Source organism: Canis lupus, chromosome 16 (genome assembly GCF_048164855.1).
Source record: "Canis lupus baileyi chromosome 16, mCanLup2.hap1, whole genome shotgun sequence".
NCBI classification, from domain to species: domain Eukaryota; kingdom Metazoa; phylum Chordata; class Mammalia; order Carnivora; family Canidae; genus Canis; species Canis lupus.
In genome coordinates this window covers 48,656,568-48,773,156 of record NC_132853.1, presented here as the reverse complement: position 1 = coordinate 48,773,156, position 116,589 = coordinate 48,656,568, and the positions used below count along the sequence as shown (strand labels likewise).

The 116,589-nt window shown below is 46.9% G+C and overlaps 3 protein-coding genes, 1 long non-coding RNA gene and 1 pseudogene across 18 annotated transcripts; 2 read left to right on the top strand and 3 right to left on the bottom strand.

Annotated features, from left to right (window-relative positions):
- Positions 1–5,886: 5,886 nt before the first annotated feature.
- Positions 5,887–11,503, top strand: PRR29 (proline rich 29). 2 transcript variants are annotated; one of them, XM_072781161.1, is made up of 6 exons: positions 5,887–6,015; positions 6,213–6,288; positions 6,473–6,579; positions 7,521–7,735; positions 7,893–7,963; positions 8,140–8,401. In XM_072781161.1, exons 1-6 carry the CDS (start codon positions 5,956–5,958, stop codon positions 8,166–8,168), a joined length of 558 nt encoding a protein of 185 aa, XP_072637262.1. In that variant the 5' UTR covers positions 5,887–5,955; the 3' UTR covers positions 8,169–8,401. The 2 variants fall into 2 exon arrangements, with proteins under 2 accessions (XP_072637262.1, XP_072637263.1); XM_072781162.1 differs by lacking the exons at positions 7,893–7,963; positions 8,140–8,401 and adding an exon at positions 10,003–11,503.
- On the bottom strand, positions 9,033–23,807 carry ICAM2 (intercellular adhesion molecule 2). 8 transcript variants are annotated; one of them, XM_072781153.1, is made up of 6 exons: positions 23,637–23,795; positions 13,985–14,089; positions 13,365–13,626; positions 11,953–12,216; positions 10,056–10,376; positions 9,033–9,367 (listed from the first exon to the last, which is right to left on the bottom strand). In XM_072781153.1, the coding sequence occupies exons 3-6, from the start codon at positions 13,624–13,626 to the stop codon at positions 9,219–9,221; spliced, it is 996 nt and encodes a 331-aa protein (XP_072637254.1). In that variant the 5' UTR covers positions 13,985–14,089; positions 23,637–23,795; the 3' UTR covers positions 9,033–9,218. The 8 variants fall into 8 exon arrangements, with proteins under 8 accessions (XP_072637254.1, XP_072637256.1, XP_072637253.1 ...); XM_072781155.1 differs by lacking the exon at positions 13,365–13,626 and adding an exon at positions 22,125–22,170 and having other exon boundaries at positions 11,953–12,252; positions 23,637–23,785; XM_072781152.1 differs by having other exon boundaries at positions 11,953–12,252; positions 23,637–23,785.
- A 12,194-nt stretch (positions 23,808–36,001) lies between these two features.
- Positions 36,002–114,252, bottom strand: ERN1 (endoplasmic reticulum to nucleus signaling 1). Of its 7 annotated transcripts, none has more exons than XM_072781147.1 (24): positions 114,083–114,252; positions 92,000–92,108; positions 87,192–87,296; positions 86,166–86,286; positions 68,289–68,322; positions 67,018–67,090; positions 63,119–63,191; positions 60,647–60,769; positions 59,361–59,462; positions 58,242–58,503; positions 56,887–56,965; positions 55,903–56,068; positions 53,174–53,292; positions 49,933–50,124; positions 48,081–48,348; positions 47,248–47,338; positions 46,792–46,981; positions 45,906–46,005; positions 45,352–45,551; positions 44,734–44,881; positions 43,452–43,579; positions 41,663–41,786; positions 41,144–41,211; positions 36,002–40,587 (listed from the first exon to the last, which is right to left on the bottom strand). In XM_072781147.1, the coding sequence occupies exons 3-24, from the start codon at positions 87,201–87,203 to the stop codon at positions 40,375–40,377; spliced, it is 2,886 nt and encodes a 961-aa protein (XP_072637248.1). In that variant the 5' UTR covers positions 87,204–87,296; positions 92,000–92,108; positions 114,083–114,252; the 3' UTR covers positions 36,002–40,374. The 7 variants fall into 7 exon arrangements, with proteins under 7 accessions (XP_072637248.1, XP_072637246.1, XP_072637249.1 ...); XM_072781145.1 differs by lacking the exon at positions 114,083–114,252 and adding an exon at positions 94,980–95,032; XM_072781148.1 differs by lacking the exons at positions 87,192–87,296; positions 92,000–92,108; positions 114,083–114,252 and adding exons at positions 77,764–77,822; positions 94,980–95,000.
- Positions 97,021–113,877, bottom strand: LOC140606977 (uncharacterized). Its single transcript, XR_012009169.1, has 2 exons — positions 112,949–113,877; positions 97,021–97,776 (listed from the first exon to the last, which is right to left on the bottom strand). It is a non-coding gene; the product is annotated as an uncharacterized lncRNA (long non-coding RNA).
- LOC140607622 (U6 spliceosomal RNA) lies at positions 109,840–109,937 on the top strand (annotated as a pseudogene).
- Positions 114,253–116,589: the final 2,337 nt, after the last annotated feature.

Here is a 116,589-nt window from a genome sequence, read left to right as displayed (position 1 = left end):
CTCTGACCACGCCCCTGTTCACACGTACACAGGGCCACCTGTGTGTACCTGTGATCACTAGATTCTCATTAAGTGTGTGCCTATCTGTATACACACACACATAAACACACACCACCTACACACCCACACAACCATCAGCGGGACAGCACAGAAGTCTCAAACCTAATTTTTCTACCACCAGTCCCCTCGCCACCATCCCACTGGCTAGACATCTGTCTCTCTGAGCTCGGGGAAGGGAGGGTGGGTGGAGGGCCCGAAGAGGTTGGTTTAGCCCTCTGCGCCCCCCCACCCGCGGCCAGTCTGGGGCTGCGATGACCCCTGGTGGAGCTGTTGTGAAATGACCCACCTCCCAGCTGGCCCACTATGCTTTCCCCAGGCAGACAAGAGAACCCTCCCACTGAATCCGGAGTCTCTGCTCCCCAAAGCTCCCTACATTTCCCTCCCCAGTCTCCCATGTCCATCCCTGACACTGTCTTTTACTGGTAAGCCAGAGCTCCAGCTGAGCTGAGCCCAGGACAGAGTGGCCTTTGTTAAGGGACAGCGGGAGGCCTGGAGAGTGGTCACCCTCAGTCCTGCAGGTGGGATGGCATCTCTGCTCCCAGTGACTCTCTGTGGAGACAGCCTCAGTCTTGTCGAGCCCTTCCTTGGGGGCCAGGCCTGGCTGTGGTTTGAGAAGTTCCTGCTACCTGCACTGCCCACATCTCACTCCAGGTGACTCACATCACACCCTCAGAGGTGTGTCTTCCTAACCTACAGGTGTGAGCATTGGCATTCTCTGTGCCTGGTTCTTGTCCTGCTTTGCTCATTGACCTTTCTGACACACAATTTCCATGTAGTTTTATTGATGATGTGATCCAGGTGTCCGCGTGCCCCAGACTCTTCTTTGCAAGGATCCTCTTTATTTTTTTAAAGATTCTATTTATTTATTCACCAGAGACACACACAGAGAGGCAGACACATAGGCAGAGGGAGAAGCAGGCTCCCCATGGGGAGCCAGATGCGGAACTTGATCTCAGGACCCCAGGATCATGACCTGAGCCAAAGGCAGATGCTCAACCACTGAGCCCCCCAGGTACCCCAAGGATCCTCTTTTTTTAGTACTTAGAGGAAAAGCAAATGTTTTTTCTCTTCCTTCTTAATTTGTTTCCCCATAGCTGTTCCCTGGGCCCCCTGTCATCACTCATGGCCCTGCTGTGGCTCTAGTTTGCTTTGATGCTGGCTACTATCCCTTTGATACACACTACCCCCTGTCTGTGGGCACAGGAGGAGGGGTAGTAGGTAGGCAGCTGTCATTCCCATTTATGGCTCCAACCTTTTGGTCTCTACCTGCTGCCTAGACTTCTATGGGGTAAGAATTTCTTTAATGAGGGATTGAAGTAAGTGAAGGGAACTGTAACCTATGAGATGAGAGAGGGCCACTCAGTTGTCTAGGTTGTACACTGCGCAATTCTGGGCACTGTAATTTGTAATCACATTTGTAATCATTATAGATCCATGTGTTTAAGATGATAATTGTCTTTTTTTTTTAAGATGATAATTGTCTAACAGAAGGTAGCAAACTGTCTAGAGGACAGGGCTAATTTTTCTAATTTGCACAAGGTGTCATTTGGACTAGGAATAAGGCTGATTGGAAAACAGAAGCTGTATGTGAAATATGATTTTTTCCCACAGCCCAAGAGGAAGAGAATGCCTCCCTCTCTTGATGACAATATTTCTCCTTCCTTTGGGGAACTGCTCCAAATATGTCATTCTGGTGTGGCTGCTGATTACAACCCCCACCCCGGCCATAGAGATGGCCATGTCACCCGGGTCTGGCCAATCCTCCTGGCCACAGTGGTTGGTTCAGAAGCTGGCTATGTGGCACAAGTGGTGTCAATCATAGTCCTTCCTGGGCATATTTGTGTATCAATACAAAAGAAAGATAATCTCTCGGGATTCTCTAGGTTTGTCTAGAGTAACGGAAATAAGGCTGCAGGTGACTGAGGTGTGTTTCCCACGGAGTGGAAGAGCCTGTCTGTAGGATGAGGGAAGGAGAACACCACACACAGGTGGGGGAGATGAGAGAGGGACCTGAAGACACTGCTTGACCCCTGAGGCAGCAAACTGCATAGCGGCTCCATCACTGCACTTCCCTATCACATGAGCCCCAAAGCATCTGTTTTCCTTAGGCTAGTTTAGGGTGAGTTTCAGTTGCCCACAAAAGAATTCTGCAGAATAGAACCACCTTTCAGAAAATCCCACCTTGACTCACAGGAACTGGCCTGTTGTACTCTGTCCTGGCCTCTACCCCGCACCCCTCACCCCTACCTTGTACTATCAGTTTTTTTCTCTGAGCCATTCCATCAGGGAGACTTCCTGGGAGCTTCAGCAGGTGCTCCCCCATAGTTGGTGGTGCCCTGATTCCAGGGAGTCGAGGAGGGGAGGGGCTCTGGACTCTACCCCACAGCTCTACGGCAGCAGGCTGGGACCTTGAAACCGACTCCCACCACAGTGCACCCCACTGGTGCCATCTATGTTTTCTAGGTCCTCAAAGTATCACCAGGGAGCTGTCAGACCAAACCGCACACACATATACCAGCCTCACAAGGATAGCCATATTTGGAGAAAAAGCAGAGTCAGAGCCTCTGAACAGAAAAATGGAATTTCTCTACTATGGTATTGTCAAGGCCTTCCCCACATAACCAGTTAGTCATGCCACTAGAGCCTTCAGTTAGGGCCTCATTAGGGCCTGGGCCCAAGAAAAGGGCCTGTTGTAGGATCACCTGTGTCTACTCAGCACTTCCTCATCTGTACCAAAAAGAAACACTGAAATTCCCACCTGAGTTCTTAAAAAGACCCTCTTCTCCACGGTTCCATCTGAGACTGAGAGGAAGGAGCTCATTTTTCATGTTTTTTTAATGACTGCACAGTCTTCCTTTGAGTGAATTGCCTTCATTTACACAGCCATTCCTTTGTTAGAGGACACTGGGTGTGTTCAACTTTCAACCCTTAAAAACAGCACTGTGACGAACACATTTGAGTAGAAATCTCTTTCCATTTATTTATTCCCCGAACCAGATTTACCGAGGCAACAGGGAGGACTTTTGGTACATGTCGCTGTGGGATGCTAAGAAACAAACCAACCAACAAACAAAACCCATAAAACAACAACAACAACAAAAAAAACAAGATGCAAACAAGAGTCCTCATGGAGACAAAATGAAAGGAAATATGTGGAATGTCAACACCTCAAAGAAACTAATAGTGGGCCAGCCAAGTAGCCAGAAAGTCACCTCTTCCACCTCTTCCACTGCTGGACTGATGTTAGATCTTTTATAAGCAAAGGGGCTCTGGTAGATAAGCACATGCGGTTTTTCCATTCTCTTCAAATGGCAAAAGTTTCATTTCCTTTGACAAAGAACTCTACTTGCAGAAGCCAGATAGTTTCTACCTCAGCCCGGCCTTCCAAACTACATGTGGGGTTATCATGTGATCTTATATCTGAGGTGCTGAAGTAATCACAAATTCCTGTCTGTTTTCCACAGTGACCTCCAACGTGCTTCTTTTAGAGGGATGAGGGTGGTGGCCTCCCACTGGCCTCCCTGCCTCCAGCTTTGCCTCAGTTTAATCCATTGACCGTTATTTTCTCAGATGAATTTTCTTTTTCTTTTTAAAATTTATTTATTAATGAGAGACACACAGAGAGAGGCAGAGACATAGGCAGAGGAAGAAGCAGGCTCTCCGCAGGGAGCCTGATGCAGGACTTGATCCCAGAACCCCCAGATCATGACCTGAGCCAAAGGCAGAGACACTCAACCACTGAGCCACCAGGTGCCCTCCAGAGGAATTTACTTCAGTGTCTATTTTGGTATTTTACTTCACTGAATACAAATTTCTCATAGAGCTACTAGAATTGTTTTTTCCAGGAGTTTTCAGCAGTGTGGAGGCAGACACAGAAAAAATGGGAGGCCAGTCTTAGTTTGGATTCCCCCAAAAGCAGAGCCTGAGGCAAGGATCAGAGAGCAAATAGTTTATTTGGAAGGAGATCCCAGGAAGCCCTGTGAAGGAGTAGAGAAAAGACAGAGAAAGGAAAAACCCAGGAAATTGTGTATTCAATTGGTGAGTAGGTCATTACTGGGACAACTGGGACACACATGGGACTGTTGAGAGACTTTGGGGAGGGTTCTCCCAGAGTTGGCCCACTGAGGCCAGCAGGCTCTACCATCAACGGCTGTCCTGTAATGCGTCAGGGTTGCTTCTGGGATGACTTCTGGCCTGCCTTACCTGTGGCCAGAAGATGTCCCCAGATGGAGACACTGTGAGCGCAGGAACCAACTGTATACCATGGGGAGGATACATCCCCATCACACTAATTCTGGTTGACATGCACAAAGATGTGAGCAACAAGATGAATCTTCCTAAAAGATGGCTGTGCACCCATCACCCCTCTATTTCTCTCCTGCTCAGGACTTACCCAGAGCTCTCCATCACCCACATGGCACAACCTAAATTCCATGACCTGGGTCGGCCTGGGCTGCTGGAACTTCTCTCCGCCCAGATCCTCCACTACAATCAGACGGTGTGACCACTGGATCATTAGGGCACGATCCGTTCCTGCACCTGTGCCTTTGCTCAGGCTGGGGCACAGCCTGGGCTGCCCTCTCTCTCTCTCTCTCTCACACACTGCTTTGGCCCCATTCCCAAGGTCCTCCGCTTCAGAACTATCCCTCAGTGATCAATTCCTCTCTTTTTATGACCCCTTCTTCTAGGCCTCACCCACAGGGGACTTTGCACTGCCTTGTATTTTTGCTCTTTTCCCATGGTACTTTTTCACTTCCCAACAGTGCTGGGACCAGCAAGAATACACCTCTGTGTCTCCAGTGTTCAGGTTGCCTTGTGCACACAGGCACCTCCTTGGTCAAAGTTTTGCTGATGGGAAACACAAAGTTTGGCTTCTCCCTTCTCACTGCAATGAAGGTGCAGCTGGAAAAGGGGACCTCTGTGCCCTTTGGTCTTTGTAGTTCTAGACAGCAGGACTGCCAGGAAGAGGAGTTGAACAGAAGTAGAGGGTGGGGGAAGGGCAACTCCTGGGGTGCTAATCCCAGCTTCCTGTCTGGATTTTCCTTGACTGCTGCTCAGGGCCTATCTTAGGATGGTCACAGCTGCCGAAATAGATCTCTCCCCTCACCTGTTCTGAAGCAAAGAAGACCTTGATAACTTCCTGTCAAAAGAATGCTGGCTTTGGTAATTTTTCCAGGACGTGAGACAATACTAGGGGCACTGGTGGTGAACTCCCCAGGCTTCTCCACCTCTGCAAGGCTGCAGCCAGGAATGAGGGAACAAACAGCCAGGAGGGTGGGGGAGCGGGGCGTGGAGTTGAGGGGCCAGCTACCCCTTTCTATCCAGGGCGGAGCCTTTTCTGTGAACCTGGTTAGTGCTTCTGTCCTTGGTCTGCTCAGAAACCACTCCTGGCCCAAAGGACACCCCTCTGATTCAGAGTGACACAGAACATACCCTCCGCCCTCCTCATTTACCTGCCCTTCCCGGCCAGTCCTGCTCTCACAGAATTTTCTATTCCTGCTTATCTAATCATCCTAGCCAATTCTGGGACCTGGAAACCAAGTGTTTGCATTGGGGCGGGTCTCCCCAGCCCCTCACTCATTCACTCAACAAACATGAGCCCCCTCGCCCCAAGCTGGGTACTGGAGGTGCGCCAGGGTGGGAGGTAAGGGAGGGGCAGGGAGCCGGCGGCGCGGGGGGCCTGGAGGTGGGCTTCCCGCACAGGGACCGGCCCCTGGGGAGGGAGTCGCCTGGGACCCCCCCCCCCCCCCCCGTGTCCGCGGGGGTGGGGAGAGCAGAGCAAGCCCGGAGCACCCGCGCCGGGAGGGACCTGCGCATGCGTGGGAGATTTTTTTTTCTTTTTTTTTTTTGGCGTCGCTCTCGTCGCCTAGGTAACCCGGACCGGCGGGAGCCCGCATGGCCTCGGACCCCGGAGGGTGCTGGGGTCAGCCCCCACCGCAGGGTGCAGCCGGGACGGTAGGGACCCCCCGGGTCCCCGGAGGAAGTGGGGTGGTTGCGGAGAGCGACCCCAAACGTAGGGGAGGGGAGGAGACTCAGGGGACCCGGGGGCGTGGGGGGCGGGAAGGAGAAGGCGGCCCCAGCGGGGGGCGGGAGCTGGGGAGGGTGGGTCCCGATCCTGGCCGCCCCCCGGCCGAGTCTCCCGCCCTCCCCAGCCCCGGGTGACCGTCCTGCAGCCCGTCGCCTGGGCCGCCCCACCCCCGCGCCCGCAGCCGGGCAGAGTGAAGGAAGGTGAGACTCCGGGCTCGGGCGCCTTGCACCCCAGTCTGCTTCGCACATTCTCTGGGCATCCTCGCGCCATCCCTGACTGGGGCTTGGGGGGGGGGGTGCGAGGGTCGGGAGGGCCCTGGGATCTGGGCGGTGGGCGGTGGGCAGTGGGAGGCCGGGCGTGGGCCTGCTGACTCCCCCGCCCTAGACCTGCTGGAACTGATGCTGCTGCAGAACGCACAGATGCACCAGCTGCTGCTGAGTAGCCTGGTGGCAGCAGCCTTCAACCCAGGGCCAGCCTCTTCCCACCAGCAGGTGCGTAGGCTTGGGTGCGGTGGAGCTGTGCCACCAGGGCCACCCACCTGCAGGTGCCAGGGTGGGGATCCATCTGAGGTGGATCCTGGAGAAAAAGAACCAGGCAACAGTGCCACAGGCCTGGCTGGGTCCCTTTGGCATCTCTTATGTGCCAGGCTTCCAAGCCAGCAGCCTCAGTGGGGGTGGGAGTCCCCAAATCCAGACCACTCAGGTCTTGTTTTCAAGGAGGTTTCCCTGCAGTGCATCCCATACTAGACTGCAGGCCCAGGACGACGGGCACCATGGTTCCCTGAGTCTGTAGGGTGCTGGATACTTACTAGGGGCTCAAGTCATATTTGTTGAACAAGTGAAAAAATAAATGAATGACTATGAATACAAGGCAACTTTGGCCTGACTGGCACAGGGACAGGTACATGGCATGAGTGCACATTCATTGGGGAATGAAGAGCAGGTCCTTGGAGGAGCAGGTGACCTTAGAACCAGCCCTCAAAAGCCAGGTGGGTTTTTGAGGCTTGGAGGAGGCCAGGTAGTGTCCACCATCCAGGCTGGCAGGAGCTGCTGCCACTCCTCATGCCCTGGCCCTTAGGGGACCCCTGGGGTGAGCACTACACCTCCCTGATGGGGCACAGATGGATCCAGGGGCCTGTCACTGGACTCCTGATCCAGCTCTGGAGTCATACCTGGATACTTTTAGTTCCTGCTCAGCCACTTATTAGCAGGGTGACCTTAGACAAGTTGCTCCATCTTTTTAAGCCTCAGTTTTTCCCTCCTGTAAAATAAGGAATAAATGTCTTCAAAGTACCTGGCTTGCAGGTAGTGATTGCTCAACAAAGGGAAGCCATTTCTCAATGCCGATCTGGAGAAATTAGGGGAGCAGAGAAGTGGGGGTAAGGATCCTGGGACCTGTATCATCTCTCCTCCCCCTTTCCCACAATCTTCAGGTCTACCTGGAGGGTCAACAGGAGGAGGAGGAGATGCAAGCCCAGGAGGAAGGGCCTTTGGTGTTCCACCACCACTACCTGCCCTGCCCGATGCCCACGCTGGGCCCCCTGCTGCCCTGGCCGGTCCCTTTCCTTTCCTTCCCCCCACAGCAGCCCCACTTGCAGGATGAGTCCAGGATTCAGCACTGCCCTCCTGCCTCTGGGACAAGGGGTCTGTAAGTGAGGCTGGGGAATCCGGGCATTGCCAGGGCCCTGCTCTGGGGCTGGGCTGGAAGAGCTCACCAGGAGCTGGGGGTGGGGTAGAGATACTTGTGGGTGAGACCCCAGAGACTTTCTGATGGGGAGATCTTTCTTCTCTTTTCTCCATGTCAGGAGAACCGTGCCCCCGCCCCCACCCCCCAGTGCCACAGGCACTGTGGGTGCGGATGTACCCCCGGCTTCAGGTAGGCACAGGGTAGGTGAGCAGTGGGGTCCAAGCCCAGGTCAGGGTTGGGTCAGGAGGCCAGATGGGCCATGTTGGAGACGAGGGAGCTCCTCTCATCACTGGTCCCTTCCCCTTTCCTCCTTGGGGGCCGGTGATGCAGGAGGGAGTCAAGATCAGGATGCTTTCTTTCCCCAGACTACTATGGTGCCGAGAGCCTACCATGAGGACAGACACCAGCCCTGGACCCTACCAGCATCACTGCAGAGCTAGAATGAGCCCTGGAGCCCCCCAAGTGCCTCCCTATTGCCTGCAACCCCACAGCCATGGCCGGCAGCCCTCCCCCCAACCCCCAACCACAGCCAGGCCCTCTCCTGGGTGAATCAAAACCCTCTTCACCACATTGAGACCTTGAACTGGCCTGATCTCTGCCCTGGAGTAAAAGCCCCTCTAAGCATCACCCAGGGCTGGGAAGCTACCACTGGTGTGTGTTGGGGGGTCAGTTTGGGGATCTGGGAATCAGAGCCCTTCCTGGACCTCCTCCACTCACCCCTGTCTGGGATGGCCAGGGCTGTGGGGTCTTGGTGACCTAATGATGGAGCAGGAGGTGAGGGGAGGACTGCTTTTGTTGTCCAAGGCTCTTTGAAGGCCTAGGATGATGAGGGAGAGGCCTGGCTCAGAGGGTCCCAGAACTGAGCCAGTTCCCTTGGGCCCCACTGTCATCCCAGGAAGTTGGCTCTTTTGGCAGAAAGAAGTCAGAGCCATTTCCTGCTCCGAACATGAGTGGCCTGAGGTCCCAGAGGCCAAGTAGGAACAGAAAGTCTCTCTGCCCTATTGTGCCAGAGCTTGTGTCCTCCACCATCCCTCAGGAGAAATTAGTCCCTCGGGGTCCCACAAGGATGGGTGTCTGGTGCCTGGGCTGGTCAGCATGGGCTCGCCCCAGGGCCTGGGCTGGCTGGGGCTCTGGACGGCTCTTGTGAAGGAGGGGGTAGAGGGAGTCTTTGCAGACATTGGGGAGAGAAGTCCAGGTCTGGTGAGGTGCCCTTCCTGGCCAGAGCTTAAGCCCAGGAGAAGACATTTGAGGCACAGGGTTAAGTCCAGGTGTTTATATTCAGACTAGAAAAGGAAATGACCCCAAAGTCCTCTGCTGCTCATTTCAGTCCTACAGCCAGGGCTGGGTCACAATCCTGAGGAGTCACACTGAGTTCCAGTGGCTGCTGTGGTGGTGGCCATGCCACTCATGTAGACTGTGCCCAGTAGGTCCGACTTAGGCCCCCTTAAGCACCTTGTACCCCGTAGGTGCCCATCCGCCTCTGGCGCCAGTGCTGGCCCAAGACAAAGCACAGGAGGATGGATGTCACAAACAAGAACAGCAGCACCGATACCACTGAGATGATGACGACCATCTGGTTGTCTGGCCTCGGCTCTGGGGAGGGAGGAGGGGGCAGTGGTCTTAGAAGTCCCCTGGTCCTAGATGCTAGGACCCAAGGGGGAGTAGAGGCCCACCTGTCCCCCACCCGCCCCCCGTCCATCTTGCAGCCGCCCATGTTGCAGAGTTCAATGGCTAATGGTGCGGTGTCTGAAGGAAAGGTAGGCTGGGGTCCAGGCCACCAGCCAGCCCTCTGTGAGACTGTGACGGTCTCAGTCCCCTGCCACCGGCCCCTGGCACCAGCATATGGTTGCCGGACACCATGGCCTAGGTGTGGCATGGTCTGAGCCCCACCCCGCCCTGGGCGATGCTGAGTGAGCTCCTACCAAACTCTCTGGACAGGGACCACATTGGCCATCAAGAGTCACAGAACAGCAGAGCTCCTGGGGGACCTGAGGGCCAAACCTCTTCATGTAGAGAGGGGCCATGGCCAGCGAGAGGAGGCTGACTTGGTCAAGGTCACGCAGTTCACTAATTGCAAAGCAACTAGTTAGGTTCCAAACCGGGCACTTGGAGAGAACTTCCGGGATGAAGGAGAGCAAGAGGGAACCCTCAGGATTAAGTGTGGGGTCCCTGGGCGCCTGCACCCTGAGATGGCAGAGGGTGTGCTGAAGGCTTTTTCTTCCCCCAAGGAACTGAAAGTGGACACCCTCTCCCACCCCCTCCATCCGGGGGGCCCCCTCACCGTAAACCTTGAGCATCTGAGGCTCTGAAACTCTGTGAATGATGTTCCCGCCGAGAGACCGCAGATCCAGGATGGCCTGGCAGGAGAAGTTGTGGAGGCCGTCTTCCCTGTGAGCCGTGCTGTTGTGCGTGGCTGTGGCTCCCTGGGTACCATCCGCCGTCCCCCAAAACGTCTGGTTGTGCAGCACCTCCTGGCCGCGGAGCAGCATGAGAGTGAGGCTCTCAAGGGGTTTCACGGCTGGCACGTGGCACTTGATGGTGAAGGGTCTCCCCACAGCCACCCAAGTGGGCTGCAGCTTCAGCAGCACTTGCGTTGGAGGGTCTGCGGGGAAGGAAGAGGGAGGTGAGGTCAGGAGCTGGGGTATAGTCCCTGCAGGCCCCACCTGGCCTGGCCCATCCCTTGGCACCGCAGTGTTCTCAAGTCCTTGGCTGGATTTGGGGAGGACGCGGTCTGGGGCCTGGTCTGCCCGCGAGTATACAGAGAGCAGTGAGGAAACAGTTCAGGGTATAGTATGTATTGACTGGTGGTGCTTTTACCAACACGATGTTTTCTGGAATGGACAAGCAGGGGGTGCCTGGTTAAACACCTGCCTTCTGCTCAGGTCATGATCCCAGGGTCCTGGGATGGAGCTCCCCATAGGGCTCCCTGCTCAGCAGGGAGTCGCTTCTCCCTCTCCCTCTGCCCCTCCCTCTGGCTCATGGTCTCTCTCTCTCTCAAATAAATAGGTAAATCTTAAGAAAAAAAAAAAAAGAATGGAGGTGGTCAGTTGTCTACAAAGAAAAGGTCCAGAAATTGTACAGCCAACTAGAAACAAAAATTTGAATCTGTCTCCTCCAGAAATCAGACATAAATTTCCATATTAAACAGGTGGATAACTTAGAAGGGAGTGTTCACTGGAGTTCCGCCAAGAGTTGTGAGGTCTTCACTTAAGAGGTAGGGGCTGGAGTCAGACCTGCCTTGCTTCTCCAGGGTCAGGTTCATAGCCACCTCCATCGCTTATCTATTACACAAGGACCTCAGTGGCAGCCTGGATTCCCTCCTGAATTAGAATACCTTGCCCCCATCACCCCAAGGTAATATGTTGGATTTAGGACATTTTTCTATTCACTTGATCCATGGATGTTGGTCATCGGGAGGACCTAAGCCATATCCCTGGTGCCACGATGTTGAGAGAATCCTGCCCTATGGGAAGGTCTCCATGGCCCATGTGCAAGTGTGTGTGTGTGTGTGTGTGTGTGTGTGTGTGTGATGTTCGCACATTTGCCAGGGATATAAAAGCAGGGGCACCTGGGTGGCTCAGTGGGTTAAGCATCCAACTCTTAATTTTGGCTCAGGTTATGCTTTCAGGCCTGTGAAATTGAGCCCTGTGTCTGGCTCTGCGCTCGGCACTGAGTCTGCTTGGGTTCTCTCTCCCTCTCTCTGCTCGCTGCCCCTTCTCAGATAAATAAACACACCCTCCCTTTTTTTTAAAGGAACATTAAAGCACTAGGTGATGCCTTATCCTTCTCTCTGTGAGGCAGAGGGGCAACTGGAGAGCAAGCCAACCCTTCTGTTGGCACCTTGCTCTTTGTTGTGGGTTGGGGAGTGTCTGGTGATGGGGCTGCCACCGAGCGGGGAGGAGACTCTGAGCAGTGCCTGGGAAATGACTTTGAAGTCTGTGCAAACCTTGCTCGGATTGTCCTCTGAGCAAGCCTCAGAGCTGGGGTCACCGGCAGGCCAATGAAGGGTGTGAGCAGATTCTGAGCCCACGACCGGGGTCCTGCTCCTCGTCACCCCAGGAGCCCAGGGAGGTGGGAGCCATAGCGAGTGCCCAGGGGCAGTAACAGAGGAGCTCGGCACACAGTCAGTAGCTACAGGCTCTGCCCTGGGGAAGAGGGCCCTGCAGTGTGGCACTCACAGAACACACTGACGTTGAGACTCGTCAGCCTCTGCTCCCCGAAGCAGGTGAAGTAGCAGTAGATGATTGTGTCTTGCGAGATGTTGGAGACCATGTACTCCTTCCACTGAGCTCCGGACGTCATCAGAGTCTTGGCTAGGATGGTCTCCAGACCCCCGGCCTCAGGCCGGGAACAGCTGGTACTGCAGTTGATGAACTGAGACTCTCCGGGCTTCACCGCCAGCTGCTCTGGATACGTGTGTACCTCGAACACCTCACCAGACCCTGGAAGACCAGAAGACTGGGCAGCAAATGTCTCTGCTGCCCTATCCAGTTTACCGGCCCACCACTGGCAGTGGGATCAAGGGGCAGGTACCCAAGAAGAAAGGCCAGAGGTGGCCTCTCTGCTACTCTCCCCTTGTTCAGGCTTTATTTATTGCCTCGTGTCTAGACTGAGGAGGCTACCCCACAACTGTCTCCCTGCCTTCTTCCAGCCCCTCACCTTCAGATTAGTCTTCTCCATGCACATCTTCCATCTCCGTGGAGAGGGATCCTATTCGACCTTCAAAGCCCAGCCCAAACGTCCCCTCCTCCATGAAGGCCTCTCCAAGGTGGAGGTGGACTGTGTCCTCTGGGCCCCTGTGGCCCTGGTCTCAACCCTTTCCTCTCTCCTTTCTTTTTTTTTGCAAATACTTTTTGAACACCTGCTGCATGCCAGGCACTAGGCTAGGCTCTGGTGACACAGTAGTGACCAACGCAGACCGAGCCCTGTCCTTACAGAGCTCACGTTAACATGAAGGAGATAGACAATAATCACCAAGTGAAATAGCCAGCCTGTCAGCTGGTGATCAGCACCTGGGGAAGGAACGAGGAATGGGGTGGAGTTGCCATTTTAACAGGGTGGTCAGCATGGGCCTCACCAAGACTTGGACATTTGAGCAAAGCCATGGAGAAGGTAGGCATGAGCCCTGCAAATATCTGGGGAGAGGGGAGTCTTCCTGGCATTAAGACCCTGGGGTCAAGAGCATGCTTGGTGTGCTCGGGGAACAGCAAGATCGGCATGGCTAGAGCTCAGGGAGGAGGAAGGCAGGGGGAGAGGAGTGCAAGAAGGTAACGGGACCACCTTGCAAATGATTTATATTCATGCCGACTCTCCCTTCGATGTTTTACAGCTTCTAGAAGGCAGGGCCCAGGTTTTACAGGTTTTGCTTAGTGTGACAGACATTCAGAAGTGTTTGGTGCATAAAGATGGAGTCCTCAGAGCCCACCGCCAACTCAGTGGTGGCCGGAAAGTCCTTGATGCCAACCAGCTGGGCCTGTCCTGTGCTCCCTCCACGCCGGCATGTCCCCCCTTGGCCCCCAGCTAGTGGCATATAACGAAGTGGCAAGAAAGGGGCTTTGCAGGTAGAGCTGGATTTGCATTTGCCACGTACCAGCTGTGTGACGCTGGGCCAGGTGCTTTCTCTCTCTGAACCTGTTTCTTCGTCTGTCAAATGGGCTAGGAATCCCTTTCCTGCAGGGTTGTGGTGAGCTAGCGCTTGGAAAGCACCGGCAGGTTGTCCAAAACAGAGTGCTCAGGGCGTGGTAGCATTTTTCTTCACAGTCCCCTGACCCACTGGAAGAGGATTTGGTTTCCCTTTGACGGCAGTCAAAAGGCAATGTCCTCTGCGGGCCTCTGCCGTCCCTGGGCCGCATCTGGAGAACAGGGGCACAGTCTCTCCTCTTCCCTTGAACCCCGGCATCCCCTTCTGCCTCAGGCCCCCACGCAGCCCACCATTCAGCCTCCACAACCTGCCACTTCCTACGCCACGAAGCCGTGGGGCCTGTTCAACCTGTGGTCCAAAAGGCCAGCTTCCCGTCCCCCACCCCCTCCTCCACCCGTCCAGGATCACGAGGAAGCCAGGCTGGCACAGCACCCTGTACCCAGGCTGCCACTGCATTCCAAACCTCAGTGACTTCAGGACCAGCACCCCCCACGCCCGAAGCCGGGGGGCAGGCGGCCCATCCTCTGGGCTGGCACGTGCCAAGTCGGGAACCGCAGGCACCAGCTCACCTGGGCAGCAGAACAGGGCAAGGAGGGCGGCGGGCAGGCCCCAGCAACCAAAAGGGGACATCTTGAGTGGTGTCCACGGGCTCACTGGGAACAGCCGAGGGCCTCCTGGAGAGAGATGGTGGACCCAGGTCAGGGAGTGGTGGCCTGGAGCTGCAGCCCGGAACCCCAACCTTCTATGAGCTGATGACCACATTTCCTCTCATTATCTGGGAAGTCTTCTGGAAGCCACGTGGAATGCCAGCTCCCAGAGCTCCAGGCCTGCAGGAACGCAGACAGAGGAAGCTGGGAAGCAGCCGATAAGCCGGGATATAACCTGGCCTCCTGCCATGCTGCCGTGCAGGGGGCAGGGCGAGTGACGGCCACGCATGGGTGTGAAGGATGTGCGTGCACGTGGGGTTCGGTGTTCTGTGTGTGCACGGAGGACAGCATTGCCTACAAGCCCCAGACCTGAGAACCCCAAATCCTACAGGACCCATTATCAAGTTCCCTTCTGGTAAGAAAGATTCCAAAGTCCAGGATGTGCAGTCTCTGTAGCAAAGCAGGCAGGGAACTGGGTTTCTCAAAGGAGACCCTGGGCAACTTAAAGCTCAGCACCCACCCAGCTTGCAACCTCGACCTGCCCTGACTCAGCCAATGGGGACAACTCGAGGGAAGTGCTCTCACGACAGTCCCCAGCAGCCCAGGCACAGACAGAGGTAGAGGGGGTCAGTTTGGCAGTAGCCCAAATCCCAGGGCCTGGCTATGGTGCCTCACCCCCACCTCCACCCCTCTGGGCGGCAAGCCTTGGTCTGAGGAGGGGGACTCAGGGCCTGAGGCATTGCAGTGTGTTTCTAGGGAGGCTTTGTCACTTCTTGAGGGAATCCCCAGAAACAGGAGTTTCCAGGAGAGGCAGGAGAGAGTGGGGACTCCTTGCTTTATCAAGGGGCGCCCTAGCATTTTCAGGGCTCAGGCCAAACTCTGTTTCTGGGCTGCAGGGGTGGAGTGAAGTTGTGCGCTTCTCTTTGGCTATTACCACCATGTGTGGTAGGTCAGTGCCACTGGTCAGCCTGGATCCGGGGATGTCCCTGGACAGTGCTGCTTCGGAGTGATGCAGAGAGAAGATGAAGGAGAGAGCAAGCCGTAACCCCAGTCCGGGATCTGGTCCATGTGGCACTGCAGGAAACACTGTCATAAGGGTTCTACTTCTGTGAGGTCGGTACTGTTACTGTCCCCATCTTACCAATGGGGAAACTGAGGCACAGAGTGATTGACTTGCCCAAGGTCACATCCCTAGGAGAGAGTGAAGTCTTTATGAGTGAGGGGAAGCCCACAGGGCAGGGACAAGAGAAGGATTCTTAGAAGCTACCTCCCCAGGAGACTCCCCAGGAGAGAGAGAAATGCAAGGCAGCAGAAGGCCAGAGGAAATTGCCAAGGCCATCCCTGCCATGAGGGGCTGGAGGGGGGAGGTGTGTGTGTGTGTGTGTGTGTATGTGTGTGTGTGTGTGTAGCTCATGCCCAGGAAGCTCCAAACAGCTTCTAGAAGGGTCTGTGCCTGTGACTCCCAACCGCACACACAGCTGGGCCAGCCTGACTGCATCCCTACCAGGGCAAGTGAAGCTTCTGGGGCCTACAGATCCTGCTTTAAGCTGATCAGCCCCTGTTCCCACCCACCACTTCCTCTTTGATCTCGCTTTCATCCAGCTGGGCAGGCCTTCCTTGCCTGGGGCACACCAGGCATAGGGACTTGGCTTTGTTAGACTTGAATACTGCATCTGGTAGGTGACACATCAACTTCCCCTCCCTCCCCACTGGCCTGTCCACCCAAGAGGGCAGAAGCTGACTCGGATAATGCTGTTCTGCAGCAGATATGGTGCTAACTTGGCAAACAGTGATGCTGAATAATTGTTCAGTAAGAGGATGAGCGGGTGGACAGATGTGTAAACGAATGGAAGAAATGGTTTGTCTTGGTGTACAACCCAGAGAAGACTGAATGGGGGTCTTTCTTTTGGGTCTGCCCAGTGAATCTTTTACCTGCAGATGTCTCTTTTGACCCCCAGGCCATGGAGCTGGGCTGGACACATCACAAGGCCAACCAGGGCCCCTCACTCCCCAGAGATGAGCACTCAGAATTAAGCCCGGACACCGTTTTACCTGGGACTCTCTGAGCTGGGGCTGGTAGGACCAAGCCCTTCCCTTTCTGATCCTAATAGCAGGCACCCATGAGCCAGCAGCTGTCCTCACTTATTGTCCTGGGCAAGTGAAGAAGCTGAGAGAGAGGAACTTGATGCAGCAGTGGAGGGAATGGTGGTGACTCAGAATTGTCCCAGGTCACATGCTGGCTGTGGGGTGGATTCTGGTGGGAGGTGGGCTGGACTGAGGGGCTGGTGATGTTCTGTGAGGCAGAAATGAAAAAGCTTTCCAGGCTAGAAGGTTCTGGCCCTTCAAACCTGCTCATGGGAGTCAGGGCTAGCTATAGGTCCTTGTGTACTGCAGGTTATTTCGAGCCCTGTTCTGCCTCCCAGAAATTTGGGGGCAGAATGGGAAGGCAGGGAGGGGGCGGAAGTGCTCTACTTGCATCAGGCTGGGAAGCCCTTAGGGAAAGAGAATGAAGTGGACTTGGGGGCCTGATGATCAGACCCTAGAAGGCCAGGATGGATGCTTCCTGACACCAAGAAGTTGCCCAGGGATGAGAAGAAACTGACCATCATGTAGACGAGAAAAGAAATTCAGATGTTCCTTCTTGGAGCGCTATTCCACCACCAAATATTCCCTGGCTTATTCTTTAGGTCTCTGAGTTCTCCAATGAAAGGTACAATAAAGCTGGGAGAGTTAAGATGCTCTGGGAGATACAAGAGGATTTGCAGGAAGAGGAGATTGGCGTGTTGGTTTGGGAAGTGAACTCATCTCTTCACGGGGCTTGGGAAGGGTTTTGTCGTGACTGGGTCTGAATCTAGTGACGTTTCTTGTGTCCCAGCAAAACTATCTTTCAAGAACCAAGGTGAGAGAAAGACATAGATAAACAGAGACCCAGAGAGTTACCCCCCAAGATATCTCCACTAAAGAAACTTTTAAAGGTGGTGCATCCAGAAGCAAAAAAAAAAAAAAAAAAAAAAAAAAAAAAAAATATATATATATATATATATATATATATATATATATATATATATATTGCAGGATAGTTTTCAATGCAAGAAGGAAGCATAAGGAAACAAAATGGCAAACGGATCTGGAAAATAAATATGTAATATTTATAGTATTTAATTTGAGAAGTCTTAAAAAGTTCCAAATCAAAATACTGGGCAATAATATTTAAGAGAGGATTACAGTTAAAGCTTTCTCAACTCTACATTGTTCAGGAGGGCGGATATACTTTAAGTTATAAGGAGCATGGTAAAATTTCAAGAAAAACCAGCAGAGATACAATGGTTAAGTTCTAAACTACTAGAGGAGGTTAAAATGGCATGAAAACAAACAACCTTCAATCAAATAAAGGAGAAAGGCATGGAAGAAGAGGGACAAATGTAAATTTTTAAGAAAATGGTATTTGAAAGTCCAAATCTATAATAATCACAATAAAGATGAAAATTTTAACTATGGTTAAAAGAAAGAGATTTTCAGGTAGATTTAAAAAAGGATCCTTGCCCTGTGAGGGTGCCTGGCTGGCTCAGTCAGTGGAACATGCAACTCTTGATCTCCGGGTCATGAGTTCAAGCCCTATGTTAGGTGTAGAGATTACTTAAAAATAGAATCTTAAAAGAAAAAAAAAAATCCTTGCCCTGTTGTTCATCTATTCCTGCCTGGTGTCTGTCTGGATTTAATGCAAGGACAATGCCTTGTATTCATAAATCTGTCACAGCAGGACAGCCAGGAAGAGGAATGGTGCATGGGCCTGCAACCTTTATAAAGCCTCAGACTTTTAATGTGATTCAGGGTGATTCCCTTGGAAATGACAAGATTTGATGTGACTTGCTAAAGGGGAAGGCCTGGATCACGATTCCCCCTGGTGCCCTGGCGACACACTCTTCCTGCACATGCAGTTCAGTTCTGAGTCACTTTGGCTCCTGGACAGCTTCAAGACACAGTGCGCCTGTGCATTTGTCAGATGTAGGTCAGAGGTGGCGGACTGAGAAGACGGGTGACATATTATGCATGGCAACCCTCCTGACAGGAAGCAGAAAGGGAGAGACTTCTCAAATTGGAGAGAGAACTTGGGAGGCAGTAACCTCTCCTGTCCTCTGCTTAGATTTTCTGGCGATACACGCTGTCACAGGGGCACTTCCTTCTGCCTTTTCGCAGCAAAACTTGATTTCCAATTACTAAGAAGAGGGAAGGAATGGGAAACTAACATTTACTAGATGTGTATTCTCTGCTAGGGACTGAACCAAGGTTTTAATACATTGTTTTATTTAATTGTCATACAAAAATAAAGAACCATTCTGCATTCTGATTATGCATTTGAGGAAGCGGGCGTCCGGGTGAATCAGTAATGTGCCCAGGTCATGGAGCTGTTGAGTGACAGAGTGACAGGAGAACTTAGGAAAGATCAGCAGTTGTCAGGGGTTGGGGAAGAGGGACAGGTGAGTAGGTGCACAACAGAGGATTTTTAGAGCATTGGAACTACTCTTTGTGCGTGATCCTATGATGATGGACACATGTCATGATACATTTGTCTACACCCGTAGAGTGTACAACACCAAAAGTGAATGCTACTATAGCTATGGACTTTGGGTGCTAATGATGTGCCCGTGTAGGTTCACTGAATGTTACAGATGTACCACTCTGTTGGGGAATGTTGACAACGGGGGAGGCTGTGCACATGTGGGGGCTGTTTAATGTTTTGCTGTGAAGATAAAACTCTTCTAAAAAAATAAAATCTATTTTTAAAAATAGTTCAAACACAAAACTCTCTTTTGAGTTTCTCTCAGAAGAGAAACTTCTGGATTAGAGTTCTGGCCAGCTTGTTGAAAATGTAGGTTTTTAGGGGCACCTGGGTGGCTCAGTGGTTGAGCCTCTGCCTTCAGCTCAGGTCATGATCCGGGGTCCTGGGATCAAGTCCTGCATCAGGCTCCCTGTGGGGAGTGTGCTTCTCCCTCTACCTATCTCTCTGCTTCTCTCTCTGTGTCTCTCATGAATAAATATATAAAATCTTAAAAAAAAAAAAAGAAAGAAAGAAAATGCAGGTTTTTCAACTCAACTCTTACTCAGTAGGGTTTAGTGGAAGTTGTGGACTTGGTCATTCCTAAATTCTCATCTCAGATTAGACTTTTAAAACATGACAGCACAGGGCAGCCCTGGTGGCGCAGTGGTTTAGCGCCGCCTACAGCCCAGGGCATGATCCTGGAGTCCCGGGATCGAGTCCCGTCGGGCTCCCTGCATGGAGCCTGCTTCTCCCTCTACCTGTGTCTCTGCCTCTCTCTCTCTCTCTGTGTCTCTATGAAGGAATAAATAAAATCTTTAAAAACAAAACAAAACAAAAACATGACAGCACAAAAGCCAGTTTTCTGTTGTTTGTGAGATACACCTAAGGCATAGATATGGAATAGCTGAAAATCAAAGAATGGGAAAGAATATACCTGGCAAACACTAACCAAAAGAAAGCTGAGAAAGCTCTGTTCATATCAGAGAAAGAGAACTTCTAAGACAAAAATATTTATTAGGGATAGCATAGATGCTTGACTAAAGGGACGGATCACCAGAAAGTTATAGTACTTCTAAATTTGTGAGCATCCGGCTTGAAAGAACCACAAAGAGATAAAATCATCATTATGGCAAAGAATTATAATACATGTAGGAACAATGAAGCAGACAAAAAAGTCAGTAAATAAATTGAAGAGCTAAAACACATAATTTAAAAGCTCGATCTACCCCTCTAAATTAGAGAACATAAACTCTACAAAAAGATAGGCTTTACAGCTCCCTGTATTTTTTTTAAGATTTTATTTATTTATTCATGAGACACACAGATAGAGAGAGAGAGAGAGAGAGAGAGGCAAGACACAGGCAGAGGGAGAAGCAGGCTCCATGCAGGGAGCCTGACCTGGGACTGGATCCTGGGACTCCAGGATCACACCCTGGGCTGAAGGCAGGTGCTAAACCACTGAGCCACCCAGGCAGCCCAGCCTCCTGTATTCAGGAACATGAAAACGTACTCTGACCCACGGGTCACAGAAGAAATTGTAATGACATGTGAAAAAAATCTTCGCATTGAGTGATGCTGAAAATATCATATATAAGAAATATTTGGGATACATCAAAAGTGGTACGTCAAGGGAAATTTATAGCCTTGAATGCTTGTATTGGAAAAAATGTTGGAAATAAGTATTCCATCTGAGTAAGTAGTCAAGAAGTTAGAAAACAAATAGGAAAGGAAACCCAAAAGTAACTCAAAAGGGAATAAATATCAGAGCATAAATCAAAACAAACAAAACAACAAAGTAAACTCAAAAGGGAATAATAAGAGCAAAACCCAACAAAATAGAAAACAAAGATATGGTAGACAGGATTAATAAAACCAAAGTGTCTTGGTTGGAAAAACTAATAGTATTGGGAAATGTCTGGTGAAATCTACTTATAAACGAAAGAAGGCACAAGTCATCATTATTAAGAATGAAAATGGGAACATAGCTACAGATTAAAATGAAGACAGGAAAAAAAATAAAATAAAATGAAGACAGGGATGCCTGGGTGGCTTAGTGGTTGAGCATCAGCCTTCGGCTCAAGCATGATCCCATGTTGGGGAATCAAGTTCCACATGGGGTTCCCTGCAAGGAGTCTGCTTCTCCCTCTGCCTATGTCTCTGCCTCTTTTTCTATGTCTCTCATGAATAAATTTTTAAAATCTTTCAAAGAACCGAAAAACAAAAAACAAGGAAGACAACACAGATCTACAGAAACAGAAGGTAGAGGTGGTTGTCAGTGATTGGGGGAGGGAAGTGAGTTGTTTCATTGGCAGTTTCAGTTTTGCAAGATAAAAACACTCCAGGGATTGGCTGCCAAACAACGTGAATGTATTTAACCCAAACGTTCTACACTTAAAGATGGTTAAGATGGTAAGCTTTATGTCATGTGTATTTTAAAAGACTGTGACTTTTAAAAGACAATTAAAAATGTTTTAAATTAAAAATTAATTTAAAAAAAATTTAAAGACTTTGACTTGTGCCAAAAAATATGAGACAGATCAAATCTTAGAAAAATATAACTTACCAAACCTGATCTGAGAAGAAAGAAAAAGTCTGAATGGTTCTCTGTGAAAGAAACTGAATCCATAATTTAAAATCTTCCCACAAAGAAAATACCTGGTCCAGATAGTGTTAAACAAGTTTACGCCGAGATAATTCTAATTTTATAAAAACTCTTCCTGAGAATGAAAATAGCATTAAACAAGTTTACGCCGAGATAATTCTAATTTTATAAAAACTCTTCCTGAGAATGAAAAAAGCAGGAACACGAACTCTTTCTATGAGGCCAGGGTAACCTTAACCTTAACATCAAAATAACACTAGTACAGAATGAGAAAGAAAAATTAGAGGCCAATCTCACTCATGAATATAGATGCAGTAATTAGATGAGAAATGCTAGTCAACCAAATCTAATCCTGTATATATATATATCACATCCAAATTGAGCTTATCTCAAGTATGCAAAAGTGGTTTCACAACAGAAGAAACCCTACAGATATCATTTATTATGTTGGTAATGGAAGACTTTGGTGCTCTGTGTCACATCACTTCTGTCCTCCTCTGATATCAGCCGTCCTTAACGGGGATAACTTCATGCAAGCTTAGACTCCCCTTACCTTGCGGTGTCCCACCTCTAGTTTGTCCCACCTCTAGTTTTGCTTCTTGCCTCAGAGTCTTCTTCAATGCTTTAAGAGCCGTTTATTAGCCTGCCAAGTGTTTCCCAAGAGTGGCAGAGAAGTTCCCTAACACGCAGCCCTCACCCAGTGAAGGACAGGAGCTGGTGGGTGTGAGCTCCTGCCTCTTCCTTCTCCTTGGGCAATTCTAGGAGGCACCTAGTAGGCTTCTCCGAGGTCCCAGGACATCAGGCTCCCTCTGCCTGCAGCCAGGACGTCAAATACCTTTAACTGGCATTTCTTCCTTCCTTTCTCTGTCACCCTGTTCTTTCATTCCCAGATTCCTAGAATCACCTCTTAAACAACCTACCTGAACCCAAGTCCTCCTTGTTCCAGGCTCTGCTTTAAAAGGTGCTCTAAAAATGTACATGAACAGATTTAAGAAGAAAAACATATCATCCAGGAAAAAAAAAAGACAACATTCAATATCCTTTCAGGAAAGGATAAGGATCTTACCTTTCCTATCCTTTCAGATCTTAGCAGATTAGAATGAAATCTTTTTTTTTTTTTAAAGATTTTATTTTTACATAATCTGTATACCCAATGTGGGGCTTGAGCTCACAACCCTGAAATCAAGAGTCAGGCGCTTTACCCACTGAGCCCGCCAGGCACCCCTAGAAGGAAATTTCTTTCACCTGATAGAGAACTTACAAAAAGCCTATGCATATATTATGTTTATCAAATAAATCTTGGAAGCATTTTCTATAAAAGCAGGAGCCAGACGAGGATGGCCACTATCTCTGTTATTTTCTTTTTATTTTTTTATTTTATTATTTTTTTAAGATTTTATTTATTCATTTATGAGAGACCCAGAGAGAGAGAGAGAGAGAGAGAGGCAGAGACACAGGCAGAGGGAGAAGCAGGCTCCATGCAGGGAGCCATACGTGGGACTTGATCCTGGGTCTCCAGGATCATGGCCTGAGCCAAAGGCAGACGCTCAACCACTCAGCCACCCAGGCATCCCCTCTGTTATTTTCAACATTGCTCTGGAGGTCCTAGACAGTGCAATAAGACAAAAAGAAAGAAGGAAAGAAAGAAAGAGAGAAAGAAAAGAGAAAGAAGAAAGAAAGAAAGAAAGAAAGAAAGAAAGAAAGAAAGAAAGAAAGAAAGAAAGAAAGAAAAAAGAAAAGAAATCAAAGCCCTAAGAATGAAAAAGGAGCAAAACTATCAGTGTTTTCTCATGATATGATTGTCTGGGTAGAAAATGCAACAGAATGATCAGATTCTAAATAACAAGGGATTTTATCAAGGCAACTAGCTATCAGATCAATATCCAAAAATAAGTTGCTTTTATGTATATAGGCAACATACGATAATATAATTTAAAAAAACACAGCCTCTATAGCAGCAGTAAAAGAGAAATAGACTAGCAAGACATGTATATGACCTGTATAGTAAGAAAGTTATGGAAGAGATTCATCATGAACCCCAGATGCAATCCCAGGAGGAAGGGGACCATCCCTTTCTCGATGCATCGGGCCTGAGCACAGCTCACATGGCCCGGGCCGTCCCCACGTGGGCCCCTGGACAAGAGCCTCGTGTTTCTAAATCCGCCACCTGAGACAGAGCAGGAGAGGAACCAGGAGACAAAAACAGGAAACCACCACCAGAGCAAGGTGGGTGGGCTGGTGACCTCAGATGGCAGGGGAGCTGCACCCAGGAGGGAGCGTGTGCCCCGAAGGAGCTCGGGGCTCCCTGCCTGCTTTCTCCTCAGTTCTCGGGGAGACAGGCCAGCGAGGGGAAGGCACTAGAAGCCAGGCCTTGACAGTCCACCAGAAACCCCTTCCAGCTGCCAAGAGGGAAGGCAGCGGCGTGATCTTACCAGTCGTCTGCTGAGTGTGCTGATCCTGCTGACAGGCCGAGGGGTGCAGGAGGGCGGCCTGGGGTCCAGCACCCTGGAGTCCTGAAAGTGCCCAGAGGCTCCGGGTTCTGCGGTTGTGTGGTTCTGTGTGTGTGTAAATCCAGACCCCTCCCTCCCCCTCCGTCCCCCTCCCTCCCCACGCAGGAGTCACGTGCTTCCTGTGGCAGGCTCCCACCTCAGACTGAACCTCATGGTCAGATCACTCCTTCTTTTAAAACTGTGGCAACAGACAACGCGGGTTTTAACCACCTTGGTGTTCCCGCCTTGCCCTGCACTGCATTGACCCGGTCACCAGCACCACCTGCTGCCTCCAGAACTTTCCCACCTTCCCAAACCAAAACTCGGTCCCATGAAACACTAATCTGTACAAATCTGATGACTCTAGGCACTGTGTATGAGTAGGATCGTCCAGTGTTTGTTCTTTTGGAACTGGCTTGTTTCACTCAACAGGATGTCCTCAAGCGTCACCCATGTCTGAGCCCGTATCAGAAGTCACTTCCTTTTTAAGGCTGAGAAACATTCCCCCGTGTGTACATACCACCTTTTGTTTACGTATTCATTGGTCATTGGTCGGTGGACACTTGGGTTCCTTCCAACTTCTGGCTACTGTGCGTAGTGACTCTACAAAGGAGGGAAAATGCATCTGGTCCCTGCTTTCAGCTCTTTGGGGTGTACACCCCGTAAGTGGAATTTCTGAATCATAGTTCTATGTGCAATTTTTTTGAGGAGCTGCCGTCCCATCTCCCCCTACTGTCTCTTTGGATGTGCAGTTTCTGCACTACTGGAGCGGGAGCGGGAGGGGGGGGGCTTTAATGGATAGATAGTTCCAGGATGAGCCACCTATCTCTCCCCCCAGGAGGCTAGTCAACATCACAGAGCTGGGTGTTTCTTTGACATGCCCTGCCACAGGAAACTTCTGTTTGTGACTGGGAACCATCGCTTTCTTAGCTCTTGTCACATTTGCCATGTTGCCTAGCAATAAAAAAAAAAAAAAAAAAAAAAAGGCAACCCTAGCCTAGCAGAGTGGTTTTGTACCCATATGCAGAAAGTATATCAAAGCCAGGTGCGGAGGTGGGTGCTGGGCTCACACACAAGCCGGGGATCTCGTTCTCACAGGCCAGCCCCACAGCACAGAGCATTTAAATTCCTGGCTTGGCAAAGTCACAAATTAGATGGAGTGAAAGACCACAGGACAGTCAAGGTCACGGACGCTGAGGGTCTGCCGGGCTCTGTACTTTTGTGCCTCGGTGTCTTCACAAAAGTTCTCTTTTGGAATCTCCCTGTCATACTGCTGGCAAAACAAAGCCAATGTAGGATGTTGGGAGGGAGCGCATCAGGGCCCAGGGCTTGGAGGAGTCCATGTGACTTGGATCTTTTGAGGCTATCTGTCCAAGACACAAAGTAGGCTGTATGTCCCACTGGCAATTTGCCCAGGAGTTATGCCTAGACTTGGCCCTTTTTGAGGGGAATCTCTCCTTTCTCTACTTGAGAAGGTTTTCTAGGGAGCTTCTGTCCTGCTCAACCCTACTTCCCCGCCAAACAACTGGTCCAAGGTTGGCATCATGGTACCCCACCTTCAGGTCTTACCCTGAGGGTTTTTGGTAGTGGTGTTATTTAAAAAGTTGGGGAAAGAGCCTTTTCCTGTCCCGGTTGCAGAAGTCGGAGGACAGATGCTACCTCAAGCTACCCTTCATTCCCCCATTCACAGGAGAGGGGCCATCTGTAGAAGGTGAAGAGGTCAAAATGCACAGAGAAAAGGTGAAAATGTGCTGATGGTGTTCCAGCCCCTGGTTCCAGCCATTCCTGAGGCCTGTTCCTGAACGTTGGTTTCCATGAGCCTTTTGCCATTTTTGCTTAACCCAGTGTCAGCTGGTTTCTACCCTGTGCAACCAGAGTCCAGAGTAAGAAACCATGACTCATGCCAGAGAACCTGATCAGTCAGCTAAGGAATGTTCCAGAACAAAATTTCACATCTCTTGGATTGACTCTGGCACCAGTGGCTTAATTTGGTGCTGGGTCTTCACCACAAGAGGGTTGGGGGGGAAAAGGCATCGAGTTTTGAGAACATCTCCATGTGTATTTCGGTTCGGGCTTTAGGAGCTAATGCAGCATTTTGGCAAGTGCTTTTCTAATTCTCAGTTGGTGAAAGTGAAATCGCATTGTTCTGAGGAAAATACAAGTGTGTGAACAGTTCACCATAGATCACTGTGCCTCACATATGGTTCCTTCCTAATTTAGACTTGCTCTGTTTTGTCAGAGACAGCATCTTGCTGTGGCATTTGGCTACTCCATGGGCCACGGGAGTAAAGAGGGGGACACGTGGGTTGTCTGAGCAAGATATGTGAGACCTTGTGGCAGGAGCCCCCGCAGGGTCCCTCATGGCTCACGAGGCATCAGGCCCAGAATCACTCATCAGAGCCAGGACTGTAATAACCTGGTACTGAGGGGAGGGCAGGAGGCTGGCAAGACCTCCCTGCTGGCCGAGTGAGACCTTGGGGACCCACGCTTGCTTTCAGAGGGGGCGCAATGAGAGAAAGGGCTCAGGAAGTAGGCTTGAGCCTCAGCATTTGTAGCCGTTCTCATCAACCCGTCCCCTGTCCTGGGTTGATGACCTGGTCCCCAGCACTGCTTCTGACTCTTCCGAAAATACAGGGAGATTGGAGTTTCAGATAAATTATTTTTAGTATGTGTTGACCATTGCATCTTGTGTATGTACATATTGTGTTTTTTAAGCTCTCCAGGTAATTCCAACATGCACAATGCTGAGAACCAGCAGGTGGGGCTAAGTCCAGAGGTCATCTGGGGCAGAGGCATGAAGACATGGTCCTGTGTGGTGTGTTTGGGAAGGGGGGGGTCACCTGTGGGCACAGAGGACAAGAAGGTTCAGGAAGACACAGCAAAGTCATATGCAGGTCCCCAAGAGTGAGCTGAAGGATGGAAAGGCCAAGGCGGTCCCTCTGCAGGATGGGTGACATCTTTTGTACCGCAGACAGTATCATACTCCGCCCGGATGCCAAGCTTGACCAAAGCCTGGCCGTGAAGCCCCAAAAGTTCTCTCTGATTAAGCAGCAGAGATGCTGAGCCCACTGAATTGTCCAATTATAGCCCCATGCACCTGCTTTAAGAGCTGTGCAGACAGTTCTGATGTCTCATTTGCATCCATCCCTGGCCCCCAACCCCTGTCTCTGCTCCCCACCATGTTGTAGCTTCCGGGCAGATCACACTTCATGTCTATCTCCTTCTGTTTGCTGCTAGGTCTCTGGTGCCCTCTTCCTCGAGGAAGAGCATGTTTGGGAAATGTTTGTTGGACTTAATTAAGCTTAAGGACTTGGTTGTATGAGACACGAATTTTACAGCATGTGCCCCCCAATTTTAGCATGCATCAGCATGGAGAGCCCCATCTCCAGAGTAATTGATTCAGCAGGTCTGGCATGAGGCTTGAGAATTGATATTCCTAGAAGTTCCCAGGTGACACTGATGCTTCTGGTCCTGAGACCACACTGTTTTAGCAAGAATGTGGGATGCCTGGGTGGCTCAGCAGTTGAGCGTCTGCCTTCGGCTCAGGATCCCGGGGTCCAGGATGGATTCCCACATCGGGCTCCTTGCAGGGATCCTGCTTCTCCCTCTGCCTATGTCTCTGCCTCTTTGTGAGTGTCTCTCATGAACTCTCATGAATAAAATCTTTAAAAAAATGAGAAAATGCTTTCAGTTTAAATAAAGTCAAGGTGGTTGCAACAAATAGAAGCAGAGATTTGGAGTAGCAATGTTGACCAGGTCCTTGGAAGGGCTCCATAAACTCACCAGCCTACAGGCCGAATGATGGAGACTGTGGGGTCATTCTGGCGGAGTACAGTTACAAGGACCCGTGTTTGATTCTCTGCACAGCTCCTTGCTGGCTATGTGACCTTGGGCAAGTTGTTAACTTCTCTGAGCTTCAATTTGTTCATCTCTAACATGCAGAAAATACCGACAGCCAACATTTCTGTTGTGCTTAGTTGTATGGATGTTGAGTTGAGTAGTTGGTGGGTGGTTTTTGAGCTGACATGCAGCAGCAACAAGAGGCCATAAGAAGACTTTTCCAGGCAATTGGGATCCCACGTCTAAGCTCTAAGGTCCTCAAAGGGCTTCAGGGTGGAATAAAGTCAATGGTTGGTAAAACATTGACTCAGAGCCTGGAATAGGATAAGCACTTGGCCACATTTATAGTAGTTGTTGCAACTGGTGCCTGGACGTGCACCTATAGGGGCGTCCTTGTAGTTGCACTCAAGGACACCCTAGTACACGTCTTGACTACTGTACGGATCCACAGGATGTCAGAGCCCATGACCCTCCCCATAAAAGGAGGGCCCGTACATAGTATGTTTACACGTCCATCCTTGAGTGAGAAGAGCTTGTGAATATGCATTACTTTCACGCAGGACTTGTTTACAAAACCAGGTCCCTCGGCCTTCTCTTTGGATCCCAGTCTCATTCATGTGAGGGGCCCTGCAGAGCTGGGAGGAGGAGCAGTAGCCGCAGCCAGGCCAGGGGTGAACCCAGGGAGGCCGCAGGTCCAGGAGGAAACGAGGCTGCGCACGGCGCCATCTAGTGCCCGACGTGACAAGGGTCCAGCAGGACCTTCCAGCTCAGTCTGAAAGGCACAGTTAAGTTCTCCCACTGGTGTGACTGTAGTAGATCCCATTTCTTTGCAATCACAAGGAGGTTGGAAGTGGGCTGGGATCCCAGGAGGGTGCTTTTAAGGAAGGGGCTCTATATAGATGCAGCAAATTTATCCAGAGCCACCCAATAGCCAAAGAGCTGACGGACGGAGAGCTGAGAGGGTCTCGCACAGGAGGATTGCCTTTTCTCTGGAAAACACGGATGTCAGGGGAGCCACCAGCTGTTCGTTTCTTCCTTTCAACTTTACTGCAAGGAGAGAATAAACGGAGATGCTTGACTAGGAACCCAGGGGGGAAAACGAACTGCAAGGGTGTATGAGGTTTTGGTTTCACGGTGAGGCTGTTCTCTTTGGGGCCTGAATGTTAGATTAGGAGATGTTTGAATATGGTTAAAGATCATTTTTTTAAAAAATTGGTACTACCAGGTGTTTGTGTTTTTTAAATGGCTCATCTGTAAATGGGACCTGCTGCAGGGTCTGGGCCCAGCGGCGGGGAGAGGACCTGGTTGGGCTGGTGCCGGGGCTTGAATCTGCCTTCTCTGCTCCCCCAGGGTCATGCGGGCTTTCCAGCCCCAATGAGGTCACCCCACCAGTCAGGTTCTGCTGCAGCAACAGAGAATTGCCTCAGTTTCTCTGTTGGTGTATAAGAGGGCCTCGGCATCTGATAAAGTCAAGGCCGCACAATCTCCCAGGAGCCCCATGTCACTTCTGGCTTCTGAGCAACTTCCTGTCCGCTCAGGTCACAACCCGAAGGTGCAGTAACCCACCCAGGTGTACAGTCCTGGGCCTTGTCAGTCTAAGGTATGCAGTGCTTGGGCCCCTACCGGATCCTGAGCTTTCACGCATATTCAGGCTGGTGCTTCTCTTGGCTCAAACCTCCCATTTGCCTCTGAAACCTGTTTCACTGGAGAGAAATTTGCTCACATCCCTCACCTCTTCACAGACCCTCCATTTCCTCACCCTGGCTGGAGCCTGGCCCTCCTCTTTATTTATTTACTTTTTTAAAGATTTTATTTATTTATTCATGAGAGACACAGAGAGAGAGGCAGACACAGGCAGAGGGAGAAGCAGGCTCTATGCAGGGAGCCCGATGTGGGACCCAATCCTCAGTCTTGAGGACCACGCCCTTGGGCGAAGGCGGCGCCAAACTGCTGGGCCACCCAGGCTGCCCCCTGGCCCTCCTCTGAGGATCTTCTTTTCTCACATTTCTCCTGAGTGGAGACTTCCCATACCTCTGAGCTGGGTGGGCATTGGGCATTGGCTGGTCCTCCTGGCTTCAGTGTCTTGGAAGCAAGCCCACCCTCAAGTGCCGTGCCCCCCGCCAAGGCCTATGCCGACTTCCCATCCCAAGGCCATTGCCCAACTTGGAATTCCTAAAGGACTTTGACTTTGTCTTCCTGTCTACCTCTACCTTTCCTGCCCCCTGTCTCTTGCTGCCAGCCCCAGTGGCCCCCAGAAGACCCAGCTAAACCTGAGCCTCAACATCTGCTCATGTCCTCAAGCTGTAAGAGTCTTCTTCGCCTTCACACCACCACTCACACCTGCAGCCAGATCTTACTTTGTCACCATGCAATACTGTTCCACCTCCATGTTCTTATCTCCAGAATCTCCCCGGACCACATTCCTGTCTCCTTCCATCAAGGCTGGACCCCAAGGTCAAACACTTCCTCATCCAGTCCCTCAATGTCCCTTCTTTGCCCTTGCTATGCACACTTAGTACCCCCACCCCCAATAGGCTAGGTCTCTTCTGCAGCCTGCAGCCCTAGCCAAGGGCAGTTGCCTCAGCCTACAGTAACCCATGAATGAGATGGAGTTGAGGAGGGGCAGATCTGTCTGACAGAACCAGGGAGAATCTTCACCTTGGATATTCAGGGGAAGGATGGTGGAGGCTGGGAGTGATATGTTGGAACTGAAATGAGCTAAAAGTTGGCTCATAAAGCATTGGACCCCCGATACAGAAGGACAGATTGTAGTAATCAGAAGACTCTTCTCCAAAGATATCCAGGGGCCCCAGAGCAAAGACCTCTGCCCTCTGGCATTTAAGGGCTTCCCATAAAATAACTTAAAAACAAGGCTTGCCAGATGACAAGCTCTACTTATCAACACAGGGCCTCAATCAGCTTTTTATTGGCTCATTTTTTAGTATGTCTAACCCATCAAGCCTCAGCCACACTTAGGAAAATCTGCAACTTGAAAAAGAGAGATCAGGATAAACTGAAATTACCCAGAAGGATATAGATTCATGATACGGGGAACTGAAGAAAACCTTTAAAAAAAAAAAAAAAACCACACACCTAATTTGTATCCTCAAATATGAATTTCCCCAGGGATCAAGAGTGCTTGGAAATGAAAAATGATTGCTGAAATGAAGAAAAGTGTCCTGGTACATTTGGAAAATAAATCCAAAGACTTTTCCAGAAGGAAGAAAATCAACAAATGTGATATAAGAAATAAACCATAGGCATCATGGAGGGATCAAACCCAGAGATCTAACATCCTACTTTGAAAGTTCCAGAAAATAAAAACAGAAAATGGAGGGGAGATAATTATTTAAAAATGAGACAAGCCAATTTCTCCTGGCAGAAAGACACAAGCCGTTGAGCTGAAAGGACAGTGTTCCAGCTCAAGGAAATAAGACTGACGCGCAGTCATGTCTTTGGGAACAAGCAATAAGGAGATCCTCCCCAAAGTTTCCATGGAACGTACCCTGCTGGGGGTGGGAGGGGTGCTGGTGGTCTCTGACTGAGGGCTTGACCACCTTCCTTTGGGGAGCCAGTAGCTAAGAAAACCAGATGATGAGCCCTTCTTCTCACCCCCACTCTCAAGGAATGTGATGACCAGCTATTTCTCAGCCCTGGGGACTGGCTTGTGGAAACCAGGATTTTTAATTTTAATTATTTAGTTTAAAAAATATTTTATTCAGAGAGAGAGAGAGAGGAAGCACACAGGGGGAGAGGGAGAAGCAGACTCCCCACTGGGGAAGGAGCCCGATACCGGGCTCAATCCCAGGACCCTGAGATCATGACCTGAGCCAAAGGCAGACGCTTAACCAACTGAGCCACCCGGGTGCCCTGAAACCAGGATTTTAAAAAAGCATATGCAATATCATTCAAGTTTGGACTTAAAAACTGATATACATTTATTTTTAATAGGTGAGAGACACACCAAAGCATTAAAGGTACTTCTCTTATGAGCTTCCTTTCTATAATAAGCACTATGGTCTAGATCAATGAACTTGGGTTCTTGAACTTTGGGGTGTGCCCAAATCACCTGGAAATCAAAAAAAATGCAGAGGCCTGGGCTTGTTGAAGCAGGATAGGACCCGGGCCTGTGTAGGTTTCCCCTTTCCCACAACACGAAGCTGATATGATCAGAGTTCAAAAACCACTGACCTAGCTAAAAACTCTGAGACCTACAAACAACAGCGCTGGGTTTGTCATCCATCCTGTCTAAGAGGGTTTCCTTTCCAACCAACAAGCCAATATTGCCACCCAACCACTGAAAGTGACAAAACATGGCTCATGTGTTGGAAGGGAAAGCAATATTTGCTCAGCAATAGCTGTGGTTCACTGTCCTGATCCCTGTCTCCTCTCTCTGTAGCACCAGAATGACAAGGTGGGCTTCTGAGCCTCCTGGAGTAAAGATCAGACCCTCAGCCAGCTCCATGCTCATGGGGCCTAACCTAAATTATCCACCTTCTGCCCCTTATTCCCTGCCTTTGCTCCCCCTAAAATTGTCCAGGGGAGGGCATCTGAGTGGCTCAGTGGTTGAGCGTCTGCCTTCGGCTCAGGTAGTGATCCTGCGGTCCTGGAATCAAGTCCTGCATCGGGCTCCCCCCAGTGAGCCTGCTTCTCCCTCTGTTTCTCTCTCTATGTCTCTCAAGAATAAATAAAATCTTAAAAAAAAAAAAATTGTCCTGGGGAGAGTGGATGCTAACAAGAGGGACTCTCCTTCCCACCTTCACCCTCCTCTGGTCCCTGCCAACTAGATGTCCCAAGCCCTGGGAGTGACCACAATGAGCCCAACAGGCCCTGTGGGGTCAAGGGAAGGCTGTGTGTTTGCGGGCAGGGGGTGCTATTGCCCTGCCCCTCCCACCTTCCCTTGCCAGGTTCAGCCACTTTTCATCAGGGGTCACCCTGAGCACCGCTAACCATCAAACCATCAGGTGGACCACAGGTAACCACAGAAGCCAAGCGGGGCATTCAGTGATGGGGGAGGCAGGTGGGTGGGGGAGCAGCAGGCAGAGAATCCAACTTCTTTCCCCCCTCAGATTGTTGACAGCACGAACTTTTTAGCTGGCTTAAGTCACGAATGGCTCAGCACTGTCCTTCACCTTTCAGATGGCACGTAGTAGCCTTTTCTGGGATACTTTCTTTTTAAAAAAGATTTTATTTATTTAATCATGAGAGACACAGAGAGGCAGAGACTTCGGCGCAGAGAGAAGCAGGCTCCCCATGGGGAGCCTGATGTGGGACTCGATCCCAGGACCCTGGGATCATGACCTGAGCCGAAGGCAGATGCTCAACCACTGAGCCACCCAGGTGCCCCTTTTTGGGATACTTTCTACCAAAGTGTTAGTCAAGATGGTGTCAGCTGGGCTGCAGTAATTAACCCAGACATCTCAGTGGCTCAACACATGTGGGTTTGTTTATTTATCTATCTATTTATTTATTTAGCTGATGAGAAGTCTGTTGTAAGCCAGGTGACTTTTCAGGACAGCTTGCCTTCTGGGTGGTGACTGCACGATTCAGGTTGTTTCCATTTTGTGTCTTCTCAATACGTGGCCTCCACGATGGCCCATCACTGTTTCAGTGAAAAAGAGAGCTGGAGGGTTGTGCCCCAGCTCTTCAATGCTTGTCAGAATGCCAAGCCACTCACCTTCAATGCCACTCAGAAGTGGCACATATTGCTTCCACTGCCACCCACTGGCCAGTTAGTCATGTGCCCCAAACTAATTTTTAGGCGAGGCCGGGAAAGTCCTCTTCCTAGGAATCCAGAAAAAGGACAATAAAATAAAATAAGAGTTGATGAAAACATTCTCTCTGCCACTCTAAACCTCATTTTAAAAAGATTAAAGGCAATAATTTGAGATTCCTGTTAGTACATGGTTCTTTTTGGTTTTGTTTTTTTCAGTAGGCTCCGGACCCAACATGAGACTTGAACACACGACCTTGAGATTAAGAGTCACACGCTCCACAGACGGAGCCAGCCAGGCGCCCGCCGTATATAGTATATGAAAAGCCCCTGAGTGGTGTTGCGGTGAATAGGAAATCTGTCTTTCATCCATCATTGCCCAAGTTATTTTTGTCATCGAGCCCTTTTTCTAAGCGCAATATTCCTTGGAACTGGTCCTTGGAACTGGTATACTGAAGCGCAAACTTGTCCTAAGTAAGTCAACTATGGCTTGTTTTAACCACTCGTAGTGCACCTGTGCCTGCAACACCAGACGCCCCTGGCAGGATCCCAGAGGACACCACCCCAGCCACCCTCCTCTCGTCAACAGCTCCTTTGCGGAGCCTCCCCTCCCCACTTCCTGTGATTCACACCCGGTCAGGCAGCCTTTTCCAGGAACTTATGGTGGCCAGGGGTGGGCCTCAGTCACAGATGCTTATTGAGAAGGGACCGGAGTTCAACTTCCGACCCAAGGAAGAATTTATTCCCTATATAAATTTATTCCTCATCCTAAAATGTTCAGGATGATGCCCTTCCCCTCTATTGGGTTCCTCCAGAGGCCCAGTGCTCACTCACTTGCCAAGCCTCCTCTGGCATCGTGGGGGCAGGTCAAGCTCCCGTTGGGACCATGTTCCCCACGAGGCCGGCCTAAATCCTCTGGAGCATGAGAGCAAAGCCAGTTCCTCATGTGACAGACGTCTGAGGTCCCAACAGCTCTCCCAAAGTGTCTGTGACCGTTTCCAAGCTCCTCACGGCCCTGCCCTCCACCCCCAACCCCATCGTCATCTTTTGGGTTTGAGCTCGGCCTTCCAGCTTCTTGAGATCTTCTGGAACCTCGATGGGCAGAGTCCCGTTGGCAATCAGGCACTCTTTCTAGGTTTGTGTTGCCAGCAGGCAAACCCAATGAGCGTCCTTCCGTGGTTTCATCCAAATCACTGAGCAGGCCTGAGTGAATCTGGAAAGGCAAAGGTTGGGGAGGGCAGGGAAGAACACCTACTGGGCTCACTCGCCAACCCTCTCAGAGGCCAAGTTCACTCAGCTACTGTCCTGCTGGCCCAGCCTCTTCTGTTTCTGGAACCTGCTCCCTCTACCCCATGCCATCTTTTATTATGGTTCTCCAGGGGCTGCCACGTTCTTACCAGCTCTGCTCCCTCCACCAACAGCTAACTGGCCCAGACACAAGCTCATCGCCTGAACTGTGGCCTTGGCAAAGGGTCTAGTCAGTGTCTCCCTAAAGCGAAAGATGTTGTATGTTTTTGGTCTGAAGGGAAATGTTGGTTGGCAAGGGGAGAGAAATAAGGCTGGCGTGTGATTAGGGCACAGGGTGCCCCGGCACAGTGCCTGGCCCAGTGGGAAGGGCAGACAGGCGGGGCTGTTAGTTGGCTCTTCATGAGCTCTCGGAGCTCAGGCACGCATCCGGCACAAACGACAGATGGGACAAATAACGAAAAGAGTACAAGTTAGGTGCCTTTGCTGATGAAATGCTGCCCTTGCACATTTACTTAATGGAACGTATCAAACATTCAGAGAAAAGCACCCTCTTTGCTGCCCAACACTGACCCAGCAGGCCCAACAGCAAACCCTGCCTCGGTGGTCCAGAACCACAGCCCTGGACGTGCCAGTGCTCGACTACCTGCTGGCCTCCCTCCTGCGGACCTGCACCTCTGTTCTCAGAGGCACTAAGGGTGCTGCTCTCTGTCCCCCTCCCTGGCCTGGGCCGGTTCAAAATGTGGCCCCTGCTCTGACTTAGCAGCTCTCTAGGGAACCCAAGAGCTGTTTCTTGCCAAGTGGCAAGAGGCAGCGAGCAGGCCTCTCAACGGCGTCCTGCAGCCCCTCGAGCTCCCTTGGGTTGGGGTGGGCCCAAGACACAGAGCTTCAGGGGTGGGGGCCCACAGTCCTCAGGGACGCTCCTGGTATCCTGCCGAGGCAGGGGCATGGGGTGGTGGCAGGCAGGGAGAGGGAGCCAGTCCCAGGGCTTTGTGAGTGCTCCCTTCCCGTGAGGCAAGAGAAGGAACCTCCTCTGCTCTTCCACCAGATGGAATGGGGGAAGGAAAGGAAGCAGCACACTGGCAGGATTCTAAATTCCAAGCAGACTGGCCTCTGGGCTCATTCCTCGGCGTGTGGATAGATGGATTATGTGTCCGACACACTCAGATCCTGGCCTTCCCAGCCCTGCGCTGGCCGAGTTACTGAAGTGGTTTTAACCCCTTCATGGGCTCCATGGTCCAGCATCCTCCTCACTGTCCCCCTCCCCAAACTCTGCTGGAGTCTCATTCTCACCATGGGGCATTTCAGTCCCAACCTGGCCAGCTTCCTGGAATTCAGCCCAAACCAATTCTTCTAAGGACTCTGGACAGTATTTCAAAGAACTTTATCCTGCAGCCACCAAGGAGGACATCCCAGCCCCTGGACAGGCAGCGCGTCCCTCCTACTCGTCCTCCTACAGCCAAGAAGACAGCTGGGAGTGACCCCTTGTCCTCAAGAAGACGAAGCCGACTTTCAGGTCTAAAACTATCTTTATTTGTGGTTGGCGCCACATAAGACGCCATCATCAATCAGCAGAATTATAAAACTGTACAGGAGGTACAAAAATAGGCTGTTTAACTTAGATAATTACCCTCACATCAAGCTTTAAAAATACACATAAAAATTGTACAATCTGGCAGTTTATAAAATATAAAGCTAAAAAGAGGATTGTAGGTTCACAGAGAGGATTCTATCACACAATTAACACATACCCATTAAACAACCGTCCACAGAGAAGACACAATGGCACAGAATTTGTTTTAAAAAAAAATCACTCAGAAATGAAAATTCTTACCCTGACCAAATTTTTCACCCTTTAATGATAAAACTACTGTGAGGCGTCCATCCTGTGGAAAAATCCAGTATAACTTTTCCTTTTCCAGTTTTAGAGTGGTCAGGGGTGTGTTGTCCAAAACAAATCTGATGTGCTTTAAAAGCCAAGTGCAATTATAACTGGATATATTTCAGAGTAAAAATTAAATAAATATAAATAGGTTAAATAAATAGATCATTGCAAAAAGAACACTACGTAAGGTCTGCATCTGAGAATGCTTCTTGTTGACTGGTAATGCTTTCTAGGTAAGTGGGGACACCCCCGTCACAGCTTTTGGGATACTGAAAAGGAACACTGTACCCACCAAAGACAGGGCGAGGTGAGTGGGCTGGGGACTTTGGCCGGAAGTGTAGGTTAAGGCTGCCCCCGTGGGAGGCTCATTGCAGATGTGTTGTGGTTGTCCAATGAATACAGAAAGGATTTACATGCTAATACAAGAAACTGGAACCAGGGTTACCCATGGGGAAATCAATGTTTCATAAAGAATACAAAGTATAGGATGGAGGGATATTTTGTTTTAAAAGATACTGGTCCAGCCTTGGAAGGCAGAACTGTGGCTCATCTGTACGGGACACTCAGTGACTTTCTTCCAGGAAAGGCCCAGTGCCAGGCCTAAGAGGGACTACTCCAGGATGGTGAACGAATCAGCAAGGAAAAGACACAGGGATATGTGAAGAAAAGGGATTTCGGAAACTAAATGAGCAGAGAGAAAGCTAAAGCGAATTCAAAGAGGCTCTTTACAGGTGTGCTGTGCTCCCTCTCCCAGCTCTTGTGGCACGGAAGGCAGAAGTAGAAGCGGCCTTCCTTCCTCGAGGACCTGGAGCCTGAGGATCCGATCACCAGAGCTGGAGAATGAGAGCGGACTCAGGAAACCCACACCTGGCCAGAGTCCACCTTCTAAAAGAGACAGCGGCCAAGAGGAGAAAGGCCTACAACCCAGAGGCCCCCCATTCTGGGAGAGGTCAGATCAGCAGCCAATTCATCTTGCACTGCCGTGAGAAAGAAACGCAACGGTAAACAAATCGCATTCACACAAACCCTACCAAAAGCGGATTCTGATCAAGACCTCTCCTGTAGAGTTGGTAGGAAGAGAATACTTTGCTGGCCCCACTAACCCGTGGATCTTCCACTACATGTTAACAGGTCAGAGTGAGTCTCACTGGCAAGAGCCTCGGCGGCTATGGCACGGAGAGGGGGGAGGAGAGTCCCTCTGCACCCGGGGTTTGAGGTCAGCCACTAGCTGATTAAGTGACTTACCACGGACACCAATGACTCCCCAAAGTGCAAGTGCTCTGAGGCCTTAGTGACGCGTGAGCTCTTGATAAACTGAAGTTTAAAAAGACTCCAGGAGCAACAAGAGAAACTCTGGCAGGTGTGCCAGAGGCAGATGCAACACAGGCTTCACCACAGGATTTAGTGACAGCTTCCCCGGGATTCCCAACAGACGTGGCCACATTCTGTTATAAAAATGACGATAGTGTACTTCTGAGAAGTCACACAGCCTTCCAGGAATCGTGCTAAAGATCAAACAGCTCCGCTGTGACAGGATGCCTGAGGCTGCAGAACCCTGTTCCAGCAAAGGACAGAGACACTTTATCACGGTGCTGAGCACAACAGGAAGCCCGAATTCTAGAGACTAGAATGAGATGTGAGAGACGCTGCCCGAGGTGTGCTCATGACAAGCGTCCACACGAGACCTCTTCAAACCACTCGAGGGACCGTGGAGGGACCAGGTTCCTAAAAGTAACAGAGAGAAGACCGATGGAGGATGGCTTCTCGTCGTCCCTGTCACCCTTACGGAAGCAGAGGTTTTGCCGGTCTCGGTCACCTCCGAGTCCCCAGCACCCGGGATCCCGCCTGGCTCACTCAGCGAGGACTCAAAATAAAATACATTGAGTACATGAGTTTGAGAAGGTGGGTGGTTAGAAACAAAGACGATAAGCAGCAAAGGAGTTAAAAACCAGTTGCCTGGCGACAAGCTGGGCCCAAACAGGGAGAGGACACAAGCCCCGGGCAGCCAGAAGTGACCTGGCAACCCTCCCAAGGACACCATTCAGCCGTGAGACCAAAGCAGCACAGAGCCGACAGCCCGGTCCACAGCTTATGGCACCTTCTCCACCTGACTGCCGGGGGTGGGGGGGGTGGTGGCCATCACCACTCAGGCCCAGCAGCAAAGTGACCGCAGGGCCATAGGGACAATGGTGCGGATGCATCAGAGAGGGGGAGGGCAGGCATCTGGCCATGTTCCTGAAAAACAGGCAGCGTAGCAGAAGACACCATGATGCCAGCCAAAAACCGCCAGGGTTCCAAGGTCTGCGTGAGGTAACGGATGAGGTTTAAAGATGTAGGATGATGTTAATTTAAGAGGAAAAAGTGACTTCAGGCATTCTGAAAGGAAGGGAACTGAATTCTCCAAAGACAGAAGGGGACCTTTGGACGAGTGGCCCACAGGCAAACCCACCACCGGAAAGCATCTCACAGAAGAAGCAACAGCGAGTCGAGTCGTGGGTCAGTCAGTAGCACCCCAACTCCTGAGCGGAGTCTCCGAGCTCACCAGCGCTGAGCGAGGCGCCGTGATCCACTCACCCGGCTGGACGAAGGACATGGGGGACATCTCTTTACACTGTACCCTGATCACATTTAACCGCTAAGGCTCTCGGTAGAGAAAAGACAGGAATTTTGGACTGAAACTAAAGCTAAAAATCATACTAATTTTAGCAAAAAAAAGATGGTAGTGACATAATTTAGGGAATATTACTTTGAAGTTGTTTAATGGATGTACATAGCCTTGCTATAACGTTTTACCCTCCAGCATCAGAGCGTGTTCTGAACGTGAACGCTCTTTCTGGAGGGGATGGAGACTTTTGGTATCACACAAAATAGAAACCGTATTATGTGTCTTGCCTTTATCTTCTTCACAAGTAAGCTCCAAGGTCAGCTTACTTATGCTAACGTAGCATTCTACAGTATGATCAAAATATAAAGTTATTAAAATCTGCCAAGAGAAACATAAAAGCCTGCCCACGAAGCAGGTGGTAACCCTGGTCTCAGCGCCCAAATACGCTGGCCTGTCTTGCTGGCTCCAGGGACAGAGGAGCTTCATTGCCCACTTGCTGGCCCGGGACTCTTCCAGGGTAGCTGTGTCCCATTTGGCCTGCTCCCCTCTGGTCCCCAGTAGGCCTGTTCCTGCCAGGTGCTGCTCTCCTTTATGGGGAACTTATTACTTCTTTCCCCAAATGCTCCTAAACATCCCCCAGAATCCACCAAAGGTCACCAAAGCACTGGGCTATACAGGCTCAGGACAGAGCATCCTCTTCATTTCTAAGAGATCTGCAGACACGGCCTCGTCTTCCAGTCTGTGTTGCTGACCTGCTCCAACGCTGCACCCCACACTCGAAACTCTCACTGCCCCGAAGGAACTCTGATTAGAGTGACCTGGGACTCTTGGGGCACGTTTGTGATGAGAGGCATCACCAATCCCCGGGAATCACCCCTCTGAACAACTTCCTTCTCCTCAGCACTCCTCGCCTCTGGAGCCCCACTTCAAGCAGAGGCTGCACCTGGTGCATCTCAGCTTAGCTGGTCGAGGAAAGATGTCCCACATGCAGGGAAAACTCGGGATTCCCTCCTTGCTCTTCCTCAACAGGCCCACAGGTGGATATCAAACAGGAAGTTTAAAAAAAAAAAAGGTGTAAGTCTGAAGCCAGTGAGTCCAGGAGAAGGTGGAGGATGCTTCTTTCGCTGCCTCTGGGATGGGCCCTCCTTGACTGAGGACCCGCCATGTAAAGCTTTCATGGCCAGCATCTTCTCAGCCCCCTACCGGTCAGAAGGGGTCATGGTTCCCACTTCCGGGGACGGCATCATCCCCTGCGGGCTGCAGGGCGGGCAGCTCAAGGCACTTGGTTTGGGAGCCTGGTTTCCCTGCGAAGCTGGGAGGCGTCAGGCTCAGACACATAGAGACCAGGCCCTCAGTGACAGCTGGGGCCACCAGAATGGAGGGCCATCCTGGCTCAAAGGGTGTCTGGAGTCACTGGAGGCCGAGTGTCCGGGGGCTCGTGGAAGTAGTAGGGCTGGAAGAGCCTCTCATGGCTGCAAGGCTCCATGGCCCGGTAGGTGTGGGAGAGCAGGTGGGGGAAGCGGGACGTGAAGTAGCGCACAAAGTCATCAGGGAGGGAGCCCAGTGTCTCCCGCACCTCCGCGGGGAGCTCCCGGTAGTGGTGCTTCTGTAAACACGGGGACACATAGACACAGAGGTTAGCAGGTGGAAAGCCCAGGGAACACTGGTAGAAGACCCTCCTACTATTCATGGGACGGAGGATGCTGGCTGGTTCTCTGTTGAGGAGAAAATGCTCACGTACCCAGCAGTGCGTCAGCCCACCTTACCTCCTTCCCCTCAGTCCGGTGGAGGCCTCAGAGCAGAGTTAGGCCCAGGGCTGGGGAGGCAGGAAGGAGCTTCCCTACCAGAGTGGCCCTACTGCTGGCCAGGCTTGGGGGACAGGGGGAAGGTTCCCATAAAGGGAGTTTATACGGTGCTGTATTAGGTAGGGACAGGGCCCATCCAAATCAGCAGAGACCACAAATGACACCAGCATCCAAGAGCCTGCTTCCCAGAGCAGAACTCCTCACCTCCACATCCCGGAAGAGAAAACTTGCCTAAGGGAATAAGTTGCCCCTGCAAGGTGCAAATTCTAGTATGAATGGAAGGATCCAGAGAGAATAGAAAGGAGGAAGGCAGCTGTACCCCTATGCCTGGGCCCACCAGGCATTCGTGCCCCTTACCTTGTTTCTCATGGCTCGGAGGAGGTCTCGAACGGAGCCGCCTTTATAGGTTCTGAATTTCCGCAAATCTAGGAAAAACACAAGGAATGCAACATAAGAAACACATTCCTAAAGAAGAAAACTCCTGGGACTCCTGGGTGCCAAGCGATCAGACTGAAACACAACATAACTGCACCAAACTTGTGGCTCACAGGAGTGGGTCCCCCAAAGTGAGCCTGAGGGCAGCACCAGTTTGAATTCCACCTTGTGGCTGCACCCACAGTCACGCATAACTACTAAGCACATGGCACCTGTCACTAACCTGTCATTTGAAGAGACAAAAATGAAACCCACATCAGCGTAATGGGGTGATTTGTGCCCGAACCCCAGAGAACACACCCACGAAAGCCTCAACTCTGTGAGGGGGAATTCAGAGCCCAAACGGCCTGAGCTACTACTTCCATGTTCACTTCTTAGAAATGGTTGCTGCTCCTGAAATGTTTCTGCCAAAGCGTACTGTCGGGGCTTTGGCGCGGTCACCTGTCTGCAGGGGGACGGTGATGTTCTCCCTCCAGTCCATCTTCACCACAGATCTCCCGCCCCGCTCCAGCTGCTTCACTATCGGGCCGTCCAGGGATTCCTTCTCTATTCGGTCGCTCACGTCCTGGGAGGGTGACACGGGAAGTGGATGATGGTCAATGTGTAGAGAACCAGAAGCTGGAGGAGTGACATGCCAAGTCACATAATGGTCACTGCCACATGAGCCTCCAGCCCAAGCTGAAGCCTGCCTTGGGACTGGCAGCGAACGTTCTGCCTCTGTCCCTCCTGATCCAGCAACCTCTCCCCTGGGAGCAGCCATGTCTATAGCTTGCTGGGGAGAGACCCACACAGACCATCTCCGTGACAGAGAGGGGTGTCACACCTCTCCATGAACCCTCATGCCTCCTCCACGTCTCACTCCATGCATACCTATCACATTCCACATGAGCCGTATATGCAATCTGTGTTCATCAATGAACCAACAACAACACAACAACACCACCAGCTCAATTTTGATTTGCATCTTGTGATTTTCTGTTTACCCAGGGAAATTGGACACTCTGAGATCCATAGCCAGTCATCACTTGTCATGCAAACAGAAAAGACAGATAAGCCCTCTTTTAGAGGAGGAAAGCTGCTGATAAGAGTGTGGGCTCTGGAGGCCCTGCCCAGGACTTGAACCCTGCTCCATGTCTGAGGGAGCACAAGTTCCAACAGCTGAGGAAATGGAGTGACAGGCCCCACACGTGTTAACACTGCACAGACTCACTGAGCACAGTCTTTTCTTTCTTTGATAAAGATGAAGCCAGATTGGCTGACTCTCAGACTTACAACTGCTAGAGGAAAGCCCTGGAGGGATTAGATCATCACCTTGGATACTCTGGGGACATACACTTCCACCACAAAGCCAGTACCGCTACTTGATATGGTGGGAAGTGGGTGTGTTCACAAGATACAGGACTTAGAGAAACTAAGAGTTTAAATCCCAACCCTTGGTGGGCTGGAAGTCCCTTTGTGTGAGCTTTATTCCTGTTCTACACCTTGTCATCATCAAAGGAACACGGCTAGTTTTCAGAAGTCCTTTGATTGAGGACACCTGACCTCAGAACTGTCATGTTATGACCCAAAACACAGCGACCAATCCTAATGCTACCCATGCCCACTGCTGCCATGGGAAATGACATGAAACCCTCCCCTGCCCCAACCATCCAAATACTTACCAAGCACCTGCCATGTGCCAGGCAGGCAATGACCCAGTGGAAACACAGCAATGAACTGAAAATCAGCTACTACCTGCCCTCAAGGAGCTTACATGCCGGAGGCTTCACCACAACCAAGGCTCTAGTCACACTCCAGAACAGTTTGAGGGTCACTCCTAAACTCAAGCTTCACTCCGACCTAGAGCCGGTAGGAAAAGCACTGCTCCTGTGTGCCTGCTTTTCAAAGCTGGTGTGTTGGGTAGGAGGTGTTCAGACGAGCTATGCTGAACTGATACCCGGGAGGGCTCTGAGAAACATGTTCCCTTTCCACAAAGCCACTGGCAGGCAATACCACTAAAGCCTTAAAACAGCCAAACTACTGATGGAGCTCATATCTACTGATCCTATGGTTTAACGTCTCAGAATCAACCTTAAGCAAAAAGAAATCTGGACAGAAATTGGGTAAAAGAGGATAGAAAGACTTCAATATGTCTTTTGTTATAATTTTTTAAATCTGGAAGAAGTCACATGAAGGCTTTAAAAACAAACAAACAAACAAACAAAAAAACCCAAAAAACCAAGAGAACTACCTGAAAGAACTGGAGCTGCTTTTCCAGGCTCCAGAAGAATGGATGTTTTAGCACATGCTTTGCAGAAGGGCGTTTCTGAGGATCCATTGCAATCATCTTCTCTATTAATTCCCGGGCAATGACATCTTCTACAAAGAAGGAAGATAAACAAGTAACTCACTATCACTGGCCTACGGTCACAATAACATACCCGAACCTTAACAGCACACGTGCCTTTTGATTTAAGGTTCTACTGACAGGAGCTTGTTGCAATAACATTAATTAAGAACTTGCACAGGGATGTCTGGGTGGCTCAGCGGTTGAATGCCTGCCTTCGGGTCAGGGTGTGATCCCAGAGTCCTGGGATCGAGTCCCACATTGGGCTCCCTGCATCTGCCTATGTCTGCCTCTCTCCCCGTCTCTCATGAATAAATAAAATATTAAAAAAAAAAAAAACTTGCACAAACTTCAGCTGATAATGGGTGTCCTCAAAGCACAGTCTTTGAAAAGGAGTAATTGGAAATATCCACTATCAGAGGCTCCAGTAACAATGCCTCCAGGTCTGGGCTGTGCTCTTAAAATGATACCCAGGTGGAGCACTGGTCAACATGGAGAGATATTCAATAGCATGTACTATTTAACTGCATGTTTTACAAAAGGATGCGTTCCCGTCTAATTGGATGATTAAAATAAGATGTACAAAGATACTCATAGCATCACTGTGTAATGGAATTGTAGGTCTTTATGCTAACCTATTTTTTCTACAGAGAATAAGGAAAATTAATCCATGAGTAAAAGAATACTTTTTTCTCTAAAGATTTTTATTTATTGGGAGAGAGAGAGAGAGAGAAAGAGAGAATGTGCATGTGTGCACTTGTGAGCAGAGGGAGGGAGAGAGGGAAAGGGAAAATCCTAAGCAGACTCCACACTGAATATGGAACCCAACAAGGAGCTCGATCTCATGATCCTGAAATCATGACCTGAGCTTACATCAAGAGTCAAATGCTTAAATGACTGAGCCACCCAGGTCCCCAAAGATCCCCCAAACCTTGCCCAGGTTACACAGGTAATTGGGTGACCTGAAGGAACCTCAGAGCTGCCTGGCTTTAGGAGAAGATGCTCCAAGGCAACCTACCCAACCTCCTACCAGCTTTAGAATGAGTCAGCAATTCACTGAGGCCCACAGGGCAAGCAGATGGAATGAAGGGCCTCTGGGGTCACAGAGCCAGCACCTCCCAGGCCACAGGGGCCACCTAGGCAGCTGGGGTAGCTGCTGCACCCTCCTGCCTTGCTGCCCGCTCACCGTGTTTCTCAGGATGTAAGCAGTCGAGGTTGTAGGCACCCAGGAGGATGTTGGCCTGCCGCTGCAGGGACTTGCCAAAAGGGTGGCTGCCCTCGGATATCACATAGTAAAAGACACAGCCCGCAGAGAAGATGTCCACTGTATAGGTCTGAAAAGAGATATAGGGTGTGAAAGGCCTTCTGGAGAATTCTCCCTCTCACTCAGCTATAGCAATGAGGATGGGAGTGTTGCTGCTGCTTCTCCCACCTTGAAAGGGTCTCGGGAGACCCAACTAGCATGCTGGAAGTGGCCAGAGCAGCATCAGCACCCTTCTAGGGCTGCGTGAGTTTTGGGTGCACAGCAGGGAACGTGGGCTCTAGAACTGAATGGCTGGGGCTGGAAGTGATGGGAAAAGCTGAGGGGAGCAATTACCCACATTTGTCCCTTTCATTCGTCTGAACGGGAGACTGTATGGAAAGTGCCAGCAGCATGCTGTTCATGTAGAAGCTCTTTGAAAAAGAAACGTCATTCTCCAGCTACAAGTGCCAAAGCCCCTAAGTCTTGAATTTGGAGGCTGTCACTCCTGAAGATGCATGGGGCTGGTCCTGAGGCTTTTCGAGGGCTGTGCCCAGTACTCACCGGGTTGTCCTTGCAGTCTTCACTCAGCATCTCTGGAGCGATCCAGCCTTCTGTGCCCGGGACTCCTGAGCGGCGGCTGAAACTGTGTCTGCCTACCGCCAGCTTCTTGCAGAGGCCGAAGTCAGAGATCATGGCCTTGATCCTGCCATGTGCGTTGGGCATGGAGAGGAGAATGTTGTGGGGCTTCAGGTCTCTGTGAACTAATGTAACACTCCAGATTAGCTCCACGTTTACCGTGAGTAATGTCAGGGAGTACACCCTTCTCAGACTCCCAGCAGACCTGCTGCCACCTCTAAGGGTTCTGGTCTGCGACTATAAAAGATTTCTCCTCACGTTCTTATTGTTAAAAGACCACCTAAAAACCCCACATGCATAGAGCAGTGAAAGAAAGATTCTCAGCAGGGGCAAGGACCACCCTAGCAGGTCAGCTACTGCTACTACCACCACTGTTGCTGCTGCTGCTGCCGCCGCCGCCGCCGCCGCCGCCGCCGCCACCACCACCACCACCACCCCCCCAACCCCGGGGTGTAGCCTGGTAAAGGGAAGCTTCTCACCGATGTTGAGGGAGTGCAGATGGGCCAGACCAGAGGTGGTCTGCTGCAGCAAGGTGATGGGCTCCAGGCCGAGGTGGGCAAAGTCCTTCTGTTCCACGTACTGCAAGAGACACGATGGCCAGGTCATGCGCAAAGTGCTAAGGGATGGGCCCCTCTGCACACACAGCACTTTCTTTCAAGTGATTCAATTTTATTTAGAAAAGTCCTGCCTGCAGGTTTTTGCTTTAGTTAATGTTCGGGATTAGGTCAGCTCATTTTCTTTGATCCTATTTTAAGAAAGAGACAGGAAGTTTTACTGACAACATTCTCTGCCCAAATCTACATCTGCCACCAGACTTTCTCCTGAAGCCATAGGCTAGCTTAAATAAACACAAGTTCCAATAGACTAGTGTACAGTGATAAAGGGAAGAGGACAAGGAACTCAAGTCCATTGCAAGTGAAACCAGCTGATACCAAGATAGGTTGATGGTGAGCCTGGAAACAGAGCAAAAGGTGTTCACTGGATGATCTCAATGTGCTGACTCCTCAGCCAGTAACCTGCAAGCCCACACCAGCCCTGATTGGTGATGAGAACAACTGCAAACCCTTCCAGAACAAGGGGTTCCTGGAGGCAGAGGGAGAAGATACAAACTGCGAGCAAACACTGCCCCACCCAAGTAAAGCTGGGGTGCTAAAATGCTCTCCATTTTGATGGTTTGTGGTCAAATGGGCATGTGCCCCTGTCAAATGCACCACAGTGTTCATTTAAAGGAGTGCATTGTGTTGTAACTTCAATAAAGTGAATATGAAGAAGTAAAAGAGGAAGAAATTGCAGTCCCTCAAGCCACCATGGTTGGGAGGAGGGAGGCTGCAGTGGTGATGGCAGAGCTGCCTCTGGGGCACCCACCTCCTGCAGGGTGGCTGCACACAGCTCGATGGCAATGTACTGGAACTGCCGGTCCCTCTCTGTGCAGAAGTAACGAATCACATTGGGGTGCTCATCTGATTCTCGAAGCAGCTGGACTTCACGATCAGCGAAACTAAAACACTCGGGGAGGATCCTCTTGACGGCCACGTCGCGGTTGTCAAACATGCCCCTGAGGATGAGGATCAGGGGTTGGTTTGGAGAGGCAAGCCAAGCAGTAGATAGGAGACCCACAGACCCACAGTATTCCTCATCCTGTGACGCAGCTACCTTGTGAGCTTCACAGCCCTGACCAACCACCAGGCGGCTATCACTTCCTCCTCGGAGATAAACTCCTCCTTCTTGGTCACTGCACTCCTCTGGAGCCTGACATGCTACCTGTAAGCTGACAGGTACTCGGACAGGAGGGGAAGTTATAGAGCTCTCCAATCCACTCACCGGTACACAATTGTGCCCTCAGCTCCATGACCCAGCACGTCCTTGGGACAGAATGAAATTTTCCCAACTATCACCATGCTGGTTTCCTCATCTGGGACAAAACAGGAAGAAATTGTTTTAAACAAACATAACCTAAAACACTTTGAGGCTAGAATGGTGCCAGCTTCTTGAGCTCTGATTCAGATATGGGATCTTGCAGGCTGTCTGTTCCCAGCCCTTGGTTAGCAAGAGCCGGCGAGGTCTACTCCCCACTGACGCCCAGGGCCATGCCCCCACCTCCCTCCTGCTTTCTGCCCCCTGTTCCTGCCCCTGCATTACTGTCAGGAGATGGACTCTCCACAGATCCACCAGCGTTTTGCACCTGAAGCCTTCAGGGAGTGGCAATGGGTGTGCAATAGAGACTGGGGGGAGCCTCCAGGTTGAAACTAGGGCTCAGGTCTCTTGCAATAGCTCTGCATCCATCCCCTCAGAGTATCGCCTTGATAGCCAGTCTGAGCCAACCTCCCCGAGGAATGGGGATCGCCACCGGCAGCCCTCAGGAAGGTTCTCAAGCCAGATAGCCAGGACCTCTGGTCAGCAGCAACTGTCTGCTCTTACACAGCAAGATGGAGGGAGGGCAAGGTAGTCCCCAAAAGGCCCCCTGAAGGGGCAAGGCCCTGGGATGGCGTGGAAGTCCAGCTGTTGGAGAGGGAATTAGGTGAGAACACAGTGCACTCTCAGAAATGGCACCCCATAACCCCATTGAGACTCCCCGGGAGGACATGGAACTTTAAGGTCCTCAGGCCATATTCAAATGAAAGAGAAAACAACACCAAAACAGCAACTGGCTTTACCCTCATCGTCCTGTTCCAGAAAGGGGCTGCTGCCAGCCTTGGAGGCAGAGCCACTGGAGTGGAGGGAGTGGTTAGAGGCTCTGGGGGATGTGTTGGGGCTGCTGGTGCCTGAGCTCTCCGAGTACAGGCCGGACGAGTCCAAGAGCTCAGCATCCTGAGCCACATCTCCGGGTGGATGGAAGGGCAGCTGCTGCTGTTGCAGGAGCTGGATTTTCTCTAGTTCCTTCTGGAACTGCTGGTGCTGGAGCTGCTGCTGCTGATGCATGCTCTGGGAAGAGAAACGCACATCCAGACAAGTGCAGCCTGATCCCCGGGACACAGGCAGTCTGGCAGGAAGAGGCTCCCTATGGCAGAAGAAGCAGGTACCCTTTATGTGACCCCACAGGTGGGCCAAAACCAGTGAGAAGGCACAGGAGGCAGGAGGGTTCAGTGACTGGGGATCTTCTTGCCAGTTAGGATTTCCTAGGACAGCCCCTCCCTGTTGGAGGGGCCTGGCAGGGGCAAGAGGGAGGATGCTGCTGTAGGTGGAGGCTGGGCCAGATCAAGGTGGGTGAGGGGGTGGGGGGTGTCCATTCAATTATAAAATTCTGGGACTTTTATGAAGGTCTAGGAGTTGTTACAAAAATGAAACCAAACAGAGCACGGTAGATACAGGAAGACCTGGGGTTGCTCTCTATTATGGTTGTACACTTGATAGAGACTAGCAGAGAGATGGTCACCAATCCAGGCAGGAAGCAGCTGGGGCTCCCAGCCTCACAGCCAGAACACAGCTGAAACATGTGGTCTGGCCAAGGTCCCACTCCCCCCATTTCATCACGCTGCCTTCCCCACTCCCCTCTCATCTATTCTGGAAAATCTGTTCCATCATAATTTGAAGTAGTAGTGATCCACGATTATTACTACCTGTGTGTGGGAAAGGCCCTGAAGGGATGGGTTTGAAGCCAACAGCCCCTGGGACTCTTCTGGCTCTCGTGTACACCCCCACTCTCTCTCTCTGAACTTGAGTTCAAGTCCTGGAAATGCCATACACCTTGGAAAACCTTGAGTAATCTTGGGAAAGTTCTTTAACTTCCTAGAGCTTAGCTTCTTCATCTGTGGGTAGGGCACAGTAATAACAACCTCACAGAACTGTGTGAGGTAAAATATAAATATTTTTGTTATATATATATTTATAATCTATATACTTATAAATTATATATTTATCATACATAAATATAAAATATACATTTCATATAAGTATGTTTTATATATTTTTATATATATAAAACAACATAGGTGAACCCCTTCGCACAAATGGAAGGGTTTGTCATTCCCATTCCTGGATGGGACATGAGCTTTCTGGGCCTTAGTATTCTAAGGTGATGACATTTCAGTGCTCTGAGCAACCTGATGAAGGAATATTCTAGAATGTTTTATCCAACCAATAACCTATTCAACTATGTAATTTTAGCTCACTCATTTCCAACTAGAAAGTGGAAGGGATGCCACCTCTTTCACTCTAGCTGGTATCTCTAACAGGCAGTTTGTAAGGGAGGAAAGTAAACTGGATTTTCATTTATCATGCCTACTCTTAAAAAAAGGAAAAGACAGTCAACTATACAAAATGATCTGCAAAAGCAAGGTTTACAAATCAGCTTTTACAATCTGTTAACTCTAAGACCTAGGTAAAATATTGTCTTTTCCTGAGAAGTTAGTGTCTTTTTAATTATAATGTTTCTGAAGAAAAGCAAATACTGACTTTGAAACGTGAAAGGAAACGTATCTGCTTGTTTGCCATGTGTCTGGAGCTCACGGACATAAAGGTGACCAGCATGGAAGTTCAGAAGGGCAAAGGGAAAGGGCAGAGCTTTACCAAGGGGTAGGTGATGATGAAGGCCACCCAGCCAATGAGCAGGAAGGTGCTCAGGATGATGGTGGCTATGTCCTTGAGCACGGAGTCCACGGGGGCCTCAGCCTTGGCAGGGGCATGCTCGTACTTCTCTTCCACATCCTGTGACACGGTGGTAGGTGCATTTTCTGAAGTCTGGTCAACCAGGTTGATAACCTTGTATGGGACAGAGTGACTACGTCACTGCAAAATTTCTAGCCAGACATAAATGAGCCAAACAATCAACAGTAGCCATGGGTACCAGGAAAAGACCATACTTTAAAATGTATTGTTGTTTTTTTTAAAGCACATCAAAGATCACAAAGCCAAATAATCGTTGCCTTTATCAAAGTGATAGTCTCAAGAGGCCACGCTTTATTGCAGTGATGTTATCAGGACTCAAAAACAGTTCTAAGAGCAAAGTACTTTCAGAAGTGCCTTCAGATCCTATATGCTTTTGAAAATCCTCATTGAAGGCAAAGATTTCCCTCTTCGAGGGTAGACTTGATATTCGGGAAAACTCTGATAACACATCAGCGACAAAGTCTGGTGAAAATGTTGACAATTCCTTTAACAATACCATTTCATACTAAAAAGGAAAACCATGTGTGTGTACCCACATGTGGCTGAAGAGTAATAAAACAGCCTGCTGGGCAGCCCGGGTGGCTCAGCGGTTTAGCACCTGCCTTCGGCCCAGGGCCTGATCCTGGAGACCCAGGATCGAGTCCCGCATCAGGCTCCCTGCATGGGGCCTGCTTCTCCCTCTGCCTGTCTCTCTCTCTCTCTCTCTCTCTCTCTCTCTCTCTCTCTCTCTCCCCCTGTGTCTCTGAGTAATAAATAAAATAAAATCTTAAAAAAAATAAAAAAATAAAATAAATAAATAAAACAGCCTGCTTCTGTTCCTTGTAAACTTTCAGTGCAACTCCAAAAACCAAATCATTTTTTTCAGGTTTTCCACTGTTTTTCAGTTTCTGAAGAGCATCAGAATCTTTTGTTAAAGAAAATTTTAGTTGGAAGCCCAAAATTAAACCAGATAAAAGTGGGCTTTTCGGAGTTTCTAGGACTCCAAGAATAGTTTAGAAAAATGCATCAGTTGGTTCTCAGACATCTAGTGTCCTGGGAGTGCACCGTCACTGTGTGTCCAGGGAAGGAAACACACAGCCTTTGAACAAGTGCAAGACCTGGCATCCCCCACCACACACCCACCTTTCTGCCTGTCCCAGACTTCTGCCTACGACTCTCCTTTCCAGCTGCCCCACACCCACAGTGTATGGGGTGGGGGTGGCACGGCTTGCGGGAAGCAGGCAGCTGAGGAATGTCTGCTGAGCATGTGACCAGGAACAACACTTGGTTATATTCCCTTCAAATGTGTTTGTTAAAAAAGTTGTCTTCTTGCCATAAAAATGCACCTCAGAGTATTTTAATGGAGTCTTTAAAAACTCTGTTCTGGGATCGAGTCCCACGTCGGGCTCCCTGCATGGAGCCTGCTTCTCCCTCTGCCTGTGACTCTGCCTCTCTCTCTGTGTGTGTCTCTCATGAATATATAAATAAAATCTTTAAGACAAAACAAAACAAAACTTTGTTCAAGTTTGGATGATTATTAAAATCTTAACTGTGGGGCAGCCCGGTGGCTCAGTGGTTTAGCGCTGCCTTCAGCCCAGGGCGTGATCCTGGAGCCCCGGGATCGAGTCCCACGTCGGGCTCCCTGCATGGAGCCTGCTTCTCCCTCTGCCTGTGTCTCTGCCTCTATCTCTCTCTCTGTATCTCTTGTGAAAAATAAATAAAAACTTTAAAAAAATAAAGTCTTAACTGTGGCCATCTCTGGGCATTAGATTAAGGGTACTACTGTCTTATTTTTTTCTCTATACTTTTATTTTCTAAGGGTTCGACGGACATCCGATCGAGACCTTAAGATAGCAATGCTTTCCAAAATCGCTGCTTAGGACTCCATGGGCTTCTCCAATTGGCTCCCTCCAGAGACGACAGACAACTCAAGATATTTCACTCTAGAATCTTAAACAGCTATATGACTTTTCCTTTCCTCTCTCTTTGTATAAAATCTGAACCCTACAGAGAACTTGCCGTGCTTGCGGTCCCCGTATCAGGTAGCCCTTCTTGTCTTCCTCGGACCTTGCCCAGAGTCCAGGCCGCTTTCAGGCCTGGGTCCCCCATGGCAGGGCTGCAGGAGTTGCCAAGTCCAAATGGCCTCCGGACCCCCTCCCTACCCCACTGGCCATGCTGGAACCCCTTCCACAGAGCTACCCGCCTGCCTTCTCCACCAGCTCCATGTCACAGAAGGATGTCACCTCTGGGCATAGCAGTGGTCTCTCTGCCCTCTGGTTTCTGACTGGAACATCAGCAGATGGGGCAGGGGGAGGAAAACGAGGTCCGATTCTGTGGGGTTGCTGAGTATGTCAACTGAAGCTTCAGGCTCCTGGCCTGGAGTCCCTTTCCACTCCTGCCCACCCCCCTGTCCCATTTCAGGCTAAAGGATGCTAAGAGAACCCCTGGGGCTGTCCACATCTGTGTAAATAATCCCTTTATTAAACTCCCCTCCGATCATCTTAATCTGGGTGGTCCTTGTGTCCAGCTGAGACCCTGACTGGCACTCTGTCTCCCCAGGGCTGCAGGAAAGCGGCCCAGGTCAGAGGCTCATGCCAGCGACCATCTGGGTGGGCCTCTTTGCTGCCCAAGTCTCCTTTCTGTGGTCCCTGCCAGACCAAGCCTCTACCAGACCAAGTCGCCAAGCCGACTGCTTCTGAAGGGCCGCTCCTGGCTTCCTGAAGCTCCAGGTCTCCCACTTCCTCATTTCATCAACCATTTGTTCCACTTCCAGGTGTATGCAAACCTCACTAACATGGTTCTCCTGTAGCATGTGGTCCCAGTTCCCATTGCTCCCCACCTGGTGGCCTTGGCCCCCAGAGCTGCACATGCAGGATTAGTCCTTCCTCCAGGCCTTCATCTCTGCTGCTCTCTCCATCCCCCACCCTCTGGTGCCCTCTACCTCTCTCCCATCGGGCCAGCGCCCTCCCCTTCCATCCCTCAGCCTTCACTTCACTAGCGATTTGTCTTCCTCTCCACCAGGCCTTCACTGGGTGATGTTTGCTATGGATTCCTGAGCATTCCTCACCCTTCTGAGTCTACTGAAAACTCTTAAGGCAAGGGCAAATCCCATCCCCCCAACACCTGACAGGAGGAGCCAAGAACTGTTCATGTTCCCACTCACCTCCTCAAAGCTCTTCTTCTCTGAATCAGCAGGAATCACATTTTCCCGATGTTTGGGCAGGTTGTTGGGGAATCTCTCCAGCATCTTGGTAGATGCAGACAGGGGGGTTTCATGGTGTCCTGTGGAGGAAACAAACTTCCATGAGAACAGCTCTGTTTAGCTCTAATGTTAAGTGAATCCCATATTACTCAGAAGAGCCAGTTAACTCTCACGCTGTGCTATTGGCCCCCACAACACACTTTCCTTTTGAATCTCTCAGTGTGATTCGGGTCACATCCTATGAGCTTTCCACTGTTGTTGCAAATCTATCAGAGATTTTATGGTCTATATTTCCTAGACAAAAATAAACAAGAACTCGTCCGCGCTATGAACATTTCTTGATTTGGAAAACTCTTTTTCTTTTAGTCAGTTCTCTATCTACAAGATTGTTCTTTCAGGGAAACCTCATTCTGTTCTGAACCATTGCCAGTTTCCCCTTATGAGAACTGTGAGACATGCTTTGCTGGGAAGCAGGATGTCTTCATGTGGGATCTACCTGCTTCAGACCCTGCTATCAGACTTGCAGATGTGGCCCAGGGATCTGAATGGGAGTTTCTCTGGCTACCTCTGAGGCTAACAGGAAACCTTCACTCTAGAAGAAAATAGGTTATCTTTCCACATGCTACTTTGCACTGTAGTGCCCTCCTTGTCCCTGCCCCCAGGACCTGTTCTCAGGGTTTTGAGTCCTGCCTCCTCTGCAGGGACTTAGTAACAGACCACAATGGAAATGATTAGCCTGGATCCTTCTTTCTTCCTGTACCTCTGTTCAGAGACAGGGGTCTCCCATAGCTGGGCCTCTGGTACTATCATGCTGCACACTAAACCAACTGTTTTATAAGCATAATTATAAGATCCCAAAACATTTTTGTACAAACAGTGGCCAGTCTTAATGATTTATCTATTCTATCATCATTGTATCCAGGCTCCTGAATCAGGATCTCTGGGGGTCACACATGTGTGTTTGAGGAAGCTCCCAGGGGAAGCCAAAGTCACCCAGGTTAGGGCCACTGCTCTGGGGAAACCCAGAGACCACACCACTCAAGCTAAATGGACTCATTTTATTTTCAAGACCAATGTGGAAGTGGAGATATCCTTCATGTCTTCCACAAAAACCAAATCAAAGGACACGGTTGGAAATAAAAGAGCAGCTCATTTTACCTGTGGCCCGGAGTCTACGCAAAGATTGTCAAGTAGTTCCCCGGCCTTATTTAAAGATGACTAGCTTTGGAGTTCCTCCAAAAGGCTTCAGAAGGTGGATGGTTCCCTAATGACTTCTTCATACTCTGTTGAGCTTCTCAGTTTTCTTACTTGGACAACCTTTCCATTTTAAAAGGATACCATTTTGTGACCTAGCCATGAAGACCTTTTTTCCATATTTTTTATAGTCTTATGTACATACTTCCTTAGTTCCCAATAATTTTTTCACTTCCTAGCCACCTTCGTTGGTGCATAAAACCATGTGACCTTGTGCTTTTAACAGCCTCCATTCATCTGCTACTTTCCTCCTCACACTGGTCCACTCCTACATGCTCTTGAAACTAGTTCTGGCCACCATAAAGGGGGGAGGATTAGAATTCATTTTGTTATCTCCTTTGTCCATTATTTGGTAGAAATTATAACCAGAAGAAAAATGGCTACAAGGAGTCACGAAGAACAAAGAACAAGACCTGGACAACCATAAAGGGACTGATCAGGACTCCAGTATACTCAGGTTCTTGTCTGCAATACCCCGATACCCACTATGGGGCTGATGCTGAGGGCCTCCTGGGCCCACACTCTTCTTCCCAGTTGTTCCACATCCTCTCCCCTCCCCATGCCTCCAGTGCTGCCCTCTCTGCCCTGTCCCCCTCAGCACCTAGCACCCACTCGCCTCCTGTCCCCCTCACAAGGCTGCAACCCCACGTCTCACCACCTCTAAGGCTGGGTTGGGGACAGCAGAACAGAGGGGATATGGGGCAAAAGGAAGGCAAGTCAAATTCGAGAAAACCGCCCTGCTCTAATTCCTTGGGACACTTGCCAGAGACACAGCTCCTCTCCTGTGACTCTGCCTTCATTGGTCACACTCACTGTCTTTGAGTGTCATCTCAGCTTCTCTCTGTAGCTGACAGGACCCCCAATCCATTCCGAGGGCCACTGGCAAGGGCAGCAAAAACAGAAGAGAAAGGAAGAGGAGATCCCTCCTCCCATACACACAGCGGGGACCTGTGCCATGCTCCCTGATCCAAGACCAGCCTTGACCTCTTCACAGCCCTTTATCCCTCCTGGGTCTCCAACCCTCTCCCCTCCCCCGGGCCAACTCCCAGGGAATTCTTCTGTAGGAATTACTCCAGTTTCCTGTAAGTGGAATAACATGGGTGTCTACCTCACAAGGGGCCACTGGCAGAAATGAGGCAATGGGTTCTACTCAGGCCTGGCACATAGCAGCCGGCCAGTGGGCCAGATAACTGCACAAAGGTTACGTCAGTCAGTAACTGGGTTTTAGAACATTAAATGATTTTTGAGAGCTGACTTGGTAACACAGCTACCCTGTTTATCTTCCTTGGGAGTAAAAAACGTTCCCAGGTCAGAAAGACTATCTTGGACCTGAGGGAGCACAAGGCCGAGTTGACCACGGTAACTAATAAGCCCTGGCCTTTGCCCACCAGGGGGCAGCACGTTGCAGCCTGAACCCAGGAGAAATGCACTCTTACCTATGAGAAGCCAGTAGTTCCTCAAGTAGTTGAGCTTGTTCTTCCCTTTGAGCCCAGGGTCAAACTTTAGGTCGGTGCTGGGCGTGATCACACATTCCCCTTTATCTCCAATGGTGACCCCGTCGGTCTGGGGGCCTTCCAGCAAAGGCAGAGTGCTGCCTCGGGGCTATGAATAAAGAACTGGTGTGAGGTCTGGGGCAGCCCTCAGAAACAAGCAAGGGAAGTGATTTCTGGTGTGGGGCTGGTCCAGGGCAAGACACAAAGGCCCTCAGAAGGCAGAAGCTCCTCCCTGAACACGTGACAATGTTGTGCTGACATCTTTATCGTGGACAGCTTCTTAAATTCTTATATCTGGGAACTGGGAAGAACGTGTGTGGAAATCTCAGAGGCCACTGTGAGAAGTAGAGGTAAGTGAAGGAACCCAGTCTATACGCTGACCCAGATGGAACAATCTCCAGCCAGGAGCCCGGTGCTGACTCAGCACTTTAAAGAGGCTAGTGAGGTCTGAGGAGGCCTTGAGAGGTTACAAAAGGATGGATTTGAGCAGAGAAAAGAAAGGAAGGGAGAACATTTGAAGCATGAGGCATAGCCTGAACCAAGGTGAAGAAAGGCAAACAGGAATCTTCCAGAATCAGGGAGAAGATGGACTGTACAACTCCCAGAGATCCGAGTAGTGTGGTAGAGGGCCTTGAGGGCCTGGACTGAAGAGGGCATGAACACCAGCTTAGGCAGTTTAGACTTCAATATGAAAGCAAAGTGGAATGACCCTAGGCTTAGGAAGCTGCTCTTGTCATGCAACTTTCCTCAAGAAGTAGAATGTGGTATGGGCAGAAACTGAGGCTATGGGCAGTTTCTGAGGCTAAGACCTGTGTCTTGCATTCTTTACCAACGGGATGTTCAAATATAATTCACATTCTTTGCTAAAATGGAACAGGAGTGCTTGGGGAGGAGGCTGCACCTGTGAGCCCCCCATAGAAGACTTACCACCACGGCGACCCCCTCGTGAACCATAGAGGGGGAGGCATACAGGCTAGTAGAGTATTTCCCAACATACAGGGTGGGCCTAGGAGACAAGCAGAAACACGCATTCCATTTAATTTCTGCATTCCACAAAAGGCACCTTTCTGAAGAGAAGTATCCCAGCCCCAAATGCCATGCTAAGAATAACCAGATTAACCCCTAGCACCCCGAGCAGTGGGATGTGAAGGCAGGGCTACCATCCTGGGAAGCTGGGCTGCAGGCCCCAGCTGTCACTCACTGCCTACAGAGGTGTGCACAAGTCACCTAACTGCAAGCCTTGGTTTCCTCATCTGCCAAAGGGCAGGGCTACACTAGAGCATCCCCATGACGGCCTGCAGAAAGAACCATGTGCCGTGATAATCCAGGAAGGACTGAATGCTTGCAACCCCTGCAAAGCTGCTAAGATGGCCCTGGCCACAACATGCTCTGACAACTGAGCTGCCATTCTGTCTCATGATTCTTAGGGAGTCTAGAGGCTCTACAGAAGCCCTAAGAAATAGTCAACTGCTCTCATGTGGAGGACCACAACAAAAGGATACACAAAAAGTTCCAAACTGGGTGAGACTTCTGTTTCCTCAGCTGGTGGTCTGTCCCTGCCAGGAGCATCAAGGTGGGTGGGTGGGGGAACGGGAGGGTTTGGCTTTGTCTGTGGGGTCAGTGTGAAAATGTGGGGGCTGCACCTCCAGACCCTTGTGATTACCGTCAAGAGCGGGTTTGGGATTGGTCATCCACTAAGTTCTTGAAACCTCTCTCAACAGATACCTCATGTATGAAAGGTATCATACACCTTAGAGAGCACTGTCACAGTCTCATCTGCTCCCTCTGCAGTGCTGTAAAGTGGGAAACAGGGATTCAGCAAGGCCAAGGGACCAAGTTATAGTTTGGGAACAGGTGGGGATGGCGAATACAAGACTGCTGAGTCTCAGACAATACATGCAGTAACCTTCTTTCCCTAATTTTGGAAATGAATATAACTTATAATAAAAATTTGGGAAATACAGAAAGTTAAAAAGTAACTCTATTGCTATACTCCCGCCAGATCTATCCAAATTGTACTGTGGTTATGTATCGGCAGTCTCTTTCTTACCCCTGTCCATAATTTTACTTAATATTCAAGAATTCTGAAGTCAGGGGATGTCCCAGTTCTTATACGTATTGAGAGCTTTCTGACTGAGCCAGTCCTGGCCCTTCCTATACCTCATGGCTTCAAAGATGTGTGCCCTGAGCCCTAGAGTCCTGTGTACGGTATGCCACGCTGCAGCAGGACCAGGGTATTTGGGTCACAGCTGCCCTCTTCTGCCCCGGGTTCCTTGACTCACGTCAGCTTGCTCTTGGCCTCCGTCTCCTTGGGGAATGGGTACTTCCATTTGGTGATGCGGCCCACCTCCCCAGACATGAAGGTCAGATAGCGCAGGGTTTCCACGGCGACGTTGATGTGCATCACCTTCTTCAGACCCTCCCGCTGCCAGACATAGAAGGCCACCACAGGAGAAGCATAGTTTTGGATCCACAAGACATCACCAGATTCACTGTCCACCGTCACCACCAGCCCATCACCATTGGACACAAAGTGGGACATCTCTGTACAGATCAAATAAACAAAGCATGTGGTCTCACCCCGTCTTGTGACCACATCCTCTCCTAGCAGGTTGCAATCACTCAGCTAGAAGTAACAAGGCTTCTGGAGTATTCTCAGATACTCCTGACAATTTCATTTGTTTCCAAAGAACCTGTGTAGGCTCTACAACATCAAGGCAGTGAGAGCTGCCGGCTTTATAAACACAAGATAGGGTTGCTCTGTGGAAGGCAATCTACTTGGTGAGATTCTTCAGCACTCTATGTGATTAGTAAGAGTCAATAGTAAGAAGGAGGAAAGTGCCAGTGGAGAGGACTAGGATCCTGATATTTTATAGCTATCATTTCAAACCAATTGATCCAGTTGAAAGTCAAAGTGGACCACTGACACTGCCCACGTCTGCCCACAGAAGAGACTTCTGTCCGACTTTCAGGTGTCATTGTTCAGACAGCAAAACTGGCTTTCAGTTTTCATTTGACTTGGGGGAATGTTTATGAGAGACGTGAACTAGGGGATGAGTCACATTTAAGGGGTGGGTTGTTCATGTCACAGATGATACTTAATTCTGCCTCCCATGGGCTTTTGGTACATCCCCCTGTGACACAAAGGGACTCAATAAGACACATCTGTCCTCCTCCCAGGCTAAACTCCCCACCCACTTTACTAAAGTTCCCCTCCACCCTTCTCACCCAGGTCCCTGCCTTCAATGCTGACTGTCCAAGTATGTACTACAAATCCTTAGAAAGTCCAGAAGCTTGTGGCCAGGAGTGTCTTAAAAGAAAATCTAGCATTTTGGAGTGATCACTTCCTCACAGGTCACAAATACCTAGCCACCCTGGTGGAGCTGCCCAGGAGCACTTACTGTAGTCCCCGTCGTCCTCAGGCAGCGAGGCTGCATAGTCGAAGTAGGTGGCATTCCACCGGAGCTCCCGGGTTTTGGTGTCGTACATGGTGATGGTGTACTCTGGAGAACACATACCAGCCTGTTACCTGGAGGGGCCACAGCACCTGCTGAGGTGCTGACCTTAACTACATTGCAAAAATCCCTTCTACATTGTGTGTAAAATGTCTAGGCCATCCATGTGGAAAGAGAAAGGCCACGTGGACGAGAACTAAAGTCCCAGACACAGGAGTGAAGCTGGCCGACAGCATGTGGAGCAAGGCCCAGCCACTCACACTGTGCCCTTGAACTCATGACTCACAGAATCAATATCACGGTGTTTATTTATTTATTTTATTGCACATCACTATTTTATTTTTTTGGTCACAGTTTCTTACAACCACCTATGTTATGGGGTGGTCTACTGTGTAGCCATAAATAGCTGATATTAGAAATCAGTACCTAGAAATGGGATAAGGACACTACAAAAAACTGAAACATGTGGCACTGGCTGGGACAAGGTGGCGGGGGAGGGGCTGGCAGGTTGGCGTGGAGACCAAAGGAGCAGTAAGGAAACTGCTCCTGGAAGTTGAAGACGGGGTTGCCCAGGTTTATACAGTGGTGACACTATTAGTAAGACTACTGTTTGCAGTAACTTGGAAAAGCACAAGAAAGCACCTAAGGGACTTGCAGATCTGGCTGAGATCTCCAGGCAGAATGCAGAAAGCACCAAGGAGTCTCTCTTAACTGCATATGATATAATGCAAGACAGATACGCTGAAGACGACACTGTTCAGTTTCCAAGCTGAATACAGAGAAAAATATGGAGGCACCAGGACCGGCATTCCAGCTGGGAAAGAGTCTCACTATAAAAAAAAAACGGCCTCAGGATCAAGATTAAATCAAGGCAACAAGGTGCATACCTGGTGGAGAGAGACCCACTACCTAACGTCTTTAAAAATGGCACTGCTTATTCTGGGAACTGGAAAAGGTTTAAGTCCGGGAAATAGAGCCAAAGAGGCAGAAGAGACAGTGGCTGCATCATGAAGGCTTTGCAGGCTGTAGTGTTTTGGGCTAATCCCTCAGGCAATGGGGAGCCATTGTGGGGTCTTCTAAAGGGGAATGACATGGTAAAAATCTGTGTTTGAAGGAGACAGCTCTGGCCATCTTCTAGAGAATGAAGCCCGGAGGAAGAGATCCAGAAGGTGCTACTTCAGGTCTTTTTTGGGAAATACGCAGGTTGAACACAACAGAAGCTTCCTTCTTACCTGTTCGCCCAAGATACAGCAGAGAGGTTGATGGGCAGAGACTGTCTGCAAAGGCCGATGACAAAGTCTGCTGCTTCTCCCCGGTCAGAAGGTCAATAACATACCAAATGTCCTGCTTTTTACCTGAAAGGTCACAAGGACACACTGGTTTACACTCACCCCATATGGGGGGGAGAAAGTATCTCTACCAAACTAGCAGGCCAAGATATTTTCTGTGCTGGGAGGCCTGGAGTCCTCCTGATGTTGAAGACATTTCTATGATGCTCTGAGGGTGACAAGGTGAATGCTACTGTGGAGATAATAAAACTTCTGGGGCTGCTGGGTCTTATAATAACTTAATAACCTAATGATGGTTTAAAAATGTCTTCAAGCATAATAACCTAATAAAACTCAGATTTCACTGCTTTGATTAATGACCTTAAATATGAAGACCTGGCCTCTGAAGGGTAATCCTTTTCCCACAGATGAGGATCTATATAAATATGGAAATGCACCCAGGGGTTCATCTCTCTGGTAACCATCATTCATAGATCTCCACACCCCTACTAATGAGCCCACATGTAAAGAGGATCTATAGCTACTGTTTGTAACTCTGACTGGTTGGTATCTGGGACTGAGTAGCAAAGCTGGTTGCAATCTGGTGCTAATGAGGCCAAACTTATCTCAGTCCCTGACCCCAGTCAGTAAGTTATTCCCTGGCCACACACTACACCCCTATATCTCAGTCAGCTAGATTAAAAGGTATGAACGAACAGGTGGACAGCATAGCCAAACAACATTACTGGGAAAACTTAAAGCATGTGCATCTACAGTACATACACCAGAGCAACTGGCTAATGATGGGTCAGCAGCATGGGCCTCCCACCTGAAAGTCAACACATTCACCATAAGGTATGTATGTCTGTTTTGTAAGGCAACACGTCTGGTCACTTGTATCTTCCTAACTTATTGGCCAAGAGTCCTATGTCAAGGGACTCTTGGAAGCAGAGTACAGAGATGTTGGGAAGATCACAGCGCATCAGAATTTCCAGAGCTACACTTAGTTCTAACAGATATAACATATATGCCTAGTCTACATATGTGAAACTTGTCCGTGGATGACAACTTTCTGTTCTCAATGACAAAATCTTAATATGAAAAAGATCTGCAGAAAGAGTGAAAATATCACCAAATAGCTCTGTCCATGATCCCTTTCCATATGATAGGACACCCTTCTGGTTACTTCGAGGGCTACTACAGTCTGAATAATTCGGCTACCTCTTAAAGGATGGACTGGGCAATTGCCAGTTTTAAATATGTTTAATGAACGCACTTAAGAGGTCACCACACAAAGATGATAAAAAAACACACTATCCTAAATGCATCATAAGTGATGAACCTCTGGCAAAAGCTAAAAGCCCAGACAGCCCAGACTGTCACAACAGTGACACAGACAGTCGGAAGATGGCCAGGATTGGGGAGCCTGGGCAGCTCAGCTGGTTAAGTATCTGCCTTCAGGTCAGGTCATGATCCCAGGGTCCTGGAGTTGAGCCTACATTGGGCTCCCTGCTCAGTGGAGAATCTGCTTCTCCCTCTGCCCCACTCTGCACTTGTGCTCTCCCTCTCTCAAATAAATAAATAAAATCTTAAAAAAAAAAAGTCAGGTAGGCCTGGAGCATGGCCCAAGGGAGAGAGAGAAAAAGCCTGTATTGATCACTTCCTTTGAATCCCGAGGCTTCCTCATGCGGAAGGTGTGGAAGAAAGCAATAGCCTCTGTGTCCCAGGCAAAAACTTAAAATCCAGCCTGTACTTGAGGCCCCAAAATACATATAAAGCTCCCGAGGCATGAATAGGCAATAACCACTTTCAGTTCCTCAGAAGGAAAGCTGCTATGTAAATACAGGATATTATTACTACTATGATTTCAAGATAAACACAGCTCTCCTTTGTATTACAAATGCATTTTTATTGACATTTTGGCAGCAAACACAGTAAAAGAAAAGCAGGTGATCTGATGCTTTCAAAGAGGTGACCCCATAGGTATGAAGGCGGCTTATCTAGCCAAGCTGTTAAGTGCTGTTTTATCCAATATTCTGATAGCAGGAAATACTATGAAAGTCCTATAATTAATAGGCAGAACCTGGCTTCCCTTTCTTGGCTCAGACTATTGTGTTCACTTTAAATTTCATCCAACTGCTTCTGGGTATGTTGCAATCTTTAAATCACAGGGGTAAGTCAACACAGCAACTAAAAGTTTTTAAATGAGTAACCATATTAATGGTGTCAAGTCTGCTCCCAAGGGGGGCGGGGGGCTTTCTTAATTGGTCAGCTGATCCTGGCGTGAAGAAGCATAATCAAGGCAAGAAAGACCTTTCTCAGAAGGGTTGGTGGGGAGTCACTGCACACCTCTCTCTCCGACGTGCCACTTTCCCAGATTCTGGGACTCCTTTCCAAACAGATCAAAGTTTCAGTGTTGAAAACAGGAACTCTTACCCATGTAGAGAATTCCATCTGAACTTCGGCATGGGGATGCCTGTACCAATTCTGGGATGGTAAAAGGAAGTTTCTTTACAAAAAAAAAAAAAAAGAGGCAAAGGAAAAAATAAGTTAACCAAGTCTTGTGCAATTATTATAATTTTACTGCACAATCTGTTTCTGTTACCCAATTCTGCTAAAAAGAGAGAAGCAGTGTTGATGGCTGATGGGAGCTTTCCCAACTGGAAACCAAGGAGAAGGGATGCCCCAGGCTTCCATATCCACTTTGATCAAGCCTCCAGCTCTCAGCTCCCTGTCAGGAGCTCCTTAAAGTATCTTGTCCAGAGCACTTCTGGGGAAGACACAAACCTTTTCTGAAAATACTTATACAAATATGGAGAAGTTACACAATCTTTGAAATTGGGAGGGGGATGGGACAGAAAGAATTCTGTCTTGGAAAACTGACCCAGAGCCAGCTAGGCTGAGTGGAATGACGTACTTTTCAGAGTGTAGGTGAGCCGTAAGATTAATTCTGAAGAGAAACAACCTCAGTACCCAGCTGAAGCTTTAAGGGAAAGAAGTCAGCATTATGCAGGTGACCTAGGAGTTCAAGGTGGAGCAAGTCGTTTTAATGTTTCCTTAATTAAACAATGCTCCACTGGAAAAACAAGGAAATTAAGCCTTTTGGTATTAAAAAGAAATTATGGTAGATGCCAGGAAAAAGAAACTCAAACTCAACCACATGTTTCAACTGCATTTCATCATAAAACTGATTCTTCTGAGTCTACAGCTGACATCTGATAAGTTCCTTTGGTTAATGTTCGTTTCGGTATACTTTATTTTTGGAACATTCTGTGTTCTTGAAACTATTCTGTAGATACCTGCTTCTACTATACTGTCATCTTTTTCTCCAAAAAAAGAGTTCTCTCTAGCTTTAATAAACAGAACTTTACATAATCAATCATTTGGATTTTCCGATTATCCCAACATTTAAACTAGGCCTTCGAAAAAGGAAAAATGCCACAGAGAGGCTGTCATGACTGACTGGGTTTGTGCCAGATGTTCTGGAGAATCAGAAAGTAGTTGCCAGGCTTCTAGTCTGGAGTCCTACAGTGTTTGCTGAGCGCTTCTACAGGTCTACCTGTTCAAGGCCCAACCTGGGAGACACCTGGTTCCTGGAACTGTTAACCTACAACAGGAAAATGTGAGGCGGAGTGGAGTGGTCAGAGCATTTTGGAAGTTCAAGCTCAAGTCTCAAGTTCCAACAATTGACGCTTTGGCCTTGGGCACATTCCTTCACCTCTACGGGCACTGTTTCCACGCCTCCTACATGGGTTACCATCTCTATTCCAGAAGGCTCCTGAAACATGAGACAACTTCCACAAATCGCTCCACATGGTGTTCAGCAAACAGAGTGTTTCAGAAATAGGTTCTGGGAATGTGAAGGGAAATGCTGATGATGAAACACACACACCTCTACGCAAGGCTTGCTTTCCTCCCATCTGTTCTGGTCATGGGCATTCAGAAGATTATGTTAAAATATCCCAATTAGAGCTCACTGCCAGTTACAGTCTAGACCACTGGTTCTCAATCCAGGCTGCACATTACAATCACTTGGAAGCTTTTTTTTGTTTTTTTTTTAAACTCTCTATTGAAGCAGAACATACAAACAGCACACGTGAGTATACAGCTCAGCTTACTTCAACTGTGCAAAGCATCCACATGAAGCAGCAGGATTTTTCCAGCACTTCGAAAACCCTCTTCTTGCCTTCTCTTCCAATCATAACTTTCCAGGGTAACCATTATCCTAACTTCAAGACAGCATAGACTTGTTTTTCCTGTCTTTGAACTTTATATAAATGAATCATTCAGTGTGCAGCCTTTCTTGTTTGTCATCTTCAGTCCAACCTTAGGTTAGTAAGATTCATCCATGCTGCTGTGCAGAGTTGCAGACTGTAGGCTCTCACTGGTGTAGACTATTAAATTATATCGCTATTCCATAATTTCTCTATCCTGTCCACTATGGATGCTTTCCTTATCCTGTTTACTACTGATGCTGTCTGGGTTGTTTTCACTTGTTGATTATTTTCAGTAATGTTGCAGTACGTTTGGGTAGCTGTCTTTAGTGAACACACATGGGTACATAATAAGCTGGGAAGGATTACTGGGTCCTAGGGCTTTACAGATTCTGCCAAACAGTTTCCAAACTGGATATACCAAGTAGCACTTCCACCAGCAGTGTCCAGGAGCTCTGATGGCTCCGCTCCCCCCCCAACATCTGTTTGTCTACTTTCCTCGTTCTAGCCACTCTAGTATTAGTAGGGCATTGTGATTTTATTTATTTATTTTTAAATTTATGATTTTGTTTATTTATTCATGAGAAACACAGAGAGAAAGGCGGAGACACAGGCAGAGGGAGAAGCAGGCTCCATGCAGGGAGCCCCACGTGGGACTCAACCTCGGGTCTCCAGGATCACGCCCTGGGCCGAAGGCGGCACTAAACCACTGAGCCACCCAGGTGTCCCAAGACATTGTGATTTTAACTTGCATTTCCCTAATGACTAATGAAGCTGAGTATTCTTTTCATATGTTTATTGACCATTTGGATATCCTCTTCTATTTCTCTACTGGGTTCTCCTTTTTTAAAAGTAATCCATAGGAGTTTGGGGTGCCTAGGTGACTCAGTCAGTTAAGCATCTGCCTTTGGCTCAGGTTATGATCCCAGGGTCCTGGGATGGAGCCCTGCATGGGTTCGCTGCTCAGCAAGGAGTCTGCTTATTCCTCTCCTTCTGTCCCTCCGCTCTGCTTGTGTTCTCTCACTTTCTCTCTCAAATATAATCTTTAAAAATAATAATAATCCATAGGAGTTCTTTACATATTCTGAATATGAATCCTTTGTTGGAGTCATATATGTATTGCCAGTTCAGTGTATTCCAAATACATCCTGCCTTTCTTAATGATGTCTCTTAATTAAGAAAAACTCTTAATTTTAATATAATCCAATATATCAATTTTTTCCTTTATAGTTAGTGTGAGGTATTTCTGTTTTGTTTATCTTATCCTATTTAAGAAACCTTTTCTGGGACACTTCGGTGGCTCAGTTGGTTAAGTGCTGAACTCTTGATCTTGGCTCAGGTCTTGATCTCATAGTTGTGAGTTTAAACCCTGCACTGAGCTCCATGTTGGGTGTGGAGAAGGATGGAAGGAAGGGAGGAAGGAAGGGAGAGAGGAAGGAAGGGAGGAAGGAGGGAGGGAAGGAAGAAAGAAAGGAAGAAGGAAGGAAGGAAGGAAGGAAAAGAATCTTTTCTTACTCTAAAGTTGTGAAGATTTTCTGTTACTTTTTTTCCTTAAAGTTTGGTTTCATATTTCGTACTTAGATATGTAATCTCTCTGAAACTGAGGTTTGTGTGTCTGGTGAGGGGTAAGAGTTAAGATACTTTTCATGGACATCCCAGTTGAAGGGTGAAAGACCACCCTTCCCCACTGCACACTGCAGCATCGCCTTTGTCATAAATCAGGTGATCATCCATGTGGGTGTGTTTCTAAATTCTCTTGTCCAGGGAGCTTTTAAAAATTGCTGATGACCTTGATCAATTAAATGGAAACTTCTAGGATTGGGATCCAGACTCAGTAGTTTGTTGTTGTTGTTGTTTTAAGAATTCTCCAGGTTATTACAATGTATAGCTAAGGCTGAGAACCACTGGGAAATTTGCTGGGGTGAATGGGGGTGGGGAATGCTTCAAACTACCCCCAATATGAGAATCACTAGTTAGATCAAGTCCTGCTGCTAAAGGGAGTATTATACCTCTCTAGTGTATAGTAATTTTTTTTAAACTCTCAGGTGATCTCAATGTGCAACAGTTGAGGACCACTGGTCTGGAACCTCTGAAGTACACAAAGAATCAAAATATACTCACTGTCAGGCCTTCGTTATTCTTGCCCCCAAGTGTATACAGACTGCCATCGTTGGGATCCGGGAGGAAAGCAGGCCTAGAGATTGAGCAGTAAGTATCAGTGATAAGTTATAGCCCAGGGCACAGAACAAAATATCAAAGCCATGCAAAGTCATGATTGGAGTGAGGGAGGCATGCGTGTGTATAAGACAATTCCACCCACTGCTCTTTCACTTTTAGCTACAAATAAAATATCCCTATGGTGATAGGCTATATTTGAGCAGAAAAAAGCAACCTGTAAGAAAAAAAGTAAAAAACCATAGAAGAGTAAGTCATCATTTGGTCAAGTACTCTGAATGATGATAAATAAGTGAAAAGGACCCAGGTAAGTCTGCTTTTCAGTTTCTAAGTCAATTGTGTATAGAACTTCAACAATTAATATTTAATAGCATGGAACAGTACATAAATGGTAGGACAAATCTACCTTCAGTCTTCAACAAACATGTATTTTTAAACTGGAGGCAATAAAAGCAGACTCTGAAAGCTTGACCTCAGAGAGAACTTGCCAAGGAGATATGGTGGTCTTTAACACGTGGCTTGCCATAAAGCAGATACGAGGTGATCTTTGATAAGGTTAATGTGGTGGAGTCTGAATTAGGACTAGGCACTCAAAAACCCTTTGTTCAATCTTTTCTGTACTTAGGATGTCCCATCATTTGAGCTCTTATAGGGGCTATAACACATACACTGTAGTAGCAGGTTACGCTCATGTTTCCTCTTCATGGTATGACACAATGAAAAGGGAGAGATTTAAACCCTTGGTAAGACTTTGGCAGTTTGGTAGGACTTAAACTCAACTGGAGTTTCTTTTTTTTTTTTTTTTTTTTAATTTTTATTTATTTATGATAGTCACACAGAGAGAGAGAGAGAGAGGCAGAGACACAGGCAGAGGGAGAAGCAGGCTCCATGCACCGAGAGCCCGATGTGGGATTCGATCCCGGGTCTCCAGGATCGCGCCCTGGGCCAAAGGCAGGCGCCAAACCGCTGCGCCACCCAGGGATCCCTCAACTGGAGTTTCGTCTCAAGTAGGCCTTTTAATATCACTGCCTCCCTTCCCTGGGGAACTGACTGCCCGACACAGGTCATAGCACCTGTAAGACTTCACGTCTCCGTCATTCTCATTATACCTTAGGTGTACGTATATATGTGCTCCCAGCAGCTAGCTTCTTAAATACCGACTGAATAGTTAAGAAAATGAATTAAAGGAAGGTATCGAAGCAAATTAGAAGACTTACTCTTCCACATGTGTTGGAACCTGCAGAACAGGATCTGTGCAAAAGAACAACAAATACAACATCAGACAGACTCTAAAATACCAGGATTCCAAGAAGGCCCCCAAGACAGATTCACAAGTGGTACCAATAACTTAAATTTCCCTTAAACTTACCAGATAAAGTATGTGAAGGGACTTTAGAAAACACACACCCAAAGACACAGATTGTCACTGAGATGGGATAGAGAATATAGCACAAAGGAACTGATGTCAAGAAATGTGCACATAGGGGCACCTGGTGGCTCAATCGGTTGAGCATCTGACTCTTGATTTCTGCTCACGTCATGATCAGAGGGTCATGAGATCAAGCCCTGAGTCAGGCTCCGTGCTCAGCAGGGAGTCTGCTTGAGTATTCTTTCTCTCCCTCTGCCCCTCCCCCCTGCCTCTCAAATAAATAAATAGACAAATAGTTTTAAGAAAGAAAGAAAGAAAGAAAGAAAGAAAGAAAGAAAGAAAGAAAGAAAGAAAGAAAGAACGAACACATAACTTGGGGGATGGACAGTGAAGGAAGAATGAGTCTCAAAGCATAGTGGACAATGAGTCACAGTGTCACTATCTGACACATCAATGGCTTTTATAACCTAAACCGCCACCTTGTCACAGATATCTGGAGTGGCATTAGAAACTCCCATTAGGAAAAACAAAACTGTGGCTTAAGAACTAATCTTCTGGTTGATGAGAATTTGGTTGGTGATAAATGGATACATCCCACCGGGGCAGCAAGATGGCAAACTTGGAGCCTCCAAGTGCTTATTCCCCCTCGATTCCCTTTGATCCATCAATTCCATTTCTATAAAACCTAGTTTAAAAGCAATATAAGGGCAGCTCGGGTGGCTCAGCGGTTTAGCGCCGCCTTCAGCCCAGGGTGTGATCCTGGAGACCCTGGATGGAGTCCCACGTCGGGCTCCCTGCATGGAGCCTGCTTCTCCCTCTGCGTGTGTCTGTCTCTCTCTGTGTCTCTCATGAATAAATAAAATCTTTAAAAAAAAAAAAAAAAGCAATATAAAATATAGAAAATGCTTTGTGTACAAAGACACTCACAGTAGCATTACCAATGACATACCTAATCAACGATAAGGTTAAATTAGGGAATGTCTGCTCGGCAGAAAATTAAGGCTTCTAAAAGGGCTTATACAATTTAAAAATGTACAAATCTTTATACTCTGATATTCAGGGGAAAAGATAACATGATACAGAATATTAGTGCAGCTGAGGAGAAAATCTTCAATGCACATAGACAAAAATGATGGAAGGGCAAAAAAAAAAAAAAAAAAAAAAAAGCCAATTGTAAGATATTTGTGTTGGAAATGTGACTCCTCTATCTGTATTTCCCCAAATTCGTCTAAGAACAGGAGTTACTTTTTAAACTGGGGGGAAAAAGTGTTTTCTCAAAGTCTCTTTTATACTTGCAGTAGTCAAGAACGGCAGAATTTTTCCCTCCCCAGATTCTCCCAGGCACGAAGCAAGAGGATGCTCCTAGTTCCTTGGGCTCGGTGGTGGTGGCCTGAGAGCGCACGGACACGAAAAGAGCGAACATCCACGGCCATGAGGGATTCCCGGCGACCCAAGCCCCGCGGGCCACACGGCGACACCGCCTGCAAGTTCAAAGCTGGGGTGAGGACGGCAGACACCGTCCCAGGATTGCGGATGCCCAGCTGCAGGCTCCGCGGGCCGTGCGCGACGTGACAGATGCCCCCAGTCACCCGGGATTCTCAGATGCAGAGAACCCTTTCAGGCCTTCTCATGTGTTGACTTTGCTCTACAAGCCCGGCTCCTACCCGAAAGGACACACAGTGTTCACGGGGACAGAGGTACACACAGCACGTGTGGCTGTGGGCGGCCCACAAACAATTCATTAAACCAAAAACATGTTAGGAAACAGGAGGAACTGACTGTCAGTTGGGAAGCCGGCGTTTCTCGTTCCCGTTAATCCCCTCTCGGTCCTCTCCCAGGAGGCTGATGCAAGAGACGGGGACGGGGCTCGCGGCGTTCACCTCCGGAAGAGGCGAGGCGCCCTGATGACCCCGCTCCCACGCAGCAGCCCCCACCGTGGCGGCGGGGAGAGCTTCACGGCTTCACAGACAAACACAGCGGGAGAGGGGCCTGCCGGATCCCAGCACGTCACCGGAAACCAGACGCGGGGCCTGACAGGATCTGGAGTCCCCGTCACAGGCTGGTCTTCAGGTGCAGACGTCCCTGGTTCTCTAGGGCTCGTCCACTGTCACCTGACACGGAGGCCTGAAGTCCCAAGATGTGTCCCGCACCTGACGGGTTCCAGTGAAGACACAGGCCACTGGCAGGAGCCGGGGAGGGACCCGAGGGACAGCTCTGCGTGCTCTCGTCCACTCAGGAAAATTAGGTTCCTGGGAGGAACACGCGCAGAGTAAGCCATGCACTGGCACCGCCATTCAAGTCAGCTCCGGCAGGGCAGCAAAGTCCTCTTGGCTTCTGAGGGGAGCAGTGACTATACCCTAGGTATAGGGGAGATATACTTCTTTTTTTCTTAAAGAATCATTTGAATCTGAGATTTGCTTTAAAATACTACAGAAAAAAGGTGCGCCTGGGTGGCTCAGTAGGTTAAGCGTCCAACGTTTTTTTTTTTAAGATTTTTTTTATTCATGAGACATACAGAGAGAGAGAGAGAGAGAGAGGCAGAGACACAGGCAGAGGGAGAAGCAGGCACCATGCAGGGAGCCCAACGTGGGACTCGATCCCAGATCTCCAGGATCACGCCCTAAGCCAAAGGCAGCACTAAACCGCTGGGCCACCAGGGCTGCCCAAGCATCCAACTTTTGATTTCAGCTCAGGTCATGATCTCAGGGTCCGAAATCGAGCCCCATGCTCAGTGGGGAGTCTGCTTCTCCCTCTCCTTCTGCCCCCCCCCACTTGCTTGCACTCTCAAATAAGTAAAAAAAATCTTTAAAATACTACAGAATAAAAAATCATATGCAAGGGGAGATAAAAAATGCCAGCCTATTGGTAACTGGTAAAGAGGAACATGGCAAGACTGGGGAGTTTTTTTGCTATTCCTTCTACATATGCTTGAAATTTTCCATAACATAAAAGGATGAAAATATTTGGAAAGTCAGCGAAATAAAAGTAAACAGCATCATCTGAAAATGTGCAATGAAAGTCCAATGTGAAAAAGTGGTTGTTTTTATTTAATAATGAAAGCTGGTATCAGGTAAGATTCTTGTGGGGGGGGGGGGGGGAGAAGAAAGAAAGAAAAAAAGAAAGATCCAGCTATGTGAAAAGCAACCTGGCCTAACTAGAAAGCTATAAACAAACACAGCTACAAAATAAGCCACTCTATCTATACAGAGACTGATAAGGATAAAAGCCAACCCACAAAGCTGTTTTACTTTCAGAAGGGAGAAAGGGTGTGTGTGTGAGGGGGGAGGGTGGTAGTTACTTTGCAAGTATGAAAACAAGTGTTAATCAAGGTAAAGGTAAGGCTATCGCAGGAGGAACTGACAGGCAGAAACAAACCTGCTCACTGCTCCCCGGGAAACAGCCACCGGACTGGACCCGATTCCCCCAGTGGGTCCAGCTTGGGCTTAAAATGGCACAACCCTTACAACCCAGAGACCTGGATGAGGTTGTGTGACAGCTCATTGATACTGCTGTGCTATTTGAATCCTCCTTTCTAACTGGGAACAGAAATGGCTCAAAACAAATATTCACACCCTTCCTTTGCCCAAATTCACAAGGGTGAAAACTTAAACATTTTTATCTCCCAAAGAAGTGAATTTTCATCTTTCCGTGAATACCTTTTTCACCTTTATTCTCCATTCCATCCTTTCTGGACCTCAGGCCCTCTCCCTCTGTACTGGATCACATGCATACTCTCAACTTTGCTGTGCTACAGGTCTCTGTGGCTCCATCCGCAGCACCAATAGCCCTACTCTCTCAGCTAGTTCCCAACCATTCGGGTGATCCCATGTGCCTGCTGCCCGGATCACACACCAGCAGGCAGCCCCTCCACGGTCACTTCTGGTTCTGTGGCTCGTCCCAAGTCTCTCATCTCTGTGGCCCTGCATGCGTGATTTCTGTCCCCCTTCTGTCTTAGCTCTTCCCCTATCTACTCCAACAAGAAGGCGCATTTCCAGGTTCTCCGGCCAGTTATCTCAGAGAGCACACTCATCCCTGAAATTTCAACCATAACCACAAAGGAAGATTTCAGGTCACCATCATCTTCTGAGCTCTTCTTTCTGTATCAACTGGACCTTTCCACTATTTCCTACCAGCACCTCAGCCACCACCTGCCCAAAGTCATGCCCTTCATCTTTTAACTCAGACCCACTTCTACTCTTGACCATGCTATTTTGTTAACAGTACCACTATACTTTTAGAGGACAGACAGGCTCCAAATGACACTGGTGATACTCATTTCTCTCCAACACATCTCACCGGCTGCCAAACTCTAGAGTCTAATCATTTGTTTCCTATGCCCAGTATCCCTCCATCATCAGAGCACCTTCTTTTTTAAGGGCTCCTTCTTCTCCTGGTTTCTATGGCCTTTGGAATCAGATGAGTCTATGTTTAAATCCTAACTGCCAATTACCAGTTGGGTGACCTCAGCAAAATTACCTAATCTCTCTGGGCCCAAATTTCCTCAACAACAAAGAGAAAAAATAACACCACCAATCTCATGAGGCATCTCTGTGGACTGAATAAGAACTAAGTGTTTGTCAAGGCTTAAAAAGTCTGTGCCTTGACACAGAGAATGGTGATCCTTTTAAGGACAGAAGTCAGATTATTCTTCTCTACTGCTCAGAATCTTTTGGTGGTGCCTATCTCAATCGTAAAGATTGTCACACCGTAGCCTGCAAATCCCACACAATCCCACCCTCTAAGGCTCTCCCGCTATTTCCTCCTTTGCTTATTCCAGCCAAGCTGGCCCTCTTCATATTCCTCAAATACTGTCTAGTGTGCCCCTGCCTCAGAGCCTTTGCATTTACTAGCCCCCTGCCTACATCTTTGACCAAATATCACCATCTCAGAGAGGTCTTTCATGAATACCTCCTACCCTGCCACCCCTCCTCCCTACTTGATTTTTCTCCATGACACTTATCACGTCTAAAGTACAGTATATTTTACTTTTAAAAAACGTTGACTCTAGCCACTGTTAATTACATAAAGACTGGGATTTATCTTTTGTTGTCTGCCATGTTTCTAACACCTCAAACAGTGCCTGGCACAGAGGAGTGTTCAACATATTGACTGAATGAAGCAATCAATTCATGTTACTTTCCTTCCTACTTCTATTCCTGCCCAGCCTGGGCATCCATCATTAATTACTTTTAATACTCCAGCAACTGTGCTCTATCACCCCTCAACCCAAAATCTAATCAGCAATCCCCTTTCCTCCACCCAGGCTCTGGGCGCTGCTGAAGAAAACACTAAATCACTCTTGGAGAAACCATTCGACATCTATGGCCAGCTGGACCCCGTGTCATAGGAGATATACTTATCTACTTCCTGGTTGGCCTCTGTTCCCTGCTCCTCACAGCTGTTATTTCAAACCTTCTCTCCTTGACTCAAGCCTCCTCTCCACACCTGATTCTGCTTTCTGGGGGCACAGATGGAGTAAAAGGAGGCAGAGTGAGCTCTCCCAATCTTTCTACTCTTCTCAAGTTTACCCAATTCTCTATAAAAGGACAACATGTTCACCCTCGTATTCATAGATACTGCACAGCTCCCAGGTGGTACCATGTCTCCAAGGATCTTCTGGTCCTCCTCTGGCTGCCTCACTCCTTCTCCTCAGCCCACAAACATACCCAACCTCTGAGTTCTCCTTCACTCTTTGGCACAGGCTTTCCTTTCTCTCCTAATGCAGCATTTAAGTGTACAATTTGAGGAGTCTTGAGAAATCTACACATCCATGTAACCACCCTCACACCATAGAACGTTACCATCACCCCAAAGCATTTTCTCACACACCTTTGGATTCAATATCTCCAACTCCCACCCCATTTAGTCACTGATGGATTTGTTGTGTTTGTTCTAAAGTTGCACAAATGCATTTGTCTATTAGGTTCTCTTGTGGGCCTGGCTTCCTTCTCTCTGCCTCATGTTTCTGGAACTCATCTACATTGTTGTATGTATCACAGTTTGTTCTTTTATACTGGTTAAGTAGTGTTCCACTTTATGGATATGCCACAATTTCTTTAACTGCTGAGGGATACTGGGCTAGAAAAATGTGATTAAAGCAGTTATGAACATTTGTGAGTTTTTGTAGGATCCTAGGTTTTCATTTCTGTTGGGAAAATACCTGGAACATGGAACCATACTGTTTACAACTGACTTGACATGGAGCCACCGAACAGCTCTTGCAAGTGGTTGTGCTATTCAGGTTCCTGCCAGTAATGTGTAAGTGTCCGTATACTTTTTTAAATGTTGGTTCCCAGGTCCTTTCCCCAGGAAGCAGATTCTGTCGATAAGGCCAGGGAATTAGTGTCTTTAACTAGGAAACCATTGCTCTGGATCCTGTTTCACCTTCTTGCCTTCTGTGCCCTTCTCTACAGCCTGCTCTCTGGCCTCTACCCTCAGAGTAAGACCAAAACTTCCCCTGTCAAGTTCCAGTGACCAAATCTAACAAACACTTGCAAATCCTTCCTATTAGGTGTCCACATGGCAGTTTATGACGTTCTCCCATGGAGTCCAAGACTTGGTCCCACTTCCAGTTGCTTATGGGGTAGCTCAACCCCTGATGCCATACCCCCCAGAACTGGTTCTTCTTTTACATTCCCAGATTGGCTGGCCCCACTTGCACCTAGTCATATAATCTGGAAACTCAGAGCTGTCCTTGACTCTCCCCTTAATTTTAACCCACTCCCACTCAATTAGGTACTGAGTTATATAAGATTCCACTCAGTAAACATTTCTCAAAATCTGTGTCCTCCTTTACTACTGCCAAAATTAGGCAGCCACCATTTTTCACTGGGCCTACCCAGCAGTCTCCTAACCAGCTCCTCATCTGGGATCTTTGCCGTCAGATATGCATTCTACCCACTGTTTGCAAGGATCTGACAAAGGCAAATCTGTTCATGTCTTTCCTCCACATAAAACCCTACAATGGCTCCCCCACTCTGCCTACTGAATACTTTCCATCTCTGTGGCTCAAGTCAAAGGATCCCAAACTTTCCTGGTTCACACCAGCCTTCATGTCTCAGTAATTTCTTCATAGGGCCCTAGGCCAAGAGAAATATCTAACAGTTCCATTTATTAAACAGTTCTACACAACCTAAGTATTTAAGGACTAGCAACTTAGAAGCCATGTGAAAAAAGGGAAAACACGAAAATGCAAAGAAAAGTCATTTATTTCATTCTTAATCATAATTACTTACTAATGGGATGTATACCTGCTGGGTGCCACACATATTCCAAACCTTATAATCGAATTAGACACTGCCAACCCTCATTACCCTTGATTATCATGCGGTATTTGAACTTTATTACAGCAGCCACCAAAAATCCAGCTCTGCAAAGCTCACCAAAAGGAGCACAACCTAATGCTGAAACTAGAAACTATCTCAAGCATGGTTCTGACCCCTGCGGAGTTCTCTTAAAAACTGGAAACAAGCTGTGGTGCCTCTCTGAGTTTTCTGTGGCAACCACAGCCCCTCAGCATGGTTTGAGAACCAAAGGTGTAGGCATTCAAGGGTCTGCAAAACCTGGGCCCAATTTCTTCTCCAGGATTTTCTTTCAATCACATCTCTTCCATGAACACCGTCATGGTGTTTCACGTCGGTCTCTGTGCTCCAGAAAATCAGAAAATTACCACCCCCTGCACCTGGTATGTTCTCAGGATGCACTGATCATGCTCTGCCAGGGTCAGGTCTCCTGGGTCTCAAATATCTGGGGGTTGGAATGAATTTTCAGCAGGTTGAAGGACAGACCATCTATGTTGCATCTAGTGAAATATACACAGAAATGTATATAAAGCTTATATACAGTTTAATGAGTAATCAGAGTGAAATCTGGGGTAACTGCAGCCCAGGCCTCTGCTCCCCTCGTATTTAGAAGGCAATGCTGTCTGCAGAATCAAAGGAAGTCAGTGATTTAAGATGTTTCAGAACTGTATGTGGGATATCATTATTTCAGTAAGTTTCTTCTAATGGAAAGGACTTTTCCAAAACAGAAACCTACACAATAAAAACTAAAGAGAGCTGCTATGCATGGTTCTGTTCACTCATGTTTTGTTCACTCATGTTTAAAAATTATTTAAATGTATGGGGAAAAAATGGTCTGATATTTGCTACAAAATAAAGTTGTTGAGGAAGGGGACTGCCATGTGCTGATTGCTATTGAAGTTGGGTGCTGGGTGCATGAGGGTTTCATGACACTATTCTACACTTGTGTGTTGAAGTTTTTATAAAATGAAAAAAATTTTAAAAAGAGAGAAGCTTACAAAAGCCATTTAAGGAAAGCCTTTCTAATATGTTCAAAAGAAAAGTCTGTTTTTCCTGCACTCACCTGTAATATAACCCTCCCCCTTTTTTTTAAAGGAATCTCTATACTTAACGTGGGGCTCAAACTCATGATCCTGAGATCAAGAGTCACATACCCTACTGAGCCAGCCAGATGCCCTAAACCTTCACTTTCTGAAGGTGAAGCCTAACCTACAACTTCACAGGGTTTGAAGGCACTGGAGGAAGATCTACTTGAAGAGCAAGAAGGACCCCATCAACACCCTGCAGGCTTCCCTAACGCATGAGTAGCAGAATTGGTGAGGGTATGGGAAAACAGGGGTGAGGAGTCAGCAAAACAGAAAAATGTCTCTGATGGAAGGCAATCAAAATTTAAATAAATAAGTGTTTCAAACCAGACTTCAAGTCTGACAGCTTCTTCCTGGAGGTAGCTCTGGGCAGACTTTCTTCCACGTAGGAAGGAATAGATTCCTTTGATTACAGAAGCCACAAGAACAGGTTGCCCATTTGACTGGGGCTCAAGGAACCTTACCAGATCACTCTCTTCTCTTTCTCAGATGAGCATTGATATTTCTGGAACACCCTGCTTCTCTTTTGGGATCTAGATGAGCACTGGTTTTTCTGCCCTGCCCCACCTCACTCTTCTTTCCAAAAGCACAACCACCTAGCTGACCCCTACTCACCTGGCATTTAAAACTGGCTTCCTCAAAAAAAAAAAAAAAAAAAAAACTGGCTTCCTCTTAGACTAGAAGACTTCTAGGTACAACTGAGATGTCACAGCACATTTGAAATTCTCCAAACCAGCCCCTTCTAAGTATACCTCCAGCAATGATCTGAACTCTTCTGGGTTGGCCTTTTTGAAAGGTATTTATAGATTAAAAAAAAAAAAAAAGCAAAAAACAAAAATGAAGCCTCCTCATATACCAAATATTCAAGAGCCTTGTCCTTCCCTCCCTCCCTTTCTGAGAGTGTGAGAACTATTAGTAATTATCTGTTAAGATTTACCACACACAGCTCAAAAGCAAATGTTGGTCACTGCCATCAGGTTGGTTCTCTCCTCCATGCTGTGTGGGATAAAGAAAGAAGTTTATAAAGTCAATATACGTGAACAGTGTATAATGAACAGCCAAAACCTGCGGTACATACCACAGGATTTCCCAGGTGAGGGAAGTCACTGAGGGCTAGTGTACTCAGAGAAGACAAACTTCATAAAAAAGGCTGACTCAGAGGGTGGGGATGACCAGACAGCTTGAGTGAAGAACTATCACCCTACTTGTGGGAATGAGGACACAGGCTTGGCGAGTGTGAAATGTTCTTCCTGAGGAGCGATGCAAATAAGGGAGCAGGCAGTGAGGCCATGAAGCAGACAGTTGTGCAAACTTTGTGATGTGGTACAGTGGGCACTAACCAGGGGGTGACTGGAGGCTTCTGAGCAAAAGAGGGATGTGATCCACATCCACTGAAGGAAGGAGAGACAGGCAGGCATCAGGGTACAAAGTGAACGAGAAAGGGAAGGAGTCACAAAGGGCAGTGAGGAAGGCAGCCCAGTAACCCCAGTCTGACAGCCTGTGCCAGTGTGGGGGCAGGAGGAAGGCAGCAGGAAGGGTGGCAGGAGGGCTGGTCAGAAACCAAACGGGAGGGGAAAATGTAGCAAACAAAACCTAGTTCTGATCAGAAAAATGCAGTGGAAAAAGGACCTAAAGAGGACATGGAGATATAATCCTAGCAGGTAGTGAAGCTAGACTGGCTGGTCTGAACGCAATGAGCCACTGGCATGTCCTCAAGAAAATGCTTAAGGTAATACTATTTTCTTATAAAAATTATTAGTAGAAACAAGATCATTCACCCTCCCTAACTCAAAAGGTAAGTTTCCCAAATATGTTTCATGCACTCAAATGAACCAATTAGGGAATACTTCTCCCCAGTGGCAGCTCATTTCCTCCCCCAAAGGAAAGGTACTTCTGTAATCTAAACCTTAAGTTCCCGTTAAAGTTGTGAGGTCCAATGTGTAAGATAGCAAGTCTCAAATATTCTTCAAAGTTCAGCTTTTATAGGGAGAACATTTTAAAGCAGGCATCTAATCAAAAGCTGATCCTCAAATTCCAAATCTCACCAGAACTGGGAGACGACGTAGGAAGGTTTTTTGTTTTTTTTGTTTTGTTTTGTTTTGTTTTTTTTGCAGGTGAACCTCTGCAAATCACCCAATGCCATGTCTAACAAAGACAATCATGTAGAGGTACCAAAGGAATCTGAAAAACCTCCCATTCTAAAGGCAGTCAGATTCTACTATGTCCTTACTTACCTACCTTCACCCTGACAGAAATAACTCGGACCTAAAAACTCACATTGATCACTATAATCAACAGTGAAAGAATTCAAGGAGGATAAGACAATTCAATACGATGGCCTGTACCCAAATGCCTCTAAAGATGTCAGACCTTCACAGAATTCATTCGTGAGCTATGGGAGTGCCATCAAACCTGGTGTGGTCATCCCAAGATAAAAAGGACAAGTAATCAAATCACAGCCTTCAACATTCACAACTGTGTCCCAATACAAACCTAGTAACATTGCAAAGAGGATCCCTTGGAGTTGGAATCTAGGCTACTATGCATGGAGACTACTGTTTAAGAGACCCCCTTACAACGAGAAATGTATCACTCTGAGGAAAAGCCCAGGCTTGAGGGGGGACATCAGAGGGGTTACTGATGAGACTGAGCATGAGCTGATGCTCGCTGGAGCTAAGTGATGAGTACCTAAATTTGTATCTCTACTCGTCTCTAGGTTGGTCGTATTTCAAATTTTCCATGATAAAAAGGAAAATACAAGAGAGAAAGAAAATACATCTTCAAGATACTCAAAAGTAGAAACTGGCCTCTCTCATCCCCTCTAACAACTTAAATTTCAGTCCTCCAAAACAATGCAGGGCAAATTAATGCTTTTCTTTACGTAAGCAAGGAGGTACAAAGACAGTTGATGCAGATCTGAAGCCTAGAAAATTCTGAAAGAAAATACAGATTAGAACTGCTAACAAAGTACTGTCCCTTCTTATAATTCCTTTGTTTCCATCACACTTCTGAAGGCAGATCTCAGGACTCTTTCAGAGGAACATGCATACAACTTAAGGACAGGACAGAAAACAGCAGAAAGTCACAAAAAGCCATGTGAAACTCAAGATCAGGAACTGGAACTGGAACGTGCTGTGACAATGGTCCAAGTGACAGATTATGCATCCCCACGGGGCAGAGTCTGGGCTCATCTGTTTCTCAGGCTTCCAAAGGACATCTAGTGGGAAGGGTTCTGGAACCCAAGTCAGCATTAGGTGCCTGATATATTTAGTGAGAACCCCTGGCTCTCTAGAGAGCCCAGCCTCAAGAAGTTAGAATTCAGAGGGCGCCTGGAGGCTCAGTCAGTTAAGCATCCAACTCTTGATTTCAGCTCAGGTCATGATCTCAGGGTCATGACATCAAGCCCCCTGTCAGACTCCATGCTCAGCATGGGTCTGCTCAAAATTTTCTCTCTCCCTCTCTCCATCCCCCACCCCAGCTGCTTGTGTTCTCTCTTTCAAAAATAAAATAAAAAACAAAATGTTAAAATTCAGTGGGAGGACAAATGTAAACAAAAATTCACAACAGTGCCCCAGAATCCAGATGAGGAAGGGGCTCACTCTGCTTGAGGGGTCAAGAAGGTAGCCTGTGATCTTAACAGAGTAATAGGAGCCTGTCCAACACTGCAGGCTGATGGAAGGGGTGGGGTACATAAGCAAAGGCCCCACATCTCTGAGGCCTAGAGGGATGGGTGAGGGCCAGGATGGTGAAGAATCCTGCACGTGTGCCAATGAGCTTAGACTTGACCCAGTAAACCAGTGCTTCTCCAACTGTGGCAAAGGACCAGCTACTGAAAATTCCAACCCATCACAGATGACACTTAGGATCCCTTCTGTACTTCTTGCAGACAGGTGGTCAGACCACACTGGGAGCACCGCTTTAGACAGCACCAAGGCTCTCAGCAAGGGTGCAGCACAGTACATGGACTCATTAGGGGACACATCTGCCAACAGCATGATGGCTGGAGGACAGCCAGGAAGCTGCTATATTGGTCTAGGAAATGGATGTTGAGAGCCTGGCTAAGACATTGGAGGACAGGGAGAAGGAGTCAGAATGGAGAGACAGGACTTCAGTCCACATAACACAACTCAGTGACTAAGTGGCCAAGCATCACTCTACTTTCCAGACTAGGTAAGCCATGGCTGTTAGCACCGGCAGGAAACTATGGGAAGAGGCACATGGTAAGAAAGGCAAACTTAGGTGAAATCTGAAGAAAATCTTTCCCTATAACTCTAGTTTATTCTTTTATTCTAGTCTATCTACTTTAGCCCTTCAAATAATTCTAGTTATCCAGTTAATTTTAATAACTAGCATTTCAAAGTGAATGCAAGAAGACTTAAAGCAGCCCCGTAAATACCAAAGGAGACCCCACCAAGCAAAAGCAAGCTTTAGAAAACCAATCTAATACCAAACAGAACAGCAATGTTTCCTGTTTGCATTTGGGCTGAAAGCATAGAAATGAAACATGTTCGACTGTCTTCACTGTGAAATTTCAGACAAAAACAGTGGTGCTGCTACAGTCACAAAATCACAGCCTAGAAAGATTGCACCTCACTTGGTATGTCAGAACTCAAGTTTCTGAAAACAAAACTCGCTTTTTGTACTCGGTGCAGTTTGCTGCTATGGTGTAAGAAATCTCCATTTCTGAGAACAGCAACACGTGTGGGAGAGGAACAAAAGCACCTGCCAAAACCAATCTGTGGAAAGAAAAAAAGAAAACAAAACTCTGCCAGTTTTTTGGCCCCTATAATAAGTAAACAGTCAGGAAACCATGAAACAGTAACAGGTATATATTCTGCATAACTCTAGTCTGATGAGTTACTGGGGTCTGTTTGCATCAGCAAGTTTCTTCCATTTGCCACTCAGGCCCAAACCCATGGCCTCCCTTGCCTGAACTGGTGCAGTAGCCTCCACCTGTTCTCCAGCTTCCTCTTGGCCTCATCAGCTGTCTCAACACAGCACCTGCTGACCCTGTAAAGTGGAGGCCAGGTGTCTTAGCACAGGCTGCCATAACAAAATACCACAGCCTTAGTGGCTTCAACAACAGATATTTATTTCTCACAGTTCTGGAGGCTACAAGTCCAAGATCAGGGTGTCAGTATGGTTGGGTTCTAGGGAGAGCCCTGTTCTGGCTTGCTGATGGCAGCCTTCTCAGAGTGTTCTCTTATGGTGGGAAAGAGCAAGAGTTCCGGGCTTTTTCTTTTCTCCTAAGGGCACTAATCTCATCATGGGGGCCCATCCCTCGTGACCTCATCTAAGCTAAATCCCATAAGCTCCACCTCTAAATACCATCACATGGTGAGCGGTAAGGCTTCACCATGTGAATTTTGGAGGGACACAAACATCAGCCTATAAAACCAGGGCATGTCACTCCTTTGCTCAGGTATCTCCAAGGGTGGCTTCAAAAAAGCCAACATCCTTGCACCAGCCCCCAGGCCCTAGACCTCTCGGGGGAGGATACAGCTTGCTCGACAATACTCAGGAAATTTGTGAAGGCATTTCTTCATGGCCACAGGGACTGGTGGGGGGGTTGGGGAGATATGGGGGGATGGTGAAGGGGTGGTAAGGAACACAAGAGCTAAGTGTGGGGCAGACAGCACTGCACAGCCAAAAATTATCCCAAATCTATACACTGCTTCATGTTCTGTCAGGCTCTCCCATAGGCCGAAAACCTTCAGTAACTCCCTGAACCTATAATAGCACTTGTATAAAAGCACAAAAGCAATTTTTGCATAATTTTATACAACTCATCTTCTCAGAATGTAATAACTCCTGTATGAATCAGGTAAAGTCACACTGCTCTTGTTTGGTGCATTACTAAGAATTGTTTGCCATCTTGGGAATCCAGTCACAAGTATCCTGGTGTTTTGATCAGTCTGCATCAGCAGGCACCGCACTCACTCAGAAGTGGAGTGTCACCACGTTTCAGAGCATTTTCGTGTTAAATTACATCTATGGGAGTCAAAATTACTTTTCTATTATTCCAGTGTTAGATTACCAGCTGGGTAATACACGCATTTCTTTCTGTAATTGTATGTGTGTAGGTTACGGTCGCATACATTTCATTCCGGAATAGTAGTGGGGGCATTTTTATAATAAACAGTATATGAAGACAGCACTATGTCCCTGTGGGACTGGTGCTCTAAGTTCATTTCCTGCTACCCTTCCTCTCCTTTACCCCCAACTCCCCCCCTCCAGCCACTCCAAGATGCTTCCTCTACCATACAAAGGACTCTCCCACCTTTGCCCCTGATAGGCCTTGTCTAAAGACTCCCCTGCTACCTTGAGTTCTTGCTCAAATGACACCTTTTCAATGGGGCCATCCCTATCTAAAACTGCAGCTCCCCACCCCCACCCTGATGCTCCCTATTCCACTTCCTTGCTTTATTTTTCTTCAATAAAGTCAGCTCTTGTCACCACTACAAAATTTATTTCCTCCTGTTTTCCACTAGAATGAAAAGCTCTATAAGGGCAGGATTGTCTGTTTTGTTCACTTCCCATATCCTCAAGGCCTAGAACAGCATATGGATATCTTTATAGGTGATTTACAGATCAATGGCTTAGAAATACCAATTTTGAAATCTTTAGTTAGAATTGCAAGATTAAAATTGAATCAAAAACTCAAGGTCTCAGGGCACCTGGGTGGCTCAGTAGATTAAGCATCTCCTTTTGGCTCAGGTCATGATCTTAGGGTCCTGGGATCAAGCCCCAACATGGGGCTCCCTGCTCAGTGGGGAGTTTGCTTCTCCCTCTCCCCCCCTTCCTGCTTATATTCTCTCTCAAATAATAAGTAAAATCTTAAAAAAAAAAATCAAGGTCTCTATACATTACCACTTTTAATCTTTGTGTAGAAATACATATATATATACACATATATATACTGTAATAAACACAGTACACAGATCTGTAGAAACATATTTTATATGTAAACATATAATTATATTATATATAATAATAAAGTATATATGTAATAGCTATATTATTATATAGTTTTATATATTGATATAGATATTGGTATCCAGGGCTGAATTTAACTTAAAAAAGCCAGTCTAAAAAAAAAAAAAAAAAAAAAAAAAAAAAAAAGCCAGTCTATTCTAAGACAAGGAGACTTAGAACATATGAAATATTACTTGAAATTACTAGACCTTACTGAGATTTCTCAAATTCTCCCCTTAAGCATCTTTTAACACTTCCTTGCTCTGCCTCCCTAATCCGTTGCTGGATTCTACTGACTATATTTCTGTGCCACTTCTTCCCTTGCCCCTGGCCCCCTTTTCAGGTGGACTCCACAGCTCTGGCCTCCCAGTCGCCAGCCCACACTCCCACACTCCGCTGCAGGATTAAACCTGTTGAATCACTCACCTGCTCAGTCACATTAATGGTCCCAATGTCTGTTCATTCAAGTATAAGAGCCTCAATGCTACCACAGGGCTCAACATCCCCTCCGCTTCTCTCCCATCCTTAAGCTCCTCACACCATAGCCCTGCTGCCTCCTTTGAAGGCTTTGAAGTCCCGACCACCTCCCTTACCAAACCCTGGCTCTGTGCTGAAGCTCTGGTACTTGTCACTGCTCCCTATAAGGCTGCAGGCTCTTTGAGGGAAAGGATGGGCTTTTTCTTCTCTGTGTCCTATAAAATATCCTTCACAGACAAGATTCTCTAAACAATGTTAAGTAAAAGAGAGGACAATTCTTAAGCTCTAAAGAATGGGAGAGAAGAGACTGATTCTTATGTTTAAGTAAGAAACAAGGTGAAATACAGTTTTGCCAGATACAGTCAAGGCTACTTGTAGAAATTAGGATTTCGACAAGATCAATTTAAAACAGTACGGGCAGGGGTGCCTGGGTGGCTCAGTCGGTTGAGCATCAGCCTTCAGCTTGGGTCGTGATCCTGGAGCCCTGGGATTGAGCCCCGAGTCCAGCTCCCCCCCTGCTTTTCCCTTTCCTCCTCCTCCTGCTTGTGCTCTCTGTCAAATAAGTAAATCAAAATAAAATAAATCAATACATGCAGGGAAAAGCAAAGTAGAAGAATGAAGTAGCTTGGGGCAAAAAAAGCCCTGCTCCGGAAGGCTGAAACTGAGGGCCCAGCCCTAACAGTCAACTATAAAAATGATGATCTCAATCCTTCTTGTTGAGGATTTGGTGATCTCAACTTTGGATAGAATCAGAAATTGTGAAATTTAAAGAACTCTGTTTTTGTTTTTAAAAAGCTAAAAGGCTTAAATATGAAGGAGAGACATTATGGATAATATTCTGGGAGCCTGTAATGCAATGCCAAAAGCCGGCTCTATGGTCTTCTCATGGCCACTTGCTCCAAGAGCTGGTCCTTTCAGTTGCCTAGGGTTCTTGTATATCCAAGCAGGACCCAGACAGGTGAGGCAAGTGGCCTGTGGTACCTCAGCTGCCATCATCTCTGGGTGGTAACCAGGTTTGCTGTCGAACTGATAAAATGATGTGTGACCTTCTGACATATGCCAATATTTTTCCATCTAAAACACTGTTTTGGAACATTTTATTATCGAAGGAAAAACACTTGCTATGCTCACGAAAATAATGAGTCACAGATCAATGACGAAAGAGAGCATGCTGGTCAGACTCTAATCTGAAGCCAAATCAGAATTATTACTGGACAGAAGAATAGAGAGGACTCTGAAAGCCCCAAATCCTTGGATTTGCATGGCTTTATCCAGGAAGATCACTTTGGAAATCAAATACAATTTCCCAGCTGTAGGACTCCACTCTGCTAACTATCACCAGGAAGACAAGATCATAAAAAAGGAGACATGGCAGATTAAATGAGAAACAAGCTCAGTCTTTCACTTCCCTCAACGTAAAGACCCAATAAAGTGGCTAATTTGGATGAATGTCAAATTTTACAGCCCTCAAGTATTTCAGCCTCTATAAAAACAAATGAGTAATTTGAGGTTACAGAAGATAGTTCTTATAATTATGATTACAAGATTCTAATCATTAGCTAGAACTTAAAAAAATTTTTTATGCAGCATGTCTTTGTAAAAGGCCTGCCAGCCAGAACTATTAATAGAAAAGCCTAGAGCCACTTAAACATGAAATCTGGAAAGAAAAAAAAAACAAAAGATAAAGCTTGCCTTTTTAACTGATGCACTTAGTTAACAATCATAATTCAAGCTGTATACATTCCCTCTGAGTAAATTCCCTCTCTTCTCCTTGATTCCACTATCCTTTTTTATTAAAAATGTAACTTTTTCTCTTTTTCTGGAATAGGTGTCCTCCAAAGCAGCTGAGCAAATGCCCGTGTCACCCAACAACTAAATCCAAATTACCTTCTTTTAAAGTCCATTTGATTGAGCCTGTCCTCTTGCTGACAGCATGCAAACTTCCATCCAGAGTTGACACAAACAACAAGGTTTCAGGAAGTGTCACTGTGCTGGAACTTCCAAAAATCTGCAATGAGATATAGAAGAATCTTCGTGTACAGCAGGATTCTTCATCTTGGGCATGTACAACCACATAAAAACCCCCTGGGCACATCTCAAAGTTATCCATCTAAAATCCACCACCTTACAGATAAAGGCATTGAGGTTACAGAGCCTACTATGTCTAAGGGCACATGTCTAGACAATAGCTGAGTCAGGACTAGACCCCAGATCACTTTATGGAAGCAGCAATCCTTCCTGCAGACAGGCTTAGAACCTGACATGAAGGACTGGGATTCTGAAATAACCCACAAGCAGTCTCCACTGAAACAGAGGAAGAAGTATGCTCAGCTTTTAACGGACTTCCTTCTCTTGGTTATACTTCACTTTCTAAAACCTGGTCCTCAGGGCACCTGGGTGGCTCAGGTGGTTAAGCATCTGCCTTTGGCTCAGGTCATGATCTGGGGGTCCTGGGATCAAGCCCCGCATCAGGCTCCCTGCTCAGCAGGGAGTCTGCTTCTCCTTCTCCCTCTGCACTCTCTTTGGCATATGCTCCCTCTCAATAAATAAAAAATAAAATCTTAAAAATAAATTAAATAAAACCTGGTCCTCTTGCAAGGCTCCAATATAAAGAAGAATGCCAATACACCCACATGCAATTATGGAATTTTACAAAGGCAAAGAATTAGAAGAAAGCATTTAAAGCAAAATAAGAAAAACCGCTCTCATTACATAAAAAATTTATATAATAAAACACCAAGATTTCAAGAGACAGGTTATAAAATGCATGAAAAACATAAACCAAATTGTTCTTCGCCTATAATCAAAATTTAAATAACAATGTAACTTTTATGCTGAGTTACACACACACACACACACACACACACACACACACCCTCTTTACAGAAAATAGCCAAAGGTGGTGATATTTACTTTCTCATCCATCGTTGGTGGCGATGAAAATGATAAGTTAGTGCAATCTTTCTGGAAAGCATAAAAGGGCTCAGATTTTTGATCCTGTAATTCCACTTCTATATCCTAAAGAAATAGTTCCAGATAAGAAAAAAGCTGTGTGCACAATGATGGTCATTGTATCCCATTTACAAATACAAAAACTGGAAAGATCTGAATTTCCGGTAATATCTTAATGACTGAAATAAATTATGACACATACACTTAATGGAATATTATGTAATCATTAAAATAGCACTTAGGAAAATTTACAGCAATGCTTCTATAGGTCTTCATATGAAAAATACAGAATCCAAATTTTAATGTAAACTGCGGTGATGATGATTAAACTCGATAGATTTTTTTTTTTAGTCTGCCTATCCTCTAGCTTGGCTAAGAACTGCACCCTCATCCACATGGTTTCCACAGGAGCAGCTGGGTGTGTGCACACATGCACGTACACAAGTGCAATTCACACATGTGCAGGTGATAGCTAGTAAGGTTTCCTGAAACAACATGCCTTTGATGTATGAGCTCATTCAGCAATGCCTCCTTGTAGTAAGATTTCTCTTTGTCAGTATACTATCCCACAAATTATCTGCTTCCTGTGGGTCTTAAATTAAAAATGGGCCACACACTCTGAAAAACAGTATGGAGGTTTCTCAAAAAGCTGAAAATAGAGCTACCCTACCATCCAGCAATTGTGCCGCTAGGTATTTATCCAAAGGATACCAACATAGTGATTTGAAGAAGGACCTGCACCCCAATGTTTATAGTAGCAATATCCATAATAGCCAAACTACAGTAAGAACCCAGATGTCCATCAACAGATGAATAGATAAAGAAGATGTGATACACACATCCACCATGAAATAGTACTAAGTGATCAAAAAAAAAAAATGAAATCTTACCATTTGCAATGACGTGGATAGAACTAGAGGATATTATGCTAAGTGAAATAAGTCAATCAGAGAAAGACAATTATCATATACTCTCACTCATATGTGGAATTTAAGAAACAAAACAGGATTATAGGGGAAGGAGGGAAAATAAAACAAGATGAAATAAGAGAGGGAGACAAACCATCAGAGACTCTTAATCACAGGAAACAAACTAGGGTTGCTGGAATGGAGGGGTGGGAGGATGGGGTAACTGGGTGATGGGCATTAAGGAGGATACCTGCTATAATAAGCACTGGGTACTATATAAGACTGATCAATCACTGACCTCTACCTCTGAAACTAATGATACACTGTATGTTCATTAAAAATAAGAATATAAATAAATAAGTAAATAAGGGCCAACACAACTTGCTTAATACTCTGAGAGTTTGGATTTTGGTGCAAAATTTTTAATTTTGCAAAAATTTTAATTTTTGGCTTTTAGCACTAAATGAAAGACTGGGGGTTTACCTGTGCATGGCAGCCTGACCCCAAAATACCTGCCCACTCTTGGTAAGAACCAGGATGGCACCTAGTTAATCCCTTAGGAAGGAAGGCCCAATGGCTGGCTCCCTCTAAAGCAGCCTGAGATGGCAGGACAAACATCTTGGTCCCTGCATTCCTTTTCCACTGTGGAAACCCACTGGCAAAGGGGGTGAAGCAGCTACCAGAACCTCACTCTCTCCTCCCTTGCCTGCTCCTGGCCTAGAGGCAAAGAAGTTCCACCCTTTCCTTTGCCCAGAGCTGGGGCCCACTCACCTGGAATGGGACACACAAGAGCAAGCTTCCTCACTACCTGCTAAGTCTGTTCTCAGTGTAAAGCCTCAAGTCTGAGGAAGAAGAGTCTCCTTTTTACCTGGCTGGGAAAACAGAAGCCTCAAGGGTAGTGTCTGCCTTAGCAGGGAATCCAGAGGTCAAGCACACCCAATGTTTGGGGGATGAAATTATTTTAGTCTACAGTGTATAGACAGTGACAAGCCTCATCTGAACCTGCTCACACCTGAACCAGAGAAATGCACATTGCCCAGAGCACACGGGCCTGCAGAAGAGTGGCCTGAAGACCAGACCTGAGGGCTGCAGCTAAGGGAGACGGAGGACTGTCTCTCCCTGAGAAGGTGGAATGGGTTTACAGCTGATGTGGGACAGGGAGATTAGTAGGGGAGGGAGGGAGGCAGGCTAGAGACTGAACAAATAAAAAGGGAAGAATGTATGCCTCCCTGGGACCAAGAGGTGGGAAGCCCCCCCGAGTCCCCTCCCTCTGTCATAGTTCTCCCAGGAACAGGTATTTTGTACAGTAACAGGTCTTGGGAAGACACAAGAATTGTGTTGAACTCTGAGTCACTGATCTGGCAAGAAATTAAACTCAGGAGATCTCTGTGAATGTTTACTGGATGGGAGAGACAGATTAAAAGGGAGAAAGAAGCTTGAGAAGAAACACAGCTGAAAGATGGGGAGAGTGCCCTGGCTTCCACGCTTCCTCAAGGACTTGGGCTTCCAGTCCTTGGGCTCAGAGAGCCTTACAAATAATTCCCCCTCTTTGCTTATGTTTCTTGGAACTAGATTTCTGTCACTTGCCACCCAAAACTGTCCTAAAACAAACACACATATAAACATACACATACCCCTTTTGTTTATTTACATAAAGATATATTATATATATATAAAGATGAAGAAAATACTGCAAAATTATAGCAACAGTTTTTTTCTATGTATTCTAAATTCTCTATAATAGGATCGTATAATCAGTAATGAATTTTTCATAAAAAATAGAAAGGAGATGGGCAAGTTAGCAGGTTAGCCCAAATTTAAAGGAGCTTCAGCAAGACCCTAAGTTCCAGATGAAGTGCTTCTCATATCAGGACATCAGACAACTGGACCACTTTTGATCATTAATATCCACCAAACAGAAACAAAAGTTTAGCAACCAAAAGGTCCCGTGGTTAGACAGGGTGTATCCAGGAATAGAGGAGTTTTGTCATGGTTATTAAAGCCTACAGTACAATTCTAATGAACTAAAATATCCCCAAACATATCTTATCACAGTATGAACATTAAAATGGGTCCATATTTACTAAAACATATCAGTGCTGCTTCATTACTGGTGTGGAAACAAAAGCCACCTGCCTTGTCTGAGCATCTTAGAAACCACAGGAAGAGCAATTGTCTATGGTTGGTTGGTGAATCGAAAGAAGACCATTAATCACATAACTAACACAGTCCTCTGAAAATCTCAAAAATACCAGGTTTGGCTAGAAGTTGAATTTAGCAACCAAGAGCGCTGATGGTTAATCATAGTGTCCACACTGACGTCACAGACCCTGTCACAACAGGCTGCTCTCTTCTTTGGAGGCTGCTGATGGTTTCCAATTAAAATGTCCAGGGAGCTACCCTGAACAGTGTTATTCTCTCACATGGCAAATTACCATCACAACATTTCTGGCTCTTCTCCCCCAGCATTTTTGAAAGCATGAAAATGCCTGCCTTCAGATACAGTCGCTATTACCAAGCTGAACTAAATAAGCTTCTAGATGCTTTTCGGGATACTGAGCAGGCTGAGAACCATTTGTACCTGAACATCTAAAACGCTGCTTCACAACGATGAACTCGCAAGCGACCTCACCTGGCCACTTTAGTCCCTGGGGCTCCCTTATCTCTGTGATGGATGAAAGGGCCAGAGGCCCACTGTTACACACACTCATTTCCAGAGAGCCAGAAAATGGAAACAAAATGCTGATTCTGTAGATCTGCTTCAAGTTGACTACCTGGAATCTAACTCATTTTTCCAAAGAGGAGGATATGTACTTCTGGCTTCAATGGCGACTTCTAAGAAGTAATTTCAAGGACACTGTGGCCAAGGAGAATGCTAGTAGCTGGTAACTTAGTCTAATTTAACACTGAACATCCATTAGCCATCTGTTCCTTGTGGAAACCCAATCACACACACACTCTCCCAGGAAGTGATCCCAAGGTAACAATGCTGGAAACACCCAGCCCGAGGAGTATGAATGAAACCTGGCAATTCAGGGCAGATGATGCTGGGCAGTTAAGTTGCTAGTAAAACCAATTTGTTTCATGTAAGTTCATTCAGTGGTGGTAGGACAGCCTCACTGCAGCCCTGCTTGGCCAAGACTTCAACGAAGAGCCTTCCTCCCATGAAAACAAATGCAGTACTGGGACTGAACCCTCATGGTTCTGAACCTCATCATGGTTCTGATGGTAAAGCAAAGTCCAGCATCTACATCATTTCGTAAAATGCACCACTCACTTTGCCTTTACTCTTAAGACGTGGAAGTAACTACCAACAGCTTATATAGAGATGATTAAAATTTGAATTTCATTCTAATATTCTAAACTCAGCTAATTGTTAGTCATTCTTGCATTAATTAACTCCTTATATTTTAGGTAAGAAAAAAAAATCTTTCCTAAAAGTAGTTCTGAAATAACTTTGTTTAGAAAATATCTTCAGGGGCGCCTGGTCTGCCTTTGGCTCAGGTCATGATTCCAGGGTACAGGGATCAAGCACCTTCTAGTTGGGCTATCTGCTCAGCTGAGCAGGTCTGCTTCTCCCTCTGCCTCTGCCCCTCACCCCATTTCTGAGTGCTCTCTCAAAAAAAAGATGATGATGATGTCTTTAGTAAAGAGAATCTGACACGAGATAGGGATGTGTTGAAACAGCACAAAAACAAATGAAACCACCTCTTACGAAAAAAGCCCACCCATTTCTGAACAAGAACTTGGGGCTCATCAGGCAAGGCGGCAGCTCACCAGTGCCTTAAACAACCAGCAAAGCCCAGGGCTTGGTTTCAGGTGTCACATCTACCACCGGGGCGGCTGCTCATTTCTACTCACCCTCTGCCCCCTGAGGAAGAACAGCAGGGAAGCACACCGCAAGCTCCTCCAAGATTCGGAACATGGGAGAACCCAGTGGTCCCCATCAGGGTTTTCAGAAATGCTGCATCTTCCAAAGAAATACAATGCTTAAGTTTCAGACACACATTTCAAGAAATAATCCACACACACATTGACTCCTAATAACAAAGGTCATACATAAGTTAATAAAAACAGATTTTTCATCCTGAAATCAGTGGGAAGAAGTAGTGCCATGCACACCTGGGTCTCACACCAGCTTTCCAAAGTGATCTATAGTTGATAAATATAGGACTGCTTGGTTCTGTTTATGGCACTGGTGATGAATCAGCCCCACAAAAGAGGTGTACACACACCTCCAGAGGACCCACCACTGGAACAGGAAAGCCACATATTTCTCAGATAGCATACAAATCAATCAAGGCAAGCCCCACTACACCCCCAGAAGTTCAATCTATATGGCAACACTGTAGCACTAGCTTAGTCAGATAAGCAGAAACAGTATAGGGAGTTAAAATCTTTTCAGGGGCAGCCTGGGTGGCTCAGCGGTTTGGCATGGCCTTCAGCCCAGAGCATAATCCTGGAGACTGGGGATCGAGTCCCACATCAGGTTCCCTCCATGGAGCCTGCTTCTCCCTCTGCCTGTGTCTCTGACTCTCTCTCTCTCTGTCTCTCATGAATAAATAAATAAAATCTTAAAATATATTTTTTTCAGTGAATCTTCTCTACTTCCGACTAGCACCCCAAAGACCACAGTCTTTATAATAATTTTAGAATTATTAAAATTCTAAATTAATTTGTTATTATCTGGTTAACAGATAATTAGTTAAAATTAATTAAAATTAATTTGTTGTTATCTGGTTAACAACATAATGATTTTTTTTTTCTCTTTTAGGAGTACTACACTAATTTCCAGGCTATGTTCAGAGGCCATTTTTTTTTTTGTTTTACTAATTTTTCCTCTATGTTCATTGGATTACTGTTACATTACATAATCTAAACTTTAGTTTTCTTTATTTAAGGCTAAGAAAACCATTCCCCCAAATTAAAGGTACAATACTGTGTTACTCCAGCAAGGATACTGGCTTGCTTCCAGTAAAATATTACACAAGATACCATGTACCTAAATTCCTGGAACCTATAACCTGCCATCAACAACCAGTCTGACTTATGCAGTGCAGTGGCTCCTTGCCAGGGCTCAAACCAGCTGGGTGCCAGCAACAGAGGTAAAGTGACTTACAATTCATTTTGGTCAGTTAATACATACACATTATAGTTTTACAGGTAAGATGTAAAACAAGTCCCCAAGTGAGGGAAGAATTAGATAAGAAAGATTTCCACAGTGTTTTTGTTTTACTACTTAAGGGTATACACAATCTTGAGAAGAGTTAAAGCTGCATGTCACCAAATGTAGAATAATGTATTTTTTTTAAAAGATTTTATTTATTTATTCATGAGAGACAGACACACAGAGAGAGAGGCAGAGACACAGGCAGAGGGAGAAGCAGGCCCCATGCAGGGAGCCCGACATGGGACTCGATCCTGGGTCTCCAGGATCAGGCCCTGGGCTGAAGGTGGTGTTAAACTGCTGAGCCATCCGGGCTGCCCTAGAACAATGGATTTTGAATGGATTAGATGTGCTAAGGAATCAGAGTTTATAATTATTAATCTTAGCAATAACACTCAGAGGTGAGAAGGGCATTCTCTGTGGGGGATGTACAATACCAAAAGAGGGGAGAGAGACTGTGTGTGTATATGTGTGAATACGGTAAGGGAGGTGGCGTCTGATGGATAAGGCGGCAGAGGTGAAGGGTAACAACAAACAGACTGGAGTATTCTGCTGGCCATAATTAGCTGAAAGCTACAGGATGGAAAAGCCAATTTTAAGAGAGATCAATAAAACACTTTCTAGCATGCCATAATAGGCCATCACCCCTATAGGACTTTACACACACACACACACACACACACACACACACACACACCCCAACCTGTGCAGTAATAGGTCAATTCAGCATGACAGACCTTAAAATAATATTCTGAAACACAGTCCTCTGGCAGGCACTGAACAGTATTCAAGAAAAGGACATCTGCATCTATAATTCTATTTGCAGCAATATCATCTACTTCAGACTATATAAACTTAAAGTCTGGCTATTTGCAATTCTGGCTGCTTTATAAAAGCATCGAACTCAGTACTATTATTCCAACACCACTGATCCTACCTAGAAGACCATGTAGATGATGGCCAAAAACCATCAAGAATTCACCAAAGCAGCTGTTAAGACTGAAATCAGTGCCCAGTAAATGTCAGCACACACCCATTACAAATAAAGGTCTCTTGTTGACAAAAAAAAAAAAAAATTCCAAGGGCACCTGGATGGCTCAGTCAGTTAAGCATCTGCCTTCAGCTCAGGTCATGATCTCGGTGGTCCTGGGAGCAAGCCTTGTGTCTTAGGTTCCCTGCCTACTGGGAAGTCTGCTTCTCCTTCTGCCTCTACCCATTACCCCCAATTGTGTGTGCCTGCTCTCTCGGTCCCAAATAAATAAATAAAATCTTTAAAAAAAATTCACATGAGTTTAAGCCTCTTACTAATCCGGAAGACGGGGCTAAACGAGCAGATCCCAAAGGCCTACCTATGAGGATATCATATGTAAAAGCCTGATTAGAGAGACAAAGATTTTTATTCTAATCATACTCTGCTGCCCAGCCCCCATCTCATTACATGTCTGATCCAACAGTGAAGTACTCGTTCCAAACACAGAGACTTCTGGCTAGCCAAAGGTACAATGTGGCACACAAAACTCATTGTGTTTAGTCTCCCATCTGCTGACTTGGGAGAAAGATTAAGACAGAATTAAGACATTACTGACATTAAGAGACTTTCTGGTTTAATTGTGTCTGTTTTAGTGATCTCAGTCTACTACAAAATCATTCCAAACTCTATTATACTTTGTTTACCTGCAGGTAGGTCAGCAATAATCCATCAACTATCTAGTTCCTTCTAACCAGACTATTGGCTGTTATGCTTCCTGGTATTAAGTCAACAAAGGTAACCATGACATTTGCTTTGGATGGGAGTCAAGTGTCTGGTTGGGATGCAGAAAAGGGCAAGGCCTAACTGAATAGTCCTGTGTGGTTTCCAAGCTAAGCAACTAAGAGAGTTAAACTTGCATTTGTGGCAATTCTTCTGTGTGGTGTAATTAACCACCACTCAAGACAGTTACACTTCTTCAGTTTAGGCTATTCCTCTAATGGTTCTCATAAAAGGTTCCTCCTAAGTCCACTTCATTCCTGAGCTCGAAGATAGGTTACTTTCACAACAGGTGAATATATTTCCCCAAAACTGGTTCTGATGCCCCAGGCTAAGTGTCTGAGGTCAAGCAGCTGGCAGTTTTGTTTGTCTTCATGGTCCCTCTGCCATTGGCTTATATTGATACCATGAGAGAGGGAAATACACTTGGGCATGAAAGATGCTCAGTGAAACCCTGTAGCAAACCATAGCCAAGGAAACAAGCTCTTATTGTTTCGAGGAGTATCAAATCCCTAAGGTCCCAAAGCATTTTATGAACTGAAAACTAAAACCCAAGGTTACACAATCATTTAGTGGCTGAGATTTGGAATGCAGGTGTTGCCACTCTTACTTCGTTGCCTTCACTAAAGGGAAACAGCAGCAGTTTGAATCTCAAAAATTCAGAATCCTGTGAGGCTCACTTATCTTCATCGAGCAGCGTGGTAAACAAACTGATCAAGGTGAGACTTCAACCATCAATGCACTGGGAGACCACAAACCTCACAGAAAGCCAGACTTCATCTACTTGAGTCTGCATACTCATCTGCAGTTAAATGTATCATGAGGAAGCCCCCCTATGAAAACCCCAAGCAGGATGGGAGGACTCCATTAGATTCCAGATTTTTCAGTCCTGATAGTTGCAACTAAGTTGAAACTGTCAATTTTACTCTTTACACTGGCTAGAGAGTTCTTTGGCGGGGGGACAGGAACCAAGGGGGTCAAGTAGAAAGTGGATAAATGCTCTAGTTAAATAAAAGCTATCTACAAACAACTGTATTTATGACCCAATTGCGACCTAAGCTTGCCAGATGTTGCCAAGCTTTATAGTAGAAGTCAAACACTATGAAATGCAGCTCTAGTTGAGATAGATACCTGGCCAGTCAGTTCTCGCCTAGACGGAATCCCCACTGTTTCAAGTACTTGAGGATTATTACTTCCCTACTGGCCCAGTGCACCACACCCATTCTTCTCTCCTATCAGCCGGGAGAGTCAACAGGAGCCCATATGGTTCCATACGACACAGATCAAACAGTAGGGGCTGTTTACAGCTTCTGGGATAGGCTATTTTAGAGATGAAAAAGAGAGGAAGTCAAGACCTAGAGAAGTAGGGACTTGCCCAAGGCACCAGAGACAGTTAACCGTAGAGGACTGGAACCAAGGCCTCCGCCTCTCCGTCGGGTCCTTTGCCCACTACACCACACTATAATTTCACTACTTTAAAATCACGGTTCTCTAACAACCATAAGCTTAAATTACTTCAGGCCTGGAGCTCCTCCTTGAATTTTGCTGGGGCAGATGAAGATCCGCAAGTACCCTGCTCCGATATGGGGGCAGAGCTTTAGGAGGAGACCAAAATGTAATTTGTGGATTCTATATAGACACCCAATATACCAAAAGGCACTGCAAATTATACAGGGTGGGGTCTTTAAAAAATGTTCTGGATAAAAATTCCTGAGATCCCACTGGAGATCCAAGTGGGTGGGAATAACACCAGAAAAAGTTAAAGGTCATAGCCTTGACCACCATAAAAAATTCCTGCAACAGACATTTATCCAGCCCAGTTCCAATGGTTTAAAAAAAAAAAATGCTCTTTGATGATGATGATGAGGAGGATACTGTAGCCACTGCCAATTCCTTTGATGAAACGAGTCATTCTTTTAATGCCAGTGCCAAGGAAACACACATTACTGATTAGCACAGGACAACTCCTTTGAACAGCGAGAACCATTTTAATGACCAAACATACTGACGAGCTTCACATAGTAAGCCATGAGTGCTGCACTTAGCAGGAATGTGAGGCTCACAAAAAAGGAAGGAAATGCAGATCTGAATATTGACTTTTTCATGTGGAAAAAAAAATCTTATGCCACCAGATTTCCAGAATTGCAGCACAGGTTTCTATGTTCTAGGCTTCCTGGAGAGGCAAGTGTACACCTCCCTCTGCAATTCTCACACATCTGGACAGAGCTAGGAATGCAAAAGAGACTACTTGGAAGACTGTGTTGGCACAACCAAGTCTACAGAGTTGTGGTATGAAATCTGAGTGCTGAGAAATAGGCGAAGCAAGGGGACTGGCCCAGGTGCCACAAGGCTGCTTTCTCCAGCTTCCTGAGGGGTAGGCAGAGAACAGAAGCAGCAAGGCATTACCAATGGGGAGTTACCAAGCCTTTAGGGTCAAGGAAGAAGCCCTTCCAGACACCAAGGAGAAGAGAACTCCCCTCCAGACAAAGGACAAATGACCCTCTGGCACAGGGATGGGAGGATGGTGGTCCACTCGGCTGCCAGCAGGCTCCATTTTCCCAGGGACCTGTCTTCTTAAAGTCCTCATACTGGTCAGGCTTCTGCCTCATCTGGAGGTCATCCTATCTTACTGCTGATTTCTCCAGGTCAGAAAAGTGGCTGAGAGGGCATCCGCATTGTGGGGCAAGGCGGCTAAGCTCCCAACTCTGTTTTCTCTTTTGAAAACTGAGAAACAAAAAAAAAAAAAAAAGAAAACTGAGAAACAGCAACTAATTTTTTTTTAAGATTTTATTTATTTGTTTGACAGAGTGAGCATAATAAGCAGAGGGAACGGCAGGCAGGCAGAGGGAGAAGCAGCAGGCTCCCTGCTGAGCAAGGAGCCGGATGGGATGCTGGGCTTGATCCCAGGACCCTGGGATCATGACCTGAGTTGAAAGCAGACGCTTAACGGACTGAGTCACCCAGGCACCTCGGCAACATCTCTTTAAATGCTAAGAAACCAAAATAAATGTTAAGAATGTCAAAGACAAGAGTTATGTAAATATTAGGGAAGATCGTTATATTAAAGAAATTGGTGGTAGCCAAAGATGCCATCAGAAAGTAAACACACTCAAAAACCTGATTATCTACTCTTTCTCTAGCCTCAACTGCTCCCTATTTACCCTCATGGGCAGACAGCAAGTAGACAGTGGCTGGTGCTGACAATCTAAATAATTATGAAAAGGTTAAAATATGTTTGTTTGGTGGTGTTTAAGCAGGAAGAATAGAACTACTGAAGAGGTTTTCATCAAACTGTACATTTCAAGTTCAGGGACTGAATGTGAATTATCTGGAAACTCATTCATACGGTACCCCCCATTCTCTGATGATGCTTGATAGTCCAACTTCCATTTGTTATGCTTCATTGTAGTGCCTGCCAGTACCCTGTGGCTGCTAGAGGGGCAGACTCTGGAGCCAAACCATCCCGGGCAGTCGCTTAGCTCACTGCGCCTCAGTTTTCTCACCCACAAGATGGGGACGGTAATAATATCTACTTCAAAGCATTGTTAGGAGGTTTAAATGAGTGAGTACATGTAAAGTTCTTACAACAGTGCCTAGTATACAGTGAGCACCATGTAAGTGCCAGTTATTATTATGACAACTCATTAAGAACTACATGAGGCAATAGGATCTAATAACAGATCTATTCCTGCCCCAGTGGAGTTTATAGACTAATAAGGGACCAGAGTAGTCAAATAATCATGCAAACAGAATGACAAACTGCAGTGAGTACTATGAAAAAGACATACAGGGAACCCTGAGAGCCTAGGAGAAGCTGCTCTGGTCCCATGATGGGGGTGCACAGGCTCACAGTGTCAAAGGTTCTCCTAGGGACCCCTGGGTGGCTCAGTGATTGAACATCTGCCTTTGGCTCAGGTTGTGATCCCAGGGTCCTAGGATCAAGTCCTGCATCAGGCTCCCTGCAGGGAGCCTGCTTCTCCCTCTGCCTATGTCTCTGCCTCTTTCTGTGTCTCTCATGAATAAATAAAACCTGAAAAAAAAAAAAAAAGAGGTTATCCTTAAAGAGTGACATTTGAATTAAGATCTATAGGAAGCAGGGGAAGGAAGGGAGGAATTGCCTGGACAGAGGAAACAGTCTCTACAAAGATCCTGGGACTACAGATAATTTACTGTGTTTGAAGATCTGTTGGCCCAAGCTGCTGGAGAAAGCAGAGGGAGAATGGGGAAGCAGACAGAAGCCCAAGCGTGCATTCATGCAGAGTGGGCCACAGAATCAGAACCTTCTTCACATGCTTATTTGTTACCCTTGCAGCTTACAGAAAGGAGAGTGGGCTATTGTGATGGGTGTAAAGCACATCTTGGGGCGGGGGGGAAGGGGGGGGAATCCCTCCCCTAAGGTGAAATATTTGATATGCCAAACACAATCTGTGTTCACACCACAGGTGAGTCTTCTCTGGTGCTTTAACTTTTACTAACGTTAGACTATGTTTCTTAGCTGTTTCACAGCTGAGTATGAGCATAACACACCAAAACTTCATGGGCACGTTTAATAAATCACTGTTGTGGTGAAATATGGCTACAGAACGAACCCCAGAACAAGGGCTCTTGTGTTATGAGGCCCCTCACCTGAGGGATCTCTCTGGCCAGCCACCATGCGTGGGATCAGAAAGCTCCCTCTGAAGTCTTTTTAAACTTCTGGGTGTTCCATCTCCCCAGTACCTGCTCTCCGTTCCAGGGCCATTTCTGTACTGCAGGCAAAAAACTTGGTACTAACCTTATAAAATGGTAAGTCACCGGCTCACAATCACAGATTACTCAGGCAAGTTGGCAAGGATATGAAGTATTTATCAATCTCTTCCAGGCACTCCCTGTTTCACACTTCTTCCTGTTGGATTCTTCCGGGCCTCATATACCGGCTAGTTCACTCATTTCAACCCCACCCCCAGGCTGGACTCTCTCTTATCCCACAGCTATAAAGAAAGAGGGGTCGTGTCATACATAAGGCACTGGAGCTCCAAGGCCTATAACACTCCTGCCTTCAAGGAGTTTACCATCTGGCAGAAAAGTAGTACAACACAAGGGAAAAGATGGCAGGGTCCACATGCATGCCTCCTGGCAGCAGACCTGGCGGTGTGCCTAGGCCCCGCCTGGACCAATTCCCTACAACTCTGAACCCCTACTTCCCTGCTCAGGCCTTCTTCTCCTCCTGCAGGCTAGCCTGCATTCGTGTAACTCCAAAGTCTGTTAATCATGCTCTCAAAACCCCAAGTTAAAAACCCCAAATTTCCTCAGGTATCCTCAAGAGCCTGGGACATGCTCAACATATGCTTTTGGCTGAACAAAACTGAAAGGAAAAGGGATGGGATAAAGGGTATGTGATAAAGGGCGGGCTCTGGGCAAGTCATTAAATCTCTCTGGGCACCAGTTTCCAATTCTACAAAGACGGCGGGGTTGAATCTGCCTGTTAGCTCAGAAATGGGATGATCCATGATTTACCAGGCCTTCATCCCTCCTCAGGCTTTACCGCAGATTCTTCTAGCCCCAACCAATCAAAACATGCCCAAAACCCACATAAGAATTTGAGAGAGTTTAGAAGTCTTGATGCTTTTAAGCAGAGTCATTCCCAATCCTGGTCTTTCAACATCCCACTGTCTCCACTTATCTTAAAATATTTCAACATTGGAAATTAGTAATAATCTGATTCACTTAAGGTTCAGGGTGGGGAAAAGAAATACCAATAGAAATCGACTAATGTTATGTGGGAGGAAGTGGGTGACTCCTATGCGCACATTCTTGCTGTAGATACTAAAACCAACCACCTCCTAAACTGAAAGGGAGATCTCAGTCTTCTCCAAACCACAAATCAGATAAGTGATTGAACTTTACCCAGGCCCCAAAAGCCCTAAGATTTCCAAGTACTGAACTAACAGATCAAGAGGACTTTGGGATTGGTTTTCGAAGCAACTGTGGTTTGGTTCCCAGTCAGCTGAGTGGCAGAACTACAGATAAACTTGTTCTTAATCTCTATGCATAAAGGAAACCGTTTTCTGCTTTGCAAAACCAGACCACAGCAAGTGGAAAATGAACCCTAACACAATTATAGGATAAGGTCACTGTATTGCTCAGAGAAAGGTGGTGCCTTTGAAGTCAGAGATTCCCTGAACCTGGCTTTACATCTTTCTTGAAGTATTTAAATTTATCTGGAGAGCTTATAGATACTTCTACAATGGGGAAAAAAAATGGTTTAATCTTGTGTGTAAAAAACATATACATACCACATGTATATTTGGGACCAGAACCATCACAAAAATCAAAGAATTGCTGGCTCTGTTCCCTGAATTGCAGAGGTTTCTGAGATTTCCTTGACAGATTTTTAAACTTATTCTTGTCATTAAATTGGCAACAGTTACACTCAATACCTCATATTTGCTCAGTGCTTTCAAACATATGTGAGTTATCAATACCAGTCCTTCAGAAGAGGAGATGAGAAATAAACTAAGGCATAAATCTATATATTAACCCCAACACTGTGTGATATGATGCCACTCAGAGTAGGGGAAGGGCTCTTGTCTAGGAGAGGACAGTGATTAGCGAAGGACCCACACTCTGGCTGGGCACTACAGGATAGTGAGAGACACCAAATGAAACCACAGCAAATGAAACCACAGGGGTTCCTGGGTGACTCAGTGGTTGAGCGTCTGGCTTTGGCTCAGGTCATGATCCAAGCCAGGGTCCTGGGATCGAGTTCCGCATCAGGCTCCCCACAAGAAACCTGCTTCTCCCTCTGCGTAGGTCTGTGTGTCTCCCATGAATAAAAAAAAAATCTTAAAAAAAAAAAAAAAAAAACCCACAGCCCATTGTTGTGGCAACTCCCAGGCCCTCATCTCCCTTGCTCGCTCTGCTCTAGGTTTTCTTTCTTTCCATAGAATTTTATCACTTTCTCACAAACATATTTATGCATTTATCATGCTATTATGGCTTTACTCTGTCCACTAAGTAGAAGTTTCCTGGGATCCCTGGGTGGCGCAGCGGTTTGGTGCCTGCCTTTGGCCCAGGGCGCGATCCTGGAGACCCGGGATCGAATCCCATGTCGGGCTCCCGGTGCATGGAGCCTGCTTCTGTCTCTGCCTCTCTCTCTCTCTCTCTCTCTCTCTCTCTCTCTCTCTGTGACTATCATAAAAAAAAAAAAAGCTCCATGAGAGTTTGGAGTCTGGATCTCTGCATAGCACTAGCATGTGGTAAATGCTCAATAAATGTTTAAAAAAAAAAAAAAAAGTAGAAGTTTCCTGAGGGCACATGCCCTTGTTTTATTCATTAATGTGCCCCCAGCACCTCAAACGTGTTGGCCTATAATATATATCCTATAAAACAGGTGAATGAATTAATTGATGGAATCTACTACATCTGGGAGCTAGGGAAGCTGGGAGGCCCAAAGCAAAGCAGCCTTCCTATCTTTGACAACTCAGGTAAGAATGGATGTGAAGCTGTACAGTGTCAGGGGGACTGGTCATTTTAACCTAAATGGTGTTCCCAATTTGGAAAGACATTTAGGAAAAGGCCGGCCTAGATTTTCTAGTTTCATACCTTATTTTACAGAGGAAGAAAGAGAAAGGAAATAACTCATCTGCCCAAAGTCTCCTAGCTGGCAAGCACCCAAACCCTCACCTCCCACTTCCCACTCATTGAAAAAAATACGATGTGTATCGTATGGGTTAAAACACACATGAAAACAGAAGACTGTGCCTACAAACTACATCTCAAAAGAGCTAAAATGACAAGCTACACATATCCGACTACCTGAGGAGAACAGAACTGGGATTTTTGGTCAGAAAACACAGCCTCATCCCGAAGTTTACCCAACTGTTAGGTCAGATGCTCAGCCCCATGTAGACACTGTCATCAAAGAGTGACCTCCCAATCCTACTGACATTTGTCACCATTGATCCAGCCAGGCTTTAGATTTGGTCAAGCCCAGTCTACGTGACACTCAGAAGCGAGGTCCGCTTGTTTCTAAACTACCCATTTGAATTCCTAGGGTAACAACCAAGGCCAGTCCAGTTGCTGAGACACCAGGCTCACCAGCTCCTGCATGCATTCTACAATCAGGCCCTTCAACGTACCTGATGCAAAATTCCTGCGGGCTGATGAATAATCCAGATACCCAGCCCTCCCAGGAGAAGGGGAAAGCAGGTATCACAAACCATACCCTCCCACAGTTTGCTTCCAACCCACATTCTCACCCTGATAAGAAAGTTCCTTTTTGTTTATATGCTTCATTCTTGTACTTTATTGAACCCACTCCTTTCACAAGTTTCTTCCAACACCCACTCCTCTTAGCTGCTTCACTGTGGCTCCAGTAGGTTATTTTTATTTATTTATTTTTAAAGATTTTATTTATTCACGAGAGAGAGAGAGAGAGAGGCGCAGAACACAGGGAGAAGCAGGCTCCCTGCAGGAAGCCTGACGTGGGACTCGATCCCAGGTCTCCAGGATCAGGCCCTGGGCTGAAGGCAGCGCTAAACCGCTGAGCCACCGGGGCTGCCCTAGCAGGTTCTCTTAAAATCCAGAGAAAGTACTGTGAAGGAACCTAGAAGCCAGTATTGTTCGGATTCCTTAGGCCTCTTAATATATGGAGAAGGCAAAAATACTAGATAAGCATGAAGTAGAACTTTAAACAATTCTAAATATCTTATAATTCATTGACTAAGTGTATTTAATACAAAGCCAGTTTATAAGTTAAAGCTGATTTCTTAAAAAGCAATTTCAGTAGTTAGTACTCAGAGGAAAAAAAATCTCTCTCTGGAATTACCAGTTCTTCAAAAGTTGGGTACTACAATATATTGGAAAAAGTACAATGCCAGCTTGTCCATTACTAGTTCTGCCACTAACTAGCAGGACATATCAATCCCAATTTCTCTACAAAATGAGCCAAATCTGTCTCCAGTCTGGTCCAGTGTTCTGATGTGACAAGGCACATGGAGATACATTTGCTTGTCCAGGATTAAGGTACAGGAATTACCTGACAGCACATTAGAGTCCCCTGGGGCTTGAAAAACTTTTTTTCAAGTCCCAGATGTCTAGTTAAGAAATGGGCAGAAGACATGAACAGACATTTCTCCAAATTAGACATACAAATGGCCAACAGACATATGAAAAAATGCTCCACAGCATTTGGCATCAGGAAAATACAAATTAAAACCACAATGAGATACCACCTCACGCCAATCAGAACGGGTAAAATTAAGACAGGAAACAACAAATGTTGGCGAGGACATGGAGAAAGGAGAACCCTTTGCATTACACTGTTCGTGGGAACGCAAGCTGGTACAGCCACTCTGGAAAATAGTATGGAGGTTCCTTGAGAGCTACCCTACAACCCAACAATTGCACTACTAGGAATTTACCCCAAAGATACAAATATAGTGAAACAAAGGGGTACCTGCACCCCAACGTTCATAGCAGCAACATCCACAACAGCCAAACTGCAGAAGGAGCCAAGATGTCCGTCGACAGATGAATGGATAAAGATGTGGGTGGGGTGTGTGTGTATATACACACAAACAACAGAATACTACTCAGCCATTAGAAAGGATGAATACTTAACCATTTATATGGTCATGGATGGAACTGGACAGTATTATGCTGAGCGAAATAAGTCAATCAGATAAAGACACTTACATGGTTTCACTCATATATGGAATATAAGAAATAGCACAGAGGATCATAGAGTAAGGGAGAAAGAACTGAATGGGAAGTCATCAGAGAGGGAGAAAAACCATGAGAGAGCCTTAACTATAGAGGGTTGCTGGAGGGAACATTGGAGGGGGATGGGGTAATTAGGTAATGGGCATTAAGGAGGGCACATGATATAATAAGTACTGGGTGGTAAACACAACTGATGAATTACTTTAACACTACATCAGAAATTGAGTATGTATTATAGATTGGAGGAGGGAGGAGGGAAGGGAGGAAAGAAAGAGGGAGGGAGAGAGGAAGAGAGAGAGAGAGAGAGAGAGAGAGAAGAAAAAGCTAGGCTCCATTCCTTGAGATTCTGACTTCAGTCACTTTAGGTGGCACCCCAACAGAGGGTTTTTAAAGAGCTCCCCAGGTGACTCTAGGTGACTAATTCAGCCTGGGCTGAGAGGCACTGCCTCCAGTAACACATTCCTAGCTGCAGCTGTGGCCCTGCAGACAGGTGTTTCTCTCACTCCTAGAGGCCCCTCAGGCCTGATGGGCTATTTCCTTTGAGAAAAGAGATCTGACTCAGTTTGGTCAACGAACTCCTATGACCCAACTGAAGATCAATGACAATATCAGGTTCTAGGAATTCTGACAGCACCATTTGTTCAGAAAATGTATGAAAAAATTTGGTTTCCATGACAAACACTTCTGCAGCCTAGACAAACAATTACTCCCTCATCTGAAGTAGAGGGGGGGAAATAATCCACTGGAGAAAGGGGTGATTTTGAATTATAATTATAAATTAGTCTACTAACTAGGGAAATCATGTTTAATACATAAGAGGACAGCCCTAGATCAAGGTTCATTTTTTAACAATGAAACATCATGCTGAGTGAAAAATGAAACTGACTTGGAATAATCACAAACCATTTATCATACAGGGTTTGGCAATGGAAAAATTAATCTCATTACTGATGTGAGGAGCCCATCAAGAGGATCTCACACACTATGGTTCATGCCCACCCAATCAAGTATCCTGGAAGCCTCCCTCACTCTGTAGAACACTACTGATGAGATCCCATTAAAGGATACAGCAACATCTTCCATCCCCCTTCTCTCCCCCTACAAAAATTCATAACCCATATGCCTGATGATAAAACAGCTCCTTGTTTCATTGGTCTTAAACAGCTTCAAAAAGGAATATTCAATCATTATCTGCTGAGTGCTCACTACAGTGGGTATGGCCAACTCACCATGCTGAAAGCCACAGAGGATACAGATAAGCAAGACAGGGTCCCTGCCTTCCAGGGCAAACCAGCAAGAGAAGTGACAGCCCTCTTCCCCCGCCCCCCACTTCCTGGTAGCCCCCTCTCTCCCTCATTACATTCTCCTGAGACTCATCTAACCTAATCTTCGTCCCTCCATTGTGGTCCAAGGCCAAGGCCACTCTCTCTCCTGTCACCACAGACCCACTTCCTGGTGCCAGAACTGCTGGAGAGGTAAGGGCCTCTGCAAATGTGAACAACCCAGGCCCAACCTGATGACTAGAGGGTTATCTCTTTTCAGGATTTAATACCAAAGACTGACTGCACCATGGAAGAGCAATTCTGGTTAAAGCCTTCTAAGACATGAACTTTCAGTTTTGCTAGTTCAGAAACATTTCTGGGCGAGATCTTACCGAAAAACATGCACCTGCTTGGATATTATTAGACACAAGCAAAGAAATGAGCTTAAACTATGACCCTGTTTGAAGGGCCTCTGAATCTCCACTCTACCCACGATCACTGGACTTAACTCCAGAGTTGAAAATGGTTTTTCTCGCTGACAGAGTCTCTCAGATGAAAGCAGTGTTTCTAGCTCAAAGCTGCATCTTTCTACTACTGGAATAAAAGGGTTAGAGGCCATGACTTTCAAGGGAGGAACAAGAGCATTATCTGAGCATGTTCCTGAGCTTCCAAGAAAGTCTACTTCTCTCCCCTATCCTCTGTAAAGCCAATCTCTCCTTGCAATATGGTCGGTCACCCGCTCAAAGTGTGACTGGGGTAAACTGATGGGTTCTAACAAACCCACCAGAACATAAATAAGCACTGTAGGAGCTGCTCTTCAAAGGGAAACAGAAGGATTAGATTCAAAGTTCAGTTCCACCACCAAAGTATGACCTTGGACAGGTCACCAGCCCTCTGTGGCCTCAGTTTCCTCATCTGTCTGCTCTGGGGAACACAGCAGAGCAACTATTGTTCAACTTGGGAGGGGAGGGCATGGTATAGGCCCCAAATATCACCCTCCAAGGTTCTAATCAGCTCCCACTGTTACTGATGGATGCACATCATCCTATTCCTTACTTGGGGTGGGGAAAATACTGAGACCCATCGGGCTAGATCAACAAAACTCCTTCTCTGACTCTAGTTATCTTGAGGGACTATCCATTTACTCATATATGCTCCCACTGCTCACAATACTTCTGGAGTTTTCTGGAAATCCCCTTCAAAGAATATACTTTTTGAATCCCCTAAGTGATAGAAAATGTTTAGTTGGTTTTTAAAAACAAGCAAAATCAAATCCAAGTGTCCTCAATAAATTATGCAATCAAGCTGATGAACAGTTTTGACTAAAATTTCAGCATGAACCATGTAGAAGTTATATTCAAGCAAACACCAGAAGGAATTGGGAAAGGTTTTCAACTGTGTAAGGATCATTGGCTTAAGAGTATATGTTTGGGGCAGCCCCAATGGCGCAGCGGTTTAGCACCGCCTGCAGCCTGGGGTGTGATCCTGGAGACACGGGATCGAGTCCCACGTTGGGCTTCCTGCATGGAGCCTGCTTCTCCCTCTGCCTGTGTCTCTGCCTGTCTCTCTCTCTCTCTCTCTAATAAATAAATAAATCTTTTTAAAATAACAACAACAAAAAAGAGTATATGTTTGCTTTTTTGGAGTTCCTTGTTTTAAAGTTGAATGACTAAAACGGTTAAGTAAATTCCTAAATGAAATACTGGAAAATTTAAAAAAAAGTTTTTGAACTGATTTGTATGACACGAACCCTGACCCCCGAGGGGGCGATTATTTGGAAAGACATAACATTCTCTTGCAATGAATTAAGTTTAGGTACATTTGTGAAAAGACAAAACACCACTAAAGGCATTACTCCATCATCAAATAGTACCGCAATCTTCCCAGGAAACACAGCTGTATGGACAAGCTATAGGTTTAAGAACTATGGCCTCCACCAGGGACATTCAATGCACCAACTCCTGATTTATTAAGAGGCTTGAGGCAGAAGTTTAAATGGCCTCATGACAAACTACAGAAAGAATCTCGTCTGCAAAGGGTTGGCTACCCTCAAAACCAAACTCGCAGAATTATCCCGAGGTATTTCAGGGTGTTCATGGGAGCCACATCTGCTAGAAAGCTGATCTGAAACCACTGCAGACCAAAGGACTCTGCAAACAAGTTACTTAACAAATCAGAATAAAACATTTCTCAGCAGCTTTTAGGTATATAAGGTGTCATCAAGAGACTGCTGTGGTTATTTACATCTACAGCATATAAACAAAACAAAATCTAAACATTCCATTTTCCTTTGACCTAAAATCCACACTGCTAAAAGAAAACAGGTTACTTTAAAATGATTACTATAAAACCAATTTAAAGGGTAGTTTTGTGCTTTTAAAAACCTCCAATGTTGCTTGGAGTCTGGGGAAGAGGGCAAGAGTAAATAAGATTAGCAAATTCTGGTTCTGAGAATTTATTCCAAGGAAATAATTAGGTAGTTAAGATATACTTAGCAACAAGAGGGCTTATCACATTGCTTTTCGGGGATTTAAAAAAGATTTTATTTGAGAGAGAGAGAGAGAGAGAATGAGGAGCAGGGGGAGGAACAGAGGGAGAGGGAGAAGTGGAATCCCCAGTGAATGGGAGCTGACACGGGGCTCGGTCCTAGGACCCCAAGATCATGACCTGAGCCCAAGTCAGATGCTTAACTGAGCCACCAGGCACCCCATCATACTGTTTATAGTAATGAAAATTAAAAACAGCCTCAAAGTTGGTTGGTTGATCCAAAAAAAAAACAAAACAAAACATAGTATATCCATTCAGAGAAGTAATATACAGCAGTGAGTATAATGTTGCAGAATTAAATTTATTGACACAGAAAGATCTAGGATATGCTCCAGAAAAAAAAATATCTATGCAAGTATGTGCACAGAAGAAAATGTCTAGAAGGATATATATCAAGATATTAGATCAGCCGTCCAGGAAATGCAAATCAAAACCATAATGAGTTACCACTTCACACCCACTAGGCTGACTACAGTCAAAAAGAGAATATCAAGTGTTGGTGAGGATGTAGAAAAATTAGAACCTTCTTACACTGCAGGTGGGAATGTCAATTAGCACAGGTGCTTTGGTAAATCGTTTGCCAATTCCTTAAAAGGTTAAATATAGTTACATGACCCAGAAATCTCACGCCTAGGTATATACCCAAGAAAAATGAAAATACATGGCCATTAAAAAAATCTGGACATAAATGTTCATAGCAGCATTATTCATAATAGCCAAAAGGGGGAAACAACCCCCATGTCCATCAACTTAAGAATGGACAAACACAACGTGGTATATCCATATAATTGAATATTCAGCAATAAAAAAAGAACATCAATACAACATGGATAAACCTTGAAAACATTATGCTTAGTGAAAGAAGCCAGTTACAAAAGACATATGCAGTATGATTCTGTTTTTATGAAATGTCCAGGACAAATCTATAGAAAGTCGATTCCTGGTTGCCAGGGGCTGGGAAGTGAGTGGGAAATAGGAAGTGACAGCTAATGGGTAAAGTTTCTTTTGGAAATGATGAAAATATTATAAAATTGACTATGGTGATGGTTGCACAGTTCTGTAAATATACTAAAAACCACTGAATTATACACTTTAAATAGGTGAACTGTAGGATATGTGAATTATAGGTCAATAAAGCTCTTTAAAATGTTAGCATAGGTAATGCTTGGATACTATGATTATAGGTTTGGTTAATTTAGACTTATTTATGATTTTTTACATTTCTATTAAAAATATGATTACTTTGAGGGATTTTTTAAAAATTTCCCATGTTGTGCTCACTTCAGCAGCACATACACTAAAATTGGAATGATTTTAGTGTGGCCCCTGTGCAAGGATGACAAACAAATATGTGAAGCATTCCATACTTTAAAAAAATCTTCCCATGTTACCACAGAAAGCAACACACACACTAAAGATTTAAAGAAAGGGAAACAACCTTTCCTTATAATAATGGGAAAACTGGAAACAACCCATAGGACCTCAGAAAGGTGGTCACTAGGCAAAGCATGTTTATTACCATATCAATCCTGGTCAGTATGACTATAGTTGCCAACCTCAAGCTGGGCACAGAAGGCTCAAATGCTTTTGGCAAGGGATGATTTAATAAGGTGCTAGTGACAAATGCAATAACATACTCAGAAAATTTCCTAACAGTTATAGAAAACTTCTGTGAAACTAAACATAAATGTAGAACACATATTTTTACACTGTTGTATTTGCTTTGTGTGAACAAAGATCACATGATAATCAGAAGTGATGTAGAGGGGCGCCTGGCTGGCTCAGTCAATAGATATTGCATGTGACTCTTGATCTCAGGGTCGTGAGTTCAAGCCCCACTCTGGGCATAGAGCTAACTTAAAAAAAAAAAAAAAAAAAAGAGATGTAGAGACTAAAAATAAATTAAAAAAAAAAAAAGAATGGAAGCAGGGAGTTTATGATTACTTTTAAAAATTCTACTTTTCCCAATCTGGTCTGTTGCACTGATTTGAATATCACTAAGACTGTGTTGCTCTGAGGCAGACAAGTCCGAAACCAAACCGGGTATATAGGTAAAGATAGAGATAGAAAAGAAAAAAAAAAATCCCCAACCCCTGGGAAATACAGCCAACCAGCATGTTTATTATTCACAAACTATGATTCACTGTCCCTATTTTTTTTAAGCCAGCATCACACTCTAATCATATTGCTAGGTTACAGGCCCCTAGTTATTTGTGCATAATAAAAACGGAATCCATTAAAATGATACATTACATTTTTCTCGTCTATATCATCTCTTTAGGGAGACCATTTGACCATTATAAAACATAGACAATATTGAACCTAAAGATTACTTTGGATCCCCAAACCAGAGAGGTTTCCAGCGAAAATGAAATCATTATCCAAAGATTCCTCAATCTGAAAAACGGAGTCAAAATCTGAAGCAGGCAAAGAACGGGTTTACCCCAGGACCACGCAGGCGGCGCTACTCTGTCCAGGCAAGAAATCTTTACGTAGCTCACTGGTTTTACATTTAGGAATACAGTCTACTATTGAACTCTCTCAAGAGGAACTCTCATACACATTTTCTCTTGTGCTCTGAGAAGCTAAACTACTGTGGAAAGCCCAACTGGCAGGCAGGTTAATGAAACAAAAAACACACACGTGCACAACTACAGTCCAATTTCATGATGAGCAGCCCTGATCTGAGCTTGAGGAAACATTCTCCTCACGGCGTCAGCATAAATACTTGATAACTCCTACTAGGATAATTCATGCAGGTGATAACTATCAGAGCAAATGATAAGCAAGGACATTCCTAGTTAAGACTTGCATCCCAGATGGTATCCTCAGTGTGTTTTTATATATACATGGTCCTCAGTTCTTGGTGACATTGTTTATTCTCCTCTAAAACTGAAACACTGGTTATTAAAAGAAACTGTATATATTATAGTTGAAGAAAGTATTTTGCCTCACGTACTACAGATCTCTCTGGTACTTGGCAGAAATGGCACATAAACACCATTAAGTAAGGACTGTGACAGCGATGATGTAACGCACACCAACGTTAGGTACAAGATCCAGGTCTAGGAAGGAGGGAAAAGACTCTAAATAAGCACAATTTGGATTAACAAGAGACAGCCTGAAGTTAGTAACACTGATGTTACTGCATTTTGGATATGATAGCCTAGAGTCTCAGCCTATGATGAGTCAATGTCTGGCTCAATCAGACACACACTCTTGAAAGAAAATCACAGTATTGCTTCCAACGCACTAGTTATTTCATCAATCAAAAAGAAACAGCACTGGGGCACCTGGCTGGCTCAGTCAGAAGAGCATGTGACTCTTGGTCTCAGGGTCATGAGTTCAAGCTCCATATTGGGTATAGAAATTACTTAAAATAGATTTAAAACTTAAAAAAGCATTGAAAAATTTCTTGCTGAGGCACAGTATAATTTTTTTTTAAATGGACAGTAAAAAAAACAGGGACGGGGTTTATATTTACTACCTATGATATGCAAGGTGCTTTCACATGTGCTAGTGATCCTCACTTCACATAACAGAAAACAGACTCTCTGAGAAGTAAAATAACTTGTCTGAGGGCACAGCTAGCAAGCGACCGGTTTGAACTCAGGTTTGTCCAATTTTATACCCAATATGTTCTGCAGGACATCACTGCTGCCTAGTTTAACTGCAAACTCTGCAATGGATTCCACTTAGAATATAATAGTTCTATGTTTGAGGATCAAAATTTTTGCTGGTAGATAATTCTAAGAGTGAAATTCTAACATTTTACTTACAAAGCAGTTACGTGAAAATGTAATTTTTTGATAAGGGTTTGGAATATTTTACTATGAACTTTGAGAAGTTTGGATTTCTAAATACAATTTGGAAATATTTACACAAACTGAAACTATAGTCCCAAATAAAGCTAAATAGTTATTTTTGGCTCTAAGTTACTCAATAACTAAAATACTAGAATCCTGTGAAAGAACAACCCACGGAAAAATGTGGCGAAGACCATATATATACTTAGGCCCTGATACAAAATGATCAATTTCCATAACATTTGTTTGGTCCTTCTGTTTATATTCTTATTTATGAACAGCTGCCAAGCAACAGTTAACCAATCCAAGGTGAAGCGAAGTGTTCAAGTTCAAAGTGTGACCCTAGTTATGAAAGTGGAATTTTTTTTAATTAGAGATAAAACTTGGGGTGCCTGAGTGGCTCAGTTGGTTTAGCATCTGCCTTGTGCTCAGGTTATGATCCCAGGGTCCTGGGATGAAACCCTGTGGGGCTCTGTGCTCAGCGGGGAGTCTACTTCTCCCTCATAGCGGCCCCCCCCCATATTTCCTTCTTTCTCAAATAAATAAAATCTTTAAAAAAAGAAAAACTTAACTTACATGAGTTTTACTGTGAAGTGTGTACAAGTCTTTCTCTAACCCCCATCCTAAATTTGAAAAAGGTGATCTTATATCTTCATCTGTTTCCAAATTCTTGTTACTCCGAGAGCATGGACTATTATTTACCAAAAGTGCATAACCTCCGAAGACTTCACAGTGTGGTACTCAGGTACACACGTGTCAGTTCTCCACCTGGACACACCGGGTACACGATATACCATATTAAAGGGTACAGTGTGGAAGTCATTAAACAGAACCTGAACCGATGTACCATACCCACATCCTGAACAATGCGTTTTTTAAAAACCACTAATTTAGGTTCTTTCAACTAGAAGGAAAAGAGGCAACTCTGTCCACAAAATGTCCTCCCGAGACACGGAGCCCATATCCACAGGCTGAGTAGAGGCCTTAAATAGTTAAATCAATGTAATCCAGGCGCTTCTCTCCAGGAAAAGATGAAAAGAGGTTTCCAGACGGCTCCACAGAGCTCTACAAGAGGAGACCGTCTTTCATTTCAAGTTTTGAAGCGGCTCCACCGCTGTCCCACATGGGATCTTAAAAGGAGCGTAATTCCCACAGCTTAACTTGCTTAGCGAAGTCGTGGTGCACAAAAGGAAGCCCCTTGCCTCCGAGTCCTTAGAAACCTGCAAGGCAGGTAAGCAGAACCAACCTCGCAGGTAAAAACGCTGGCCCGCTCCCAGCTGCATTCGTTTCCCAAAGTTCTCGCATTTTCAAAAGTTCAAACAAGGATTATAAACGCAAGACATTCCCTTCCCCCCGATTACAGGGGCCCTTTTCCGTCCTTGCCCCGGCGCCACGCCAGGCAGTGCCCGCGCCCACCTGCGGGAAGGGTCCGGCAGGTGGGGCGGCCTCCCAAGCGCCCCGGGCCTTCCAGAGGCCCCGAAGTTGTGCGGGAGCGCCCGGGGCCGCGGGAGACGCAGCCCGTGACAGCCGCGCTGGCCGGCGAGGCCCCTCGGGAGGCGTGCGCGGCGGCCAGGCCGGCCCGGAGGGGCTCGCTCCCCGCCCGAGCCTCGGCTGGGGCGCGCGGGGCCTCGGGCCGCCACCGCCACCGAGCTCCCGGCTGGACCCCAGTCCCCGCGCGGTCCCCCACCCCGCGCTCCTCCGGTCACTCACCCCGGGGCCGGGCAGCAGCAGCGCCAGCAGCGCCAGCAGCAGCCGGGCCGGCATGGCGAGGACTTGGGCCTGGCTCCCGGCCCGGCCGGCCGGCTGCGGGGGGCGGTGCGGGCGGGCGGGCTGAGGACGGGGCGGGGGCGCCGCGACGACAGCGCCGCGGCGGCAGGACTTCAGCGGACGCAGAGCTGACTAGGCGGTGGTGGCACCCCCATGCCCAGCCCTATAAGCGCCGGGTGCCGGCGCTTCTTCCGGTCGGGGCGGGGCCGGGGGCGGGGCTGACCTAGAGGCGGCCCCGAAACTGGGCGGGAGCCGGGCCTGAAGGCGGAGCCGGGGGCGGGGCTGTGCCGCCGGGGCGGGGCCGCGGCGGGGATGCAGCGGAGGGGGCGGGGCCGTCCGGGGGCGGGGCCGCGGCGGAAGGGCGGGGCCGGGCCGGAGGGCGGGGCTGCGGCGGAGGGGGCGGGGCCGCGGCGGGGATGCAGCGGAGGGGGCGGGGCCGGGCCGCGGCGGAGGGGCGGGGCCGCGGTGGAGAGGCGGGGCCGCGGCGGAGGGGCGGGGCCGCAGCGGGGCAGGCCTCCTGCCCGCGGAGCGTACGCGGCCCGGCCTCCGACACTGGGGAGAAGGAGCAGGCCTGGGTGTCCCGAGTCTGGGGCGCTGAACGAGTGAGGCAGGGAGCTTTGCCGAAGGCTGAGGGAGGCGGGCAGTCCCGCCACGCGGTGCACCCTGGCCCCAGGCTGTCCCACCAGCCCCGCCCAGAAACCCGCTATGTAGGAATCAGGGGAAAGGCCAGGAGACGGGCGGTGCCGGCTGTCCAGAGCCCGCGTCTTTCCGTCGTGGTGGAATCGTGGGCGACCTCCGGAGCCGGGATCGGGAGCTGGCAGGGAGTCCAGCAAACACACTTCAGCCCATGCGCTGAGATCCGCAGCTCTGGGGTCCTCCAGCTGTGCCTCAGCTAGCCCGAAGGCCCCTTTCTGCCCTTTGCCCTCAGGAATTCCCCTCAACTCATGTCCAACAGCCATCTATTCCCTCTGGAATAAACTACAGACAAGTCATTCTCCAAAAATTATAAGCAAAGAAGGAAACCAATTCGGCCCGTTTGTATTGTGTTTAAGTGGCATTTAATAGATGTGACATTGTGGCACTAGAAATGACATGTGCCACAATTCATTGGAGGGAGTGGATTGAGGACTCATACAGGATCTATTTGAGGATTATGGACTATTAACCTGAATTTAAACGTCTGGCACCCATTTGGTCACTGGGTCCCATGCTGCTCTCAACTTGAATGGAAGTGGGGAGAGAAGACATTGCTTGTAACAAGAAAACCTAAGATTCAAAGCATAACATTTACATATCCTTGGAGAAAAAGAAAAAGGGGAGAGCAATTTCTCTAATTTTTTCTGACTTGCTCACATGACTGCCTAAGATTTTTCAGGGTTTGGGGGAAAGGTGTGGGCAATGCTAGAGAAAATAGCAAAGAACTAGCAGGAGACTGACCAAATGTCTGGTCCGTGTGCACTGTGGATCAATCCTATTCAGGTATAAGACAAATACTCGTTGGAAGTCAAAATCTGATAAACAGAATTCCCTATTCCCAGCCTCCAATGCCTGGATGGAAGTCAAGGGATTAATCTGTACCAATGCTGGAGAATCCAACACCAATTTCTAAGAATGAATCTTGGCAACTGTGAAAGTGGCAGGCACATTTTGAAAAGTGTTATCTGCATATTTCAATGTGGAAAGGCTTGGGACTGACAGATGTGTGGAAGCAGAGGCTGCAGGGAGCCCTGTAGCCAGGTGTCCAGGGAGGAGCCTACAACACAGAAACTGGAAGGAGCTCTTTAATGATTACCTGTCCAGCTTGCAAGCTGACAACAAGATCTGCAAGACCACGTTTGAGTTAAAAAAGGAGCTTGACTGGAAAATGCTGCTTTCACATCCCTTCTCTGTTGCTTTTTCTCAGAGTAAGTCTAGGAGGGGAACTTTCTGTGCTGGAACTCTGGCAGCCTTTTGACAATTCAAAATGTCATTGTGACCCTGTAAACATAGTAGATAAAACACAAAGGGAATCTAACTCATCTGACTCATAGATCGGTTTTAAAGATCTGATGAAAAAAAAAAAAAAAAAAAACCTGTTCCAAGGAGTCTAGGCCAGGTAGGTATATTTTGTATCTTGTACTCAGTTGGACCAAATCAGGCCTTAACTGATGGTCTTAACATGATTATAGGTTCTCAGACTTTCTTATGCACAGTTAGATTGTTTTTACACTTAGTCGGTTCCCATGTTTTATGTGCTTCTCCACTTGATTAACACTCATATGATAAGCTCTGGTTTTACTTATGGCAGCACTGCCATAAGTTAAGTACTATTTTAACAGCTTTTTGCTTATGATAAAGCAACAGCTGGCATCACTGATAAATACAAATAGAAATGGAAATATTTTGTTGGTGCCTTTGAAGTGGATCTGCCCAAACAAAAGACCTGAAAATGTGCAGTAAGTGACCTTTCT

Bases quoted from the DNA above. Each gene is read 5' to 3' on its own strand.
- ERN1 (XM_072781144.1), bottom strand. From the start codon at position 114,136: ATGCCGGCCCGGCTGCTGCTGGCGCTGCTGGCGCTGCTGCTGCCCGGC. The intron at 48,349-49,932 runs GTAAAGCTCTGC...TTCTCTTCCCAG, and splicing joins TCATCATCACCTACCCCTTG to AGCATGCATCAGCAGCAGCA. The intron at 43,580-44,733 runs GTGAGCGGGCAG...CCTTCTTTGTAG, and splicing joins CTTACATCCTGAGAAACACG to AAGATGTCATTGCCCGGGAA.
- ICAM2 (XM_072781152.1), bottom strand. From the start codon at position 13,626: ATGCGGCCCAGGGACGGCAGAGGCCCGCAGAGGACATTGCCTTTTGAC. The intron at 10,377-11,952 runs GTGAGTGCCACA...CCTTCCCCGCAG, and splicing joins TCTCAACGTCAGTGTGTTCT to ACCCTCCAACGCAAGTGCTG. The intron at 9,368-10,055 runs GTGAGGGGGCCC...CTCCCTCCCCAG, and splicing joins TCAGATGCTCAAGGTTTACG to AGCCGAGGCCAGACAACCAG.
- PRR29 (XM_072781161.1), top strand. From the start codon at position 5,956: ATGGCCTCGGACCCCGGAGGGTGCTGGGGTCAGCCCCCACCGCAGGGT. The intron at 6,289-6,472 runs GTGAGACTCCGG...CCCCCGCCCTAG, and splicing joins GCCGGGCAGAGTGAAGGAAG to ACCTGCTGGAACTGATGCTG. The intron at 7,964-8,139 runs GTAGGCACAGGG...TTCTTTCCCCAG, and splicing joins GGATGTACCCCCGGCTTCAG to ACTACTATGGTGCCGAGAGC.